The sequence below is a fragment of the Aotus nancymaae genome, unplaced genomic scaffold (assembly GCF_030222135.1).
Source record: "Aotus nancymaae isolate 86718 unplaced genomic scaffold, 86718_ANA_hifiasm-v0.15.2.pri h1tg000022l_1, whole genome shotgun sequence".
In the NCBI taxonomy this organism is placed as follows: Eukaryota; Metazoa; Chordata; class Mammalia; order Primates; family Aotidae; genus Aotus; species Aotus nancymaae.
This window is the reverse complement of record NW_026988435.1, coordinates 44036460-44179360: the sequence shown is the minus strand read 5'-3', so window position 1 is coordinate 44179360 and position 142901 is coordinate 44036460. Positions and strand designations below refer to the sequence as shown.

The 142901-nt window shown below is 47.8% G+C and overlaps 3 protein-coding genes across 4 annotated transcripts in view; all 3 read right to left on the bottom strand.

Annotated features, from left to right (window-relative positions):
* The window catches only part of MX1 (MX dynamin like GTPase 1), a 24589-nt gene extending 6707 nt beyond the window's left edge, over positions 1 to 17882 (bottom strand). Inside the window, exons 1-11 of the mRNA XM_012445105.3 lie at positions 17772 to 17882; positions 15898 to 15966; positions 14646 to 14771; positions 10544 to 10736; positions 9420 to 9557; positions 6685 to 6839; positions 5270 to 5408; positions 4155 to 4353; positions 1884 to 1962; positions 379 to 501; positions 1 to 8 (exon numbers count right to left, since the gene is read on the bottom strand). The exon at positions 1 to 8 is cut by the window's left edge and continues 134 nt beyond it. Coding sequence (XP_012300528.1) covers positions 1 to 8; positions 379 to 501; positions 1884 to 1962; positions 4155 to 4353; positions 5270 to 5408; positions 6685 to 6839; positions 9420 to 9557; positions 10544 to 10736; positions 14646 to 14750 — 1139 coding nt within the window. The 5' untranslated portion in view covers positions 14751 to 14771; positions 15898 to 15966; positions 17772 to 17882. The remainder of the gene's footprint in view (positions 9 to 378; positions 502 to 1883; positions 1963 to 4154; positions 4354 to 5269; positions 5409 to 6684; positions 6840 to 9419; positions 9558 to 10543; positions 10737 to 14645; positions 14772 to 15897; positions 15967 to 17771) is intronic.
* An 18287-nt stretch (positions 17883 to 36169) lies between these two features.
* On the bottom strand, positions 36170 to 85429 carry MX2 (MX dynamin like GTPase 2). 2 transcript variants are annotated; one of them, XM_064380167.1, is made up of 15 exons: positions 85295 to 85429; positions 73127 to 73191; positions 69075 to 69394; positions 68253 to 68445; positions 65562 to 65696; positions 63531 to 63685; positions 55250 to 55388; positions 50262 to 50460; positions 48441 to 48519; positions 45868 to 45990; positions 45550 to 45691; positions 42838 to 42996; positions 41611 to 41687; positions 38028 to 38282; positions 36170 to 37024 (listed from the first exon to the last, which is right to left on the bottom strand). In XM_064380167.1, the coding sequence occupies exons 3-15, from the start codon at positions 69321 to 69323 to the stop codon at positions 36782 to 36784; spliced, it is 2148 nt and encodes a 715-aa protein (XP_064236237.1). In that variant the 5' UTR covers positions 69324 to 69394; positions 73127 to 73191; positions 85295 to 85429; the 3' UTR covers positions 36170 to 36781. The 2 variants fall into 2 exon arrangements, with proteins under 2 accessions (XP_064236237.1, XP_021525087.1); XM_021669412.2 differs by lacking the exon at positions 73127 to 73191.
* A 3660-nt stretch (positions 85430 to 89089) lies between these two features.
* FAM3B (FAM3 metabolism regulating signaling molecule B) lies at positions 89090 to 140349 on the bottom strand. Its single transcript, XM_064380166.1, has 8 exons — positions 140256 to 140349; positions 134238 to 134381; positions 114757 to 114880; positions 109194 to 109252; positions 106973 to 107023; positions 105630 to 105717; positions 104281 to 104413; positions 89090 to 89218 (listed from the first exon to the last, which is right to left on the bottom strand). Exons 1-8 carry the CDS (start codon positions 140272 to 140274, stop codon positions 89129 to 89131), a joined length of 708 nt encoding a protein of 235 aa, XP_064236236.1. The 5' UTR covers positions 140275 to 140349; the 3' UTR covers positions 89090 to 89128.
* Positions 140350 to 142901: the final 2552 nt, after the last annotated feature.

Sequence of the window (142901 nt, the reverse complement as noted above, 5' to 3'; positions counted from 1 at the left end):
TTGATTTTCTGTCAAGAAGAAAAACGTGAGTATAAGTGGAGAGACTGCCAACACGAGTGTCGAGATCGTTTGGGGGCCGTGCCTATGTGGAGGGTGGGGAGTCATTCTTTGCTTCCTTATGGGCCACTGTAGATGAGGGGGAAGAAAAGGTTTTGGCACCAGAAAGTCCAATCCCACCCGTAGGTGCCTTAGGGATCTGGACCATGCTGCTGACTCCACCCCACACCCCACTCCCTGCCCTGCCTCCCTCAGCCCTGGCCTCCCCGAGTGTCTTTGGATCGGCCTTGGGGGAGTAAAGAAGGAAGTGCGGAAGGCCCAGGGCCCCTTTTTTGACCCCGACATCTGCTTCTCCGGCTTGATGCTGCTGGCAACACTCACGTCTATCAGGAAGAACATTTTTTCATTTTCATCTTCCGGTATGTCCACACCATACTTCTGTAGCTCCTCTGTTATTTTCTGGTGACTCTCCTTGATTTGATTTTCTAACAGGGGCAGAGATTTCTGAGGAAAATGGAGAGAAAATAATGGGAATGTGTAAAGATCAACAGGGAAGGAAAGGGAGGTCCTGGGCCTCCCTCTGCAGAGGAGCTGCGTGGGCCATTTGACTTCCCGGCTTCCTCTAAAAGGAAGCTTTTCCAGAGCCGGGTGTGGGGAGGGGGCACATGCTAGGGGCACTGTTTTCTGCCCAGGTCTCCCCCCTTCCCCACTCCTGTGACCGCAGCCTCATGAGCAGCACTGAGGCACCCACTGTGTGTGGGTCCCAGGCCCCGGAAGGGTGACCCCAGGGTAGTTCCTCCTGTGGTTGTATTAGGTTAACTCTCCGTAGGGACGCTGGAGAGATTCACTTGTTTAGTAAGTTCTGAAAAAGCGGCTTTTGGAGCAATTTGAGAATCAACAATTTTTACGTTGTTTGCAATCAATAAAAAGTGATCAGAGACATGTTTCTAACAATACTGTTGACGCCACATGCTGGCTCGCCCTTCCGCGGCAAACATCTAAAAATGCCGGCTGACATGTGAAAGCCACACGTTTAAATGTATCGGTGGGCTGACAAGTTAGTGAGGGGCACTCAGAGGCCAACCCCAGTAACGGTGGCCACGCAGGGGCTCAAGAAGAAGGCAGCAATGGAGCCTGGCTCAGCCGCAAGGTAAGAAAACGCGAACGTGAACCTATGAGGCTGACTTAGTGCAGAGGCAAAAAATCAGTCCCCATGGGCTTGCTGGAGATGGGGAATCTAATAAAGATGCATCCTCTTTCTGCATAAAGTGGGACCCCATAGAGCTCTGCGCTCATCATGGTCATCTGGAAACAACCCCGTTCTGCACCTGCATTCCTGGGGACTGCATGGAAGACCTTGCCCTCTGGTGCTGAGTTGAAAATTTGAAAAAGGCCAGCCTACCCAACTGTACTGCAGCCTGGGCAACAGAGAGAGACTCTGTCTCAAAAAAAAAAAAAAAATTGAAAAAGGAAGAGACTTCATTCAGGCAGATTTTAAAAAGAACCACTACAGAGAGATTTTACAAAGCTTTTAGAAGTTAAAAGATATGCTCATTACAATGACTAAGACGCTATGAATAGTGGTTGGCAATGAGAAAGGAAGAGTTAGTAGCATGTGCATAAGATTTTAATTTTTTATTTTGGCCAAGTAGATATAGTCTATCAGCAGCCCCTAGACTGTGGTCCCCTGAAAAGCAATATCCGTGTCACCTGGGGGCTCTCTGGAAATGCAGAATTTTAGGCCCCACTCCAGACCCACAGAATCTGATCTGCATCTTAAGATCCTCAGAAGATCTGTGTGTACAGTAATGTTTAAGAAGCCGCAAGGTTCAGCTCTGTGTTCGTAGTATTCTTTTGAGAGAACCCACAGCTCTGCCTGTGCTTACACAGATGTGTGTGATGAGCTCGCTGGTAAGCTTTTCTGCCAGGCAGGGAACCGTGGCCTTTCCTTCCTCCAGCAGATCCCTAGAAGAGAACACAAGATCGATTTCCACCTTGATGTAGCCAGAACACGCACGTCTGCCTTCTGCTGTTGGGGAAAGTCAAGGCAAATTTCAGTTGCTTACCACTGGATGGAACATCTTGTAATTGGTACCCAACAAATACTCAGAATTGGATTGAACAGGATTATGGCTGAACTTAGCAACCTAGGATATTTCATCAATTATATAGAATGAGCCCTTCCAGCTGATATAATAAATGTGTCTCATAATATCTGACTATAGAATGGGTCATCACAGAAATATACAAACATGTATAGATACGTTTTATAACACATACCCCCTTCCATGTGTAATACGTGTGAGTAATCATAATGGACACAGGCACAGTCTTCATACGAATACACTGAAGCATATTTATATACATGCGTGGAGTATCACTGAACAGAGGAGACACGACCTTGCCTGAGATAAGAACTTAAACCATGGGCTGCCTGGAGGATGGAAGCCAAACGTCTTGTCACTCGATCCAAATTTGTGCTCACAGCAAGTTATTACAAGGTTGCCCACACTTCACAGGACATTTTAGGATATAGGCAGCAGAGAAGCATGAGTTTCTGTGCCTTTTTGTGACAGTATACTCATACCTAAGCTTCAGTTTCTATGTCCATTTTTAAAAGTTGTGTGGTAAAATACATCCAGCATAAAACTGACCATTTTAACCATTTTTAAGTGTACACTTCAGCGGCCTTAACTACATTCGCACTATTCTGAAACCATCACCACCATCCATCTTTAGAGCTTTTCATATTCCCAAACTGAAACAATGGCCCGGTAAACACTACCTCCCCATTCTCTCTCCCCCAGGCCCTGGCACCCACCATTCTTTCTGTCTCTATGAATCTGACTACTCCAAGGACCTCAGATAAGTGGAATCAGACAGCATCCGTCCTCTTACGACTGGGTTCTTTCACTGAGTATGATGTTCCCAAGCTTCATCCGCGTCGTAGCCTGTGCTGGAATGTCCTTCCTTTCTAAGGCTGAATGGTATTCCATCTTATGTTGCCTTGCTCTCTGCATCCATCTGTCCATGGACACCGAGTCACCTCACCTTCTGGCTATTGTGAACGTGCAGAAGGGCATGGAAATTTCTGTTTGATGTTCCTAGAATTCTGAGTAATGCCTCTCTGTAGGCTTCTGGGAGAATTGAGTACAAGAATGTTTACAATTCTACATAATCTCATTATTTTAAATCTTACCAATTTATCAGTCTTTTCCTTTTAAAAAATTTCACTTTGGGCAGGAGGGATAGAAAGATCTTATAAACTATTCACCAACCTTTTCTTCTGGGATGCTTAGTGCTTTTTTTTCACATTTAACTTTAAATTTCAACTATTTTGGTATAATGGGGTAAAATTTAACTTTAAACTTCAACTATTTTGGTATAATGAGGTAAGTAAGAGCAGTATTTGAATTTTTTCCCAAATATTAAATAAGTATCCCTCCAGGGGTGGTGGCTGACGACTGTAATCCCAATACTTTGGGAGGCTAAGGTGGGCGGATCACCTGAGGTCGGGAGTTCAAGACCAGCCTTACCAACATGGAGAAACCCCATCTCTACTAAAAATACAAAAATTAGCTAGGCATGGTGGTGCATGCCTGTAATCCCAGCTACTCGGGAGGCTGAGGCAGGAGAATCAGTTAAACCCCAGGAGGTGGAGGTTGCGGTGAGCGAAGATCATGTCATTGCACTCCAGCCTGGGCAACAAGAGCAAAACTCTCAAAATAATAATAATAATAATAATAATAATCCCAACACTATTAATTGATAATCAAGCTGATACAGTTCATCATTTTGTTTGAAATGCCATGTTTATCATGTATCAAACATACATATCGGAGTCTATTTCTGCGCTTTCTACTTTTTTTCTATTCTTTTCTATTTATGTTTTTATAAAATATAGTTCCAGCACCATGCTATTTAAATTATTGTACATTGTTCGCTCCCTATTTTGATTGGTTTTTAGGGTTTGTTTTTTTTTTCCAATATTTTGTAATCCCCTTTCTGTTCTTCCAGCTGAATTCCATAGACCTTGCTGGGGAACAAGCATAGTCGCACGCACACTCCATGCATCTGTGGGGTGGCCGCCACTTTCCCCAGGGAGGACTGACTTCCTGGGCTTGCACTGATCCGTGATGAAACCCAGGCGAGCGCACCTGAAATATGGGTGGTCCTCAAAGAAGACCTTCTCTCTCTCCAGGGCTTCGGACAGGCTCAGCTGGTCCTGGATCTCCTGCTGGCCCCGGCACTTGACGATCATGTAGCCCTTCTTCAGGTGGAACACCAGGTTCCGCACCACGTCCACAACCTTGTCTTCAGTTCCTTTGTCCACCAGATCAGGCTTCGTCAAGATTCCTGCAAGCCAGATGTTTTTGGTGAGACAACGTGCCCAGTCACAAGGCAGAGGTGAATGAACAACTGCTCACGCCCCAGCCTCCCAGCATTTCCTCCCCCTTTGCTTGAGGGTAGCCCATGGCCTCCGCAGATTCATGGGGCCAGTGGAGTCCCACTGCAGGAAAGAAATCCAGGGCAAGCCGCATGAAGGCAGGGGTGCCCCTCAGAACAGCATGTGGCTCTCCTCAAGCTCCTCTGCCCTGTGAAAACACACTTGACCCCTAAATCTTGAATCTGTAAAGTCAGATTTACTGATACTCAAATATCTTCCTTCCTCCCTTCCTTTCCTTCCTTCCCTTCTTTCCTTCCTTCCCTTCCTTTCCCTCCTTCCCTTCCTTTCCCTCCTTCCCTTCCTTTCCCTCCTTCCCTTCCTTTCCCTCCTTCCCTTCTTTCCTTCCTTCCCTTCTTTCCTTCCTTCCCTTCCCTTTTTCCTTCCCTCTCTTCTTTTCCTTCCCTCCCTTCTTTCTTTCCTTCCCTTCCTTCCTTCCCTTCCCTTCTTTCCTTCCTTCCCTTCTTTGCTTCCTTCCTTCCCTTCCCACCTCCTTCACCACATTCTGTTTGTCCCTTTAGTTATGGACATTTGTGTTGCTCCGACCTCAAATGCATTCTTTCTGAATACCATTTGCTTCCTGAGTTTGCTCTGCTTCTGAGCCCAATGTGCCTTTCTGAGCACATAGATAAGGGTTACAAGGCAACCTAGTCAACGAGAGTCAAAAGTAGCTCATTTCACTTGGCCTTGGTGGGCGCCAAACCTGCCCCTTAGCAGGTCTTAGTGGGGGCAGGTCCCCACCAAGCAATGCAGCAATGCCCGTGGAGACTTGAGGGACGCTTCCCCACTGGCAGGCCACCCACCACATGCAGGCTCCCCCACTCTCACCGATGGTCCTGTCCCCATCGGGGTCCACCTCCTGGGCCATGCTCAGCGCCTCTGTGGTGGCAATGTCCACGTTACTGGGGACCACCACCAGGCTGATCGTCTCCTGTCTCTGGATGTACTTCTTGATGAGCGCCTTGATCTGTAAGGAAATGGGAGGTGACTCGTGAGTATGGCAAAGGCAAGTGACAAGTGAGACAGGTTCTGACCTTGTGCTTGCTTTAGGCCCTAAGAGTCCCAGGGGTATTTCCCCCAAAAGAAGTAACTTTGGAGAAGTGAACCAATAAACCCTACCCTGGAGGTACCTCCCAAGCTGGAATTATGAGAAAATAAGTATCTGCAGCAGAAACAGAGCTCTAGGCTCAGGGAAAACTATGAGGTTTTGGTTAATTATCCCCTAAGACCTCAGGTCTGATGGTCACAATGAAAAACAATGGCCAAAAAAACCTGCTTGACCCCTAAACCATTAATCTGTAAAGTGAGATTCACTGATACTCAAATATCATTCCTCTTTCTTTCTTTTCTTTTTTTCAGGTTCTTCCTCTGCTGTCCAGGCTGGAGTGCAGTGGCACAATCATGGCTCCTCACAGCCTCCCTGGCTCAAGCAATCCTCCCAGTAGCTGAGACTACAGGTGCACACCACCATACATGGTTAATTTTTTAACCTTTCTTTTATAGAGAAGGGTGTCTCACTATGTTGTTCAGGCTTGTGTCAAACTCTTGGGCTCAAGCAATCCTCCTGCCTCAGCCTCCCAAAGTGCTGGGATTATAGGAATGAGCCACTGTGTGTGGCCCATTATACTTATTTTTAAATTTTTTTTTATTTTTTGAGACTGAGTCTATTGCCAGGCTGGAGTGCAGTGGCGTGATCCCGGCTCACTGCAACTTCCGTTTTCCGGTTTCAAGCAATTGTCCTGCCTCAGCCTCCCGAGTAGCTGGGACTACAGGCGCACACCACCACACCCAGCTAATTTTTAAAATATTTTTAGTAGAGATGGGGTTTCACCATGTTGGCCAAGATGGTCTTGATCTCTTGATCTTGTGATCCACCTGCCTCGGCCTCTCAAAGTGCTGGGATTACAGGCGTGAGCCACTGTGCCTGGCTATACTTATTTTTAATGTTCTCTCTTCCCACATAAAACCCCTTCCTAATACATAGAATTTTAGATACGCTGCAGAATGTAACTATAACCAAAAATGAGTCATTGCATAAAACACAAAACAAATACATAGAACACGTTTCCAGCTGTGCCTGTTCGCTTCACTTTCTCCAAGGAAGCTTCCATCCAACTCGTCAGAGGAGACGGTGACCAATGGGCTCTCTAAATTCCTCACTCATACCTCCAAATACCAACTCTCCACAACTCAGCCCTGGACTCACCGTCACTCTAATACAGTATTAGAGTCTGAAATCTGACCTTACGCCCGATGTCGGCAGGCTGATTGCCCACAGCCACTCTGGTTATTCCAGGAAGGTCTATGAGAGTCAGATCTGGGACATCTCGGGAGCTGATCTCCAAGGTGATTAGCTCATGACTGATTCCCATTCCTTCCCCGGCGATGGTGTTCTGGGCTAGAGAAGGGGGAGAATCAAGCACAAACAGAGCTTAGATTAAAGGATCTCATGGCAGTGAATACTCTGAAAGCCTCTTCTACTCTCTGCAAGTCATGGATAAAAGCATATTTGGAGCGGATTCAATTTTCTGTGATTGGGACTGAAGGGATCTCAAAGGATAACTCAGTATTTTCACTGCTGGTGGCCAGGACTGTGTGTAGAGACACCTTGTGAGAACATCACCTTGAGTGACACCCACTTAGACCAGTCTAAAGCTGGGCAGAGGCAAGGAGTTCTTCCTGGTAGCATTCCTACATCCTTCTCATCACTGTCAGCAGGAAATTAGCAACCAAGCAAAATAAAAACAAATACAAATATATGGAAATTTCTAAAATATAAACTGGAAAACTATATGGGAAAATGTGCGTATTTTAGCTCAGCACTGGCTGTTAACATCCCATCAAGAGATTGTATTTGGCTTCTTTCTCCCTAAAAATGAAAATTTTAGGATATGAATTTGTTTCATCAAATTGTTGGCTAACACCACTTTACTCTTTTCTACATCTAGAATGTAGGACTTAGGAAATAACAGTGGAACTATTTCTAAATAACAATTTAGAACTTAGAAAATAACAGTGGAACATGTGACATGTCTACCAATTGTTCCCCCGATATCCATGTACCTGACATGCGGTCACGAGATCGGGTTCTGGCCAATGAGACATGTGAAAATGTCATGTGCAACTGACAGAAAGTGTGTTTAAAAGCAGAGACATGCCCTTGCCATGGTCGGGCTGGCTTGAAAGTGGATTTGCTGACTAAGTCACAGCGGGGCCTTGGAAACAGAGGCCACACCCAGTGAAGAAATGGGATAAGCATAAGTCTTGGTTCCTGACACTGGAACCCCCAGTCAGCTCTGGTCTGCCCTGCTCCAGACTTGTATGAGAGGGACAGACAGCTTCTACATTGTTTAGACCACTGCATTAGCAACTTGCTTGCACAAATGGCATCCACATTCCCTTCCATCCCTGTACACATGCTACTTTAAGAGTAGCTTTGTCACTTCCACTGACAGAGAATCTGTCTCTTGAAATTGGGCTTGGCCATGTGACTTTCTCTAAGGGGATGTTACAAAATGCAATGCCAGGAGAGACTGAAAGGTGTTAGACTGAAAGGTGTCTTGTCCTCTCTTGCTGCTGGGACTCCCTCCACCCACCACATTAAGAAGTCCAGCTTAGCCTTCTGGAGGGTGAGAGATCACAGAAGAGCTGGTCATTCCAGCCAAGGGCCACCCTGGACCATCAGCCCCACCCCAGCCAGCCCAGAGAAGAACTGCCCAGCCAGTCCATTGAATCATGAGAAATGAAAATGGTGAAGCTATTAGTTTTAAGATGGGTTTGTTACACAGCAAGGGCTGACTAACACACATAGTTATTTTGAGTTTTCTGCTGCAGGCAGCCAATGTCACCCTAACTAATATAAAATCATAGTTTGTCAATAACATTATTTATCTTTCTATAAACAGTCAACAAATGTGATTAATGCTCCATCTTTACAAAAGCTAAACCCGTCCCTTCCTACTGCTGGGCGTCAGTTCATGTCACTTCAGTACCCTGCCAGTGTGAATGAAATTTAACCATGTGACATGCTAGAAGAAAATGTAAGTCAACAGGAAGATGTTAACAACCATGGTTCTCACAGTGGCTGCTCTGTCAGCTACTCTGCCCTGTCTACACTGCTGTGTTGTTTCCCCTTGCAGACACTTCAAATTGACCTTTGTGGTTTGCATTTATGGAGGCCTGCCATGAGTTAGCCTAAGCTGGGATTATGCAATCACAGGCACTCCCCTTTCTTAGGAAAAGGGTGTTGGTTCTGAGTGGGGTTTAGTGATGATGTAGTCCACAATGTGAAATGCATTGTACAAAGGAACAGGGAGAGGAGCTCCCTCACCCCCACATCTGGCTCCTCTTCTGCCAGATCTAAGTAGGGAAGTCCTTGAATAAGGGACAGATCATCCATATTTGGAGACAAGTTTTACATTTTAAAAATCACATGATTCTAGATACTTACATAATAAGCAATACATGGTTGGTTGGTTGGTTGGTTGGTTTGACAGGGTATCACTCTGTTGCCAGGCTAGAGTGCAGTGGCAAGATCAAGGCTCACTGCAGCCTCAACCTCCCAGGATCAAGCAACTCTCCCACCTCAGTCTCAGTACCGAATAGCTAGGCCCACAGGTGTATGCCACCATGCCTGGCTATTTTTTAATTGTTTTTTAAGAGATGGGATCTCACGATGTTGCCCTGGCTGGTCTCGAACTCCTCGGCTCAAGCAGTCCTCCCATATCAGTCACCCAAAGACCTGGGAGTACAGGCAAGAGCCACTATGCCCGGCCAGAAATAAATTATTGCTATCAGATGCTGATATCCCAGCGTGTTGGTCATAATGAGATAAAGGAAGAAGTACAAGGAACTGGGGCCTGATGTGCAGGAGAAAAGGTCCTAAGGGAACAGCACAGGCCCAGGGAGGTGGGAGTAGGAACAAGCAGACCCCATGCATGTCAGAAGGATGGACCAGGCACCCAAACGGGGTACTCACCTTTATTAACTTCCTTTTCTACCTCTGAAGCATTGGAAATCTCAATCTCGAAGTCCTGGTAACTGACCTTGCCTTTCCACTCTTCTTCATTCACGAGTTTCTTCAGTTTCAGCACCAGCGGGCATCTGGTCACAATCCCTAGGAGGCCACGCCCACATCAGTGCTCCACTGTGCTCTTAAGAGACCTACATAGGGTCTTAGGCCTGTGTTTCTCAAACTTTTATACAATCATCTGGGGAGACATTTAAAACTGGAAACTTTCTGGTCTTACCCTCTGATATGCGGGACCTCACGCTGTGTCCGGGTGTCCTCAAGAACATCCATTCTGAATATGTAACCCAGGTGAGTTTTTGCTCACTAATGCTTGAAAGCCACCACTTTCTGCTTAAAGCCTCATCCCAGTTGTCTGCCATTAGCTCAGGTGGCAAGCTACGTTGGGAAACCCCCCAAACTTACATTATCCCCCTAACATACACACTCTAACCCCTATTAGGAAGGCATCCGGCTGCCACCAAGCCACTTACCACTGTCCTCCTAATATAAACTCCTTCCAAATCCTACGTACCATGCCTGACCTGTAGATCATGCAAGACCCATCCCAGGCCTGAACTCTTTCTTTGAGCCCTCAAAGATATAGTTCTGAACTGGGGAACCCAAATGCATTTATTCAGATCCTCCACAAACTGTAGATTACATACAACTTATGTAAATAAAAAAAAGAAAGTATAATGAGATAGTGTTGTAAAATGGTGTCCTCTCCAAATTCTTACATCGAATCCCTAACACCTAATGGGACTGTATTTGAAGATAAGGGCTTTAAAGAGGTAATTAAGGTCAAATGAAGTCACTAGGTTGGGCCCCAATCCACTATGACTGATGCCCTTATGAAGAGGAGGAAGAGACAGCAGAGATGCTTGCGTGCAGAAGGAAGGTCGTGTGGGGGAGCAGTGAGAAGGAGGCCACCTGCAAGCCATGGAGAAAGGCCTCAGGAGAAACCAAACCCTGATGTTGGACTTCCAGTCTCCAGAACTGTGAGAAAATAAACTTTTGTTGTGTAAGCCACCCCGTCAGTGGTATTTTGTTATGGCAGCCTGAGCAGACTAATATAGAATGTAAGTTCTTACCACTGCCTCTGGGAAGGGCGACTCCCGACAGCGCCTCCAGCACAGAGCTCTTGCCTGAGCTCTGGTCCCCGATGACGGCGATGGCTGGCAGGGCCAGGTCCTGCTCCACACCCAGAGCCCGCAGGGAGTCGATGAGGTCGATGCAGGGGCGCACCTTCTCTTCATACTGGCTGCACAGGTTGTTCTCAGCCACCTGGAGGAAGCAAGAATGGAGGATTGTTCACATCCTGCAGATCATGCTCATGGTACGGTTACGCTATGTGTCCCCACCCAAATCGCATCTTGGATTGTAATCCCCATGTTCACGCCCTGCAGATCATGCTCATGGTACGGTTACGCTGTGTGTCCCCACCCAAATCGCATCTTGGATTGTAATCCCCATGTTCACGCCCTGCAGATCATGCTCATGGTACGGTTATGCTGTGTGTCCCCACCCAAATCTCATCTTGGATTGTAATCCCCATAATCCCTACATGTCAAAGGAGAGACCAGGTGGAGGTGATTGGATGGTGGGGGAGGTTGCCCCATGCTGCTCTCATGATAATGAGTTTTCATGAGATCTGATGATTTCATAAATGTTTGGCAAGTTCCTCCTTCAGTCATTCTCTCTCCTGCTGCCCTGTGTAGAGATGCCTTCTACCATGATCATAAATTTCCTGAGGCCTCCCAGCCATGCTGACTGTCAATCAAATAAACCTCTGTTCTTTATAAATTACCCAGTTTCAGGCAGTTCTTTATAGCAATATGAGGAAGGACCAATACACTCCATTAAAGACAACCAACTTCAATAAGTCTAAAAAACCAAACCATAAACCCAAAGATCCCAGAAAATCAACAAGCATCAAGCACAGCAAACATAAACCTCATCAAGCCATAAGAGGGTCAAATTGCTCAAAACCATAATAAAGACAAAATGTTAGGAGTATTCAGAGAGTGATATAGTATGAGCAGAGGAACACAGATGAGAAATCTGCTGTCAATCTTATTACAGACCTGCACTACAGGAAATGCTAAAGAAGTTCTTCTTGTAGAAGGAAAATGATACTGAATGGAAATCTGGATCTACACACAAGGAGTCTATACTAGAAGGGGGAACTACTACACTTTTTCCTATTACTTTACTATCTTTATTTAAAAGATAATTGGATATTTGAGCATAAATAATAACAATGTATTGTGACGTATGTAAAAGTAAGATGCATGACAGAAATAGTATGAAGGTTGGGAGCAGAGAGATGAAAGTACACCGTTGTAGGGTTCTTACACTATACGTGAAGTGACAGACTATCACTTGAAGGTTGACTTATTAAGTTAAAGACATATACTATAAACACTAAGTCATATTTAATAAGACAACAAAAGAGACAAGATAGAATCATAAAAAAATACTTGATTAATCCTAAAGAAGGCAGAAAAAGAGGAAAGGGGAAATAAAGAACAGATGGGACAAACAGAAAACAAATAACAAGATGATATTCTCGACCTAATTACATTAAATATAAATGATCTAAATATCATTAGATAGTCAAAATGACTTTGAAAAGAAGAACAAAGTCAGAGGACTAGCATTATCTAATTTCCATAATTACTATAAAGCTAAAGTAATCAAAACAGTGAAGTCTCGCATAAAAGCAGAGAAAGCAGAAGAGGTCGCGCTCGTTCTACTCTGCTACCAGCAGCTGGGTGCAATTTTCCAAATGTGGGCTGATTCGGATCCAGTAAGAAAATATAAGAAAATCATTTTATCTTTTACCTCTTTCTTTTTAATGCCCATTTTTGTGCATGCTTCATCGTAGACATACATTTTTACTAGAATAGTTTCTTTACATCAGGACAAGAAGCTATTCATACCTGGGCCAGATGATTCTTTGTTGTTGGGGCTGCCCTATGCATTGTAGGAAGTTTAGCCAAATACCTGGCCTCTATTCACTATTCACCCTGAGCTGTGACAACCAAGATGTCTCTAGACCTGGCCACAAGTTCCAGGGAGCAAAATGCTCTCTGACTGAGAAAGAACCGCAGCCTTGCAGCATGCACGAATACAATCGGTAGCCTTGGTCTTAGTTTGCCTTAAAATTGTTTTCATTTCTTTATACTATCCATTTACAAGAGTGTATAAATCATAAATGAAGCAAATATGCACGTACCAACCACTTGGGTTAAGAATGCAAACACTTCTAGTACCTGGGACACGGCACACACCTCCCTAGTCCCCTCCCTCCTGTGACCGCCTCACCTCCAGAGGCTCCCTCTGTCCTGAGGCTTGCAGTCATCACGTCCTCACTTTTCTTTATAGTTTAACCACCTGTATGTTTTTCCCACACAGTATATTGCTTATTGCTGCCTGTTTAGGAATTTTATATAAGTGGAATTATTCTGTATATATTTTGTGTGACTTGATTCTTTGGTTCAACATTGTTCATTTGATGCAGACATTTTGATGCCTGGAACTCTAGTTCGTTTATTTTTACTACTGTATAGAATTCTGCTGCATGAACGTACCACACGCCAGTATCCATTCTACCATGACGGGCACGTGGACAGAGTCTGGGTTTTGCTGTTAAACAGTGCTGCTATGCACGTGGCTCCCAGCGGGGATGTGCAAGAGTTTACAAATGGTTCTCAAACTCTAGCATGCAGCAGAATCACCTGGAGAGCCTAGTAAAGAACAGGTGGTGGGCCCTGCCCTAGAGTGTCCAATTCACCAAGCCTGAGAGTGGGAGGAGGGGCTGATCATTTGCATTTCTTTTTTTTTTTTTTTTTTTTGAGATGGAGTTTTGCTCTCGTTACCCAGGCTGGAGTGCAATGGCACGATCTTGGCTCACTGCAACCTCCGTCTCCTGGGTTCAAGCAATTCTCCTGCCTCAGCCTCCCGAGTAGCTGGGACTACATCATCACTAAACCCCACTCAGTTTATAGTTAAGCCACCATGCCCAGCTAATTTTTGTATTTTTAGTAGAGACGGGGTTTCACCATGTTGACCAGGATGGTCTCAATCTCTTGACCTCGTGATCCACCCGCCTTGGCCTCCCAAAGTGCTGGGATTATAGGTGTGAGCCACCGCGCCAGGCCGATCATTTGCATTTCAATCAACTTCCCAGGTGATGCTGATGGGCTGGTCTGGGGGCCATACTTTGAGAACCGCAGTCTATCCCCAGAAGTGGAACTGCCAGATCACAAGACACACTCTGTTCTCCTTGACTGGAAAAGGCCAAGCTGCTTCCAAAGCAGGCGAGTATGAGTAGGTGAAGTTCCTCCTGCCCCACACCCTGACATAATTACATCTCTTCCAGCCAGGCAAGAGATGCACAAGGGAGGGAAATGCAGAAAAATGTAAATAGTGGTATCCAGGTGGTGGGAAGCTGGGGGTCCTCTCTATTTTTCTACATGCTTCAGCTTTTTAAAATATTGTTTGAAAAAATGTTTAACATTGCCTAGGAAAACGGAGCCAGCCTGAAACAGACCAATGATCCCTGGTAATAAAAAATCGAGCACTCTCTGGCTGCCTGGACACTCCCTGCACTTACTCCTCACAACAGCCATATAAAGCGAAGACTATGACTCCCATTTTAGACATGGACAACCAGGCTTATAACGGGAGGAGTAACTACCCACGATCACACAGCTGAGAGGGTCAGGGTCGGGACTGAACTCAGACTGGACTGATTTCCAGGGGCCACTGTTGGTTCCCACCAAAAATATGTTTTGATTCTGGGCAAAAACTGCACCACGTGGCTTCCCTGCAGAGATAATATCCTAATGATACCCCAGGGTTTATAGTTTAAGACTGAATCTTGATGTGGGCAGGAGAAACAAACCTAGTGCTCCCTGAACCCAGGGCCTCGGCCAATTCCTACATGAACCCATCAACAGCTCAGCCGGTGTCCCCGACCCCAGCAGCACCTGCACCCATGGTCAGCTAAGACAGCGAGTCTACACTTGGTTGTGAGTTGGCAAGTAGAGGGTCAGGATCTGTGTCCTGGCCCAGGAGAGGCGAGAGAGCAGGCATCTCTGGGCAGCAGCAGCACCACTGTAGAAAAAGGCAGCCTTGAACGGGCACAGCTCACATCACATGGATAACGACTTTCAGAGAGCAACTTACCGAGTCCAGATTTTTCTTGGCCACATTAGCATCTCCATTGAGTAATAGATGGTGGGATTCAGCAGCTGGATCAGCTTTTCCGACTCCCACTTCGGAAAGAACCATCTTCCTTCTTTGTAAGTTAAGCTTAAGATGAAGCAGATGCATATTGAACAGATAAGAAGCTGGTGCATTCAGCCACAGAACCAAACTCACCACCAGAAGGGAAGCCCATGGGGGCAGGGACTCTGACTAGTTGTTCATAGTGATGTCCCCAGAGTGTAGAAGAGTGCCTGGGACAGTGTGTGCTCACTGACTCTTTACTCACGGAAAGAGAAGCAGAGGGACCCACAAAAGTCAAGGTCAGATGAAGACAAATGCTGCCTCCCTGCTCAAGGGGCTTCAAGAATATGCCTCTGCTCCCCAAAAGATTTTCTAAAACTAGGTATCTCCTGTCATCATTTTAGGTTAAACTTCAAAAAATCTTTTCAGTATAAATTTGAATAGTTGCAAAGGATACAATTTCTGGTGCAATTGTGATACAAACTTTATATTTAAAGGCCGGGCAAGGTGGCTCACGCCTGTAATGCCAGCACTTTGGAGGCCAAGGTAGGAGTTTGAGGTCATCTGAGGTCAGGAGTTTGAAGTTTAGCCTGGCCAACATAGTGAAACCCTGCCTCTACTAAAAATACAAAAATTAGCTGGGCATGGTGGTGCATGCCTGTAGTCACAGCTACTTGGGAGGCTGAGGCAGGATAATCATTCGAACCCAGGAGGTGGAGGTTGCAGTGAGACAAGATCGTACCATTGCATTCTAGCCTGAGCAACAGGGTGAGACTCTGTCTCAAAAAGAACAACAAACAGAAATAAAAACTTTACAATTAAAAATAAAATTGTTATAGAACTGTTTCCAATATAGCCAAGGGAATCCAAATATTATGGAACTTTGATACCCAAACCTTTAGTTTAAAAAATGTGTGAGCTCTAAATCTTTTATGCTCTTTCTTTTGATCATCAATTTCATATTTTCATTCTTTTCCTCCAACAAGTGTGGGAAATAAAATGTCATTCATTTTACTCTTGAAAGCATTTAACTGTCCTATACTCGTCTGCATTACAAATACACATGTATATATTTGAAACTCATTTTTAAAATGTTCTAAGACCACAAGTGCCTAAACATGAAATTTTACGGTGTCTAATGATCTTGGATAAAAGTAACTGAAAATCTTTATGACTCAAATGTTACAGAAAATAACATGCACCAACTTACCTCCAATATAGGTTCCTTCAAACAAAAGTAAATCAACAAGTTAGCTGGAATCGCAGAGCTGTTCTGCACCTTGAAATCACGCAAAAGTGTACAAGTAAGACCCAAATCCACCGAACACCCGAGAGAACCCACCCGCCCAGAGTACGTCCCATGGCTGAGAATGGTGCAAGTGCAGGAGGGGTGTGCTTTCAAGCTGATTCCGATTTCCCAGGATCCTTTCCCCAAGTTTTGACTATTTTAACTCTAAGAAAGATGAACAAAGTACAGAGCTTTGCTGCCGATCTGCTGCCTGGATCAATAATTTGTGAGGATGCTCTTCCTGCTTCTCCTCGCAGGATTCGGCACCCCCGAGAGCCACGTGATCTTTGTCAATACCGCGGGGGTTGAAGGGACAGGTTGTTAAAACAAAACCCCTCATCACCCCTGCCTGTCACCCAGCTCTGTGACATATCTAGCTGCACACATCCCAACCTGAGCCAACGCCATTTCTCCTGTCACACTGGAGTTCACAGAAGCGCCTAAGTCAGGAAGGTCGGGAAGCCCTGCATCGGGTTCATGCTGCCTTGGCTAAAGAACACATCCCCAGGCCAGGCGTGGTGGCTCACGCCTGTAATCCCAGCACTTTGGGAGGCCGAGGCGGGTGGATCACGAGGTCAAGAGATCGAGACCATCCTGGTCAACATGGTGAAACTCCGTCTCTACTAAAAATACAAAAAATTAGCTGGGCATGGTGGCGCATGCCTGTAATCCCAGCTACTCAGGAGGCTGAGGCAGGAGAATTGCCTGAACCCAGGAGGCGGAGGTTGCGGTGAGCCGAGATCGCGCCATTGCACTCCAGCCTGGGTAACAAGAGCGAAACTCCGTCACAAAAAAAAAAAAAAAAAAAAAAAGAACACATCCCCGGGCTGGGCACAGTGGCTCACGCCTGTAATCCCAACACTCTAGGAGGTCGAGGTGGGCAGATCACGAGGTCTGAAGATTGAGACCATCCTGGTTAACATGGTGAAACCTCGTCTCTACTAAAACTACAAAATATTAGCCAAGCATGGTGGCACATGCCTGTAGTCCCAGCTACTTGGGAGGCTAAGGCAGGAGAATCGCTTGAATCTGGGAGGCAGAGGCTGCAGTCAGCTGAGATCTGAGATCACGCCACTGCACTCCAGCCTGGGCAACAGAGCGAGACTCTGTCTCAAAAAAAAAAAAAGAGCACATCCCTGACACCAATACTTAAAACCACCTTTTTGGTCTCCCTTCCCCAGGTTTATACCCTTCCAGGGCAGGCATCCTTGTTTGATTTGGAAAGACAGAGAGGAATGTATTCCTTTTGTAAGGCAGGAGTTGGATAGTTATAAAAGGCAATTTATTTTAAAAGGTACTTACACGGAGCCTGACAATCTGGGATTTATTCCCCAACACTCCCATGCCTTTGGAAAGACCTCATGTGCCCAGGGCATCCCAGGCTCAATATCAAAGACCATCACTGCATCTGCCTCTCAGAAGTGCCAGTCTTCTGGGCTATGGCTGCCTCAGTTGGCCTTTCTGCACCCAGACAAGTGGCATCATTGAGACCAGGACTTGTACCTCAGCTCAGACCCCATAGAGGAGCAGGGACGGGAGGGATGATTCAGCGCCCTTCCTATCCCAGAACCCCTAATAAGGACCCCCACTGCCCACTTCTAGGAAATGCCTAAGATGCAGCAGCGTCCAACATCCCCAGCAGGACCCAGCCTAGTTTTCAAACTAACTCTTGCAGGACTGACACTCACATTCTCTTCTGAAAGCGTTTTTTTCCCCCAAATCCCACTAGTATTTAAATGTTTTAGGAATAAAAGAGAGAAGATCTTGCACTTTAGCGCAAATGCACTGCTACCTACCAAAGCCCCTGAGTTAGGTGAGCAGGTGGGCGGCAGGGGGCGAGGAAGGCAGCGGGAGGCGTGTACGCGGCGACGCTGGGGCGATTCCTGGCCAGCAACTCCGGTCCAAGGCTGAAAGATGACGCAGCTATTTTAGGAGCCATTAGGGATTGACGCGGGGGCGGGGGTAGCGGGGTGGTCAGCATCACTCGACCCTGCCTCCAATAAAAAACGTGATTTAAAATTTGACCAAATAACTGGGGTCATCCCAATTGCCCAGGTGGGCAGTCATCGCTGGGAGTGTTGGTGGGGTGGGGGCGCAGGTCTCAGCTGTGCCCGGGCTCCTTCTGTCACCCCTGGGACTGTTCCGCCTCCCTTCGTCCCCCGCACCCACTCCACGGTCCCGGCCAACTACGCTGGACCCCGAGGGTGCTTCTGCCCCACGCGCCCAGCCGGGGAGGTCCCAGGCATCGCATCCCCTGGGAGGGCGAAGAGCGAGCAGCGGGCAGGGGTCTTTCCGCGCACATCCCGCCTCGGCCCAGCTCGGAATCCGCTTTACTCAGCAGGACCGGCGAGGACTCCTTGAACCTGCCCTCCCCAGCGACCTCCGCGCTCTGACTTGCGTTTGCTTTCGCGCGATCGCAGGAAACAGAAGTCCACTGAAAGCGGTGGTCGGCGTCCGGGTGGCTCCCGGCCCGCGCAGCCCTGGGTGTGAAACTCTCCCCGCACCCGAGTCCCCGCAGACCTCCCTCGGAGACCCGCACCGCCTGTTCTCAACCTCTCAGGCAGTGTGGCCGCGGGCGCGGGGGGTGTTTCGGATGAGTCATCAATCAGGAGCCTGGGCAGCCCAGTGGGAATGAGAATCAGGCGCTCTCCAAGCCCTCCCGTGAGCGCGCCTTGTTGTTATAATCGTTGTTAGTTACTAGCAGCCGAGGAGCTGCCCCGCCGCGCCCGAGCGCTCGTATCCGCCGCGAACGCCGCCTTCCCAGTGCCCTTCTCGCGCGCTCCAGCGCGGTTACGGGGCGCGGACCCCACACGCGACACTCACCGGTCCCTGCGCAGCGCTGGAGTGCGGGCTCCCCTTTCGCTCCGCCGCTTTTACCCCGCGCCCGGCCCCGCCCCGCAACGCGAAGAAACGAAACTCACAGACCCCGAGCTGGGGGCGGCTCCTGGTGTAGAAACGAAACCTAACTCCGCGGCCCCGCACCAGCAGCACCTGCCTCCCGCGAGCTCGCGGGAAACGCAGGCTCTCGGGCCCGAACCCAGGCCTGCTGAATCAGGACCTCGTTTCATCAAGCCCTTCTGAGGATCCAGGTGCTCCAGCGGCTCCCTAATGGCCCGGAGTCATCCAAGCCTGCACGTAGCCTTGGACCTACTGGACATGCTCTTCCCCACGGTGGGTTTTGAAAACAGATGCATTGGCAATTGGGGGTCTACCCAATTACCGCCCAGGGCTCCCTGGGCTGATCCCAGCGCCAGCAGGGACCCCCAGGCATGTGTGCCAATGGCAGCAGCGCCCCTCTTGTCCCGAACACTGTCCAGGGCATACACACACCATCTTCCTCCTTTCCCGTTTCTCTTTACCCACTTCTAGGCCCCCCTGGAGTTTGGCTCTTCTGGTCTCTCCAGGGTGGAAATGGGTGAAAGGGGTTGGGGGGTGCTGAGGTCAAGCAGTCCCATGGGTGGCCCTCCCTCTGGGGACTCCGTTTCCCGGCTAACAGGTTGTGAGTGGGAGATGGCATTTCTCTTTGGGAGCGGTTGGCATCCCACCTCCCTTTTCCTTAGCTCAGCTCAAAATCCCTTACAAGCCCCCGCCTAAAGATTTCCGTTATGAGGAAGTGTTGGGCAGGGTGATTCAGGCCTGTAATCACAGCATTTTGGGAGGCCAAGGTGGGCAGATCACCTGGGGTCGGGAGTTCGAGACCAGCCTGACCAGTTGGCGCATTACCACCGTAAGTTCTAACGCCCTGGGGACTTTCCCTGCCTGCCTCCGTCCCTTCCTGGCCTTAGATTTTGGTGCTTCGTTGCCTCTAATATGCATATGATATGGCAGGTCTCTGGGGAGTGTAGGTGGCCGTTTTGGGGGTGTCATTCAGCAGGCATACAACAGCAGCTCACATCTACTGAGCATGTAGTTTGTGTTAGGTGCCAGCTAGAGGGACCTGTGTGCAGTCACTCGCCGTAACAGCCACCGTCCGAGAGGAGGAGGATTATCACACCGTGTTTAGAAGACAAGACCGAGGCCTAGGCAGCTGGGCTCCATGCCGGTGGAGCTATGGTTCAATCCAGGTGATTATTCTCCACACCTGTGCTCTTCAGCGCCTCCTTGCTAGGCGGAAATCAAGTGGTAGCTCCTATACTTAGGAAGCTCACAACCTCTCACCCAAACTGCAGAGAATACACACTCTACCAAACAAACGGAAGTTACTCTTTTTTTTTTCTACCAGGTAAGTTTCACACTCTTAGAGTTTGGGAATGGCCCCCCTTTTCTTCCAGGCAACTTCTGATCCAGTCTCAGTCCCTCCTTGCCACCCCGATGCCGGTCCTTCTGCCAGGCTGCCCTCCCTCCACAGGCCCCTGGGGAAATTCATCTCCCCTGCCAGGCCCAACCCGGTGTCTCGTCTATGCAGCTACCCCTGGGCACTGCTTCCAAAGCCTGGGTCAGATTCCTCCTGCGCCCTCACTGGCCTTAGCTCAGCCTAAGGTGCTGCTGCCTCTCTGGTGCATAGCTGGGTGTACAACCACCTCCTTGATCGGACTGGCCCTCCATGAAGGCAGGGTGAGGTCTGATCAAGCATGCATCTTCCCAGTGCTTGCCACGGGGTCCAGCATGCCCACAGTTAGTCAGTATGTGTGGGCAGAATTTAACCGTGTTGAAATGCCCAGTTATCTCTGCCTCTGGAGCCCCCACCTGGCACAGCTTGGTCCTGCCTTTTCCTCCCTCTACTAAAATGTATCGGGTTATCAAACTTAAAATAATCAGAGGGGTCAGAATTTAAAGAGAGTATTCAAGTGCAACATTTAAGGACAGCTGCCTGGAAATGCAGACTCCAGAAAATGGGGTCAGTTCTCTGAGGTGTGGGGAGGTAGGGCTTGTTTATACAGGCAAAACCGGAGGGAACAGCGTTACAGCAGTCTCCATGCAAGGCTGGCATAGAGTTTACAGAGATTTGATTGGTTACCATTAGCTATTCTAAAGGATTGCTTGAGATTCCGTTGTAGAGATGACAGTCACAGGGTGTGATGGTTAATACCGAGTGTCAACTTGATTGGGTTGAAGGATGCGAAGTATGGTCCTGGGTGTGTCTGTGAGGGTGCCGCCAGGGGAGATGAACATTTGAGTCAGGGCTGGGGAAGGATGAAGATTAAGACCCACCCTTAATCTGGTGGGGACCATCTAATCAGCTGCCAGTGAATATAAACAGACAGAAAAACGTGAACAGGCGAGACTGGCCTAGCCTCTCAGCCCACATCTTTCTTCCCTGCCGATGCTTCCTGCTCTAAATCATCAGACTCCAAGTTCTTCAGTTTCGAGACTCGGACTGCCTCTACTTGTTCCTCAAGCTTGCAGACAGCCTATTGTGGAAGCTTGTGATCATGTAAGTGAATAGTTAATAAACTCCTCTTTATATATATCCCCTTTATATATGTTATATATAAATATATTTTTATATATGTTATATATATAAAGGGGAATTTATATATATATAAACCCAGCTAATTTTTGTATTTTTAGTAGAGATGGGGTTTCACCATGTTGGCCAGGCTGGTCTCGAACTCCTGACCTCAGGTGATCCACCTGCCTCGGCCTCCCAAAGTACTGAGATTACAGGCATGAGCCATCACTCCCAACAGAGAAGTCATTATTTAAAGGGAGAGGGTGTGCAGGCGAAGAAAGGAGGTAAGCAGTGAGGCACATGGGTAAATTCTTGTGAGGCACTAGGGAGTGCCTGTAAACTCAGCTTTTACATTAGGTAAGGTAAACATTTGAAGAAGTGGGGGTCAAGAGTCAACCCTGCAGACAGCCACTGTCTCAGGGCAGGTGGAAGAGTGACTGATCTCGGCCTGTCCTTGTTCTGCACCTGGAAGGTAATCTTGTAAAGCACTGTCAGCGAGAGGCTTAGCAGAACTCAGTTTTAGGAGTCACATGTAAGTTGCAACCCTAAGGTTACAATGGGCACGTGCTTGTTTTGTGGGGGGATATGGATCCTGAAAGGTTTGGGGCCAGCAAGGAACTTGTTTGTGAGCAGTTTGTGAGGGCAGCTGTCCCAGAGGCGGGAGGCCTTTTGTCATTATGGGAGCCTGGATCATGTAGAATGCTGGGGCATGGGGTTGTGATGTCACAGTGTCACAGGAAAGGGATCTGGATCTAGACCCCAAGAGAGGGTTTTGGGTCTTGCATAAGAAAGAATTCATGGCAAGTCCATAAGTAAAAGCAAATTTATCCGGAAAATAAAGGAATAAAAGAACGACTACTCCACAGAACAAAAAATGGGCTGGTGGTTGCCCATCTTTATGGTTATTTCTTGATGATGTGCTAAACAAGGGTGGATTATTCATGCCTCCATTTTTAGACCACGTAGGGTAACTTCCTGCCATTGCCGTGGCATTTGTAAGCTGTCATGGCGCTGGTGGTCATTCTCGTGGCCATCTTGGTTTTGGTGGGTTTTGGCCGGCTTCTTTCCTGCAACCTGTTTTATCAGCAAGGTCTTTAGGACCGTCGTGACCCTGTGCTGACCTCCTGTCTCACTCTGTGATTTAAAATGTTTTAACTGTCTGCGAATGCAGGCCAGTAGGTATCAGCCTGGTTTTAGCAGCGCCTATTTAAGATGGAGTTGCTTGGTATGGGCCTGGTATGGAGTTGCTCTGGATGGGCCTCTGACAACAGAGCTCTGGGAAAAAGAGTGGCAGGGTTGCATGACTCAGCTCCCAGGCTTGATGTTTCCCTGGACATAAAGAGTTTGGGGGTACTGAGATGTCATTTTCTTTTGCACACCTGTCCTCCAGGCTCAGTGGACTTACCTACCTGACACCGCAGGCCCCTGGGCGGCTGGGCATGGTGGAGCCTGGCCTTGTGGCACTGGCCTGGCCTCTGCTACCAGGCTGAGGACCGGGTGCACCGGCAGCCTCAGGCCCACACTGTGCGCTGCTGCACTTGGGATCCGGGCACAGCGAGCTTCGATGCTTCTGGAATGAATGAATGGGGAATCAGAAGGCCGGCCAAGTCCTGCAAACCCGGGCCTCAGGGTTCTCCACTGAGCTGACTTCTCCCTGCGCTCCCCGCCCCCATCGCAAATTTCCCAGACAACTCCGTTTAGGTTTCATTTCTGCTCCCTGGTTTTCAGAAAGGAAAAGTCAAATTGCATGACGTCAGGCTTCAGAATCCAAGGGGCGGGGAAGAAGGGGGTGGTGCCAAGAGGAGGGGGCGGTGTTGCTCACAAACACCACCTTCACCTCCCCCAGCCTGACCCGGTTCTGCTGGGCAGAGGAGGAGGGCGGTCGCAGAACGGGGGGGGGGGGGGGGGGGGCGGGGGGGAGGCATTCCGTTACCTCCCCTTCCTCCCGGCTGCAATGCCTGCAAGTTCATCCGCCTGCCCGCGTCCCCGTCCCTGCCCCTACGTCCCCGCCCCCTTCCCACCCCTCCCCGCTTTGTCCTGCCTGGGCGCGAGTCCAGGAACTGGTTTCCTCTGCCCCGTTTCGTTTTCCCTTCTCTGCCTGGGTTCTACAGCGTGTGTTCTAGACCCATGTTTCTCAAAGGATGGTTCCTGGAACAGCAGCGTTGGCTTCACCTGGGAGCTTGTGAGCAATTCAGGGTCCCAGGCCACCCCAAGACCCCTGCATTGCACCTGCATTTTAAGGGCTTTCCTCAGGTGATCACTTGGTAACTGGGCATGAGATCGCTGGCCTCTGGCGTGGTTGCTCTTGGTCCTCAAGGTCAAGGCCAGACTTTTCCTTCAGGTCTGTCTGGGGCCCACCAGAGAGCCTTGCCAGGAGGGGCAGAGGCTGAAATCCTTTTATACTGCTGAGCTTTGGAAAGCCGACCGCGGGACCGGCAGGACCTGGGTTCAGGCTTTGTGTACAGGTGACCCAACCACTGAAGAAAAGCAAAATATTTGACCCCAAAATCTATTTTCCTTTTTTTTAGCTGCAGTGTCAGTCTGTCACCCAGGTTGGAGTGCCGTGGCGCAATCTTGGCTCACTGTAACCTCCGCCTCAAAGGGTCAAGTGATTCTCCTGCCTCGGTCTCCTGAGTAACTGATATTACAGGCGTGCACCACCATGCCCAGCTAATTTTTGTATTTTTAGTAGAGACCGGGTTTCATCATGTTGGCCAGGCTGGTGTCGAACTCCTGACCTTAGGTGATCCACCTGCCTTAGCTCCCAAAGTGCTGGGATTACAGGCATGAGCCACTGTGCTCGTCCCAAAATCTATTTCTTTTGCGTATTTCGAGGTGGCTGCTCAGAGAGCCAGCACACAGAAGCACCCCTGCGGAACTGTCTTGCCTGGGGAAGATTTGCATCTTAGGGGGTCTGCACTGAGGTGGCCAGGCTTTCTGGAGACTCCCTTGTCTGGATGTAGGAAAGGAGAATTGAAAGCCTGACACATTTAAAGTTCTAATAGAGGCCAGGTGCAGTGGCTCACGCCTGTAATCCCAGCACTTTAGAAGGCTGAGGCAGGTGGATCATGAGGTCAGGAGTTCCAGACCAGTCTGGCCAACATAGTGAAACCCCAACTCTACTAAAAATGCAAAAAATTAGCTGGGTGTGTGTGCCTGTAATTCCAGCTACACTGGAGGCTGAGGCAGGAGAGTCCCGTGAACCTGGGAGGCGGAGGTTGCAGTGAGCTGAGATTGCACCATTGCACTTGAGCCCAGATGACAGTGTGCGACTCCATCTCAGAAAAAAAAAAAAAAGGTCTGATAGAAGCAGTCACCATCTATTCTCTCTGAGGGCTGCTTCCTGCTCCCTGGGAGGTTTCTCCTAGGTAACAAGAACACCTTTGTCAGCCAGGCCTCCTCTTCTTCCCGTCCCATTGCCTGTTTTGCCACAATCCAAGCCCACATTCTTTTTTATTTTTTTTTAAGAATTTTTTAAAAACTTAGGTTCAAGGGCACATATGAAGGTTTGTTACATTGGTAAACTTGTGTCACGGGGGTTTGTTGTACAGATTATTTCATCAAGCAGGTATAAATCTCAGTACCTAACAGATGTTTCCTGCTCCTCTCCCCGCTCCCACCCTCCACCCTCAGGTAGACTCCAGTGTCTGCTGTTCCCTTCTTTGTGTTCTCGAGTTCTCATTTAGCTCCCACTTCTAAGTGAGAACGTGAAGTGTTTGGTCTTCTGTTCCTACGTTACTTTCAAGCTACCATTCTTTGTGTCACTTCCAGATGGTGTGTAAGCTTCTGCACCTCATGGCTGGAGGGGAGGGGGAAATGGGGGGAGTGGCGAGGGAGGGTGGAGATAATCAATCCGTGGTTCTCCCTGTGAGCTCGTCAGTAAATGAGTATGCCTTTTCTCCAATTCATCTGCCTTCTCTGTGTTGATCTTTCACGACTCTTCAGAGGGTGAAGGGGGAGTTTTCCCTTGGCCTCTACCCCATCAACACTGGCATTTACAATACTGGGAGAGGTCTGGTGACCCTTCCCAAGTCATTTTTTCCCAGATAGGGCCAGCTGTCCACTGGCATTCACACACAGGAAAGACATGGTTCACTGTGGTAAATCCCATTACAAAGGGGTTCACTGAACAAAGCATCCCCCCTCTCACCCTCCATTCCTCCCTCTCCCTCCTCTCACCTCCATCTCTTCCCTTTCTTTCTCCACAAACATTTATTGGGCCCCATGCTGGCTTCTATGCTGGATACTTGGGATATGCGAATGAGTAAGACAGAGCCGCTGCCCATAGGAGACTGAGGAAGGAAGGATGGAACTGCTAGGAGCTGGAGCTAAGTGCCACTCTTGGGGCTTATTCTGGAAGCCGGTGGCCCTGGAGAGGGACCTTGAGGGGGTCGCGGGGGCAGTGGCTGAGAGGAAAGGGTTCAGGAAGGACTCATGGAGGAACAGCCACTTCGAAAGCTCGTTTTCCATTTCCGGATACACAGGAGTTACGGTGAGAAGCAGAGCACATTAATGCTTCCCTTGAGCTGGGCCCCCAGCCACCCTGGAGGCCAAGGTGGGGGATTCCCTGAGCCTGGAGTTGTAGGGTGCAGTCAGCTATGTTTGCACCACTGCACTCTAGCTTGGGCTACGGAGGAAGTCCCCAACTTATAAAATAAAATAAAAACGAGGAAAACTTTCCTGATCCGTTGGTATCACAGATGTAAAGAGAGCTAAGCCCTGAAAAGCTCTGCTCTGTGCTCTCGATTTCTGTACCCCACAGTCCCAGGAGCATGCAAGGCACTCAGCTCAGGTTTCGGGGTCGGGGGCTCTCAGGTGAGGTAGAGCCTGAGGGCTCACAGGATGAGATAATAGCTCAGCTAAGGGCTGGGGCCTTGAGCCCAGGGAGATCCAGAACTGATATTTCAGACTGTGGCCATCTCTTCTTTATTCCTGCTCCTTCTACCTGAAATATAAGTGCCTACAGGTGCCAGCCACCTCTCATAATAGAAGCCGGTGCAAGAAGTATTTGGGGCCGGGCCTCCGCTATTGCTCTCCAGACCCCTGGAGCAGCGACGGAACTGTATGGACAAGTTTGCTATCAGATCATTCCCCAGTACTAACATGCGTGAATGTCCATGAAGTTTATCCAATAGAGATTGTGTCTACCTAGGCAGCTTCCAGGCAGCCAGGATCAGAGGCGCTGCAGGTGCAGGTAGCCAGGTAGCCTGTCTCCATTGTTCAAAGAAAAGAGGCCGGGCACTGTGGCTCACGCCTGTAATCCTAGCACTTTGAGAGGACGAGGCGAGCGGATCATGAGGTCAAGAGATCAAGACTGTCCTGGCCAACATGGTGAAACCCCATCTCTACTAAAAATACAAAAATTAGCTGGGCGTGGTGGCATGTGCCTGTAGTCCCAGCTACTAGGGAGGCTGAGGCAGGAGAATCACTTGAACCAGGGAGGCGGAGGTTGCAGTGAGCCGAGATTGCACCACTGCACTCTAGCCTAGCGACAGAGCAAGACTCCGTCTCAAAAAAAAAAAAAGAGGGAAAAAAAAAGAAAACTCTTTCGGAAGAATGCAAGGCTTTTAAATTATCAGGCCCAGACAGACCTTAAAATAAGACAGCTACCACTCCCTAATCCCTGCTTTCAGCTGTATGTTCATCTCTTGAAACCTCTTGCTAACAGGTATTAATAGCTATCGAGTAAGCTAATGATGCCACACTCTGGACACTGCAACCCACACCCTGTAGCTTAACAATGTATAGCCAGTCGCTCTGATAGGGTCTGGCTCTGTGTCGCCACCCGAATCTTATCTTGTAGCTCCTATAATCCCCTTGTGTGGTGGCAGGGACCCGGTGGGAGATGACTGAATCATGGACTGGTCTTTGCTGTATTGTTCTCATGATCGTAAATGGGTCTCACAAGAACCATCTCTGTATAAGCTCTCTCTCTCTTTGCCTGCTGCCATCCGGGTAAGATGTGACGTCTTCCTTCTGACCTTCCGCTATGATTGTGAGGCCTCCCCAGCCATGTGGACTGTAAGTTCAGTAAACTTCTTTCTTTTGTAAATTGCCCAGTCTCAGGTATGTCTTTATTAGCAGCGTGAAAATGGACTAATAGGCACTCATCAATGTTATTTCTGTAAGCCAGTGAGAATTCTTGACAAATAGCTTTGTATCAGCCCTCTCCCTGTGTCCCTTTTTTGCTTTTAAAAATCCACTTATAAATGCCACTCATTATAGTGTAGATTCAGGGCAACTTAAATCTGTGCTCCAAGGTTGCAATCCTCAAGCTTGGCCCAAATGCACTCCCTACTTAGATTAATTTAACCTCGGCTCTTCCCTTTATTATTTTTTTATTTAAATAGTTTTTGGGGAACAGGTGGTGTTTGGTTATATTGAAAAGTTTTTTTTTTAAATTTTTTGTTTTTGAGACAGTCTCGCTCTGTCACCCAGGCTGGAGTGCAATGGTGCAATCTCAGCTCACTGCAGTCTCCACCTCCTGGGTTCAAGGGATTCTCCTGCCTCAGCCTCCCAAGTAGCTGGGATTACAGGTGTCTGCGACCACACCTGGCTAATTTTTGTATTTTTAGTAGAGACGGGGTTTCTCCATGTTGGTCAGGCTGGTCTCGAACTCCTCACCTCAGGTGATCCACCCACCTCGGCCTCCCAAAGTGTTGGGATTACAGGCACAAGTCACCATGCCTAGCCTGAAAAGTTCCTACCCAAGCACTTTATACTGTACTCAATGTCTAGTCTTTTATCCCTCACCCCACCCTCACCCTTCCCCCGAGTCCCCACGGTCCATTGTATCATTCTTATGCCTTTACATCCTCATAGCTTAGTTCCCACTTATGAGTGAGAACATACAATGTTTGTTTCTTTTATTCCTGAGTTACTCACTTAGACTAATGGTCTCCAGCTCCATCCAGGTTACTGTGAATGTCATTATTTCATTTTTTTTATGGCTGAGTAGTATTCCATGGTATATATATACCATATTTTCTTTATTCACTTGTTGATTGGTGAGCATTTGGGGGAATTGTGCTGCTATAGACATGTGTGTACAAGTGTCTTTTTCATATAATGACTTACTTTCCACTGGCTAAAACCCACTGTGGGATTGTTGGAGCAAATGGTAGATCTACTTTTAGTTATTTGAGGAATCGCTACTGTTTTCCATTGGTTGTACTAGTTTACATTCCTTCCAGCAGTGTAAAAGTGTTCCCTTTAACCACATTAATGCCAAAATCTATTAGTTTTTGATTTTTTTATTATGGCCATTCTTACAGGAGTAAGGTGGTATCCCTCTGCAGTTTTGATTTGCATTTTCCTAATAATTAGTGATGTTGAGTGTTTTTGAATGTTGGTTGGTCATTCGTGTATCTTTGGAGAATTGTCTGTTCGTGTCCCTAGCCCACTCTGTGATGGCAGTATTTGTTTTCTTCTTGCTGATTTGTTTGAGTTCCTTGTGGATTCTGGATATTAGTCCTTTGTTGGCTGCATAGTTTGCGAACATTGTCTCCCACTCTGTGGGTTGTCTGTTTACTCTGCTGATTATTTCTTTTGCTGTGCAGGAGCTTTTCAGCTTAATTACGTCTCACATATTTATCTTTGTTTTTGTTGCATTTGCTTTTGGATTCTTGGTCATGAAGTCTTTGCCTAAGCCAATGTCTGGAAGGAGTTTTCCAATGTTACCTTCTAGAATGTTTATGGTTTTAGGTCATAGATTTAAGTCTTTGATCCATTTTGAGTTGATGTTTGTATAAGGCAAGAGACGAGGATCCGGTTTCATTCTTCTACATGTAGCTTACAATTAATTATCCCAGCACCATGTGTTGAATAGGGTGTCCTTTCCTCACTTTATGTTTTTGTTTGCTTTGTCAAAGATCAGTTGGCTGTAAGTATTTGGCTTTATTTCTGGGTTCTCTATTCTGTTCCATTGGTCTATGTGCCTATTTTTATACCAGTGCCATGCTGTTTTGGGGACTATAGCCTTGTAGTATAGTTTGAAGTTGGGTAATATGATGTTTCCAGATTTATTGTTTTTTCGTAGTCTTGCTTTGGGCTCTTTTTTGGTTCCATATGAATGTTAGGATTGTTTTTTCCAGTTATGTGAAGAATGATGGTGGTATTTTCATGGGAATTGCATTAAATTTGTAGATTGCTTTGACAGTGTGGTCATGTTCACAATATTGATTCTGTCCATTCATGAGCATGGGATATGTTTCCGTTTGTTTGTGACATCTATGATTTCTTTCAGCAGGATTTTGTAGTTTTCCTTGTAGAAGTCTTTCACCTCCTTGGTTAGGTATATTCTTAAGTTTTTGTTTGTTTGTTTGTTTTTTGCAGCTATTGCGAAAGGGGTTGAGTTCTTGATTTGACTCTCAGCTCTCAGCTTGGTTGCTGTTGGTGTAAAGAAGTGCTACTGATTTATGTACATTGATTTTGTATCCTGAAACTTTACTGAATTCATTTATCAGATCTAAGAGTTTTTTGGATGAATATTTAAGGTTTTCTAGGTATACAGTCATATCACTGGTAAACAGTGACAATTTGACTTACTCTTTACTAATTTGGATGCCCTTTATTTCTTTTTCTTGTCTGATTTCTCTGGCTAGGACTGCCAGTGTGGTGTTGAATAGAAGCAGTGAAAGTGGGTATCCTTATCTTGCTCCATTTTTCTCCATTCAGTATAATGTTGGCTGTGGATTTGTCATGGGTAGCTTTTATTACCTTAAGGTATGTCCTTTCTATGTTGATTTTGCTGAGGGTTTTAATCATAAAGGAATATTGGATTTTGTCAAATGCTTTTTCTTCATCTATTGAGATGTTTATATGATTTTTGTTTTTAATTTTATGTGCTGTATCACATTTATTGACTTGCACATGTTAAAACATCTGTGCATCCATGGTATAACACCCACTTGACCATGGTGGATTATCTTTTTGATATGCTATTGGTTTTTGTTAGCTAATATTTTGTTGAGGATTTTTACATCTATGTTCATCAAAGATATTGTTCTATAGTTTTGTTGTTGTTATGTCCTTTCCTCGTTTTGGTATTAGGGTGATACTGCTTCATAGAATGATTTAGGGAGATTCCCTCTTTCTCTATCTTTTGGAATAGTTTCAATTTTTTAAATTGCCAACACTTCAATCTCACTGTTTGTTATTGGTCTGTTCAGAGTTTCTGTTGCTTCCTGGTTTAATCTAGGAGGGTTGTATATTTCCAGGAATTTATCCATATCCTCTAAATTTTCTAGTTTGTGTGCATAAGGTGTTCAGAGTATCCTTGAATGATCTTTTGTATTTCTGTGCTATAGGTTGTAATATCTCCTATTTCATTTCTGATTGAGCTTATTTGGATCCTCTCTCTTCTTTTTTTGGTTAATCTTGCTAATAGTGTATCAATATTTATCTTTTCAAAGAACCAGCGTTTTGTTTCATTCATCTTCTGTATATTTTTGTTTCAATTTTATTTTGTTCTGCTCTGATCTTTGTTATTTCTTTTCTTCTGCTGGGTTTGGGTTTGTTCTTATTTCTCTAGTTCCTTAAGGTGTGACTTAGGATTGCCTATTTGTGCTTGTCTATTTTTGATGTAGGCATTTAATGCTATGGACTTTAATCTTAGTACCACTTTTGCTGTATCCCAGAGGTTTTGATAAGTTGTGTCACTATTACTATCATTCAGTTCAAAGAATCTTTTAATTTCCATCTTGATTTCATACTTGACCCCACAATTATTCAGGAGCAGATTATTTAATTTACATGTGTTTACATTGTTTTAAGGGTTCCTTTTGGAGTTGATTTCCAATTTTATTCCACTGTGGTCTGAGAGAGTATGAAGTATATGACTTCAATTTTCTTAAATTTATTGAAACTTGTTTTGTGACTATCATTTGGTCTACCTTGGAGAACGTTTTATATGCTGATGAGTAGAATGTATATTCTGCAGTTATTGCTTAGAATATTCTGTAAATATCTGTTAAGTCCATTTGTTCTAGGGTATAGTTTAAGTCCATTGTTTCTTTGTTGACTTTCTGTCTTGATGACCTGGCTAGTGCTGTCAGTGGAGTACTGAAATCCCCCACTATTATCGTGTTGCTGTCTATCTCCTTTCTTAGGTCTAGTAGCAATTGTTTTATAAATTTGGGAGCTCCAGTGTTAGGTGCATACATATTTAGGATTATGATATTTTCCTGTTGGACTAGTCCTTTTATCAGTATATAATGTCCCTCTTTGTCTTTTTTAAAACTGTTGTTGCTTTACAGTCTGTTTTGTCTGATATAAAAATAGTTACTCCTGCTTGCTTTTGGTGTCTGTTTCCATCAATATCTTTTTTCCACTCCTTTATCTTAAGTTTATGTGAGTCCTTATGAGTGAGGTGTTTCTCTTGAAGTCAGCAGAAACTTGGTTGGTGAATTCTTATCCATTCTGCCATTCTGTATCTTTTAAGTGGAGCATTTAGGCCATTTACGTTCAACATTAGTGTTAAGATATAAGGTACTATTCTATTTATTGTGTTGATTGTGTTGTCTGAATACCTTTTTTTCTCATTGTGTTACTGTTTTATAGGCCATGTGAGATTTATGATTTAAGGAGGTTCTATTTTGGTGTATTTCCATGTTTCGTTTCAAGATTTAGAATTCCTTTTAGCAGTTCTTGTAGTGATGGCTTGGTAGTAGTGAATTCTCTCAGCATTTGTCTGTCTGAAAGAGACTATTTCTCCTTCATTTGTGAAGCTTAGTTTTGCTGGATGCAAAATTCTTGGCTGATAATTATTTTGTTTAAGGAGGCTAAAGATAGGATCCCATTCCCTTCTAGTTTATATTATTTCCACTGAGAAATCTGCTGTTAATCTGATAGGTTTTCCTTTATAGGTTACCTGATGCTTTTGCCCCATAGCTCTTAAGATCCTTTCCATTGTCCTAACTTTAGATAACCTGGGAACTCTGTGCCCAGGTGATGATCTTTTTGCATTAAATTTCCCAGGTGTTCTTTGAGCTTCTTGTTTTTGGGTATCTAGATCTCTAGCAATGTCAGGTAATTTTTTCTCAATTATTTTCAAAAATAAATTTTTTAAACTTGTGTATTTTTCTTCTTACTCAGGAACACCAATTATTCTTAAGTTTGGTTGTTTAACATAATCCCAAACTTCTTTGAGGCTTTGTTCATTACAATTTTTTTTTCCTTTGTCTTTGTCAGATTGGGTTAATTTGAAAGCCTTGCCTTTGAGGTCTGAAGTTCTTCTGCTTGTTTCATTCAGTTGTTGAAACTTTCCAGTGTATTTTCCATTTCTCTAAATGCGTCTTTAATTTTCAGAAGTTGTGATTGTCTTTTACTTATGCTATCTAATTATCTGGAGATTTTTTCATTCATATCCTGTATTATTTTACAAATTTCTTTTAATTGGTATTTACCTTTCTTGTGTCTCCTTGAGTAGCTTAATAACCTTCTAAATTTTTTTTTCTAGGAAGTCAGAGATTTATTCTTGGTTTGTATTCACTGCTAGTGAGCTTGTGTGATCTTTTAAGGGTGTTAAATAACCTTGTTTTGTCATATTACCAGATTTGTTTTTCTGGTTTCTTCTCATTTGGGCAGACTATGTCAGAGAAAAAATGTGGGACTCAAGGACTGCTGTTCAGATTCTTTTGTCCCATGGGGTGATCCTTTGATAGGGTGCTCTCCTCCTTCCCTGCAGAATGGGACTTCCTGAAACCTGGACAGCAGTGATTGTTACTCTTCTTCAGGGTCTAGCCGCCCACCCAGCGGAGCTACCAGATTGCTCTGGGCTGGTTCTGGGGAATGTCTGAAAAGAGTCCTGTGATGTGATTTTCTTCAAGTCTCTCAGCCAGGGGTACCAGCACCTGCCCTGGTGGAGGCAGCAGGGGAGTGAAGTGGACTCTCTGAGCGTCCTTGCTTCAGGTTTTGTTTAGTGTGCTGGTTTTCTCAAGTGCTGGGTGTGCTAGCAGTGAAGGTGTCACGTGGACAGACTCGGGACCTCTGGCTAGCCAGGATATTACAGGCAGTGGAATTAGCTGTTGTTTTCTTTTTTTCTCGGGGCAGGGTTGTTCTGTTATGTGTCGCTGTAATGGCTTGAGTTGGTTGGCCTCCAGCCTTGAGGTGGCACTACGAAGAGAGCAGTGGCTGCCATAGAATAGAGAGGATACCAGCTTGCCCTAAGGTTGCCTGGATAAGTATTCCTGTTTCTTAGGTGATAGGTGGGGCCGTAGAGCTCTCATGAGATTTTATCTTTTGACCTTGAATACCAGGGCAGGTAGAGGAAGACCATCAGGTGGAGGCAGGGTTAGGTGTGTCTGAGCTCAGAGCTTCTTATGGCTGCTGTGGGTGATGGGGGTGTGGTTCTCAGGCTTATGGAGCTACATTCCCAGAGGGATTATGGCTGCCTCTGCTGTGTCATACAGGACACCAGGAAGGTGGGGCAAAGCTGGCAGTGACAGGCCTCATCCAGCTTCCATGCAGCCAACAAGGCCAGTCTCACTCCCACTGTGCTCCCCCGACATCCAACAGAGCTAAATTTATATCCAGGCCTCTAGTGGGCAGGACTGAGATCCGGCCCCAGGCCACAAGCCTCCCTGCTGAGAAAGCAGACAGGGCTTTCAGACCTTGCCGGCTTCTGTGCTCCTATCTGCGCTTCCCATTTCCCCTGACCCCTGCCCTGGATTCTGCCCAGGAAAATTCACCATCAGTCATATTATTACAAAGTTCAGCTGGAAGTCTCCTTCTCCCTGTGGCTAGCCCTCCCCTGGTTCCACTGGCTGCCCTCCCCACAGGGACCCCTGTGAAATAAAGTCAGAAATGGCTCCCCTGGGTTTCCCTGGGGCCTGAGAGTGCCTGCGCGGCTCTTCCTGCTGCTTCTACTATGTTCATATTTCACTTGGCTCTCTAAATTTATTTCAGCTCTAGTTACGGTTAAATCCTTCCCTCATGATCAGGATTTTTGCGTTCCCCAGTGAGGATGTGCTTCCCCCTCTTATACTTTGGACGTTTTTTTCGGCTGTCTCACAGTGTTTGCAGTGACAAGCCACATCTTTCGAAGGGTCTGTGAATTCTTTTGGTTTTCCTGGTATGATTCTGCGGTGGCTCTGGGAGCAAAAGTTCATGATGGGAGTCTCCACATGCTGTTCTATCAGTCCACGTGGGAATGTTAGTCCTGCCTCCTACCTGCCATATTCCCTCTGGAAAAAAAAAAAAAGCCAGCTTCTTCTCTTTAGGTTGACATTCTTAATTCTGGAAATCAATACTGATGAAATCCAAGAGTTCCTTATGGAAATGTAGTTTGGAGAGTGAGGCTCCCTTGGTCCTCCCAGCCTTGTCTAGCTTCTGTGTGACTGTGACCCATGGGTGAGCCCAGGTGAGACAAGCAGAGGAATAATGCAGACTTCCCACAGAATCCAGAGAAAGAACACATCTGCTGTATTAAGCCACTGAGTTTTGGGGTGATTGTTACAGCAGTAGATAACTGAAACATATCCCCAAATTCCAGGTTTGAAGGATTGCAAGCAATCGATCAGTGTCAGCCTTTCCATGATCATTCGGTTTGCTTCAGGCCAGACCTGCTGCCTTTTGAATTGGAGATAAATTTTTCCAAGTTTTTGGTCATTGCTCGAGTTCTGTGTTCAGAGTGCACACGCCTATTTTGTTACTTGCCGTTATGGACCAGATTATGCCTCCCTCCTCTGCGCCCCCGTCAAATTCATATGTTGGGGCCTTAACTCCCAATGTGACTGCATTTAGAGATAGGGTCTTTAAAGAGGTGATCAAGGTTAAATGAGTCCTAAGGGTGGGGCCCTGATTCAAGAGGACTGGTGTCCTTTTAAGAGAAAAGAGAGAGGCCAAGCATAGGCCTGGTGAGAAGATGGCTGTCTGCAAGCCAAGGAGAGAAACTTCCAGAGAAACCAAACCTAGCAACACCACCTTGATCTCAGACTTCCAGCCTCTGGCGATGGGAGGACATGAAATTCTGTAGCTTAGGCCACCCAGCATGTGATATTTCTTTGGCAGCTATAGCAGACGAATACACTAGCATTTGAACACAAATCAAAGAGACCTCTGCAAGAGCCCTCTTGGGGATGCTGGTCAAGCTGTGGTTTTTGACTTGAACTTTCTTTTCCAACATCTTTTACAGCAAATGAAGAAAGAAATTCATGTAATCTTTCTTGACTGTACCCCTGAACAAAGCTGAATGTTTTTGAGTCACTCTTTCCATCTCAAACTTGGGTTTTAAAGAAGTAATGATATATTTATTCTATTGTCTTTTTATTAAGGAATCTATAGGTTCATAGTTTGGAAAAAATGGAAAACAAGAAGAAAGTAAAATTACCTATAATTATGATCACTGGTATGAAGTTCTCTGTGTGTGTGTGTGCGCGCACGCGTGCATGCTTGTATGTATTTGGAGACAGAGTCTTGCTCTCTGTCACCCAGGCTGTAGTGCAGTGGTACAGTCATGTCTCACTGCAGCCTCAATCTCCTGGGTTCAAGGGTTCCTCCTGCTTCAGCCACCTAAGTAGCTGAGACTACAGGTGTGCAACACCATGTCTGGCTACTTACAAACAAATTTTTTTAGAGACAGGGTCTCGCTATGTTACCTAGGCTGGTCTTGAACTCCTGGCCTCAACCATCCTTCTGCTTCAGTCTCCGGAGTCACTAGGATTACATGTATGAGTCACTGAACCTGGCTACATTTTGTTTTTTGTTTTTTTTTTTGAGACGGAGTCTCGCTCTGTCACCAGGCTGGACTGCAGTGGCGCAATCTCAGCTCACTGCAACCTCTACCTTTCGGATTCAAGTGATTCTCCTGCCTCAGCCTCCTGAGTAGCTGGAACTATAGGTATGTACCACGCGCAGCTAATTTTGTGTATTTTTAGTAGAGATGGGGTTTCATCATGTTGGCCAGGACAGTCTTGATCTCTTGACCTCAAGAGATTAATTAAGAGCAATAGCCTCAGCTATCTCCATCACTCCACAGCACTCATTCCTTTAGTGAGATGTCATTTATTAAGCGGTTACAATGCTGCACGTGCTGTGCAAGAGCCTGGACATACAAAAGAAGTATTCGACCCAGACCTTCCCCCTCTGGGGTCTCATAATCGTGTAGAGGGGAGGGAATACAAAATACAAATTAGCAAAGAATGGTAGCAGTATCTTAGGACACTGTGACTGTGTGCTACGAGCCCCAAGGACTGGAGAAACACCTTTTCATGAAGGTCAGGGAAGAGCTGCGTGTGGAGAGAGCTGAGCCTGTGTGGACCTCTGATACATGCTCTGGTGCTGGGGGAGTACAGTAAAGTTGGACACAGACAGCAGCAGAAGAGTCTGGCCCCAAAGCAGAAGCAGCATCCTGCACCGCCTCCCCTTACAATGAATGAGTACGCACAGGAAGACAACCACAGGCCTCGCCACACTTCAGTGGATCTCTTCACTGGAGAATTTACAGAGTGCATGCCGTGCCTGAGTGAGCCGGTAAATCCTCTCCTTAAGAATTCTTCTCCTGGTGGCGGTCTCACTCTGCTCTTGAAGCAACCAGGAATAGCGATCTTTTTCCTGCAGTATCTGCATCATGGCTTTCTGCAACCAGTCACCATTCTCTCGGAGCATAAAATACTGAATTATGAATGGGATCTGGTTGGCGAGACGTTTGCTGGTCTCCTGGAAGAGGGAGTAAGAAGGGTTTGCTGGAGTGGTCTCAGTCCAAGGTCTGTGGTTGTGGAGAGAAGGCAGGCATGGCGTTCTTGGGTGCATATATGGTTGCCTTGCTAATTCCTGGTGGTCCTGCCCACCTCCACTCCAGTGGTCAGCATCAAACCCCATGAAGGCTGTATCTGCACTGACCCCTCTTTACTTCCAGGTATCCCCTCTAGCACTGAGAACCCCCCTGGTAGGCTAGCAAGCCCATACCACCTCTGGGCATCCCCACAGCTCCTCCCTGCTGGAGAGACCCCCTGGCCCAGGACTCCCTTGGCTCCCTTCTGGGGTGCATCAGGGCCGTTTCAAATCCTCCCCTCATTCCATCTTCATTGGCACAGCCAGTTTGCCTGGCAGCCAGATGCCCATGGCTGGAAAACCACTCTCTATCCTGATGGAGAAAGGGCTTCGGGAGATAGGTGTCTTTGCAGTTTAAAAGCTATTTTTCCTTCCTGGGCACCCTGACACTTGCATATTGGATGGAGAGCCAGAAGCCAAAAAGTTCATTGGGTCACAAAATCTAGGGAAAGGAAATTTCATTCCTATCTATCTTGTGGGGCTGGCGAGTGTAACATGTTGGTGCCTTCTGAACACCAAGGAAGGCCGACTTATAGCCATTATCGTTGACGTTTGCTGTATTTGACTGTATTCTGATCATAGCAATTTTGTAATTCATGTACTGCATGTGAAATATAAAGAATTTTGGGGTCAGAATTAATTTTGAGTACATGCTCTGCCACATTAAAAATTGGTTGTGGGCAAATTAATTAAAAGTACCTTCACAGGGTTCACGTAAACTTATAAATGGAAGATGTATGAGTAGTTTATCATTGTACAAAAGGGCTTAATACACTGTAGTGGGCCCTCCCTCCATCCCTCAGCAAAGCCTCTCTAGGTTAGAATAGCCCCTGATCAGCTCTGCAAATGCCAGAGAGCACTGCTCCTGCCCCCTTTCCCAGGAACTCACCAAGAAGTAGGCGTTCAGGTGGACACCTATTTCGGTAATGGAGGAAACTGAAGACCCATCACTGGAAAAATGAGAGTCCCCCTTCATCTTCTGTAAAGGCTTCCCCATTGGGTTAAAAATCTCTTCTCGGACTTTCTTCAGAACAACACTGTAGATCTGATCTTGACAAAAAACCATCTGCTCCATTCTGAACTGAAGTTGGACCATGCTTTCTGCCTTTTCTGCGTGTTTCATTTTTATGTCTTCAATCTTGCTCTGGTTAGATAAGAAGGACAAACACATTACTCTTTTTCCTCTTTCCTGTTGGCTTACACAAACTCAGAAGTACTATTATGTTAAACTCAGAATTAAAACTCATCCAAGGTCAAAGAAGTGCTGAAACTCGAAATGGTAACTTTTAGAAAGTGCCGCTTCTCCCTTTCTGTCCTTATCAACCCAGTCTCCTCACTCCCCCTGCAACATGCCTTCTCTCCTGTCCTTTCTTTCTCTCTGCCCATCCCTAGTCCCTCCCACACCACCAGCTTTCTGCTCCCTCAGCAGGATCAGGCCCAGTCCATCTGTGGGGATGGTGTCAGTCATTCCTGGGGCTCTGCTTCTGCTGGAATGGTTCCAGTGCTGACGAACACTAGATAATAGTGTGATATATGTGTTTCCCAGGAATCACCCATACAGTCAAGGAAGAAAGAGGTTGGCCGGGTGCAGTGGCTCATGCCTGTAATCTCAGCACTTTGGGAGGCTGAGCATGTGGATTACCTGAGGTCAGGAGTTCGAGATTAGCCTGACCAACATGGTGAAACCCCATCTCTTCTAAAAAATACAAAAATTAGCCAGGCATGGTGGTGTACACCTGTAATCCCAGCTACTTGGGAGGCTGAGGCAGGAGAATGGCTTGAACCTGGGAGGTGGAGATTGCAGTGAGCCAAGATCACGCCATTGCACTCCAGCCTGGGCAACAAGAGTGAAACTCCATTTCAAAAAGGCTGGACATGGTGGCTCATGCCTGTAATCCCAACACTTTGGGAGCCTGAGGCAGTGGATCACCTGAAGTCAGGAGTTGGAGACCAGCCTGGCCAAAATGGTGAAACCACGTCTCTACTAAAAATATAAAAATTGGCCAGGTGTAGTGGCAGGCACTTGTAATCCCAGCTACTTGGGAGGCTGAGGCAGGAAAATTGCTTGAACCCAGGAGATGGAGGTTGCAGTGAGCCAAGATGGAACCACTGCACTCCAGCCTGGGTGACAGAGTGAGACTCCATTTCAAAAACAAAAGGAAAGAGGTGATGTAGCAGAGAAGAGTCACTGCCACGGACTGAACTGTCCCCCACCCCCCAATTTACATGTTGAAACCAAAGCAGAAGGTAACGGTATTGGGAGGTGGGAGGCAATTAGTCATGAAGGGAAGCCTCATGAACGGGACTGAGGCCCTTATAAAGGAATCCCAGAGAGCGCTCCTTCCACCGTGTGAGAATACACAGGAAGGTGGTGGCTGTCTGCAACCGGAAAGACAGCCCTCACCGCAACCTGACCAGGCCCAAACACTGATCTCCCAGCCTCCAGAACCATGAGAAACAAATTTTTATTGTTAATAAGGCACACCCTATCTGTGGGACTCTGTGATAGAAGCTTGAACTAAAACTGTCAAGTCTTGGCTTTGAGTTCTTTTTTTTTTTGCTTGAGACAGAGTCTCACTCTGTTGCCCAGGTTGGAGTGCAGCGGCACGATCTTGGCTCACTGCAACCTCCGCCTCCTGGGTTCAAGTGATTTCTGGCCAATTTTTATATCTTTAGTAGATACGGGGTTTCACCATGTTGGCCAGGCTTGTCTCAAACTCTGCCCGCCTTGGCCTCCCAAAGTGCTAGGATTATAGGTGTGAGCCCCCGTGCCCGGCCTAGGCTTTTGAGTTTCAAAGAGACTTTTTAAAACTGAAAGGGGAAGCGGTGAGTGAGAGTGAGAGGGTGAGTTTCAGAGGTGAAGTTTCACGCGTGCTGCTTTTTCTCTCTCTTTTTTTTTTTGAGTGTATGTGGCAACTGTGAAAAAAAAATAGAATCTTAGGACCCGAAACTTACTATGCCAAAGGGAAAGTGAAGCTTGGGGACTGGGTCACACAAGAACTGCATTCCTTTTGTTCCCAAACAGGCAGCTGTGATTTCACGTGAGCACTTTATCCCATGTAAAATGTGGATTTACTGAGCGTGAGATGAACGCATGATTGACTTTCCCTCCACACCTTTCTTTCTGCATATAAATGTAGATTCACTGAGTGCTGGTCAGAGCCTCAGGGGAGTGTGACCTCTGCCTCACTGCCTAATCTCCTTCCTTTTTATTTCCCCACCTGCTCGCTCTTTCCCCTTTAAATCCTGAAGTTCCCCGACACCCTCTTTAGGAAAGGCACAGGTCTCAGTTCGCACTGGGACTTGCATTTCTTTTTCCCAGGTATGTCCCTGGCCTGGGCGAAATAAACATCGGATGGAGGCAGATCTGCCTTAGTCACTTTTTGGTTTACACAACCATGGACAGTGGACACTGGGAGCAGAAGTGGCCTGTGCCTCCCTCCTCAAGATTTGTGACACAGGGGGCAACAAGACCCCCAGGCTCTGACGTGGCTGAGGGGACTGCGCAGGCCATGGCCTTGGGGAGCCCCGCAGGTGCTGGCCCGGAGCCAGGAGCTGCTGTAAGGCTGTGTGTATCCAAGGGCGGCACGAAAGACGCGAAGACCCTTGGTGGACGCCAGAGTTCCTGTGGCCTAGAACAGTCAGGCAGGCAGCAGAGTGCTTCCTGTGTCCCGGCGGGGCTGGGCAGGAGCTCAGGGACCAAGGGCTCCAAGGCCCGGGAAGGACAGTGAACATCTTGGTGGTTGGGGACCAGGCAGGTCACCTGCCCCATGAGCAGGCACCTGGGACCCAGGCACAGCCCCTGAGAAAGTGGGCGAGAGTCAGAACTGAGATTTAATTTTCACCAACAGGCAAAAAGCGTGACAGAAGAAATTAATTTACATTACGGAAAAATGATGGAAACTGTCTTTCTTGCTTGCCTGCACTATGGAATGAGATTTCAGTCCAACAGCCCAGGCCTGGGCAGAAGAGAAATTTTATCTAGAGCCCAAGTGGCACATCCCCTCTCTTGGCTTTGCTGAGGGGTAACTCAGGGTGAAGTAGAGAGTTGTTAAGTAGAAACCCACAAAGCTATGGCAACATCTTTGAGTCAAACATACACATTTGGGAGCAGGAGTAGTAGACGCTGCTGTGCTTTGTGCTTGAAAAAGACTCAGCCTGCCAGCCAGTCCTCAGTGCAGCGCCACGTCCTGCGTGAGGTCATGCAGAACAGATGGCAGGGCACGGGTCTCCTTTCATTTCTCCTGGGGAGTGAAGCCTACTCCTGAGCAGAAGCCAAGCAGGCAGGTGCTCCCAGAGTCGCCAGCCCCCCCAGACCCCCAAACCCCGCCAGTCCCCACAGCCCCCAGCCCTGCCAGCCAGCCATTGCATCCTTGGCCTCATGGTTTTAAACCACAGTGACTATTCAACGTCTCTCAAAGGTTGAACAGCCGGTGGTCCAGGTGACTAGCAAGTGAGCTCTGGGCGCTTACCTGAGCTGTTTGGTTAAGGTTGAAGAATTCGCTAAAATGCTTTTTGGCCACGTTAATGAAAGCTTGCTGGACAATTTCTGACCAAAAAAAAAGGAGAAGAAGAAGAAAACATCAGTAAAATGTAAGCAGAAATGAAACTGGTTACAGACACAGGGAGGATAACTGATGATACACTGACCCATTCGAGGAGACTGAGTTCCCTAGACCTGCAGACCAAGTCAGGAGAGGGTGGGACATCATTCCAGGGGCAAAGACAATCCAGCCCCCATGCAGCCTGGGCAGGTCCTGTCCAGTTCCCATGCCTGCGTGGAGCCTGTGTTCTCACCATGTTAGCATCTAACTATTCCTTACATCAGGGGCCCCCAACCCCTGGGCTGGACCAGTACCAGTCCGTGGCCTGCTAGGAATCAGGACGAGCAGCAGGAGGTGTGCAGTGAGCTAGGAAGCATTGCTGCCTGAGCTCCCCTCCTGTCAGATCTGCGGTGGCATCAGTCTCATAGGAGCACAAGCCCTACTGTGAACTGCACACGCGAGGGATCTGGGCTGCACGCTCATTATGAGAATCTCATGGCTGACCATCTGTCACTGTCTCCACCCTCAGGTGGGACCGCTGAGTTGCAGGAAAACAAGCTGAGGGCTCCCAGTGATTCTACAGGACGGTGAGTTGTATGATGTATTATTATATATTACAATGTCATAGAAATAAAGTGCACAATGCATGTCATGCAATGGATCATCCCCAAACCATCCCTCTTACCCTTCACCGGTCTGTGGAAAATTGTCTTTCCTGAAACCAGTCTCTGGTGCCAAAAGTGTTGGGGACCGCTGCCTTACACAGCTGTGTCAGGAGCTGTGTATGATACAGATGAAGCGCATGTGCACCCTCGACCTTCCCCCCAGAGACGAGAGAAACCATCCTTGCCACCTCCTCTATGTGTCTGAAGGACAGCGATGGAAAGCGCCTCTGGCACTCAGTGTGCTTTCCCATCTCCTGGAAACCTCAGTACAAGTTCTCACGCAGAAGGTCAGAATCTGCAGCTCTGACCAGCTCCCAGGCCTTGCCAGTGCTGCTGGCTCGCAGACCACTCTGAGTAGCAATCTAGCACACCACTGAGAGGGTCTGCAGGCTGTGTTTGGTAACTCCATTCCAGTCTCTCCCTGCAAGGCATTGGGGTCTATGGAAGGTACGAGACTGACGGTTTGGGAGTCCTGCAGGGAAGTCCTCACCCACGGCTTTCTGGAGCATGCTCAGGGCGGGCTCCACCAGCTGCTGGATGTACTGGTGCACGATGGTCTCAAACGTCCCGTAGTTGACAAATCCCAGAAGCTCCCTGCCTCGATACTGCTTTTCATATTTTTCAACTTCTTCATGAATAATATTTTTAACTGCAACATCAAACAGACCATCATGGTAAATTCTAATAATTCTGCAGATGTCGTAAAGCTGGCAACAGTCCTTTGAAGGCCTGCTCCCCACTGTACGCAGAGTCAGTGTTGCAAAGTGGAGTTTTGTTCACAGTGAGAAAAATATTCATGGTCTAATAACAGGAGTTTGAGAAATACTGACTTTTGGGAAACAAAAATCTTATTCTATGAAAATAAGATTTAAATAATAAATGTGTTTCAGTTGAAAGTCATGACCCCAAGAGAGAAGTTACTGTTTCTAACTGGTAGGAAAAATCTGCTCAGAGGCCAGGCGTGGTGGCTCATGCCTATAATATCATCTCTTTGGGATGTGGAGGTGGGAGAATCACTTGGGGCCAGGAGTTCGAGACCAGCCTGGGCAACATAGCAAGACCCTGTCTCTACAAAAGCAAGCAAGATTAGCCAGGCATGGTGGTGTGTGCCTCTAGTTCCAGCTATTTGGGAGGCTGAGGCAAGAGGATCCCTTGAGTCCAAGAGTTCGAGGCTGCAGTGAGCCATGATCACACCATTGCACTCCAGCCTGGGAGACAGTGAGAGCCTGTCTCTGAAAAATAAAAGCAAAAATAAAAACAAAAATCTAATCAGTTAAAGGAATATGGGAACAATCTTGTACTACTCACCTCTCAAGCATGCAGCCACAGATTAAAGTTAGAGGGATCTTACCAAGGAGGTAAACAGTGCTGTTTTCTTAAGTGCCAGAACAAAAACACAGCAGCACACTCACAATGTGTCCCCACCCAAATCTCATCGCGAATTGTAACCCCGTGTATCAAGGGAGGGACCTGGTGGGAGGTGACTGGATGAGGCTGGTTTTCCCATGCTGCTCTCATGATAGTGAGTGAGTTCTCACAGGATCTGATAGTGACTCACATCTGTAATCCCAGCACTTTGGGAGGCTGAGGCGGGCAGATCACCTGAGGTCAGGAGTTCAAGACCAGCCTGGCCAACGTGGTGAAACCCCATCTTTACTAAAAATACAAAAACTAGCTGGGCGTGGTGGTGCGCAACTGTAATCCCCGCTACTCAGGAGGCTAAGCCAGGAGAATTGCTTGAACCTGGGAGGCAGAGATTGCAGTGAGCTGAGATCATACCACTGCACTCCAGCCTGGGCAACAAGAGCGAAACTCTGTCTCTAAATAAATAAATAAAGTGCTTGGCAGCTCCCCACTTGCTCTCTCTCCTGCTGCCTTGTGAAGAACGTGCTTGCTTCTCCTTTGCTTTCTGCTAAGATCGTAAGTTTTCTGAGGCCTCCCCAGCCATGTGGAACTGTGAGTTCATTTAACCTCCTTTCTTTATAAATTACCCAGTCTCAGGTAGTTTTTTATAGCAGTACGAAAATGGACACACACACACACACACACACACACCCTACTGGCACCTGGGCTGGAGCACATGGGAATTAGAACTTTGCCAGATGAAGCCAGGAGGCTGTTATCAAACCAGGAATCTCTCTGGTCTTGAATTAGGGGCAAAGAGAAGGGCAATTGGGATGAGTGGAACTGTTTGGGTGACGGGCACATTTTAGCAGTTAAAAACTGCTACTTCATCTAGTCTTTACTTACTGCTAAAACTAGATCATCATACCCTAGACCTTCCAGAGAGGGAGATGGTAAATAATTTCATGTGAATTCCCCTCTCCCCTGGTCCCCTGGCACCCAAGCCAAGCTCTGATTCAATATTACCAAAATGAATAAGCATCCACGTCACTTTTTCTACCAGGCTGATGTTTAGCTGCTACTAATGAAGGCTGCAGGTCTACTGTGTCTGCAACAAGCACCATGGCCAGCTGGCAGGTATGCACTCAACTTAATGGTGGCTGGAGAGCCTTCATGTGGGGCTGGCCCCCAGGGTCATCTGGACACCTGTTTTGGGCACAGGCTTCCTCAAGGCACTCAGGATAGTGGCCCTGAGGTACCCTGAGCTGCTCTGAGCATTCCTTAGGTGGATACTGAGTGCCATTTAGCCTCAAAACTGAGAAGCAAGGCCAGGCACAGTGGTTCACAACTATAATCCCAGCCCTTTGGGAGGCTGAGGCAGGTGGATTGCTTGAGCCCAGGAGTTCAAGACCAACCTGAACAATGGTGGTAAAAACCTGTCTCTACAAAAGAGTACAAAAATTAGCTGGGTGTGGTGGTGCACGCCTGTGGTCCCAACTACTCAGGAGGCTGAGGTGGGAGGACCACTTGAGCCCAGAAGGTTGAGGCTGCACTGAGCCATGATTGCGCCACTACACTCCAGTCTTGACAATAGAGGGAGACCCTATCTCAACAAAGCAAAACAAAACCAAGAAGCAAGAGGACCTCAGAGGCAGTAGAACCGCCCTGTGTTGAGTTGGTGAGGTCGATGCGCCATATTTCCGGGTCTTGGTAGTTGACAGGCAGTTGCTAATTACTAAGGGTCGCATTGTCTTAGATGGGCGTGTTCACCTCTTGGCACACTGGTCATGTGCTGGAAGTAGCCTCTGGTCTGGATAAACGCCACCCTGTTTTGCGGGGAGCCCTGCCCAGAACTCACCTTTTTGGGTGTTGGCTGCAAGTATGCATACCCAGTTTTTAAACTCCTCTCTGATTTTGTTGTATAAACGGGTCTCGTTCTCCCTTACAACTTCTTCTCCTTCTATTAACTTTTCAATGTCCTGATTAAACATCTTGATTTTCTGAAAATGATATAAAGTCAATAGTCGGTGCTGAAACCATCTGAAAGAACTGGGACCGGCACTGCGAGGAATCATCCGCCCACCCGCCTCATCTCACGGGTGATGAAGGGGAAGGGCAGCTGCGGGGCCACCGGGGAAGCACCAAGTGCCACGTGGAGTCCTGCGGAAATCCTCACCTCAATCAGAAAAAACATCTTGTCGGCCTCCTGGCTGGGGATGTCGGCCCCGTAGCGCCGCAGTTCCTCCGTCGCCTTCTGGTGGCTTTCCCTTATTTGCTCTTCCAACAACGGGAGTGATTTCTGAACAAAACAATTGCAATCAATCAAACTGCGGCTTAATGAGATTGGCCAACAGATTTCTTCAGTATATGGATAGGAGCCTTTTAAAGCATTCAGGAGGATCTGGAATTGTTGATTTGCAAGTTTCAGTGAGATAGAAACTGACCGAGGAGCCCTACGAGAGTTTTGCATGCAACAGGCACGTCCCGCGGCCTGGACGGCCAGGCTTGGAATTTTGAATTCTGTTGTGCAATTGGAGTGGTGAGGAATCGGGTGGTGGACTTTTTACTTTTGTTTTTTGGTTGTTGTTCGATTTGGCGTGGTGCCTTGTATTTCGAGAACAAGAACACTTGAATATAATGTGCAATGGCTTTAGTAAAATGGGTTTTTGGTGACAATTTGAGTGTTATAAATTGGAAAACCCTGTGTCTTGTGGTTGATGTCACACTCCACACCTCATTTCATCCCCACACTGTGGTGCACTGTCTCTTTCTTGCCAGAGAGGAAACTAAGGCTCAGAGAATCTGATTACTTGCTATCTTTGCAGACCCAGTGAGCAGCAGTGTCGAACCACACCCTGCCCACCAACTCCCTAGTCCTGCTCGTAAACGCTGAGGTGAAGACATGTCGGGGAGCAGTGGCCCCAGCTCCTGCCCTGGTGGACGAGGATGCTGCAGCCCCTGGGCAGGGGGAGCTCCCTGGGACTTGGAGGTGGTTTGTGAGTCAGCATGTCAAGGTAAGACAGGTTCATGCCAGGAAATTGTTAAGGTCTCCTAGGTTCTTTTTTGGGAGACAGTTTGTACCTGTAGGTAAAATGTATTAACTTCTGGTATTTCAAATTATCATTGTGATAATTGAGTTGATTTTTTTTAAATTATAAATTTTAAATTAAAGCATTTGTGTTGAAAAAGTTATAAAAATGCAACGTTTTTATTTTTGCAAAAAGATGTTTTTTTTCAGTTAGACAGGGATATACATTTCAGAACCCTCTTCTTCAAACTTAGTGAATCCCACTGGAATCAGTGATCCTCAAAGCATGTTCCCAGGAACACCTGGGAACTTAGACATGCAAATCCATGGGTCTTACCTGAGACCTTCTAAGTCAGAAACTCTGGGGCTGGAGCCCAGGAATCTAAATTTTTTTTTTTTTTTTTTTTTTAGATGGAGTCTTGCTCTGTCACCCAGGCTGGAATGCAGTGGTACAATCTTAGCTCACTGCAACCTCCACTTTCCAGGTTCAAGCAATTCTCCTGCCTCAGCCTCCCGAGTAGGTGAGATTGCAGGTGCATACCACCACGCCTGGCTAATTTTTGTATTTTTAGTAGAGACAAAGTTTCACCATGTTGGCCAGGCTGGTCTCAAACTCCTGACCTCAGGTGATCTGCCTGCTTCAGCCTCCCAAAATGCTGGGATTACAAATGTGAACCACCGGGCCCAGTGGAATCTAAATTGTAACAAACTTTCCAGGTAATTCTTGTGTTCCTTAAAGTTGGAGAACCACTGGCTCCTTCCAACCAAATATTCTTTGAGTACGTGCTTCCTGGCTCAAGTAAGTCATTGCTTTTGTCTGATACATAATTTAGCATGAGCCAAGTCCTAGGATCTAGAGTCACCTTTGCTCTAAGGGTCAGTTGAAATCTTCCCACGTTGCTTAGCCTCATTAGTGAAGGTTTAGGCAAGCACTAAAAATATTCGATTTCTCAATAAACCAAAGTTTTTCTATAATTGATGATGTCATGAGGCCCTTGTCTGTAGTTGTCTGCTTTAGAGAATCTGTGAAAATGGATTTATTTCTTACAAACTGATTTTTCTTACAAGTTTGAGGCTAGAAGAAAACTTTTTTTTTTTTTGAGACAGAGTTTTATTCTTGTTGCCCAAGCTGGAATGCAATGGCATGATCTTGGCTCACTGCAACCTCCACCTCCCTGGGTTCAAGCAAGCCTCCTGCCTTAGCCTCCTGAGTAGCTGTGATTACAGGCATACACCACCAAGCCCGGCTTATTTTTAGTAGAGATGGGGGTTTCTCCATGTTGGTCAGGCTGGTTTCAAACTCTCGACCTCAGGTGATCTGCCCACCTTAGCCTCCCAAAGTGCTGGGATTACAGGCGTGAGCCACTGCGCCTGGCAAGAAAATTTTTTTATACCAGGAAGTGTTAACAACATATAGAAAAAAGCAAAGTTGCCCCCTCAGCGGTCCCTCCTTTTTGCTAAACTGGTATTGTAATTTATTTCCTTCTCTTTTTCTTTCCCCCCATTGACCAGTTCAACCCTTTGTTTTAACACTATGGACCTGTTGCTTCCCCAGTTTGGAAATTCTTCCTGTGAGTCTGTGACGGTGAGCGAGACAGTTTTCAGAGGGTGCTTGTTTGCTTGTTTGGACAGACCTGTGGGGCATCTTGGCCAACTCCAGACTAAGAGAGTGACTTGGGCATGCTGTATTTACCGCTTGTCGCCCCACCCATGTGGCTCACTTGGATGTGCATGATGAGTTCAGTGGTAAGTCTTTCTGCTAGTCGAGGAACCGTGGCCGACCCTTCCTCCAGGAGAACTCTGAAACGAGACAGACCATTCACGCATTCAGGATGCACCCGTGTGACCATCTTTCTGGTACCGGACTTCATACGTGATAGGTGAGTGCAGCTCCCTGGGGTAACACGTGCCATCAGAAAAGCCAGGTGGTTTGTGAGAAAGACACCTGCCACCAGCCTGTACCCAGGCAAGCATGAGCCAGGAAGCTTCCTTCCTTTCTCCCTTACTATTATCCCCACAAACTTATGAGTTAGGTCATGTTAGCTACAGGAAAACAAGCCCGGCCTCATGGAGGTTAAGTGACTTGCCTAGATTAGTGTTTTATTACACGGTGCTTACTAAGTGCCAGGCACCAATCGAAGGGCTTTATAAATATTAATATATTTAGTCATTTAACAAACCACTTAAGAGCAAGAAAGGCTGAGGTGCAGAGAGGTGAAGCAGCTGGCTGCATTTGCTTGGTGCAGCCACACAGCAGGCAGCGGGGCTGCAGCGTGCTTGCCAATAGCAGGAATTCAGGAAGAAGCACGCAGGATTACTCCCCAGCACTGCCAGCGCCTCTCACTGCAAGGGCTGGCTCCCAGCAAGTGGGCAGGCAAGGATTTCAGATTTCCAAAGACCTTGAGAAGTGATTTGCAAAGGGAGAGGACCCTGGACTGGCAACATCAGCCTCAACCAGAAGGAACCTGTTACAACAGGAAGTCTCGGGCCCCTCCCCAGACCTCAGGGCAGAGCAGAGCTAGCGCAATTTGAAGGAACTCTCCAGAGTCTGCTGCTCACTCAGCATGGAGAACCATGGGCTAATTGTTTTGAAATCTTCCTCCAGCTCAGGGAGGAGAGTTTTCTCCTCCTGACCTCCAGTGCTATTGAAACCAGTGTGTTTCATCCACTTAGAGCAGGAGCAGAGAGAAAGAAAGAAGGAACCGGGTGATGGTTACTGAGTCTGGCTGTTGGCGCTCAAGACCTTTGTGTAAATCGTGTTTTTTAATCCTAACCACAATCTTGCGAGGCAGTAGTAGGATGCCCTGGAGAAGATGGGAAAGCCAAAATGCAGAAAAGGGGCCCATGTTGCAGATCACATAGTTAGCAAGCAGCAGACCTGCTCTGCTCAAATTCAGTTTTCCCATGAGCTCTCCTTCCAGCAGGAGTGACCTCTGTGCGCCCAGATCCTTCAGGAATAGCAAGTTTTTGAATGAGGGGGAAAAGTGCTCCATTCAGTGGGAAAAAAATCCCAGTGTCCTACAAACTACAGAGTCTCCATAGGACAATTTCTATTTAATACAACCAGTTAGTGTGCAGGCTCTAAACATGTGGACAGTTCCACAGAGCAGGTTTTCCTGTGTGCTATTTACAAAGGTAAACACGGGTTTCTGGAAGTTAGGAGCTGTTTTCAGTCCTGTTCCCATTCATTATTTGTTTGACCCCATTATGCTTATCTATGAAAATGGGGAAAGCTTCACCTGCCTTATGTATCTCTTAATATAAGGGCTTAAATCAGAAAGCAAGTGGAAAGATTTTGGGACACCAAAGTGTTCCATGCTTTATGTCATGACACATTCCAGTCTCGAATCAACACCACCATCAGAATCTAAGACACGATAATTTGTCTAAATAAGTCAAGAAATTTAAGACAAAAATTAGGTGAGCATAGGTTCTGCTACCTGGTGTAATTTGTATACAGTTTGGTCATCATCTTGGCCAACTCTGGCAGGTGGGCTGGCTTCCATGGAGTCTAATTCTAGGGCTTTCCAGAAGAGTCTCACCTGAAATACGGATGTGTTTGAAAGAATATCATTTCCTTCTTGGTTGCCTCTGCCAAGCTCAGGTTATTGGTGATCTCCTGCTGGCCCCGGCACTTCACGATCATGTAGCCCTTCTTGAGGGGGTATGTGAGGTTCCGAACCACATTCATGACACCTTTTTCGGTGCCCCTGTCCATTAGATCTGGTTTGGTCAGGATCCCTGTGAGACGGTTGAAGAAGGGAAATGGAAAGGTCAGTGATCCCCTCAAATAGGTTTCACTCCTACCGCGCTCTGGGCTCCTTTTTTGGCCAACAAGGTCTCCTGCAGCCTTGATCCTCCGGTGCCTCATTCCACCCTCATTCCCTCATCGCCTTCTTCTTTGCATTTCTGTTGGCTCACCTCCTCACCCCCTCACCTAGTTCATTCAGTCTCCTGGACAGTTGACTTAACAAATGTTTCTTGGGTGCCTACTGGGTGCCCAGCACCAGGGCAGCAGGCATGGTTCGAATGAACCGCTCCACGTGCCATGCTTCCAACAGCGCCTCATTCCCTACTGAAGGGAGCCCCTCTCTAGTGTTTCCTACATAGACTCACTCTGCCCCCTCTGTGGCACCTCCTCTGATCTCCTCCTCCCCACTTTCCTCTCCTCCTCCTCTGCCCCCACTCCTTCCTGCTTGCATTGAATTGAAAACTTCGAATTGCGAGTGCTTTTTTTGGTTTATGTTGCTTGAGTGTCAAATTGCCGCTGCATTTCTTGTTTGTGTGTGTTGAAAAGGTGAATGTCACCTTCTGCCATTTTTTTTTTTTCTGAGATAGAGTCTTGCCTGTCACCCAGGCTGGAGTGCAGTGAGTCACTGCAACCTCCACCTCTCCGGTTCAAGTGATTCTCTTGCCTCAGCCTCCTGAGTAGCTGGGACTACAGGTGCACACCACCACACCCAGCTAATTTTTGTATTTTTAGCAGAGATAGTGTTTCACCATGTTGGCCAGGCTGATCTTAAACTCCTGACCTCATGAGCCACCGTGCCCAGTTTATCTTCTGCTATTTTGTCCTTCATTTTAATGTATGGGTAAGTCTGGCTCTCTGACCTACCATTCCTGAACCTCTCTCTCCAGATAAATGAATCTAGTAATATACAAGAAATAAAGAAGAATGGATAGTTACAAGAGCTATGCAGAGAGTTAACATACAGTGATGTGCTGGCAAATGACTGTGGGCAGAGGTGGGTGGTGCAGTCTCAGATTGGTTGGACAGGGAGGGCCTCTCTCAGAAGGCAACATTTGGGCTGAGATCTGAATGAAGGGAGGAGTCAGCTTAGTGGGAATGGAGAAGGAGCACTCCTGACCCTGGGTGAGAGGGAGCAGGGACAGCAGAACCATACTGGAGGGCTGTGAGCAAGGCAGAGAGCGATGGGAATGAGATCAGAGAGGCAGGTGGGGCCAGGTCACCCAGGACTCTGTTTTCTACATAAAGGAGTAGGGGGTTTATATGCATGTGAGCTGGCAGCAGGAGAGAATGTAAACAAGGGAGGGGCATGATCTGATTGACATGTTTGAAGGCCAGTGGAGAGGGCACTGCCATGGGCAAGGTGAGTGCTAGAACAGCAGGAGCATGTTTGAACTGTCCAGGCAGGAGACCATGTGGCTTGGCCTAGGTAGTGACAGTGGGGATGGAGAGGAGTGGATGGCTTTGGCACCCATCTTGGAGGCAGAGTCACCAGGACTTCAGATACATCAGACTTGGAGGCAGGGGAGGGAGGACTCCAGTGGGACTGTTGGGTTTGGCTTTAGAACTGGGTGGGCATATGGGTTCTGTGAATGAAGTGGGGAAGCCTTGGGGAGGAGGAGAATTGGAATGGAGTACAAAACCAAGAATTCTGTTTTGGTCATGTTTAACTGGAGACATTGGCCAGACAGCCAAATGGAGTTGTCCAGTGTAGCAAGGTGAGGGTTACAGGTACAGAGTTGGGAGTCACTGGCATGTAGATGGGATCCCAAACCATAGCCAGACAAGATCACTAAATGTGATGATGTGTTCATAGACGGAGAGCCCAGAACCATACTTAGAGGCCTGAGAATTGAAGAAGCAAGAAGACAAGGAGTCTAAGAATGTGACCTCCAGTTGGCCACTGACAGAGGCAACCCGAGGAGGGGGGGAGAGAAGGAACGGGGGAGGTTCAGGAAGGAGGGAGTGGGCAAGTGGGGTGACTGCTGCCGAGAAAGGAAAGGTGAGGATGGAGACGTGGCCATGTGCTCCTCAGTGCAGAGGGTGTGGGTGACCTTGACAGGAGCAGTCTCTGTCTCGAGTGGGGCCAGGAGCTCAGCTGAAGCCGAGTGAATAGGCGATGTGCATTTAGCGATGGCTGTTGGGAAACCAGCTTAGTGACGGCCAGAAAATAGTGACCCACTGTTCTTTATGACACTTGATATTCTCTAAACCACTGTTATATTATCATCAAATTTGCTCTATTCTCATCCTTTGAAAGTATTGTGTAGATAGTCATTCAATTTCCTTTTTTTTTTTTTTTTTTTAAGAGACTGAGTTTCGCTCTGTTGCTCAGGCTGCAGTGTAATGGTTCAACCTCGGCTTACGGCAACTTCTGTCTCCCGGGTTTGAGCAATTTTCGAGCCTCCGCTTCCTGAGTAGCTGGGACTACAGGCACCTGCCACCACACCCAGCTAATTTTTTGTATTTTTAGTAGAGACGAGGTTTCACCACGTTGGACAGGCTAATCTCAAACTCCTGACCTCAGGGGATACGCCCACCTTAGCCTCCCAAAGTGCTGGGATTACAGTGTGGTGGTGTAGGAGCCACCACACCCGGCCTCAATTTCCTTTTTAAAAGAATTGTAAAATACACATAACTCAAGTCTGCAAGGGAATAATTCAACTCATAAAAATAGGATGTTCCCCCACTATCTTCAGTTACCTTGTTTTTTTAAAAAAAATATTTCTTTTAAAAATGGTAATAAAGTATAGATAATGTATATTTTCCTATTTTAGCCAGCTTAGAGTTCAGTGGCATTAAGGACATATACATTGTTGTGTGACCATCACCACCATCCATCTCCAGAACTTTTTCATCTTCCCAAACTAAAGCTCTTCACTCATTAAACAACCACCCACTTCCCCTCCCTCCAGGCTTTGGCAGCCACCATTCTATTTTCCGTCAGCATGTGCCCGACTACTCTAGGGACCTCAAATAAGGTAGAATCATCCAGTGTTTGTCCTTTTCTTACTGAAATTTCATTTAGCATAATGCCCTTGAAGTTCCAAAGGATGCTGTGGTGCGTTTCAGAATTTCCCTCCTTTTTAAAGTTAAATAATATTCTGTTTTACGTATATGCCACATTTTCTCCATCCATCTATCCATCCATCCATCCATCCATCCATCCATCCATCTATCCCATCCAGCCAGCCATCCATCTATCCATCCATCCATCCATCCAGCCAGCCAGCCAGCCAGCCAGCCAGCCATCCATCCATCCATCCATCCATCCATCCACCCATCCAGCCATCCATCCATCTCTCCATCCATCCATCCATCCATCCATCCATCCATCCATCCATCCATCTATCCATCCATCCATCCATCTATCCAGCCAGCCATCCATCCATCCAGCCAGCCAGCCATCCATCCATCCATCCATCCAGCCAGCCAGCCATCCATCCAGCCATCCATCCATCCAGCCAGCCATCCATCTATCCATCCATCCATCCAGCCAGCCATCCATCCATCCATTTATCTGTGAACACTTGGGTTACTCCCCGCTTTGGGCTATTGTGAATAATGCTGCTATGAACATGGATCTGTTTCTCTTTTAAGCCCAGCACACTTTTCTCTATTTCTATACTTGACCTAGAATGCACATAAAATTTGCATTTCTGTGGGATGAAGCTAGAGGCCATTATCCTTAGCAAACTAACCCAGGAAAAGAAAACCAAATGCCACATGTTCTCACTTAAAGTAAGAGCTAAATGATGAGAACTCATGAACACACAGAGGGCAACAACAGACACTAGGGCCTATCAGAGGGTGGAAGGAGAGGATCAGGGAAAATAACTAATGGGTCCTAGGCTTCATACCTGGCCCATGAAATAGTCTACGCAACAAACCCCCATGACACATGTTTACCTATGTAATGAATCTGTACCTCCTGCACGTGTACCCCTGAACCTAAAACAAAAGTTAACAATAAAATAAAATATCCCAAGTTAAAAAAAAGAAGAAGAAAATGTGCATTTATTTTATATTGTTTTGGGCTATACTAAGAGCAGATCATGTATATCCTATGACTATAGTGATTGACTGAATTTATAATAATAATAGCTGGTCGGGTGCTGTGGCTCACACCTGTAATCCCAGCACTTTGGGAGACTGAGGCATGTGGATCACCTGAGGTCAGGAGTTTGAGACCAGTCTGGGCAACATGGTGAAATCCTGTCTCTACTAAAAATACAAAAATTATCCAGGTGTGCTAGCAGGTGCCTGTAGTCCCAGCTACTTGGGAGGCTGAGGCAGAAGAATTGCTTGAACCCGGGAGGCAGAGGTTACAGTGAGCCTAGATCATGCCACTGCACTCTAGCCTGGGGAACAGAGCAAAACTCTGTCTCAAAAAAAAAGAAATAATAGCAAATATTTCTTGATAACTGTTGATTATCTGAGTTTGTGACAACGAGAGGACCAGAAAACTGACTATTAATAAGTAGTACTCAATTTCCTTGGAGATGTTAATATTCAAACAAATCTTTTTTTTAAATTTACTTTTTTACTTTTCTTTATTTTCTTCAGTGTTAACTTTGTTGACATGCTCAGATCCATCTACTGGGCAGAGGATATTACCTACTTCAGCCCTCAGTAAGCCAATTCTAAGGAACAAACAGAATAGCACTTGTGGTCAGCACAGACGCAGGACATCTCTAATATGATATGTTCCAGGACCTTCCAAAGCCATGGGCATCCCTCCCTCCCTTCCTATCCCCTGGAAGCTTGGTTCTTTCTTCTTACCTATGGTCCTGTCCCCCTCGGGGTCCACCTTGTGGGCCATGCTCAGCGCCTCCGTGGTGGCAATGTCCACATTACAGGGAACCACCACCAAGTTGATCGTCTGCTGCCTCTGGATGTACTTCTTGATGAGAGCCTTGATCTGATGCCAAAGAATCACACAAAGAAAGAGCACGTCTCACTTCTGGTCAGCTAACAACATGGCCAGGCAGACAGGCATGATGGCGCAAAGGCAACCTTGTCCCAGAGCGGGACTCGGCTTTGCTGGGCCGAGTCCTGTCCTCGGAATGCCTGCCCCTGTGGCTCTGCCCTGCTTTCTGGTGATCTCTCACTTATCCTTCAAAGCCCATGGTTGCCATGTCTTCTTTCCTGAAGACCTCTGAGTCCTGCAACCAGGGGCAACCCCTGTCTCCTCTCTACATCTCACCCTAGACACCTTGGAGATCCTGCCTTCTATTAGAGTGACTTGTGTCTATGGTGTATCTGACTCAGAAGCCCAGAGATGCCTTTGTGGCCATCAGTGACATCTTATCTGTCCCGGTGTCCCCATGCAGAGTCCAGCATGGAGCCCCAGGCAGCAGGTGCTCAGCGAGCAATGGCTACTCCCCACAAGTTCCCCAGAGGCAGGGCACTCAGATGTTTCCTATGGAGAATATCTTGGCATGTTTATTTCTAATATTAGTGACTTTTTACCTGCAATTTGTTCTTGGAAGGGGTCTAGTTCAATCAGATTACAGTAATCTAATAACATTTCTTAGAATGGACAGGCACAAAGGAGATGTAGGCAACATATGCCTTAAAATGCTGACTTTTAATATGATTTTTCCCTCCAGCAATACAGTCAGACAGGGAAAAAGCTGACACCTTGGGACATAGTTCCCTATATCTTGGCAAAATTTACAAATTGTGCTCAGATAGTGCCCCATATAATTATTTTAAGTTGTGCACAGAAGACAAAAAACCGCACAGCCAAAAATGAGCCATTACGTGTCACATTAGCCTGAGCTAACAATACAGAAGAAATTGAGCAGTGGAGTCAAATAAAATCGTGAAATACAGACAGGCCCAATGAAACCTCGGCCATGAGAACATTTAACTGGCTAAAGTTATAAGCAATCTTAATATTTATTTATTTATTGAGACAGGGTCTTGCTCTGTTGCCCAGGCTGGAGTGCAGTGGTGCAATCACAGCTCACCCCAGTCTTAAACTCCTGGATTCAAGTGTTTTTCCTGCTTCAGCCTCCCGAGTAGCTGGGACTATAGGCATGCACCACCATGCCTGGTTAATTTTTTAATTTTTAATTTTTGTAGAGACAGGGTCTTGCTATGTTGCCCAGGTTAGTCTTGAACTCCTGGCCTCAAGTGATCTGCACACCTTGGCCTCCTGAAGTGCTGGCATTACAGGTGTGAGTCACAGCACCTGCCTTAAGGAACCTTTCTAAACAAGTTTTAATGCTAATCGTCCTTAAATTGAAAACTCTCTTGTTGCGTGAGGCTCTCCTGCTGATGTCTGCCGGTAAGCAGACAGGGTTCTCCAGCTCTACTTCCAGCACTGTTGACAATTCAGAAGGATGACTCTGCCATGGGAGCCATCCTAGGCATTATAAGCTGTCCAGCAGCCTCTGTGGCCTTTACCCACTGGATGCCTGTAGCATCCAAATCACTAGCAAACCCTACCCCTTACCTGAGTTGTGACAAGCAAAAAGATGTCCCGACATTGCCAGTGTCCCCTGAGGGTGCAACAGCTTTGGGCTGGGAATCACCATATTTAATGCACACTCACTCGTGTGCATTTGTGTAGGATCTCAGAGAGTGAAGACGCTCCCCAAAATAGCCTGCCTAGAGAGGGGCGTGCCATAAGGAGCATGTTAGGTGCATGCAGCAAACATTAGCGGTGTCCACCGGGTGCGGGGCCCATCCTGGGGTTCAGAGACTCAGCGCTGAGCATACACCCTCAGGGCCTGACAGCCCAGGAGGGGAGACAGGTAATAAACACTCACAGTGGCGACCTGTCCGGGAGGGCAAGTGGAATGGAAAGGGCCAGGCACGGGGCACAGCGTGTCAGGAAAGGCGGCCCTGTTGGGGTGGCCCTGCAGCAGAAGCCTGCAAGGAATGAGGGGTGCCCTCTGCGGAGAGCCAGGTGGGCAGAGCACTGGGCAGTGGGAAGCGTGTATACACACGGAAGAGTCCAGGCAAGAGTGGGCCGAAGGGACCAAGGGCTGTAGAACTCGGATGTGGTGGTTCTACGGCCCTTGTTAATCAGTGTAAAACTCCCTGGGCTGTGTGGTCTGTTCACCTGCAGACATCAGCAGAAGAGTCCCATGGGTGCTGCAAAGGGACTAAGCACACAAGCAAGAAGAGAGTTTTCAACTTAAGGACGATCAACATGAAAACTTGTTTAGAAAGGTTGCTTAAGGCCAAGTACTGTGGCCCACACCTGTAAGCCCAGCACTTTGGGAGGCCAAGGTGGGCAGATTGCTTGAGGCCAGGAATTCAAGACTCCCCTGTGGAGTGAGGGGCCACTGCACAGAGACAGGAAATGTGGTCCATGAAGTAGGGGGCTTAGATCGCATGGGATCTTGGAAGTTTTACACTGATTGACATGGGAGCCACTGGGGAACTTTAAGGAGTGACAGCATCTGACTTGTGCCTTAAAACACAGGAGCTGTGTTGGGAACACACTTGGGATGGGTGCTGCCGAGAAGAGCAGAGGCAGAGAAACCCAGCAGGAGGCCTGCAGAGGCGGTGACCCAGGTACCACGATGGCGGCGGCTTGGGTGAGGGTGTTGGTGGAGGTGGGGAGAGACATGGGCCTGGGCGTGTTATTTGAAGCAGAGCCAGTAGGCTTTGTAGGTGGACTGGACATGCCATGTGAGAGGAAAAGAGAAGGGAGGGCTGACCCCAGCAGTCATGGCCTGGGCCACTGTGAAGATGGAGGTACCACTGCCTGAGATGGGGATGTCTATGGGGTAGGCAGATGTGGGGGGAAGATCAGGTGTTGCTTGGACCCATTAAGTTTCTGTGCTGATTAGATGCTCAAGGGGAGATGGTGAATCAGCAGCTGGAGATAGGAGCCTTGATTTCAGGGGAGAGAGTTGGGCTTGAAATAACGACTTAGGAATTGCTGAAGTGGTATTTACAGTCATGAGACTGGACTATAGACCAGGGAGACACCAGGGAAAGTTTTCAATGGGAAGAGGGGATCTCTAGGGCACTGCACCATTTGAAGGTCAGGGAAGTGTGTAAGAATTCACGAAGGAGAGACCAGTGGGAGGGAGAGAAAGAACAGAGTCAATGTGCCCAGATGCCAGTGAAGAAGACTTTCAACAAGGAGAGAGTGATCAATTGCATTTGAAAACCAACACATCTGGTGGGTGAACTCTGCCAAGCGCCCATTGCCGGGAAAGTGAAGCCGTACAATAAGGCTGTGAATACAGAAAGGCCTTTCACAAGGACAGTCTGGGGAGACAAATCAGGCCCATAACAGAACCTGCCCCATTCCTTATGAGCATTAGTCAGCTTTCACATGGAGGAGAGGCATGAGCAGCAGCAATGAAATGAAAGACACGTGTTCTTGCTGGGGGAGCTAAGATTTCCATGAGGTCTCAGGAAAATGGTGGGGAAGGCAGGGCACACATGACCAGCAGCATGACCTTGGCAGTGCCTCTGGAAATCAAAGACAATGAAGAGTTTGAGGAGAGACAAAAAAAAAAAAAAAATGATGTGAAAGGGCAGCGGGACTCCAGAAAGGAACACGATTGTGTGCAGGAAGCTCTGACTCTACGACTAAGCTTGTCCAACTTGCCTCATTTTGTTCTTGTTCTGTTTTGTTTTAGGTTTTTAGCAGCCTGAAGCCGTGGTTTTTGGTTTCTGTCTCTAGTAATAAGTGGAAAAGAGGGATGAGGAAGGGGCTTTACTGGCCCAACCAAAAACAGAAACTAAGCACCCATGACTGTATTCTCTCCTTTGGACACCCCTGGACGTCCTGAGGAGGTCAGGCTCCTGAGCCACAGAGAGCTGAAGTTCCAGGGACACGGAAAGAATCAAGGAATTCCCAACAGTGGCTTCCTGGTGCTCAGAGAGGCCACCTGGAGGCCTCAGCCAGGTTGAGTAGGGCAGGGCCATGGGGCTCCAGGGAGTTTGTGGGACCTAGATGGCCCGATCTATGGGAGAGAGGTCTAGGACAGACTAGAGGGGCCTGAGGAGGGTGGGAAGGTGATGGAGAAGGAGATGTTTGGGGATGGATTTCCAGGCTGGTCTTGACCCGAATTCTCCCCCTGCCATAACAGTTCTTACCCCCTGCTCCTTCACCCTCCCAGCCTCTCACAGCCACAATGACAATTTTCATTGCTCCCTCTAAACTCCTGTGACCCTGTTCTCCCATGCAGTTTGCTCTAAGAAAATATAACTTTCTTTCTCTCTTGAAGGTGGCACTTACACCTGGGAAGGCTCAGATGGGGAGGGAGCATGCATGGGCAGACCTCCTTTTATTGTGCTTTGCAGATTTTTTTTTTAAACAAATCAAAGGTTTGTGGCAATTCTGAGTTGACCAAGCCTATTAGTGCCACTTTTCTCAACAGCAATATTCACTTTCTGCCTCTGTGTCTGGCAATTGTTGTGCTATTTCCAACTTTTTCATTATTGTATCTGTTATAGTGATATGCGATCATCAATTTTGGATGTTTTTATTATATTTGTTTTGGGATGTTTGGACCATGCCCATATAAGATGGAGAGCTTAATAAATGTTCTGACAGTTATCCAGTCTCTCTCCCTCTCTCTATTCCCTGAGACACAACAATATTGAAATTAGGCCAATTAATAGCTCTATAGTGGCCTCTTAGTAGAGTGGCTGTATTAGTCTGTTCTCACACTACTCATAAAGACATACCAGAGACAGTGAAATTTATAAAGAAAAAGAAGTCTAATGGACTCACAGTTCCACATGGCTGGGGAGGCCTCACAAGCATGGCAGAAGGCCAAGGAGGAGCAAAGGCACATCTCACATGGCGGCCGACAAGAGAGCATGTGCAGGGGAACTGCCCTTCATAAAACCATCAGAGCTTGTGAGACTTATTCACTATTCTGAGAACAGCACAGGAAAAACCTGCCCCCATGATTCAATTATCTCCCACCAGGTCCCTCCCACAACACGTGGGGATTATGGGAGCTACAATTCAAGATGAGATTTGGGTGGGGACACAGCCAAACCGTCTGTGGCCTTCCTTCAACTCAAAGGAAAAGTTGCATGTCTCTTACTTTAAATCAAAAGCTAGAAATGATTAAGTTTAGTGAGGAAGGCATGTTGAGGCCAAATGCTAAGCGTCTTGTGCCAACCAGTTAGCTAAGTGCTGAGTACAAAGGAAAAATTCTTGAAAGAAATTAGAAGTGCTACTCCAGTAAACATATGGATGACAAGACAGTGAGACAGGGAGGGACACACACACACACACACACTCACACTCACTCACAGAACACTACTTGCAGGTTTATATACTCCATGTTAACAGGGATGGGGCACAAAATACATTCTTCATGTTCTACTTTGACAATTTCAATAACAAAATCCCTTCCTTTGTAATGATTTAAGCAAGAATTAAATAAAAGAAACTTAAGGTAGGACATTTTATTCCTAATTAGTTTTTTTTTTAATTTTTTTTTTTTTTGAGACAGAGTCTCACTCTGTGGCCCAGGCTGGAGTCCAGTGGCATGATCTTGGCTCACTGCAACCTCTGCCTCCCAGGCTCAAGCAATTCTTGTGCCTCAGCCTCCCGAGTAGCTGGGACCTAATTAATTTTTATAAAATACTTCTCTTGTTCACTTGGCAGTGTTTTCATATACTGCCACCCTTTCAGATAGAATTCTTTTTGGTCACCAGGACAAGGCTTGGTAACCAAGCACACTGTACAACGTGCATCATAACTCACTGTTACGGACTGACCAGCCCCATAGGGTGCATGGCTGTAATTATGAGCTGAAAATTAGAAATAAAAGAATGTAGAGGAACAAAGTCCTTTAGAAATCTGAAACATAAATGAAAAGCTGAGAGAGACTGCACACATTTTCCCCCAATATTTAAAACAATGGAAAACTTTTGCCTTCTCAACCAACTTGCTTTTGATGAAATTGTTTGAGATCAAACTGTCTCAGACCAAATCACATAGATCCCCTGCAGAGGAGAGGATGAGATGGCAGGAGGAAGCTGTGTGTTCTGACCCCACCTCTATTAGTCTGCTCTCACACTGCTATAGAGAACACTACCTGAGACTGGGTAAGTATAAAGGAAAGAGGTTTAACTGACTTGCAGTTCCACAGGCTTAACAGGAAGCATGGCTCGCAGGCCTCAGGAAGCTTACAATCATGGGGAAGGGCAAAGCGGGAGCAGGCACCTTCTTCACAAGGTGGCAGGAGGAAATGTGTGTGAGAACAAGGAAGTGCCACACTCTTAAACCATCCACTAGGCCAGGCGTGGTGGCTCATGCCTGTAATCCCAGCACTCTGGGAGGCTGAGGCTAGTGGATCACCTGAGATCAGGAGTTTGAGACCAGCCTGGCAAAAGTGTTGAAACCCCGTCCCTACTAAAAATACAAAAATTAGCCGGGCCTGGTGGTGGGTGCCTGTAATTGCAGTTACTCAGGAGGCTGAGGCAAGAGAATTGCTTGAACCTGGGAGGCAGAGATTTCAGTGAGCTGAGATCATGCCATTACACTTCAGTTTGAGCAACAAGAACAAAACTCCATCTCAAAAACAAACAAACAAACAAACAAACAAACGAAAAGTCAGCTCTCACGAGAACTCCCTCACTATCACGAGAACGGCATGGGGGAAAACACTCCGATGATCCTATCTCCTCCCACCTGGTCCCTCCCCTGTCGTGTGGGGATTACAACTTGAGATGATATTTGGGTAGGGACACAGAGTCAACCGTATTGCCACCCAAGGATCTGTTGCAGTCTCTGAGAAATCCCACAATTTGATGGATGAATCAGCCACCCTCCCAGAGGGCTAAGAAATATGGAATTCGTCACTTAGCTCAGCAAGGGATATGAGCTAATTACCCTGTTCTCAGAGAGACAGAGAATGGTGATTTGGATGTTGAAAAAGAAAGGATAACCTCACTAACCAAGATTCTGCCCAAAACAGCAGAGCTAGTGGAGGTCCCACCCGGGGGGCTCTTGGACCCACCCCTTAATTCAGTTGCGGTCGGGTTATCAACACTGCCAGTGTCTCCCATAAAATGGAAGGAGCCAGGAAAGTGGCCTCAGATTTAGTATAGGAGGGCCTTATCTCCCCAGCCTTCCCCTGCCCTAGTGTCCACTCTGTCTCCTTGATTTCCACATGAGCTGGCTTGGCAGAGCATGACAGGCCTGGTGTGTGTGGGGACTGGCCCAGCCCAAACAGAGGGTGCGCATAGGTTTTTTTGGACAACATTTGATTCAGGCACCTGAGCGAGGACTATGCTTTCAGGCAACCTCAGGTTTATTTATTTATTTATTTATGAGACAGAGTCTCTCTCTGTCACTCAGGCTAGAGTGCAGTGGCACAACCATGGCTCACTCCAGCCTTGACCTCCTGGGCTCAGGTGATCCTCCCACCTTAGCCTCCCAAGTAGCTGGAACCATAGGCATGCACCATTGCACCCAGCTAATTTTGTTTATATTTTGCAGAGATAGGGTCTCACTATGTTGCCTAGGCTGGTATAAAACTCCTGGCCTCAAGTGATCCTCCTGCCTTGGCCTCCCAAAGTGTTGGGATTACAGGCCTGAGCCACTGTGCCTGGCCTCATGTTTGGATGGGTAGGTTGTTGGCTAGAAGCCACAGCCCTGCTGTTGGCTTACATGTGTCCCTGTTGCCTGGCCATCCTCCCTCTCCTCTGTGCCTCTCCTGCCCGAACCAGAGGACCACAGTCCATGTTCTGATTTACATAACATTCATTTTTTAAAATATTGCCAAAAAGAACAGATTTCATGTAGAATCCAATTGTCTGCCCTCTTTTGACTATCAGCACAGCTGTTCACGCCAGGCTCACAGTCCCGAATGACTGGGCAGGGTGTGCACTCCCATGTGCCTGCCAGTTCCCCGGAGTCCACTTCTTTTTTTACTGTGACTTGTCAAGTCCAAGTCAGAACCTGGGCATGAGGCCCCACCTGGGTGGGTCCTACCTGAGACTCCTTCCTTATCCCTCAGTGTAAAGCTTTGCTCCAGGAGGTGCACCAGTGCCCTGGGGACCTCTGACCCCTCCCCCACCTCAGCTGAGCCCAATCCCAAATTCCAGAAGGGCTCACCTGCAGTCCGATGTCTCGGGGCTGGTTGCCCACAGCCACCCTGGCGATGCCGGGAAGGTCAATGATGGTCAGATCTGGGACCTCAGGGGAGGTGATCTCCAGGGTGATGAGCTCATGGCTGATGCCCAGGCCATTCCCGGCCATGATGTTCTGGGCTATGGAGGTAGGGAGAGGAGAAACCCCGAGCCCTCTTTAATGATACCTGAGAGGAAGCAGTTACTAAAAGTAACGACTGCTTCTTTCCAGGGTTTGAGAGCTTTGGTGGGTCCCTGGTGTCTAGAAAACATTTCAGAGAAGCCTGCATAGGGATCTCAGAAGCCACTGAGATGGCTGTTTAATATGTAGGTGCACAGACCTACACTTCCCAAAAGACAAGAAGAAAACATACTGGTATGTTAGCAACGGGACTGTGGATGGGTTCTGTTCTCTTTCTTCCTGCTTTTCAGCATTTTCCAGTGAGTGCTGCGGTGGTTTTAAAATATGTCCACAAATCCTTCAACATTCCTCCCTTCAAAAGGGGGAGGCATGAGCATGGGCTAGACATAGGGGCTTGTTTCTAATGAAAACATGCAGTGGAGGTCACTGTGTGTGACCAGTTCCTAAATGGATCATGGCTTCCTGCTTGATTCCTTTGGATGGCCAGCCCTAGGGGAAGCTGGCTGCCATGTCACGGGGACACTGAGTAGCTACGGAGAAGCCCCAAGGTAAGGAAGTGTGGCCTCCTGCCAACTGCTTTAGTGGAGATTGCCAGATGGTTTTCCAAAGTGGTTGCACCAACTTACATTCCCACTAGCAGTGGAGGGGGTTCCAAGGTACTATTCTAAAGATGTCTTGGCCTGGGCTCGCTCACTACTCATTCTTACCCAGCACCTTTTCCAAGCCTGCACACATGGTGTGCTGTTGGTCTGCTAGAGACAGCTCTCCTGGCCCTGCCCCACAGAACTCATGGCCGGAGGGACTCCAGAAAGATGTCATTGCAACGAACATTGCAAGATGCACTGGGAGCCCTGGCGTGGCTGTCGTGGGCACAGCAGGGGTACAGAACCTTTGCAATTTGAAGTTAGGAAATTTGCTAATTGAGGGTATCCAGCAGCTCCTGTTTTAGAAGGGTGAACACTGACATTGGGGTCAGGACTCTCTATTTGGGAAGGGATCCTTCCAGAAAGCCATTTGATCCAGGCAGACAGGGGTTCTCTGGGAAAGGGCTAAGCCCATGAGGTCGTCTAAAGGCCTCCCACTCAGACACTGCGTTTGCTATTCAGAGTTCTTCCCTACAGGGAGTCTTGGTACATTCAAGGTTGTTCTTCCATCTATCCTGGCTGAGTCCAGGATGGGCCATGCAGGCGGAACAGGGGAGAAGCCTTTAGGGAGTGTGAGAGGCTCCAGTGCACTCCAAGGGACTTGGCCACCAGGGTCCCTTGGGGGACAATGCTGTGGACTCCAGGAGCAACTGAGCCTTTTCTGATCAGCTACGGCCAAGAAGAAGCATTGGGAAACCTGCTTCACAGCCGGGTGAGCAGGGTCTGTGTTTGGAGGGGTGCTCAGTGGAAAGGTAGCTGGCCAGGGTTAGAGCTGAGCCTCAGGAAGACAAGCCATGGTTGTGGCAGCTGCGGGGGGACCAGGGGTCCTGCAGCGGCACTTCTAAAGGGGGTGCAGGTGACCAGCGATCCAAAGATGGAGTGGGGATTGAGCAGGTGAAGAGGAGAAGCCTGGAAGGAAGAGAGGGTGAGTTCCCTGTGGAGTGGAGAAAGCCGGGGCCAGGGGAGGAGCGGGAGAGGACGGGCAAGACCAGCCACGTGGGCTGTAGGCTGCTAAGGAAAGCCACCAGCGGGTTCTCAGCATGAGACGGCTCGATGAGAGGGGACCTGGACAAGGACCTGGAGGGATGGTGGAGGTGGCAGCAATGGGGGCAGCCCCATGCTGTCTGGGAGGTAAGTGGTCACTGTGGGAGTGACTTGAGGAAGAGGAGAAGGAAGCGAGGAAGAGAGAGGAGCGACTGCCAGATCTGAACCTCGGAACAGTGTGGCCCACCTTTGTGTATCTCCTTCTCCACCTGGCTGGGGTCCTGCAGCTTTAGTTCAGTGTTCCGATAGCTGATCCTTCCGGCCCACGCCTCATGGGGCTGCTTTTTCAGTTTCAGCACCAGCGGACACCTCGTTACGATTCCTGAACAAGAGGGTCCCCGAACACCCTCAGTTTCCTTTCAAAGAAGTGGCGCTGGGCCCTTCCCTTCTAAGACCTGCCCCATGAGGACCTCGGCTGAGCTTTCTGGCTCTACCTAGGGCCTGGTAGTAAGTGAGGGGGTCGGATTGAGCAGGTGCAAGGAGGCACAGGGCCCCAGGGATGCTGCTGTCCTTGGGAAGTGTTCGCCGCCTGAGTGAGCACCCTGAGCTCCGGTGGACATGAGCAAGTGGCCGTAGCCGCAGTCCCTGTCACAGCTGCAGCCCTCAGCATGCTGCCCTGTAAGTGAGGAAGCGGATGCTGGAGCTCGGGCACATATCCAGGCTCCCCTGTCTTCCTGTGGCTGGAGTCAGCATGGCAGGTGTCTGCCCCAGGCCCTGCAATTGTCCTGGTGGGGAGCCCTGGTTCCGGTGGGGGATGGGGGCCGGCCAGAATGTGGAGCAGTGAGACCCACCCCAGGGCCATGGAACCCCTCTCAAGGAGTGGGAAGAAGGCAGCGAGAGCCTGGAGGAGAAGCTGGACATCTGGAAGGAGGGGCAAGGGGAATCCTGACGGTCCCTTTGAGGCAGGATCCTCCAATGTCACTGAACCCAGGGAAGGTAGGAGCAGTGCTAAGCTCATTGGGGTGGGGGCCCTCACGCTCCTGCTGTGAAGACCAGAGAACCCGCATCCTTTGTCCCATGGCCTATAGGGAGGTATTGCCCCGTCTTCCAACTAGGGGACTCGCCCGGGGCCCCATACCTGCCCTCCGGCGTTCAGACTCTCCACCCTGTAGTCTCCCTGCCCCAAATGCTGATCCCAGAGCACAGGGGAGGACTGGCTGTCACACACCCACACTGTTACTCTCTCCTGCCTCGTGCCCGGGGCTGACAGGCATCTTACGGGACACACTGGGTAAAGGACCAGGCTGCAGGCAGCAGCAGGGAGGGCAGGGGAAGGGCACTGTGGCTTTGAGGTTGCGGCACGTGGCTCTGTGGGGTCCGGGCAGCCCTCTAGCAGATGCCGCCCACCCGCCCTCGGGTTCTGGTTGGGTTGAGAAATGAATAGCAGAGGCAGGAGAGGGGAGCCAGGGAGGACGAGAAGGAGCCGGGTGCTCTCTGCTGCCACCACCCCCCACCCCCGGACCCCTGCACACCGCTCCTCCTCCAGGTTCTGGAAGCTGCTCCCCTTCCTGTCCCACCCCCTTCTTAGAGGCTTCCCCATGCCTTGCTTACCCATTGTAAAAACCCCTTTCTGAACGTTCTCCAGTACCCACTCTGAGGGTACCGCCTTTATAATTTTTCTTTATAAATATTTTGTTAAATTATAAACATACAATGGCTTCTATATTCTACATAGATACGTAAAAGTTTGTTTTTCCAAGGAAAAGGTATCTTATTATATCACGATCCTAGATAAGAAGTTTTCAAAACATTGAGAGAATTCTTTAAGAAGGCTTCACCTGTCACCTAAAACTTATCGATTTAACCTGATCAAAGAAATGTTTCTACATTCTTACAAAGACCCCTAGGAAGGGACGGCAAGGCCCCTGTACCCTGACGGGCACAGGGGCAGTGAGAGCTATTTAAATGTGTATGGGGAATCGGATCCTCTGCCACCAAGTCAGGAGCTGCCCTCCTAGGGCTCTCCCAGTGGCCTGTCTCTCCCAGAGGCCTGTCTCTCCCAGTGGCCTGTCTCTCCCAGAGGCCTGTCTCTCCCAGAGGCCTGTCTTTCCCAGTGGCCTGTCTTTTCCAGAGGCCTGTCTCTCCCAGTGGCCTGTTTCTCCCAGTGGCCTGTCTCCCATTGGCCTGTCTCTCCCAGAGGCCTGTCTCTCCCAGTGGCCTGTCTTTTCCAGAGGCCTGTCTCTCCCAGTGGCCTGTCTCCCATTGGCCTGTCTCTCCCAGTGGCCTATCTCTTCCAGTGGCCTGTCTCCCAGTGGTCTGTCTCTCCCAGTGGCTTGTCTCTCCCAGTGGCCTATCTCTGCCAGTGGCCTATCTCTCCCAGTGGCTTATCTCTCCCAGAGGCCTGTCTCTCCCAGTGGCCTGTCTCCCATTGGCCTGTCTCTCCCAGTGGCCTGTCTCTCCCAGTGGCCTGTCTCTCCCAGTGGCCTGTCTCCCATTGGCCTGTCTCTCCCAGTGGCCTATCTCTTCCAGTGGCCTGTCTCCCAGTGGTCTGTCTCTCCCAGTGGCTTGTCTCTCCCAGTGGCCTATCTCTGCCAGTGGCCTATCTCTCCCAGTGGCTTATCTCTCCCAGTGGCCTGTCTCTCCCAGTGGCCTGTCTCCCAGTGGCCTATCTCTTCCAGTGGCCTGTCTCTCCCAGTGGCCTATCTCTCCCAGTGGCCTATCTCTCCCAGTGGCTTATCTCTCCTAGTGGCCTATCTCCCAGTGGCCTGTTTCTCCCAGTGGCCTGTCTCCCAGTGGCCTGTCTCTCCCAGAGGGGTGTCTGTCCCAGAGGCATCTCTCCTAGAGACCTGTTTCTGAAACCCCTTGGTGCCCGGGGAAGCTTCGTGGCTTACAGGTGGCACTGCTTGCTCTAGAGGGAAGGTGGGCCATTGGAACTTACCGCTGCCTCTGGGAAGGGCGACTCCTGACAGCGCCTCCAGCACAGAGCTCTTGCCTGAGCTCTGGTCCCCGATGACGGCGATGGCCGGCAGGGCCAGGTCCTGCTCCACACCCAGAGCCCGCAGGGAGTCGATGAGGTCGATGCAGGGGCGCACCTTCTCCTCGTACTGGCTGTACAGGTTGTTCTCGGGCCCCTGGGGGGGCAGAACAGATGCCACTGCCTTGACCCTGATAGGGTTCCTGGTGTCATGGGGAAGTGTGGCAGCGTTTGTGCAGCTCTGATGTTGGGCTAGGGTGCAGACAGGAGGTGAGAAGGTGGCTGGAGGGCACTGCTGTTTGCAGAGGCCCTTCTGTTCTCCTCCTGTTGAGGCCTCCCTGGGGCAGCTGCTGGGAGGATTTGGCTGCGGGTGTGCAGGGTATGCCTCCCGAAGAGGGGCTGGGAGCCCTGAGCTGGGAAGAAGTTCCATGAGGCAGAGGCTCCCAGCCAGAGGGAGGAGAGGGGCTGGGCTGGGGGCTGCAGAGCTGGGGAGGGTGGCGAGTGGGTGGGCTGGTGGTATGATGGCTGTGGAGGAGGCTGGAAGAAAAGCCCCAGGAAGGGGACCCCTGCACGCACAACCCCCAAACCCACGTCACAGCAGCTCATTGCCGCAGGAGAGTCTGTGTGCTTTCCTGATACTTCTTGGACGTGATCAGGAGAGCTGGGGACACCAGCTGTGCCAGAGGAGCAGGCTCGCAGGTTCTATGACCGTGGTGGGCTTACGTGACAGCCCTCTGCACCGGCAGCCACAATGCCCCTTTCCGAATGTCCCTCCTCTGGGCTTACCTTTGCCCTCAGTTGGCTCATCTTTCCTGGTGGTGGCTGATTGTTCAAATTGAGAAAGTTGAAGTCCTTGGCGAGGAAAGCAGCGTCCTTCTCCACCCGCTGCCAGTTTGGGGTAGACGCTGTTTGTCGTGGCCCCATGTTGAATACCGGTGGTTGTTGCTGGAAGAAATTCATTTCTTTTTTCAGGTAGTGTTGGGGAGAAAATTGATTTCTCTTCCGGTAGGGCCAAGACCTGCGGGCCTTAGACATGTGCTGTCTCCCCGTCAGAGCTGGGGGATGCTTTCTCTGCTACTTGGCACGTCCAATCTTCCTGACAAGCTCTGCAAAGACACAAGAGGGAGAGTGGCCCACATGTCGCCAGGAAATCCTGCCTGAGGTGGCACTTCTGCCAACCCCTCCTCGCCCCACCTACAACCTACCCCCTACACACAGATGCAGAGTCCAGGGGTCCAGTGCAGGGCCCCCGACTGCAGGAGGGGCTCTTGGCAGCCACAGAGCACGAGCAGGATTTCTACCGGCCTGGCACTGGGGAACAGGGGCAGTGGACTCCACATTCCCAGTGGAGAGTCTCAGTGTTCCTCCTTTGTTACTTCTTTTTCTTCTTCTTCTTTTTTTCCTGAGACAGGGTCTCACTCTGTCACCCAGTGGGGAGTGCAGTGGTGCAATCAGGGCTCACTGCAGCCTCAACCTCCCTGGACTCAAGCAATCCTCCTGCCTCAGCTTACCGAGTATTTGGGACTAGAGGCATGTACCACCATGACCCAGCTAGTGTGTGTTTGTTTTCTGGTAGAGATGGGATTTTGCCATGTTGCTTAGGCTGGTCTCAAACTCCTGGGCTGAAGCAATCATCCGGCTCAGCATCTTAAGTGCTGGGGATACCGCCACAAGCCACCACACCCAGTCTCCTTTGTCACCTCGGATGGTCTGTGCCATATATGGCATCAGGCCTCTGGGGCTCAGGACAGGCAGGAGAACCATTAGGTATGCAGAGATGACAGGCGGCACCTCCGGGGCCTGCTGGAAGCCAGACTGGGCCCCACACTGGGCTTGGCCGGGCACCCAGGCTTGGCTGGGCACTGGGGAAGTGTGGGAAAAGCACGTGTTGGGTCCAGTTCTCAGGCTGTGGCCTGCACTCAGCTAAAGGCAGCACTGTGCTGAGACATACATTTAGCTTTCACAGCAAGCCTACACATTTGCGCCTTATCTGTATTTTCAGGGCCAAGAAACTGACATCCTGGAGGGCCAGTGACGCCTAAGCCAGGACTCAGAGCCCGGGCCTGTGCTCTGGGCAGGAGCCCCCCATACTCTGGCTTGCACGGTATCCCCCTTTCCTCTAGTGGTGAGGTGGATCTAGGAGGCTGAATGGTGTCCCCACAGCCCCCACAAAATTTATGTTCACCTGGAACCTGGGAACATGACTTGCTGTTGGAAAAAGGCCCTTTGCAGATATAATCAAGGTGAAGATTTGGAGATGAGAGCACCCTGGATTTACAGTGGGCTCTCAATCTCATCCCAGGTGTCCCTATCAGAGACAGGCAGAGGCACTTATTGAGCGCCTTCTGTGTGCTGGGCTCTGGACACCCAGCCGGGACAACTCTGCCGCTTCTTTTGCTGCTGAGAATCTGATGGGGGAGGCGAGAGTCCAAAGCTGCATTCCCACCATCTGCACAGTACGCTTCCTGATGTATTCTGTCTCCCCAGATGCAAGGTTTGGGACACAGACACACACAGGGAAAAGAGCCTGTGAAGACAGGGACAGAGATAGCGGTGCTGCAGCCCGGGCCAGGGAATGCCAAGGCCTGCCACAGCCACAGGAGCTGGGAGGAGAGCACAGTTTCCCCTGGGGCCTCCAGAAGAAACAAGCTCTGCAGACACCTTGATCTGGGACTTCCAGCCTCTAGGGGTGGGAGAACCAGTGTGTGTTGTCTAAGCCACCCAGCAGCCTGAGCAGACTCATACAAGGGTATGAATCTGCATGTGCCAGGCACTTTCCACCACACAGATGTCGTGGTGACCAAATCAGGCCAAGCCCTCACTCCTGGCACACCATCCTAGCAGGGAAATGCCAAAACAAATACACTAACCAACAAGGAACTCCAAGTGACGACGGAGTGTCTGGAGAAAGACAGGCAGTGGGTTTGAGATTCTGGGGTAAGGGTAACTTAGGTGCCCACTGGAGGGTGTGCCTGGGAACGGGCAGAGGAGCAAGGCTTGGAGGAACTGGGAGCAGCTTCCCCTGCAGAGAAAATGTTGTGCAAAGGTCCTGAGGTCGGAATGAGCCCAGGGAATGGGAAGATGGTGTGACGGGGGAAAAAGAGGGAGGACAAAGGCCTTGCATTCCACGTGGGTGTGTGGGAGGCCTTTGGAGGGTTCTGAGCTGGAGAGTGGTGTGCTGGGCATTCATGTGGGTAAGGAGACCAGGTACGATAAAGGACACAGCCATGGGCCAGGGAGGGCATGAAGAAGAGGGAAGGTTTACGCACAGCCAGAGTCCTGGGGCTTTGGGACAGACAGTTAGGCCAGGGCACAGGCTCAGGCTCTGTACGACTGGATCTCATGTCCAGAGTTTCTCCCTCAAGCAACCTGCCACATCTGCTATCTGTGGCACCTGCCGGCTTTCAGCATGGCAGTCTGGAGGAGTGGGGAGCCAGCCCCTGGGGCTACCTCCCACCCCAGGGGCCTGCGAACCACCTCCCCCTTCTCCCACCTCTCAGATGGACATGTTTCCATGTGGCTCGTTAGAAGGTCCGCGTAGGATGGAGCCCAGCCATCCTCGTGGGGTCTGCTGTAGGGGCCTTCCCCATCCCTGCTCACAAGCAGGACCCTCCTCCTGCTGCCTGGGATCACAAGCCTGCGTGGAGGCTCCACTCGGTGAGAAGCAGGGCTGGGCTACACCAAGGCAGTGCGTCCTCCACAGGGTGGCAGCTCCACCTCCCTCAGATAAGGCCCATGATCCGGGTTCAGGATAAAGAATTAGAAAGCAGGGTTGGGGCTGTCCAGGGCTGTCCATGGGACCCAGGGCATGTGCTGAAATCTCCTTTGTGTGTCAATTTCCACATCTAGAAAATGGGGCTGACCACTCCCCCTGCGGATGTGGGAGGGTTCAGTGCAATTACTTATAGAAAGGCTCAGCAGCAAGCCAGGCACGAGTGGTGCAAAGGGTGGAGGCTGGTGCCAATGCTGTCATGGGGCACTGGTCTCTGTAGAGGGGATGCCAGGCTTCTCACCACCCCCTTTCTTGGGAGGGCAGGGCTGCTGGGCCTGGCAGACACCCCTTTTTAGGAGGACCCCTTTAAAGTCCTCCTTTTTTTCTGGGGGGCTCTAAAAGACAAGTCCAGGGGCAATGCCCTTTTGGAAACAATGGCTGTTTGCATGGGGTGGTGAGAGCCAGCTGGATTCTGGATGCTTTGAAGCCACGGTCAACAAGCCTGCTAATCTCGGCTGTGGGGCTGAGGGCAGAGAGGAGTTGGGGAGAGCAGGAAGATTTGTGGCTAGAGCCACTGGAGGAGGAGCCGCACAGTTCCGGACGGCCTCGGGCTGGTGACTGCCTGGAGCCTGGAGGGCCATGGCGGGTGTGGGCTTCGGCCTCCAGGACGCCCTCATCCTAATGACCAATCCCACTACTGCTCTCCAGTACCTACTCCCAATAAGGCACAGAGAGCGTGTGGTTCACCCAAAGTCACACAGTGCCTTGCTGACAGCTGGGGCTCCTGGGCCTGGCAGACACCCCTCTTGTCACCCCCAATTTATCTGCCTGAGCTCCACAGCTCCCCTGATTGGGTTCCTCCCCCTCTCTGAGCCACAGTTCCTGAGTCAATGTGAGTCTTCATTCACTCCGTAGACATTTATTGAGCGCCTTCTGTGTGTTGGGCTCTGGACACCCAGCCGGGACACATTGCCACCTCTTTGGCTCTGACAATCTGATGGGGGAGGCAACAGTCAAAAGCTGCATTCCCACCATCTGCACGATACCTTTCCTGATGGATTCTGCCGGTTTCCTGTCTCCCCAGCTGCCATAAGGCCCCCAAGGGGGGCAGGACAGGGATTTTTACCTGTTTTTTTCACAGCTGTACCTGCAGCTCAGAGTACCTGGCATACAGTAGGAGTTTAATAAAGGCTGTGGAGGAAAAAATAATAAAAATGATGAAAGCATTTCCTGTATAGGAAACTGTCATGCACCCATCAAAGTGTCCTGTCTCCTAATGTGAGCTCTAGCCCAGTGGCTAAGCTGTAGTCCTCACTGCAAGCTGCACTCATTAAGAGATAAAAAAGTAAACATTTATGCAGAGAGTAGATAAGACGGGCATTTGCAGTTGCTCATGATCTGGGGATTCTACAGAAGCACAGAGGATTTATGACATCTGTGATTGTCCCCATCAAAAATTAGTGAGGGATTAATAACTTATTAGAAGCTACTCAACATCCAGAGGGGATATCAGATTCTAAAGTAGAAGCTTATAGTTCAGAGGCCGTCCCAGAAGTCGAGGGCAATGTCTTTATTGACTTCATGCTAAAAAAAAAAATGCTTTAAATACTATATTGTAGTTCTAAAATAGTAATTGATATCTATGCACCAAACTTTCAGAAAGAAAGTTGGATCCTTTATAATTGACTCATAATCATCAAAGCAAACTTCTGACAAGCAATATTGGCAATCTCAAAAATGCTTTCTCAATAAAGGTGGAATCTGGTCATCTCAGGACACCTGCTTGTGAGCACCACAATCCTTCCTAGCTAAGTTACTCCAGAATTGTTTGGATCGTGGAACAGGTAAATTAAGTCTTACACGCAATGCATATAGGTCAGGAACTTTTCTGGAATTGGCTCAGGAAGTGGTAGAGTCATATCTGCACCCAGTATAACCCAGGTAAGACTGTAAAGGTGAGACAGGATCCAGAGCCGTGGCTTCATGACTGCAAATCTACCTCTGTCCTGGGGGGTCCTTCTTCCAACACGGACACTTCACTGTCTGAATCACCGTCAGTATTTGTAAAATACAGAATCAATCCCATGCTGAAGCTGAGCTTGCCTGACTATAAAACGCCCTCAATCTCTCTGAGCTTTGAGCTTAGCCACAGCTTTACTGGCCATGCAGTCTTGGCCTCTATCTGTATGCAGAAGATTACTCCTTAATGCCTAGGTTGAGGATATAACAGGCTATTGGCGTGACCATCTCCGAGGGCTCACTTAGTCCAGTGTCCCACAAGATCATAACAGGATCCTGTACGCGACCAGGAGTAACTCCAGCAAGGCCTGACTCTGCTCCGTTGCACGCACACAGTGAAGCACTGTCAAGGATTCATCTCACGCACCAAGTCTTGTGCCCAGAGGAGATGCCAGCAAGAGGAAATGCCATCCAAACTCGTTCTGACCTCCAGCCTGGTCTGGGTCCACTGGAAGAGACCTCAAGGCAAAAACTCTTCAGTCCTTTCTGGAAGGAACCATTTCAGGTCCTCCTAACAAATGCCAGGGCAGTCAAGATCCAAAGTGTTGACCCAAGTGCTCACAAGTCAGTAGAAACAGGCAACAAACCCAGACCAATGGGTCAGCTCACACAAATGCCCTCAAACCAAGGCTAACCACAAAGCCTCCAGATGCAAAAACTAAGAGCTATGGACCAAGCAGATGGCTTTGGGAGTGGACGGCTCCCACTCGAGATGATGAGACCAGATAATGACTGAGCTTACTGTGACTCCCACCACAGTGAATTTCTTTGGATTTTTAAGCATTATACTCATGGCTGTTCTCTTTGTTTCGGGATTGGATCTCAATCCTGCGACCACGTTCTACGAATTTGCTTTTGTCTTCTTCCTCCCTCCTTCAGACCAAAACACATTTTCTCCCAACTCACCCTAACGACTCAGCCCATTTGGAAGTCTAGCCTCTTGCTGGATTTGCCACCCATTTCCAACCCCAGGAGCCACACAAATCATGAGCATTCCCTTACTGAATCCCAGGTCATATGTTTTCCAACACATAATTACCTTAAGATCCATAGAGTAAGTATTCTTATGCCCAGACACACACAGGCTGCCATAATCACTTTTACCATAAAACACAACCAGCAGGGCCGGGGGCCTGAGGGGAACAAACCTGCCTCCTATATGAGCACCCTGATGATCTTCACATCCCTTCAGACCTGCTCTCAATTTCACTAAAGGCAATATTAGCACATACTTAAATTTCTCATGAACAGTCATGATTATGGCTTCCAACTCTTCTCTACTCACATAATACCATTATACAAACGTGAACCATTTGCAAAAGAAACATACATGAAGAAAAGTCCATGTGCACGACGGCAAGAGTGTTAAGTTCCCACAAAAGTGGTCATTGCTGTTTGCTGCAACAGAGCTCATGGGAAACTTTACGAACACCCCCACACTGCCCCACCCCAACAGTCCCATGTGAGTGCCCTTTTCCTCACATGGTGCCAATGCACCTCCATGCTGGCCTGAGGACCAACATCGTACTTTGGGGGATCCTAGCGATACAATTGCAGGATTCAGATCCTCTCCTGTCCCATTTCCTCTGCTCTTCATAGCTTTCACAGAAGTAGCTTTGCTGGAAGTAAGAGCCACAGGTTCCAACAATGAACTTGAGAGTCTCTGACCTTGGGTGGTGGTTCCTGACTTAGGGCTATCACAGGCTTCTCCCTTGCTCTGGCTGGAATGACACAGCCCAGGAAAAGAACCTCTATCCACCCGCCATGGTGGGATGGACGACCGCCAGCTTTGGCCACGCAAGTTGGCGCCCGAGCTCTGGAGAACACTTCCTTTTGCTTTATTTCCTTCATTGAGTCTAGTGAGACAATCCCCAAATACAAACATTGGCTTTCCAAACTAGAGAGCAGAGCTTGGAATCTTTTCTGCTAAAGGCAAACTGAGGGGCCGCAGGCTCCCTGGAAGTTCCCAGACAGTGCTGATGGGACTTTCCTGCTTGCTGCACAGCCACGGGGCGGGGGGTGTGGGAGTGGGGGGTTTGGTGTGGTGGGAGGTACATGCTGTTGTGGAGAGAGGAGCGTGACTGATTGGAAGGCTCCATGCTGGGTGCGGCATCATCCCCCATGCAGGGTGGGCCTGCTTTCTACTGAATGCTGCTGGGAACCAGCACCTGCCGGAAAGGCCCTTGGGGCACCGCAGTCCCAGAGCGGCACCTCACCTCTCAGGAAGACCCGTTTCAGAAACTCTGAGGCCAGCACAACACTCCCACCTGCTGGTCTAGCGGCTCTCAGCAGCTTTCCTCCCTTGGGACAGAGACTGCTTACTCCGCCAGGCTCAAAAACCTGCCCCGCCCAGCGTCATCCCCAGATGTCACCCTGTGCTGACCTGGACTCACCTCTCTGCAGTGGAGTCTTCACTCGGACCCTCTGTCTCAACCTTTCCCAATGAGCTCCCGCCCAGCCTTATATCCTCCCCCTGCAGCCTCAGACAGGTGAATCTTCCAGCAGAGCCATCGGCTCCTGGGCTCACAGCCCCATCCGGGGCCGCCACTCACTCAGAGGAAAGACCAGGGCTGTGTCAACAGCCTTCAGCCCCTGTCCTCCAGCCTCGATCCCAGAGGTCCAGCTCCACAGGCTTCCTGCACCCTACTCCTCCCATCGGGGCTGAAAGCACTTCCTGTTTTCAGAACTAGTGCTGGGTTCATCAAAAGTTATCTGATGTGCAATCCATTAAAGCAGAAGGGCTAGGCAGCAATTTTATGGGATCGCTGAGAGATGAGTCCATCTAAAGTTGGCATGGACAGCTCCCTCCCCTGTGGAGACCTTCTCAGGGAGTACAGGGGGGCTTGGCCAGGACCCAGCACCCCAGTGGGCCTGGTGGCACCCACCCTAGCAGTTGAGATCTCAGGCGACCTCATTCCACTGGTCTGTCTGGGAGGGAGCCTGGGGCTCTGAACCCGCAACCACTACATCCTTCAGAGGCTGAGAGTTAGAGCCAGATGCCCTTGGTGACGAAGCCAGGGGTCCAGGAACAAAGGCGAGTGCTGATGGCAGGTGACAGCTCAGCCTCAACTTCCTCCCCTCCATGGCAGAGAGAACACAGGAAAGGAGGGTCCTTTTGTGAAGCCCAATATTCTTCCTTTCACGTTCTTTTTAAAACATATATAAAACAGTCACCACCTTCACCCTCATTTTCAGGAAGGGTGGGCCTTGCTAAGCACACCACGAGTTGATTGTGCAAGTTTGGGAGGACAGGAGCTGGACACAGATTGCTCTGCAAAGCAAAGGGGTGAGAAGCTGCAGGGGCGAAGCTGTGTGAAGGGCGGAGGCGGGAGTGAGCGGAGGGCTGACATGCAGGGGATGAGAGGCCCCTCAGGCCCCCTCGCCATTGCAGTTTAGGGAGGATTTCCGGACACGGGCCTGTTGAGTAAGGAGTGCAGGGATCGGGTTGTGTGGTGTGTGCCTGGAGAACCATCTGTCTCCCTACACAATCTTCACAAATGGCTACAGCACCTCTGCATGAGTCGACTGTCTCGGGAGCCTGTGGACTGACTGGGTGCCCCTGGAGGCTGACGGAGACAACATGGATGGGGGTTGGGCGGGGGGGACTCGCGCTGTGTACACAGGCAGGAGGGAATGGAAGTGGGGGGCTCAGGCCTCTGCTTTCAGCAGTCACTGCACCGCACTGTGGCTTCCTCTCCAGGGCTCTGACCCCACGTGGGAGCTTCTGGAGCCTGGTACAGATGCAGAGCACGGGAGCCATGGACCGTGACTTGAAGAGAAAGTGCAGGTCTTGAGAGAGAGGAGCTGAAAACCCAAGAAGACAGCTGGTGAGAGAAGAGGAGAAAGGAGAAGACGAGGCAGCTGTCAGGGTGCAGGGACACCGAGGTTAAGAGTTAAGACAAAGATGAGCAACAAAGTGAGGCCAGAACCCAGGACGGGGCGACCGCGGGCCAGGCTGGGGGTGATGGGTCAGGAAGGACAGCAAGGCCTTGACAAGATGCAGGGGACGCGGACGGGAGGCGAGGCCAGCTGAGCCGGATGGCCAGCTCTTCGTGTGACGAGCGACTCTGTACTGCTGAGCTGCACGATTTGGAGTTGCTGTCAACTTCAAGGCAGCTGTTAAACCAGGGGGCTGCCAAACATTTTCAAGGGGTGAACAGGCCAGGAGTCTGAGGATTAAGGAGCATGCATTCAGGATAAATCGAAAATCAGTAAGAAAATAGGAGGGGATCCTTTCTTCTCGAGGATGAAGCTTGTAAAGTTCCTCCTTCTGATCGGGAAACAAAAAGGGACTTGGTTTATTGCAGCTCCCACACTAGCAGGCTGCGCTGCACCTTCCAGGTTGAGCCGGTGATGGGTTCTGCATCAGACACACGCCTACGGCATTTCCATCTGATTCTGGTTCCCCGGGGGAATCAGTCTCTGCAAAGCAGCCACTTAACATGGTCCTGCCTGCCTCCCAGTACTGTCAACAGAAAGGATGATCCCCCGGGAAATGTCTCTGCTTTTTTTGTTTGTTTGTTTAATTGCACTCAAGAATATATCCATGAATTTATTTAATCTCCTTAACATAAAGAAATTGCATTAAGATTGTATTAAACTCCTCAATATGCAGTCACAACAAATTACCTCGCAGAAGCCCCGGCTAGTGGAATCTGCTCTCCTGGTGAACCCAGGAGCTCCCTCTTGTTCAAGAGTGAGAGAGACAACTGTCCTATCCTCCCTTAGCCTTGGCCGTGGGAGGCGGAGCGCCAAATGCTATGGTCAATCAGAGCGGCCCCTAGCTCTCACATGACGTCATGGTCCTTCTCACATGTGCCTGTGAGGCGAGCGGGGTGACTGATCCTGAAGCAGCGTGAGGGTGTGTGTGTGAGGCGAGCGGGGTGACTGGTCCTGAAGCTGTGTGAGGGTGTGTGTGTGAGAAGCCAGCGGGGTGACTGGTCCTGAAGCAGTGTGAGGGTGTGCCTGTGAGGCGAGCGGGGTGACTGGTCCTGAAGCTGTGTGAGGGTGTGTGTGTGAGGCGAGCGGGGTGACTGGTCCTGAAGCAGTGTGAGGGTGTGTGTGTGAGGCAAGCGGGGTGACTGGTCCTGAAGCAGTGTGAGGGTGTGTGTGTGAGAAGCCAGCGGGTGACTGATCCTGAAGCCGTGTGAGGGTGTGTGTGTGAGGCGAGCGGGGTGACTGGTCCTGAAGCAGTGTGAGGGTGTGTGTGTGAGAAGCCAGCGGGGTGACTGATCCTGAAGCCGTGTGAGGGTGTGTGTGTGAGAAGCCAGCGGGGTGACTGATCCTGAAGCCGTGTGAGGGTGTGTGTGTGAGGCGAGCGGGATGACTGATCCTGAAGCAGTGTGAGGGTGTGCCTGTGAGGCGAGCGGGGTGACTGGTCCTGAAGCTGTGTAAGGCTGTGTGTGTGAGAAGCCAGCGGGGTGACTGATCCTGAAACAGCGTGAAGGTGTGTGTGTGAGGCAAGTGGGGTGACTGATCCTGAAGCAGTGTGAGGGTGTGTGTGTGAGAAGCCAGCAGGGTGACTGATCCTGAAACAGTGTGAGGGTGTGTGTGTGTGAGAAGCCAGCGGGGTGACTGATCCTGAAGCTGTGTGAGGCTGTGTGTGTGAGAAGCCAGCGGGGTGACTGATCCTGAAGCCGTGTGAGGGTGTGTGTGTGAGAAGCCAGCGGGATGACTGATCCTGAAGCCGTGTGAGGGTGTGTGTGTGAGAAGCCAGCGGGATGACTGATCCTGAAGCAGTGTGAGGGTGTGCCTGTGAGGCGAGCGGGGTGACTGGTCCTGAAGCTGTGTAAGGCTGTGTGTGTGAGAAGCCAGCGGGGTGACTGATCCTGAAACAGCGTGAAGGTGTGTGTGTGAGGCAAGCGGGGTGACTGATCCTGAAGCAGTGTGAGGGTGTGTGTGTGAGAAGCCAGCAGGGTGACTGATCCTGAAGCAGTGTGAGGGTGTGTGTGTGAGGTGAGCGGGGTGACTGATCCTGAAACAGCGTGAGGGTGTGTGTGTGTGAGAAGCCAGCGGGGTGACTGATCCTGAAGCAGTGTGAGGGTGTGTGTGTGAGAAGCCAGCGGGGTGACTGATCCTGAAGCAGTGTGACAGTGTGTGTGTGAGAAGCCAGCGGGGTGACTGATCCTGAAGCAGTGTGAGGGTGTGTGTGTGAGAAGCCAGCGGGGTGACTGATCCTGAAGCCGTGAGGGTGTGTGTGTGAGAAGCCAGTGGGGTGACTGATCCTGAAGCTGTGTGAGGGTGTGTGTGTGAGGTGAATGGGGTGACTGATCCTGAAACAGTGTGAGGGTGTGTGTGTGTGAGAAGCCAGCGGGGTGACTGATCCTGAAACAGTGTGAGGGTGTGTGTGTGAGAAGCCAGCGGGGTGACTGATCCTGAAGCAGTGTGACAGTGTGTGTGTGAGAAGCCAGCGGGGTGACTGATCCTGAAGCAGTGTGAGGGTGTGTGTGTGAGAAGCCAGCGGGGTGACTGGTCCTGAAGCAGTGTGAGGGTGTGTGTGTGAGGTGAGCGGGGTGACTGATCCTGAAACAGCGTGAGGGTGTGTGTGTGTGAGAAGCCAGCGGGGTGACTGATCCTGAAGCAGTGTGAGGGTGTGTGTGTGAGAAGCCAGCGGGGTGACTGATCCTGAAGCAGTGTGACAGTGTGTGTGTGAGAAGCCAGCGGGGTGACTGATCCTGAAGCAGTGTGAGGGTGTGTGTGTGAGAAGCCAGCGGGGTGACTGATCCTGAAGCCGTGAGGGTGTGTGTGTGAGAAGCCAGTGGGGTGACTGATCCTGAAGCTGTGTGAGGGTGTGTGTGTGAGGTGAATGGGGTGACTGATCCTGAAACAGTGTGAGGGTGTGTGTGTGAGAAGCCAGCGGGGTGACTGATCCTGAAGCAGTGTGACAGTGTGTGTGTGAGAAGCCAGCGGGGTGACTGATCCTGAAGCAGTGTGAGGGTGTGTGTGTGAGAAGCCAGCGGGGTGACTGGTCCTGAAGCAGTGTGAGGGTGTGTGTGTGAGAAGCCAGCGGGGTGACTGATCCTGAAGCAGTGTGAGGGTGTGTGTGTGTGAGGTGAACAGGGGTGTCTGAGACAAGTCCAGGCTGAGTGAGGAGTGGGGAGTGGGCTTCTGCGTGTCTTCATCCAAATGTCTCCTTTTGGGGAACACTTTTGCACTGCTGGTGGGAGTGTAAATTAGTTCAGTCATGTGGAAAGCAGTGTGGTGATTCCTCAAAGAACTTAAACAGAATTGTCATTGACTCAGTGTTATATACCCAAAATAATAGAGATCATTCTACCATAAAGACACACGCACATGAATGTTCAAGGCAGCATCATTCACAAGAGCAAAGACATGGAATCCACGTAAATGGCCATCAGTGGTAGACTGGATTAAAAAAATGTGGTCCATATACACTATGGAATACTATGCAACCGTAAACAAGAATGAGATCATGTCCTTTGCAGGAACGTGGATGGAGCTGGAGGCCATGATCCTCAGCAAACTAACCTAGTAACAGAAAAGCAAACCCCACATGTTCGCCATCATTGTGGGAGCTAAACATTAAATACACATGGACACAAAGAAGAGAACAATAGACACCTGGGCTGCTTGAGGGTAGAGGCTGGGAGGAGGGAGAGGAGCAGAAAACCACCTACTGGGTACCACGCTTATTACCTGAGTGATGAAATAATGTGTACACCGAACTCCCGTGACACAATTTGTCCATGTAACAAACATGCACAGGTACCCCTGAACTTAAAATAGAAGTTAAACAAAGCAACCAACCAACAAACACACTGTCCTTTTTATGAGGACACCAGTCATGCTGGACTAGAGCTCAGTCTTCTGCAGAACGATCCCACTTTTAATCACACCCACAGAGACCCTGCTTCCAAATAAGGTCACACTTAGAGGTCCCGAGGTCAGGACGTGAACATGTACATTTGGGGAGTGTGATGGTTGATACGGAGTGTCAGCTTGACTGGACTGAAGGATGCAAAGCACTGATCCTGGGTGTGTCTGTGAGGGTGCTGCCAAGGGAGAAGAACATTTGAGTCAGTGGGCTTGGAAAAGCGGACCTGCTCTTAATCTGGGTAGCACCATCTAATCAGCTGCCAGCATGGCCAGGATATAAAGCAGGCAGGGAAATGTGAAAAGAGAGACTGGCCTAGCCTCCCAGCCTACATCTGTCTCCTATGCTGGATGCTTGCTGCCCTCGAACATCAGACTCCAAGGTTTTCCAGTTTGGGGACTCGGACTGGCTCTCTTTCCTCATCAGCCTGGAGATGGCTTCTTGTGGGACCTTGTGATTCTGTAAGTTAATACTTAACCAACTTCCCTTTACACACACATACACATATACACACACATGCACAGACAGACACACACATATACACACACACCTACACACACACACCTACACATACATACACACAGACATACATACACATACACACACATACACACACACCCCTAAACACACACAGACATACACACACACCCACACACACATACACACACCCCTATACACACATATACACACACACCTACACACACACCTACACACACACATACATACATACACATACATACCTACACACACACCTACACACACATACACACAGACATACATACACATACACACACACACCCCCCTAAACACACACAGACATACACACACACACCTACACACACATATACACACACACCTACACACACATATACACACACACCTACACACACACAGACCTACATACACACAAATACACACACACACCTACACACACACACACATATATTCCATAGTTCGAGCCCTCTAGAGAACCCTAATATGGGGTCTAGTGCAATCCATAACATGTGGGTAGTGACTGAAAGCAGCACAGCAAGAAAATCAGCCCAAGGCCCAGCCTCCCGCAGCGCTGCCCCGACCCCACACTGTCCCCGTCCACACTTGGGGAGCCAGTGCCTCCGCAATGCCTGGGATGTGCTTAGTCCATCTTCCACCAGGGTCCTCAGGGGCCCCAGGAGGATGGTGGAAAGGGCAGCCCGGTCACTGTATTGATCTCTATTGAGGGGTGGGAAAAACTCTAAAACTACAAAGGGGAGGCAATTTCCCTACAGAGCGCTTTGCAGAGAAACCTCTCTCTGGGCGCATCACTGGGGAGGAAGGCCCTGGGGGGTGAAGGCCCAGGAAGCCAGCGGTTACCGAGCCCAGGCAGCGCTGAGGTGAGGGGGTCCAGGCAGAGGTGGTCAGAAGTCATGGTGGATTCATGACTGACACTCCCTGACGCCGCCAACAAGGGCAGCAGCCTTTGGCTCCAGGATGCTTTTGGTCTATCATCTCCCCAAATTCTCAAGGGAGCCTGTCCTGCAGATGAGGAAACCCGGCCATAGGGAGATGCTGGGAGCCTCGTGGGGGCCCCAGCCTGGGGCTGGGAATTGGGTCTCCAGCGCTCTCTCTCAGCCCCACCTGACACCGCACCCCAGAGAGCTGAGATTTGAGGACAAGCGCACACATTCCCTGCTGAGTTTGGAAGCTGGATTGAGACTGCCAGGATCGTGTAAACACCATTACTGGGAAAGATGGAAATGGCTGTGCCAGATGTGGCGGAGCCTGCTGAAGTCTAAGGCAAGCTGTGTTCTCCACATGGGCACAGCCACTATTGCTGGCGTGCGACCAGTCCAAGAGCTCTGCAGGGTCCTGGGCACTGGGGGCCACTCTGCTGTGCCCCTCTGCTCCAGCCCCAGCTTCACTCACACAGCGCAGGGTCCTGGCTGCCCAAGCGCAGGCACTGAGCACGACCTTGCCTCCCAGGGCTCATCTCCTTTTCAAGACCACTTGTTTTTCACCCACTCAAAGATATTTATTGAGCACTAAGTCCTTGGGACACATACTGGGTCAAGTAGACAAAGATCCTTGGAGGGGCTTGCATTCTAGGGCAGGGGCCAAACCCGAATAAAGCTCACATACATCCTGGCCAGGGGTGGAGGCTCACACCTGTAATCCCAGCACTATGGGAGGCAGAGGCAGGAGGATCACTAGAGCCCAGAAGTTTAAGGCTGAAGTGAGCTATGATGGTACCATTGCACTCAGCCTGGGAAAAGAGCAGGAAGACCCTGTCTCAAATAAGAAAACAAGGACAACAGAAAAAAAGAAGATTGCACATGCGAAGGGAGTCAGAAGTGCTTCAGGGGGTGGGGTGGGGGTGGGGAGTAGGGCAGAGTGAAAGGGAAGAGGGTGTGAGGAGAGATGGCTCTTTTTGAACTGCTAGAGACAAAATTCTTAACACAAATCAAGAAAGAACAGTGTTTAAAAGGTGTCATCTGAGCCGAGTGGGTGGCTCACGCCTGTAATCCTGGGGCTTTGGGTGCTTTTTTTCTACAGAAAAAATTAAAATTAACTAGGTGTGGTGGTGCGCACCTGTAGTCCCAGCTACTCGGGAGGCTAAGGTGGGAGGATCCCTTGAGCCTGAGAGTTTGAGACTGCAGTGAGCCATGATCACGCCACTGCACTCCAGCCTGGGGAACAGACAGAAACCTTGCCTCAAAAAAAAAAAGGCGTCATCGATACCACCGTGTCTCCTTTCTGTTCTGTATCAATTAAAATGAACTTCAGGCCCCAGAGTACAGGTGACCAGGGTGCGGTGGGCTAGAGTGCTGGAGTTGGCCCTTACAGCTGGGAACTGGCCATGGTGGGAGCATTCACACCATGAGAACAGAGAATCTGCAAATGCTGGAAATCAGGCACCACCCCCTGCCCTGTCCCTCTCCCTGCCCTGTCCCTCCCCCTGCCCTGCCCCTCTCCCTGCCCTGTCCCTCCCCCTGCCCTGCCCCTCCCCTCCCCATGACAGCCAATTTCCCAGCATATCACCATCACCAAAGTCATGTCAGAGCATCACAAATACCACAAGCGAAGGAATACCTGAAGCCCTCCGAGACGGCTTTAGGGCACAAAGCTCCTTAACCCCCAGACTTTGTAGGACACCAAGCAAAGCTGTCCTAAAAACCACCACCTTTGGCCAGATCAGGATAGAGGCCACCCTGCCCCCAGGACCAGCCACTTCCCCTCCAGAGCCTCTCTCTGTGCACAGGACTGCTGTGGACTGAAACCAGCATGGGCCCTTTCTGCGTCTCACACCAGAGACAGCGTCAGAATCTTATCTTTACAGCTCCTGCCTCCCAGCACAAGCCACGTTCACCTGGCAGATGTCATGTCACTTAGGAAATGTTTTAAAGGTGCATCTGCCGTGCATCAGACACAAAGCAGCCCTCCCTGCACTGGCCCCGCTCTTACCGCTGCAGGCTCAGGACAGAGACCCGGCAAATCATCTCTTCCCTTTCTTCCGCCTCATTTTTATGTGGCATGTGAACCACTCCCTCCCCTGCTCCGTCACAAACAAACAGGGAGAGAAATGAAACTACTTGATCTGGCCACAGAAATGAAACTGAATTTTCAGCGTGCTCTCCAGATGACTCAGACCGTGGTCCTCACACTCAAGCTCCATCCAAATCCTGGGAGAGCTGTGAAGACGGGTGGCTGCCCCCTCTCCCCCGTCACCCTGAGAGTCTAATCCAGCAGGTCTGGGTGGGGCCTGAGAATCAGCATTGCTAACAGATTCTAGGGGAGGCTGGTATCGGGGCAGCTCAGAGTGGCTCGGTCACTGGAAGGCTCTGCTGTAATAGCGACCAGTGACCAGTACTACCTGTGTGCTCTGAAATGTGACTACTGCGATCAAGGAACTGGACTTGGAACTCCATGTGATTTGAACGAATAGCTGTGTGCGGCTCATGTGTAGGACCTCACTGATGCAGCGCTGTTACAGCCAGGGGACGTGGCCTCAGGGACATGATCTGAACAGGCTGAGCTGTCCTGCTTAGCTTCGTGCCCGAGCCACACCTAACGAATGTCACCTCTCTCGTTAGGTGTGGAAAACTCAAAGAATGGGGGTCCACAGCTTTCTGCAAGCTCCCGTGCTTGAGATCCCTGGCTCATAACCAAGATGGCTTTCTTGCCATTGGCGATAAGGAGGCCCCAGGACAAACCCAGGCTTCGGACCTCAGCCCCAGCCGGCTGCACATCATCTTTCTGGTCCTCAGCTACTTCACCTGCAAAAGTGAAGGTGCACAACCGCGTGGTCCCTAAGGCTTCCTGCTCTGTGACCAAAGTCAAGGATGGCCAGGCACTGCCATCACCAGAGCCAAGAGGTCTGAGAACCTCTAGGAGGGGCCCTCCAGACCCCAGGGAGGGGACCAAGCCCCTCCAGGATGCTGGGAGGGAGGAAGCAGGCTCTCAGCTCTCCTTTCTACCCATGATCCTCTCCCAAGCAAAAATCAACACTATACCTTTTAAAAAATAATCCTGAGCACCTCTTTGCTAATTCATTGTAGTGACTTCCCTTGAGGGCTTAGCTTTAAAGAACATGCGTAGAGACCTAAAAATGTTTTTCAAAACCTTGGCACTAGCAATATTAATACCAGGAGATAATCGTCAGGGTCACCTGTCCCTGAACCAGTTCTCTTGCTGAGAGTCCGGGGATAGAGGCTGAGAAGTGAGGGGAGGAATCTGAATATCAGACTTGGCAGGGCGATATGGCATTTGGTTTCTTTAGGAATGTCTTTCACAACAGGGCCTGGGCTGGTCTACTGCTTCAAGGAAGGCACAAAGAAAGGCCCCAGAGAAGCCGAACAGAGGGACACGAGCAGCTCAGGCCACCTGAGGGGACCCTCCACCCTCCGTCAAGGCAGCATCCTTCTCCTGCACGCCCCTCACCGGCAGCCCTGGGAAGAACCAGAGGTGCCTGCACACGCAAACTTCAGGGCCAGGGTTCCTTGTGTTCTAAGCACTGAGCGCTGAGGATGAAGGAATGTCCTACACAGTATCCAAGCGCAGGGGCCGAGGCGGGAAAAGATGCCGCTGCTCAGGCCTCTGTCACAGCCGCCAGGCAGGGCTCTTCCCTCAGCTCCACGTCAAGGAGCTTTACAGTGCGCAGCGTGATAAAGGGGTGAGGTCCAGAAGCCCCAGTGCCCGCCGCCTGCCCTGCCACACTGACTGTATGGGAAGCGCCAGCCCCTGTGTGTGCAGGGATGAAGTCCCTGCAGCACCGGGAGCCATCTAGAGCCGGCGGGCACCCACTCTCCCACGGCCTCTCCAATCACAGGAGAGGTCAAGCAAATGCTTCCCTGGATTAACAGGACGAAGGAAACGGTAAGGTGCTGACAGGCAGAGTTCTGACCTGTGGTGTGTCCCTCCCCGCAGAGCACAGGAGCAGGGGGTGCACCTTGGAGTGGAACTCCACCCTCTCATGGTCTGTGTGACTCGGTTCTTTGGCGTTTTTGTTTCGTTTTGGTTTGGTTTGGGTTTTTTGAGATGGAGTCCTGCTCTGCTGTGCAGGCTGGAGTGCTGTGGTGAGATCTTGGCTCACTGCAACTTCCGTCTCCCGGGTTCAAGGGATCCTCCCCACCCCCAGCCTTCCAAGTAGCTGGGATTACAGGCATGCAGTACCATGCCCAGCTTTTTTTTTTTTTTTTGTATTTTTAGTAGAGATGAGGTTTCACCATGTTGGCCAGGCTGGTCATGAACTCCTGACTTCAGGTGATCCGCCCACCTTGGCCTCCCGAGTGCTGGGAATGCGGGTGTGAGCCACTGCGCCTGGCCTGGCTCTTTGGTGTTTAGCCTCTCTGTGCCACACCAGCTCCAGTGGTTTAAATCATCATGACCCTGCCACAGGGCAGATATGAGGGGTGACCAGCAGGGTCCATATTGGGCAGGGAATGTGATTCTTATGTGGACAGCCCCCTTGCGTGGTGTCCGCCAGTGGGGGACTGGGCTGGGGGTTGGCAGTGCCCAGTGCCTTCAGAGATGGAATGACAGCCTCCACACTGAAGACCACACTGTGGGGAAACATCAGCGGGACGCAGATGTGAATGGCAATTCACAGTCCCGTGCCCTGGGTGGGGACACAGCGGTGAGCTGCAGGGCCAGCAGAGGGCTGAGGGGCCATCACTGGGGAGGAGGGCCGTTGTCACAAGAACTTCACTGCCCAAGCCCGGATCCCTGGGCGATGCCTGGCCAGGAGTGCCCCGAGGCCTATTCCACGACGGTGAATAAAGATCAACGACGCTACAAAAATATAGCAATTTCAGCCTGAATAAAAATGTGCTGTCCTCCTTTTTTAAAATATATACACAAAAATGTCTATGCATTCCTAGGAGCTTAGCTCTTATAAGGGCCTATATTCGTTTTGTGGGGTTGCCATCACAAAGAACCACACCTGAGAAGCCTAAACAGCAGAGGTCTCTGCTCTCGCAGCTCTGGAGGCTGGAAATCCCAAATCGAGGTGTCAGGAGGGCTGTGCTGCCTCAGAAGTCTCTAGGAGAGACCCTGTTCCAGGCCTCTCTCCAGCTTCCCGAGGTTTGCACCTGACCCACCGTTTGAGCACGTGTGGGACATCCTGGACTCGTGGATCTATTACTGCATCTTCTAGAGAGTGAGGTGTTCAGTTGCCCTCCTGAGAGCAGCGCCTCCCTCCCCACACTGCTCAACAGCCAGGCATGAAGGCAGAGACTGTGTCTGGTTCACTACTGTACCCCTGGTGTCAGAGGTGGGTGGCACCCAGAGTAGTGGGATGAATGAATACATTCACAGGCAGGAACAGTTCAAGAGCTCAGCTTGAACAAGCACATTACCTAAGCCCTCAGAACGGCTGCTAATTCTCCCAGCAGAAGGAGATGACTGTCGGAAACCAGGATGTCCTTGGTGATAATGGAATAAAGGTTTTCTCTTTGCAGAGCTGTCTGCACCACACAGGGGTCACACTTAGATCTGATCGTAACATGGCTTCACCTGAACAAGCTGTTTCTCCTGACCCTCTTTCCAGCTTCAATCACATCCTTCCCTTTAAGAATTTCCATTCATTTTAGTTTCCTGCTAATTGACATCTTCACTATATAAAATACTGGTATGAAAATACTGCGTACAAAGATTTGATACAACTAGCAAATGTCTATTGGTTTACAACAAACCCAAAATAGTCATCAAATCTGGACTGTTGGATGATAAAGTAAGATTCTTGAGTGATTCCAGCTGCACTTGTTTATACAGAATACATTTATTAAGGACCCTGGAGTGTCAGCTTGGTTCTTTGGGTATGCAGCCTTCTATCTGGATCTCTGCTGGCCAGCCAGAATATCTGTTGTTCTTAGTATCAGAGTGGTTGATCTGTGCAAGGGAAAGAAGAATTTTATTTATTCATTAATCTAATGATAAAGTATTTAATCAGTGTGAGCTGTGAGGAATCATGCAAACACAAACACTTCCAAGATTTGGATTTGCTCCAGCCTAAGCTGGGTGTTTGATTTCCAATACATTTCTTAATAATATATTTTAAAATTGATACATAATAGGCAGCGATTGCTAGCCCCAGTATATAAAAATGTATATATTTTGGGGATATATGTGATAATGTGATATATCCATATCATGTGTAAATATCAAATCAGCTTAACTGGGATATCCATCACCTTAAATTACCTTTTCTTTATGAGAGGAACATTCAAATGATTCTCCTCTATTTTGCAATGTACAATAGATGATATTTAACTATAGTTGCCCTAATGATCTGTTGAACACTAGGTCTTACTTCTTCTATCTAACTGTATATTTATACCCCTTTTCTTAACAATATTTGAAGTAGGTGTTAATGCAACTCTAGAACTTTCTGCAATGATGGAAATGTTCCATCGTCCACCTGTCAAGTGGAGTAGCCCCAGCCACACTTGGTTATGGAGTACACATGGTCCTGACTCACAGTGGTTTGACTTTACAGTGGTGCAAAGGAGACAATACACTCAGTAGAAATTATACTCCTGGGACCCACACAACCATTCTGTGTTTCACTTTCAGCACAGTGTTCAATAAATTCCATGAGACACTCAACACTTGGTTGTAAAACAGGCTTTGTGTTAGGTGCTTTTGCCCAAATGGAGGGTGCTGTAAGTGTTCTGAGCGTGTTTAAAGTAGCTAAGCATACCTAACTTTTTACAGGCTATTTCGAGTCAATTTGTACCTATAAATAAAAAGAAAACATAGAAGCCTTACAATCCTTGATATTATAGTTGTTCTGTGTACATACATTGAGCTCCCCCAGACAATGTTATATTTAATAATCATATATTTTAAAGAACTTAGGAGGAGAAAAATAGTGTCTCTTCTTTCCCTTGCACAGATCAACTGCTCTGATACTAAAAACAACAGATATTTTGGCTGGCCGGCAGAGATCCAGATAGAAGATGTGCTAAGTGCATTTTGAATTTACAATACTTTCAAATACAGTGCTTTTACTGTGATGTAAGCTAAGAGCATCTGTACTTGAAATGTGAATAGTGCAACTGATAAACCAAATTTTGCATTCTATTTAATTTTAATAAATTTAAGTATAAAATGTAAATTTAACTAATAGCCACCATATTGGACAGTGTAGCTCTAATGTTCAGTTTTCAACTCTGGGAATAAAACTATGTAATATTTTTTTCCCCAGAGTTCTTGTAGAATTCCTTGCTCAACAAATGTGTATTTATCCCAAAGTGGGTTTAGTCCTCTATATCGTCAACTCTTTCACAGATAACAGAGCACCTTAACATGATGCTTAAATAAAGTAAGGTGCATTTTATTAATAACCTTGGAATTCTAGTAATATACCCCTTTTTACATAACAGATTTACTGGGATATAATTCACACAGTATAAAATCCACCAACGTAAAGTGTACAATTACATGGTTTTAGTGTGGTCACAAAGCTGTGTAACCATCACCATGGTCAATTTTAAAACATTTTCATCACCCAAACAAGAAACCACGTACCCATTAGCAGCCACTCTCCTTTTCCCCAGCTCTAGGCAGCCACTAATCCACCTTCTGGCTCTGTGGATTTTCTCATTCTGGAAATTTCATACGAATGGAATCACACAATATGTGACCTTTTGTGTTTGTTTGTTTCACTTAGCCTGTTTTGAAGGTTCATCATATTGTAGCATGTATCAGAATTTTATTTCTTTACATATTTGAATATATTCCATTGTATAGCTATACCTAATTTTATATATACATTTCTTACCATTAATCAGACATTTGGGTTGATTCCATTTTTTGGCTATTATAAAGCATGTTGTTATGCACATTTACGCACAAGTTTTTGTGTGAACCTATGTTTTCATTCTCTTGAGTATATACCTACCAGTGGAATTGTTGAGTCATTGGGTCACTGAATGTTTAACTTTTTGAGGAACGCCCAGAATGTTTCCCAAAGTAGCTGTACCATTTTACATTTCCATTCCCTCCACTAGTGCATGAGGGTTCTAATTTCTCCATCTTCTCATCAGCACTTCTTATTATGTCTTTTTAAAAATTATAGCCAACCTAGTAAGTGTTAGGGGTATCTCATTATGGTTTCGACTTGTATTTTTCTGAAGACTAATGACGGTGAGTGTCTTTTCATGTGCTTATTGACCAACTGTATATTTTCTCTGAAGTAACATCTATTCAGATCTTTGTCCATTTTAAAATTGAGTTATTTGTCTTTTTATTACTGAGTTGTAAGAGTTCTTTATGTATTGTAGATTCAGGTCACTTATTTGCAAATATTTTCTCCCATTCTGTGGTTTATCTTTCACTTTCTGTAAGGTGTCCTTTGAAGCACAGAAGTTTTTACTTTTTAACTTTTAAGTTAAGGGATACATGTGCAGAATGTGCAGGTTTGTTACATAGGTAAACATGTGCCATGGGGGTTTGCTGTATTTATTATCTCATCACCCAGGTATTAAACCTAGTATCCATTAGTTACTTTTCCTGATTTTCTCCCTCCTCCCACCTTCCAGTCTCTAATAGGGCCCTTTATCATGTGTTGTTCCCCTCTAAGTGACCATGTGTTCTCATCGTTTAGCTCCTACTTATCAGTGGGAATGTGTGACACTCGGTTTTCTGTTCCTGCATTAGTTTGCTGAGGATAATGGCCTCCAGCTCCATACATGTTCCTGCAAAGAATATTAGCTCATTCTTTTGTATGGTTGTATATTATTCCATGGTGTATATGTATCACATTTTCTTTATTCAGTTTATCATTAAGGGGCATTTAAGTTGACTGAGGTTTTTTTCATATATTGGTTGGCCATATAAATGTCTTCTTTTGAAAAGTGTATGTATCCTTTGCCCACTTTTTGATGGGGTTGTTTGTTTTTTTTCTTGTAAATTTGTTTAAGTTCTTTGTAGATTCTGGATATTAGCCCTTTGTCAGATGGATAGATTGCAAAACATTTCTCCAATTCTGTAGGTTGCTTGTTAGCTCTGATGACAGTTTCTTTTGCTGTGCAGAAGCTCTTTAGTTTAATTCAATGCCATTCGTCAATTTTGGCTTTTGTTGCTATTGCTTTTGTGTTTTGGTTATGAAGTCTTCACCCATGCTTATGTCCTGAATGGTATTGCCTAGGTTTTCTTCTAGGATTTTTATGGTTTTAGGACTTACATTTAAGTCTTTAATCCATCTTAATTTTTGTATAAGATTAACAAAGGGATCCAATTTCAGTTTTCTGCATATGGCTAGCCAGTTTTCCCAAAACCATTTAATAAACAGGGAATTCTTTCCCCATTGCTTGTTTTTATCAAGTTTGTCAAAGATCAGATAGTTGTAGATGTGTAGCATTATTTCTGAGGTCTCTGTTCTATTCCATTGGTCTATATATCTGTTTTGGTACCAGTGCCATGCTGTTTTGGTTACTGTAGCCTTGTAGCATAGTTTGAAGTCAGGTAGTGTGATGCCTTCAGTTTTGTTCTTTTTGCTTAGGATTATCTTGGCTGTAAGGGTTCTTTTTTGGTTTCATAGGAAATTTAAAGTAGTTTTTTCTAGTTCTGTAAAGAAAGTCAGTGGTAGCTTGATGGGGATAGCATTGAATCTATAAATTACTTTGGGCAGTATGGCCATTTTCACAATATTGATTCTTCCTATCCATGGGCCTGGAATGGTTTTCCATTTGTTCGTGTCCTCTCTTATTTCCTTGAGCAGCGGTTTGTAGTTCCCCTTGAGAAGGTCCTTCACATCCCTTGTAAGTTGTATTCCTAGGTATTTAATTCTCTTTGTAGCAATTGTGAAGGGGAGTTCACTCATGATTTGGCTCTCTATTATTGAAATATAGGAATGCTTGTGATTTTTGCACATTGATTTTGTATCCTGAGACTTTGCTGAAGTTTCTTATCAGCTTAAGGAGATTTTGGTCTGAGACGATGGTGTTTTCTAAATACACAATCATGTCATCTGCAAACAGAGACAATTTGACTTCCTCTCTTCCTATTTGAATATGCTTTATTTATTTCTGTTGCCTGATTGCCTTGACCACAACTTCCAATACTAGGTTGAATAGGAATGGTGAGAGAGGGCATCCTTGTCTTGTGTCAGTTTTCAAAGGGAATGCTTCCAGTTTTGGCCCATTCAGTATGATATTGGGCTGTGGGTCTGTCATAAATAGTCCTTATTATTTTGAGATATATTCCATCAATATCTAGTTTATTGAGAGTTTTTAGCATAAAGCGGTGTTGAATTTTATCAAAGGCCTTTTCTGCATCTATTGAGGTAATTGTGGTTTTTGTCATTCGTTGTTTAAGTGATGGATTACATTTATTCATTTGTGTATGTTGAACCAGCCTTGCATCCCAGGGATGGAGCCGACTTGATCGTGGTGCATAAGCTTTTTGATGTGCTGTTGGATTCAGTTTGCCAGTATTTTATTGAGGATTTTCGCATCGAAGTTCATCAGGGATAATAGCCTGAAATTTTCTTTTCTTGTTGTGTCTTTGCCAGGTTTGGGTATTAGCATGATGCTGGCCTCATAAAACAAGTTAGAGAGCAGTACCGCTTTTTTTACTGTTTGGAATCATTTCAGAAGGAATGGTACCAGCTCCTCTTTGCACTTCTGGTAGAATTTGGCTGTGAGTCTGTCTGGTTCTGGGTTTTTTTTGGTTGATAGGCTATTAATTGCTGCCTCAACTTCAAAACTTGTTATTGGTCTACTCATGGATTCAACTTCTTCTTGGTTTAGTCTTGGGAGGGAGTATGTGTCCAGGAATTTATCCACTTCTTCTAGATTTTCTAGTTTATTTGGGTAGAAGTGTTTATAGTATTCTCAAGTGTTAGTTCATATTTCTGTGGGATCAGTGGTGATAATTCCCTTTATCATTTTTTATTGTGTCTATTAGATTCTTCTCCCTTTCCTTCTTTATTAGTCTGGCTAGCAGTCTATCTATTTTGTTAATCTTTTTAAAAAGCCAGCTCCTGGATTCATTGATTTTATTGAAGGGATTTTTGTGTCTCTATCTCTGTCAATTTTGCTCTGATCTTAGTTATTTCTTGTCTTCTGCTAGCTTTTGAATTTGTTTGCTCTTGCTTCTCTAGTTCTCTTAATTGTGATGTTAGGGTGTTGATTTTAGATCTTTCCTGCTTTCTCCTGTGGGCATTTAGTGCTATAATTTTCCCTCTAAAGAGTGCTTTAGATGTGTCCCAGAGATTCTGGTATGTCTTATCTTAGTTCTCATTGATTTCACAGAACTTACTTATTTCTACCTTAATTTCGTTATTTACCCAGTAGTCATTCAGGAGCACGTTGTTCAGTTTCCATGTAGTTTTGTGGTTCTGAGTTCTAATTTGATTGTACTGTGGTCTGAGACACTGTTTGTCATGAATTCCATTCTTTTGGATTTGCTGAGGAGTGTTTTACTTCCAACTATGTGGTCAATTTTATAATAAGTGCAATGAGGTGCTGAGAAGAATGTATATTCTGTTGATTTGGCGTGGAAAGTTCTGCAGATGGTTATTAGGTCCACTTGATCCAGAGCTGAGTTCTGTCCTCAATATCCTTGTTAATTTTCTTCTTGTTGATCTGTCTAATATTGACAGTGTGGTGTTAAAGTCTCGCACTATTAATGTGTAGGAGTCTAAGTCTCTTTGTAGGTCTCTAAGAACTCGCTTTATGAATCTGGGTGCTCCTGTATTGGGAGCATATATATTTAGGATAGTTAGCTCTTGTTGTATTAATCCCTTTACCATTATGTAACACCCTTTTTTTATTTTTGTTGGTTTATACTTTGTTTTATCAAAGACTAGGATTGCAACCCCACTTTTTTTTTCTTTCCATTTGCTTGGTAAATATTACTCCATCCCTTTATTTTGAGTCTATGTGTGTCTTTGCATGTGAGATGGGTCTCCTGAATACAGAACACCAATGGGTCTTGACTCCTTATCCAATTTACCAGTCTGTGTCTTTTAATTGGGGCACTTAGCCCGTTTACATTTAAGGTTAATATTGTTATATGTGAGTATGGTCCTGTAATTATGATGCTAGCTGGTTACTTTGCCCATAAGTTGATGTAGTTTCTTCATAGTTTCGATTGTCTTTACAATTTGGTATGTTTTTGCAGTGGCTGGTACTGGTTTTTCCTTTCCATATTTAGGCTTCCTTCAGGAGCTCTTATAAGGCAGGCCTGGTGGTGACAAAATATCTCAGCATTTGCTTGTCTGTAAAGGATTTTATTTCTCCTTCACTTATGAAGCTTAGTTTGGCTGAATATGAAACTCTGGGTTGAAAATTCTTTTCTTTAAGAATGTTGAATATTGGTCCCCAATCTCTTCTGGCTTGTATGATTTCCACAGAGAGATCTGCTGTTAGTCTGATAGACTTCCTTTTTGTGGGTAACCTGACCTTTTTCTCTGGCTGCCGTTGACATTTTTTCCTTCATTTCAATGTTGGTGAACCTGACGATGATGTGTCTTGGGGTTGTTCTTCTTGAGGAATATCTTTGTGGTGTTCTCTATATTTCCCGAATTTTAATGTTGGCCTGTCTTGCTAGGTTGGGGAAGTTCTCCTGGATAATATCCTGAAGAGTGTTTTCCAACTTGATTCCATTCTCCCCATCACTTTCAGGTACTCCAATCAAACGTAGGTTTGGTTTTTTCACATAGTTTCACATCTCCTGGAGGCTTTATTTCTTTTCATTCTTTTTTCTCTAATCTGGTCTTCACACTTTATTTCATTAAGTTGACCTTCAATCTCTGATATCCTTTCTTCCACTTGATTGACTTGGCTATTGATATTTGTGTATGCTTCATGAAGTTTTCTATGTTTTTCAGCTCCATCAGGTCATTTATGTTCTCTCTAAACTGGTTATTCTAGTCAGCAGTTCCTCTAATCTTTTTTCAAGGTTCATAGCTTCCTTGCATTGGATTAGAACATGTTCCTTTAGCTCGGAGGAGTTTGTTATTACCCATCTTCTGAAGCCTACTTCTGTCAATTTGTCAAACTCATTCTCCATCTAGTTTTGTTCCCTTGCTGGCGAGCAGTTGTGATCCTTTGTAGGAGAAGAGGTGTTCTGGCTTTTAAAATTTTCAGACTTTTGGCTGGTTTTTCCTCATCTTCATGGATTTATCTACTTTTAGTCTTTGATGTTGGTGACCTTCAGATGGCGTTTCTGTGTGGATGTCCTCCTTTTTGTTTATGTTGATGCGATTCCTTTCTGTTTATTAGTTTTCCTTCTAACAATCAGGCCCCTCTGCTGCAGGTCTGCTAGAGTTTGCTGGAGGTCCACTCCAGACCCTGTTTGCCTGGGTATCACCAGCAGAGGCTGCAGAACAGCAAAGATTGCTTCCCGTTCCTTCCTCTGGAAACTTCATCCCAGAGAGCACCCAGCAGAGGCCAGCCTGAGCTCTCCTGTTTGAGGTGTCTGTTGATTCCTGCTGGGAGGTGTCTCCCAGTCAGGAGACACGGGGGTCAGGGACCCACTTGAGGAAGCAGTCTGTCCCTTAGCAGAGCTCAAGCACTGTGCTGGGAGATCCGCTACTCTCTTCAGAGCTGGCAGGCAGGAACGTTTAAGTCTGCTTAATCTGCACCCACAGCTGCCCTTTCCCCCAGGTCCTCTGTCCCAGGGAGATGGAAGTTTTATCTATAAGCCCCTGACTGGGGCTGGTGCCTTTCTTTCAGAGATGCCCTGCCCAGAGACAAGAAATCTAGATAGTCTGGCTACAGCGGCTTTGCCAAGCTGCGGTGGGCTCCACCCAGTTCAAACGTCCCAGTGGCTTTGTTTACACTGTGAGGGGAAAACCGCCTACTCAAGCCTCAGTAATTGTGGATGCCCCTCCCCCTCACCAAGCTCAAGTGTCCTAGGTCAACTTCAGACTGCTGTACTGGCAGCAATAGTTTCAAGCCAGTGGATCTTAGCTTGCTAGGCTCCATGGGGGTAGGATTCACTGAGCTAGACCACTTGGTTTCCTGGCTTCAGCCCCCTTTCCAGGGGAGTGAACAGTTCTGTCTTGTTGGCATTCCAGGCACCACTGGGGTATGAAAAAAAAACTCCTGGAAAGGATCCAAGATGGCCAAATAGAAACAGCTCTGGAGCGCAGTTCCCAGTGAAAATGCAGAGGGAAAGTGATCACCTCATTTCCAAACGAATTTTTACTGCCCACAGACCAGGAGATTCCCAGGTAGAAAAGTGCCATGAGTCTCCAGCAAGGCTGTTTCAGCTGGTGCAGTGGGTCTCTGCACAAAAACTCACACAAATCTGAGCACCATTTCAACTGGTGACTGGAACGTCTGGGAGACAGAGTTGCCCATTAAACTGAAAAAAAGGGGGCTGAACAGGGAGCCAGGTGATCTGGCTTGGCTGGTCCCACCCCAACAAAGACCAGCAATCTGAAACACTCTGGATTGAGAGTTTCACAGCAAGCATGGCTGGAGCCGGGACGGTCCAGCTCTGTGGGGGCAAGGGTGTCTGCCGTTACTGAGGCAGTCCGCCATTACTGAGGTAGTCCACCACTACTGAGGCAGTCCACTGTTACTGAGGCAGTCCACCACTACTGAGGCAGTCCGCCATTACTGAGGCAGTTCTAACTATACCCCTATAAACAAAACTGCAAGGAAGTTCACACAGCAGCTGGGCAGAGCCCACAGCAGCTCAGCAACACCTCTGCTGTCAGACTGTAACTAGGCTACCTCCTCACTGGGCAGGGCATCTCTGAAAAAAGGCAGCAGAATGACAGGAACTTACAAATAAAGCCCCATCTTCCCGGGACAGAGCACCTGGGGAAAAAAGGTGGTTATGAGTTCTGCTGCAACAGACTTAAAAGTACCTGCCCAGCAGCTGAACAGAACAACAGAGCTCACAGCTCAGCCCTTGAGCTACTATAAGGGACAGACTGTCTCCTCAAGCAGCTCCCCGACCCCTCTATAACCAAAGAGACACCTCATAAAGGAGAGCTCAGGCTGACATCTGGCAGGTATACTTCTGGGACAAAGATAACAAAAGAAGAAACTGGCAGCAACCCTTACTGTTCTGCAGCCACTGCAGGTGATCTCCAGGCAAGCAGGGTCTGGAGTGGACTTCCAGCAGTCCTACAGCAGGGGGGCCTGATTGTTAGAAGGAAAACTAAGAAACAGAAAGAAATAACTTCATCAGCAACAAAAAGGACGTCCACTCAGAGACCCCATCTGAAAGTCATTAGCCACAAAGACCACAGGTAGATAAATCCACAAAGATGGGAAGAAACCAGCGCGAAAAGGATGAAAATACCCAAAACCGGAATGCCTCTCCTCCAAGGGATCACAACTCCTCATCAGCAAGGGAACAAGGCTGGATGGAGAATAAGTGTGATGAACTGACAGAAACAGGCTTCAGAAGGTGGGTAATAACAAACTTCTCTGAGCTGAAAGATCATGTTCTAACCTAATGCAAAGAAACTAAGAACCTTGAAAATAGGTTTGATGAAATGCTAATGAGAATAAACAGCTTAGAGAGGAATATAAATGAATTGATGGACCTGAAAAACACAACATGAGAATGTTGCAAAGCATACACAAGTTTCAATAGCTGAACTGATCAAGCAGAAGAAAGGATATCAGAAATTGAAGATCAGAGCAATGAAATAAAATGAGAAGGCAAGATGAGAGAAAAAAGAGTGAAAAGAAATGAACAAAGCCTCCAAGAAACATGGGATTATGTGAAAAGACCTAATCTACGTTTGATAGGTTTACCTGAATGTGATGGAGAGAATGAATCCAAGCTGGAAAACACACTGCAGGATATTATCCAGGAGAACTTCCCAATCTAGCAAGGCAGGCCAATATTCAAGTCCAGGAAATACAGAGAACACCACAAAGATATTCCTCAAGAAGAGCAACCCCAAGGTACATAATCATCAGATTCACCAGGGTAGAAATGAAGGAAAAAATGCTAAGGGCAGCCAGAGAGAAAGGTTGGGTTACCCACAAAGGGAAGCCCATCAGACTCACAGCAGATCTTTCAGCAGAAACCCTACAAGCCAGAAGAGAGTGGGGACCAATATTCAACATCCTTAAAGAAAAGAACGTTCAACCTAGAATTTCATATCCAGCCAAACTAAGCTTCATAAGTGAAGGAGAAATAAAATCCTTTATGAACAAGCAATTGCTCATAGATTTCATCACCATCAGGCCTGCTTTACAAGAGCTCCTAAAAGAAGCACTAAACATAGAAAGGAACAACCAGTACCAGCCACTCCAAAAATGTACGAAATGGTAAAGAGCATTGACGCAATGAAGAATTGCGTCAACTAATGGGCAAAATAACCAGCTAGCATCAAAATGGCAGGATCAAATTCACACGTAACAATATTTACCTTAAATGTAAATGGGCTAAATGCCCCAATCAAAAGACACAGACTGGCAAATTGGATAAAAAGTCAAAACCCATCGGTGTACTGTATCCAGGAAACCCATCTCACATGCAAGGCTACACATAGGCTCAAAATAAAGGGATGGAGGAAGATCTACCAAGCAAATGGAGAGCAAAAAAAAAAAAAACAGGCTTTGCAATCCTAGTCTCTGATAAAATAGACTTTAAACCAACAAAGATCAAAAGAGACAAAGAAGGGCATTACGTAATGGTAAAAGGATCGATGCAACAAGAAAAACTAACGATCCTAAATATATACGCACCCAATACAGGAGCACTCAGAAACATAAGCTAGTTCTTAATGACCTACAAAGAGACTTAGACTCCCACACAATAATAGTGGGAGACTTTAACAATCCACGGTCAATATTAGACAGATTAATGAGACAGAAAACTAACAAGGATACCCAGGACTTGAACTCAGACCTGGACCAAGTAAACCTAATAGACATTTACAGAACTCTCTACCCCAAATCCACAGAATATACATTATTCTCAGTACCACATCACACCTACTCTAAAACTGACCACGTAATTGGAAGTAAATCACTCCTCAGCAAACGCAAAAGAATGGAAATCATAACAAACAGTCTCTCAGACCACAGTACAATCAAATTAGAACTCAGAATTCAGAAACTAACTCAGAACTGCACAACTTCATGGAAACTGAACAACTGGCTCTTGAATGTTGACTAGATAAACAATGAAATGAAGGCAGAAATAAAGACATTCTTCAAAACCAATGAGAATGAAGACACAATGTACCAGAATATCTGGGACACATTTAAAGCAGTGTCTAGAGGGAAATTTATAGCAATAAATGCCCACATGAGAAGCAAGGAAAGATCTAAAATTGACATTCTATCATCAAAATTGAAAGAGCTAGAGGTGCAAGATCAAAAAAACTCAAAAGCTAGCAGAAGACAAGAAATAACTAAGATCAGAGCAGAACTAAAGGAGATAGAGACACAAAAAACCCTTCAAAAAATCAATAAATCCAGGAGCTGGTTTTTTGGAAAGATCAACAAAATAGACCACTAGCCAGACTAATAAAAAAGAAAAGAGAGAATAATCAAATAGATGCAATAAAAAATGATAAAGGGGATATCACCACAAATTCCACAGAAATACAAACCACCGTCGGAGATTACTACAAATAACTATGCACATAAACCAGTAAACCTGGAAGAAACTGATAAATTCCTGGACACTTACACCCTCTAGAGCCTAAACCAGGAAGAAGTCGAAACCCTGAATAGACGAATAACAAGGGCTGAAGTTGAGGCAATAATAGCTTACCACCCAAAAAAAGCCCAGGTCCTGATGGGTTCACAGCTGAATTCTACCAGACATACAAAGAGGAGCTGGTACCACTCCTTCTGAAACTATTGTAAACAATCCAAAAAGAGGGAATCCTCTCCAAATCATTTTATGAGCCAACATCATCCTGATACCAAAACCCGGCAGAGACTCAACAAGAAAAGAAAACTTCAGGCCAATATCCATAATAAACATAGATGCAAAAATCTTCAATAAAATACTGGCAAACCGATTGCAACAGCACATCGAAAACCTTATCCAACACGATCAAGTAGGATTCATCCCGGGGATGCAAGTCTGGTTCAACATACGCAAGTCTACAAATATAATTCACCACATAAACAGAACCAAAGACAAAAACCACAGGATTATCTCAATAGATGCAGGGAAGGCCTTAACAAAATTCAACAGCGCTTTATGCTAAAAACTCTCAATAAACTAGGTATTGATGGAATGCATCTCAAAATAATAAAAGCTATTTACGACAAACCCACAGCCAATATCATACTGAATGGGCAAAAACTGGAAGCATTCCCTTTGAAATCTGGCACTAGACAAGGATGCCCTCTTTCACCACTCCTATTCAATGTAGTATTGGAAGTTCTAGCTAGAGCAATCAAGCAAGAAAGAAATAAAGGGTATTCAATTAGGAAAGGAGGAAGTCAAATTGTCTCTATTTGCAGACGATATGATTGTATATTTAGAAGACCTATTGTCTCAGCCCAAAATCTCCTTAAACTGATAAGCAAATTCAGCAAAGTCTCAGGATACACAATCAATGTGCAAAAGTCACAAGCATTTCTATACACCAATAACAGACTTAAAGAGAGCCAAATCAAGAACGAACTGCCTTTCACAATTGCTACAAAGAGAATAAAATACCTAGAAATACAGCTAACAAAGGATGTAAAGGACTTCTTCAAGGAGAACTACAAACCACTGCTCAACAAAACAAGAGAGGACAGAAACAGATGGCGAAACATCCCATGTTCATGGTTAGGAAGAATCAGTATTGTGAAAATGGCCATACTGCCCAAAATAATTTATAGATTCAACACTATCCCCATCAAGCTACCAAAGCCCTTCTTCACAGAGCTGGAAAAAAACACTTAAAACTTAATACGGAATCACAAGAGAGCCCACATAGCCAAGTCAATTCTAAGCAAAAAGAACAAAGCTGGAGGCATCACACTACCGGACTTGAAACTATACGACAAGCCTACAGTAATCAAAACAGCATGGTACTGGTACCAAAACAGAGATATAGACCAATGGAAGAGAACAGAGGCTTTGGAGGCAACACCACACATCTACAACTATCTGATCTTTGACAAACCTAACAAAAACAAGCAATGGGGAAAGGATTCCCCGTTTAATAAATGGTGTTGGGAAAACTGGCTAGCCATGTGCAGAAAACAGAAACTGGACCCCTTCTTGACACCTTACACTAATTAACTCCAGCTGGATTAAAGACTTAAACATAAGACCTAACACCATAAAAACCTTAGAAGAAAACCTAGGCAAAACCATTCAGGACATAGGCCTAGGCAAGGACTTCATGACTAAAACACCAAAAGCATTGGCAACAAAAGCCAAAATAGACAAATGGGATCTAATTAAACTCCAGAGCTTCTGCACAGCAAAAGAAACAATCATTAGAGTGAATTGGCAACCAACAGAATGGGAAAACATTTTTGCAACCTACCCATCTGACAAAGGACTTATATCCAAAATCTACAAAGAACTAAAACAGATTTACAAAAAAAAAAAAAAACCATTCAAACGTGGGCAAAAGATATGAACAGACACTTTTCAAAAGAAGACGTATATGATGCCAAGAAACATGAAAAAATGCTCATCATCACTGATCATTAGAGAAATGCAAATCAAAACTACATTGAGATACCATCTCATGCCAGTTAGAATGTGATCATTAAAAAATCTGGAGACAACAGATGCTAGAGTGGATGTGGAGAAATAGGAACACTTTTACACTGTTGGTGGGAGTATAAATTAGTTCAATCATTGTGGAAGACAGTGTGGCAATTCCTCCAGGACCTAGAAATAGAAATTCCATTTGACCCAGCAATCCTATTACTGGGTATATATCCAAAGGATTATAAATTGTTCTATTATAAGGACACATGCACACGTATGTTCATTGCAGCACTGTTTACAACAGCAGACTTGGAACCAACCCACATGCCCATCGATGATAGACTGGACAGGGAAAATGTGGCACATATACACCATGGAATACTATGCAGCCATAAAAAATGATTAATTCATGTCCTTCGTAGGGACATGGATGAACCTGGAAACCATCATTCTCAGCAAACTGACACAAGAACAGAAAATCAAACACCACATGTTCTCACTCAAAGGTGGGTGTTGAGCAATGAGAACACATGGACACAGGGAGAGGAGCATCACATACTGAGGTCTGTCGGGGGGGGACTAAGGGAGGGGCAAGGAAGGGTGGGGAGTTGGGAGGGATAATATGGGGAGAAATCCCAGATACAGGTGATGGGGAATGAGGCAGCAAACCACATTGTCATGTATGTACCTATGCAACAATCCTGCATGTTCTTTACATGTACCCCAGAAGCTAAAATGCAATTATATATATGCGTGTGTGTGTGTGTGTGGAGATATATATATATATATAACAAAACAAAGCAAAACAAAAACTCCTGCAACTAACTCAGTGTCTGCCCAAATGGCCGCCCAGTTTTGTGCTTGAAACCCAGGGCCCTGGTGGCATAGACGCCTGAGGGAATCTCCTGGTCTGTGGGTTCCAAAGACTGTGGAAAAGCATAGGATTTGGGCCAGAGTGCACCATTACTCATGGCTCAGTCCCTCACATCTTCCCTTGGCTAGGGGAGGGAGTTCCCCGACCTTTTGCGCTTTCTGGGTGAGGCAATGCCACACCCTGCTTCGGCTCACCCTCCATGGACTGTACCCACTGTCTAACCAGTCCCAGTGAGATGAGTTGGGTACTTCAGTTGGAAATGCAGAAATCACTCGCCTTCTGCACTGATCTCACTGGGAGCTGCAGACCAGAGCTGTTCCTATTTGGCCATCTTGCCAGCCACCGACAAAACTCTTATGTTTAATAAGACAGGGATTTATAACCCATCAGGAACATTTTCAAGTCACGGCACTTACTTTCACTTACTATACACACCATTGGTGGGAAGGGACATTTAAAAACCACTCACCTTTTCTCTCTCAATTTCTGAAGGGAGTTCAAAGCCTTTTGCTGCGAGAAATACCCAGCTAGACCTGAATTTCATGTTCCTGATTTCTTTACTTCCAAGTGCTTCTATGGTATTCTTGGCATCATCCTTCAGTCTGTGGGACAAAGGGGAAAGCATGTGAATATCTCAGGGAGATGTTCGTGAACATTTCAGGGAGTCGTGGACAGGAGGGGAGCTCTGCTCTGTGTATGTTACGCTGTGCGTCCTTGGACAGAGGTTTCTAAACACATGTATCTCCTGCTGCAGTGCATGACACACACTGGCGGCCAAGAGGCACACAGGCTTGTTGAAGACGTCACATTTCTAGTTAACCACAGGACATCCAGAGCCACTTCAGACCTCAATTTTGGGCACGGAATTCTACTTTTCAATTCTGGAAAGCCCTTGTGCTTTGGGTTGAATCAGGCTCACACTCAGCCAACACAATTTTCGGCTATTGCTCTGCCCCTTGCTTACTGACCACAGAATGAGGTGGAGAGGAGTTGCTGAAAGACAAAAGCAAATGTCAAAACCGCCTCCTTTTCATAACCAGAAAAGTCAGCATCATAAAGGAGAAAGAAATGTCAAACGGCACTGCCACTGCAAACAGTAAGATTTAGAGGAAGTGACAGGAGGGTAGAGAGGAGAGAAAACAAGTAAGTTTGGATTGTTCTGAGTGAGTTACTTCAGTTTTTCAAAGTATGTTCCAAGGAACCTCGGTTTGGTAAGATGCTCCATAAAGAAAGGAACCTGAGGTCAGAGAAACTTGGGAAATGTTGTGGTCAGCAGCCCTATCTGGGAAATTCACACCACCAACGAGCACTTTGAAGGTTCTTAGAAACTCTGCAGCAAAGACATAAGTTTACTTAGTAGGACACACTCTGAGAAGCACCGAGCTACACCCACCTCTAGTACAGTACCGGATGTGCATGTGTGTACTTCTTTATTACTTTCCTCTTTCTATAGGGAAATTATTTCCATTTCCTTTCACATTGCTGTAAGTATTAATGCCACCCTGGGTTTAGGATCTCTGCCCAGAGGTTAGTTTCTCTGTCCTAATTATGGTCAGCAGTGGCTTTGTCTTGATTCCTGGAAATACTCCTTTGATTTAGATCCTAGTACTTCTGTGCTCCACTGGTTAGTGATTTGATTTTATTTTTTTTAAAAGAAATGCAATCTATTTTGTCATGATTTTTATTCTTTTTCCTTAGAGAAGTACTTTGCTCCTGGACTTTCTGGTTGTCCCCGAGGATGCCACTGAGGGACCCTGGCATTTCCTGCCCCAGCTGGCTTCTCTTGCCCACCGCTGTGACAAATCCACACCCACTCACCTTGTGCTTCCGTCGTCGTACGTCACCATGAAGAGCAGGGACTTTGGAGGAGCACTCTGAATAAACTTTGTCATCGGTCCGGAGTTATCTGTTGGGCGATGCAAGTCAGTTTTAGGGTCTGCTGTTCACTGCCTTGGGCTCTGCCTTCTGTGTCCACTCTGAATCCTTGGGCTTCTAGCACTTGCTGCTCAACCCTGCAGATGGCGTGCTAGGGTTGAGCACTGGATGTGTAAACATTCACAGGGGTACCATGGGGACCATCTGGGGTGAGTGGCACAGCGTAGAAGGAATGGAACTATGCGGAACACTTGCAATAGGTATTCAGGGTGGTCGTGAAGGGGGTCAAGATAAGGAGCTGTTATGACCAACAAACAAGAGAAGTGGAGCCCCTGGTGGGAAAAAAACCTCCTTAGAAATTAGATCATAAAGATTCTATTAACCGAACTCTCAACAAGCAGCAGCCTGTGTGGAACAGGTGGAGTGTTCTCTGTGTTAACCCACAAACAGCCACATCCACACCATGACTGTTGAGCAGAGTGACCTTGCAATCACACCGATGTGTGCAGGAGAGAGACTCCCATAGAACTTAAATACAAGGGTTGTGGACTAGGGGCAGGTCTGTGCCAAGAGACTCACCTATGCCTCATAAAATAAAGGTAAAGCTCAAACCCTGTCACTCGCCACGGTGGCTCATTATTTACAATTCTGCTTAGGTTGGCTGCGGAGTACAACTGCGTCATTCTCACTCGGTGGATACAGGCATTTTCTATTCCTCGTCTTCACTATCTTTCAAAAAACTTGTTTTTGAAACTCTCAGTACAAATAAAAATGAGAGGATAGTATATCCTGACCAATTACTGTCATCAAGATTCAGTGCCCAGAAAGGACAGACCATTGAGAAAGACTGGGGGCCCGTGGGTTCCAGAAATGCTTGCCCTGGGCCCAGCAGAACACCGAGTCACCAGAAGCAATTGTGACAGCTTTTAAAGGAGGATGATATTTAGGGCAGGATGCTGGTGGCCTTATTTTACATATAATGTATTTGGCATTTTTTTAAAAAGGCTTTTTCTCTTTCTTATTATATCATGAAGGCTAAAAAGAGAAAAGCTGAGGAAAACTGTAATAGAAGAAAAGACATTTCTGGATGATGCCTTCAAATGGTCTATGAATTCAATTAGAGCTTAGGAGGATCTATATAAGACCACTCTGGATTACTCAGGGGAGCTGCTGGCAGTTTTCTAGTAGACAAAATTAAAAAATGGTTGGCATTTTTTCTTTGCACTTTTTAATCTTAATTTTATGTTTCAAATTCATTTGAATTTTAACAGAAAAACTTTTCTTACCGCCTTCATACATATCAAAACATCTTGTTGCTGTCACATTCCCAGTTACATCTGAAAATAAAATAAGTAGAATTTTAAAGGAAAGTTCACAGAACTGGGGCACACTTGTGGCACCAGGGCCTGGGGAAGGACATATTTCTTCCCTGTCTGTCTCCAGGAAGCACAACTCATGTGATGACCCAGCCTGCAGAGACAGGGCTGGCCCCTTGAGGAGAGTCCCCAAAACCAGGTGAGAGGAAAGTGCGGGAAGCTGTGCTAGAACTTTCTTCCAGTTTGCTTTGGGTTATACCTGATGGAACACTAACACCTCCCCCACCCACCTAGTCCCACAGAAATACCACACTCTTCACCCAGGCCTTCTTCCCGCAGAAACACCAGAGCCCCCTCACCCAGGCATACCCACCTCATCCCACAGAAACACCAGACCCCCTCAGCCAGGTTCACCTCCCTCTTCCCACAGAAACATCAGACTCCCCCCAACCCAGGCCCACCCCCGTCTTCCACAGAAACACTGGAACCCCTCAGCCAGGCCCACCCGCCTCTTTCCACAGAAACACCAGAGGCCCCTCAGCCAGGCCCACCTACCACTTCCCACAAACACCAGAGCCCCCTCACTCAGGCTCTTCTCTTTCCACAGAAACACCACAGCCCCCGCAGTCAGGCCCACTTGCCACATCTCACAGAAACACCAGAGCCCCCTGAACCAGGCCCACTCACAACATCCCACAGAAACACCAGAGCCCCTCAGCCAGGCCCACCTGCCATATCTCACAGAAAGACCAGAGCCCCCTGAACCAGGCCCACTCGCAACATCCCACAGAAACACCAGAGCCCCTCAGCCAGGCCCACTTGCCACATCTCACAGAAACACCAGAGCCCCCTGAACCAGGCCCACTCGCAACATCCCACAGAAACACCAGAGCCCCTCAGCCAGGCCCACTTGCCACATCTCACAGAAACACCAGAGCCCCCTGAACCAGGCCTACTCGCAACATCCCACAGAAACACCAGAGCCCCTCAGCCAGGCCCACCTGCCATATCTCACAGAAACACCAGAGCCCCCTGAACCAGGCTCACTCGCAACATCCCACAGAAACACCAGAGCCCCTCAGCCAGGCCCACTTGCCACATCTCACAGAAACACCAGAGCCCCCTGAACCAGGCCCACTCGCAACATCCCACAGAAACACCAGAGCGCCTGAAGTCAGGCCCACTTGCCACATCTCACAGAAACACCAGAGCCCCCTGAACCAGGCCCACTCGCAACATCCCACAGAAACACCAGAGCCCCTCAGCCAAGCCCACTTGCCACATCTCACAGAAACACCAGAGCCCCTCAGCCAGGCCCACCTGCCATATATCACAGAAACACCAGAGCCCCCTGAACCAGGCCTACTCACAACATCCCACAGAAACACCAGAGCCCCCACAGTCAGGCCCACCTGCCACATCTCACAGAAACACCAGAGCCCCCTGAACCAGGCCCACTCACAACATCCCACAGAAACACCAGAGACCCCACAGTCAGGCCCACTTGCCACATCCCACAGAAACACCAGAGCCCCTCAGCCAAGCCCACTTGCCACATCTCACAGAAACACCAGAGCCCCCTCAGCCCATTCACTTCCTACTTCACAGTCTCCTTCAGGGCTGTCCGACTAGGAGCATTTGATCTCTGCTTCCACAGCCCTGGCGTCATGGGGATATGCTGTCCACTCACTCTGAGGGACGTTGTAGGAAACCCTTTCCTTCTCTTCTGGGCCCCTCAACGGCAACTGTGACAGAGTTTTATTCGGGGCCTAAGAAAAAGGCCAAGTTTTGTTCCCTATGAGGCTGCTGTGGCTTTTATCACACAGAAGTATGAGCTGGCCTGTGGCGTCAGCCCCTGAGCAGACTCTGGGACTCTGGGGGCAAATGAGGCTCAGTCCCGGACCACAGGCTGCACCCCTTTGGTGGCTCTTCTGGTTTTAACCCTGCCTGTGGCCTATCCCTCCGTATTTTAGTCTATATTTAGTTTTCAGTTGTTAATTTGTTGTTAGAACCACAAATAATCTGTGAAGTGAGGGAGACTTGTAAAAATAATTGAATATATAATCTTAAAATGCATTAAAATATAAACCTAGACTAAACCATGTGCAAAAATCTTGAAAACCCAAGCTGTCTTTGAAAATCTGACCAGAGAGCTTTTAGAGAAGTTCAAAGAAAACGTTAAGTAACTTACAGTCGACAACGGCAATGTTTATTCCTCTGGCGACATTCCCCAGCTTTCCTCCCATGAGCCTGAAATGTAACTAAGCGTTAGTCAAGTACAAAGAAGCCTGCAGCTCTCCCTGCTCCACGAAGTCTCCACCTGGCCAAATGTCAGGCTCATCTGCTGTCCCCACCATTTCCCTGAAGGTCCGCACTGGCCTTGGTGCGGCTCCCGAGAACGCCACCCTGATGCCCACTCACACACATCTATTCCCAGTGTCTACAGACTCAGTCCCTTGGGGGATCTGGAGTCTCAGGGGACCTGGAAACTGCATTCGATCTTAACATTTAGACAGATGGCTGGGGGAAGAGAAATTAACATTTATTTAGCTGAGGCTCTTCACTGATGTACTTTATTTTTAATTTATTATTTATTTATTCACTGAGACAGGGTCTCGCTCTGTCACCCAGGCTGGAGTGCAGTGGTGCAATCTTGGCTCACTGCAACCTCCGCCTCCCAGGCTCAAGCAATCCTCCCATCATAGCCTCCCAAGTAGCTGGAAGTACAAGTGTGCACCATGACACCTGGCTAATTTTTAAAAATTTTTTGGAGAGACAGAATTTTGGCATGCTGCTCAGGCTGGTCTTGAACTCTTGGGCTCAAGCAATCTGGCTGCCTCAGCCTCCGAAAGTGCTGGGATTACAGACATGAGCCACCATGCCCCGCTATGTCACTTAATTTTTAACCTTTAAATTAGAGAACATGAAATGTCAAATTCAGAGGACTGTGTCCTAAAACAAGAGAGAGGAAATGACTTTCCTGGAGGTGGTAATTATGACTGAAGATCACAGAAATGGTGTGTGTGCATGTTCCCTTGGTCAAGTTTTAGAGTCAATGACATGTTAGCTTTATGAAAAGAATCTGGAAGTCTTCTTCCTTTTTCCATGCTTTGGAATAGCAAATATGGAACTTTAATATTCTGCTTTTGACAACTTTACCTAGCTCCCCCCATGAGTTTTCTAAGCTTAGTGCTTTTTGACAGTTTTAGAGAATATTCCGTAAGAACTTGAAAAGAGGCAGAAAGAAATTTCTGGTCATCTGAACCTACTCCCTCATAGAGAAAAGCAGAAAACATGAGGCAAGTTTTGTAGCTGTTGTTGTTGTTAAAGATCCGCTTGTACAGAGTAGAGACAAAATAAGATAGTCAAGAATTTCCCAGGCCAAGATCTAGGAGAAGACTAAATTTCAGGGTGGTAAGTCCAGCATTTAAAGCTACTTTTATCCAAGGACAATTTTCTGATTCCAGAACAAGTGTGTAAGGAAGGGAACAGTGCTTCTGACAACCACGTGAGCCAGGGGAACAGAAGCTGGAAGCTAGGGTTAGGGCCATGTTGAATCTCCCACATCTTATTTGGGCTGGGGTCACAGAGGGTTGAATCCTGAAAGTGAGAGGAAACCAGAAATAAATCAGAGCTTGTATAAACTTCAGCCTCGTTTTTAGTCAACTAGGTGGCCCAGAAAATCTTAAACATTTATTCAGGTCATCCAGTTCTGCTAAAGGTTCCAGGTCCCTGGGAGAAGCAAAGAAAACTCCTCAGAAGAAGATATCATCCCAGGCCTCAATTTGCTTAAAAAAACAGGTGCAGGATCAAATGAAACCTAACACGTGAGGAGGGAAGCCGGTGCACACAAGAGCCAATGGAACCGGGAGAAAACATCAGATAACGTTGACAAACTCACAGGCCCTCCACATGCTAGAGGTATTCAACTCAGACTTTAACTGTAATGTATTGCAGAACATGGTTGATAAGATTAAAAATTTCACAACTGAAAAGTACCAAAGCTGACTTGCTGATTTAGAAAAGGACCAGAATAAAGTTCTAAAACTAAGATAATATAGTCACCTAAAATCACTGGTCATTGGATGGGTTTAACAGCAGATTAGGCACAGTGGTGAGAGAATTAGTGAATGGAAAACAGCTCTGTCCACAATAAAGAGCAGAGACAAACAGATGGAAAATACAAACTAGACTGTAGGCTACAGAGAATATAGTAGTGATAAGGTCTAACATATGTTTCATAGAGAATCTCAGAAGAAGAGGAGAAAGTGAATGGGGCAGAAGATACAAGAGCAGAGAATTTGTTATATTTCATGAGGGACTTCAACACCTACATATTTAAGAAATTCAAAAAACTCCAAAGAAGATAAAACAACAAAAGACACACCAGGGTACAAACGCTGAAGAATCAAAGACAAGGAATCGCAAAAGTGATGGGGGTGGGGGGAATAGGCAGTTACTTTCACAGTAGCAACAATTAGACGGTCAGCTGACTTCTCAAGAGAAAAAAGAATAGAACCCAGAAGACAGTGGAATAGTACCTTGAATGTGCTGAAAGAAAATAACAGCCAACACAGCCTGCAAAAGTATTTTTCAGGAATGAAGATGAAATAAAGATATTTCAGAGAGATAAAAACTGGAAGAATTCACGATGAGCAGACCACGTAGCAGCGTTTGCTCTGTATCTTGTGCTGCAATAAACCTCACCTCTAAGTATAACCTCTTATTGGATCTTAGGAGTTTTTCTAGAATATCACCGAGTTTGAGGCTGGTTGTGAGAACCCCTCTTTTAAAAAAAACACTCAAAAGAAATGTACGCACATGTGCACCAAGAGATATAAACAGCACTGGTCCTAATAACCCCAAACTGGGAATGACCCACATGTCATTCAGCAACAGAATGGATAAACTGTAGCATATTCATGCAATGCAGTGTGACACAGCAATAAACATCTAAGAACAATAGCTACGTCCAACATCAAGGATAAATCTCACACACATAACATTAAGCAAAAAAGCCAGACGCAAAAGAGTATTTGGTTCATGATTCTGTTTATACAAAGTCCAAAACAGACAAAATTAAACAAGTGTTTAATTAAATAACAGTATTTTGCAATGCATGCTTGGGCAGTAAAACTGCCAAGAAGAGCAGGGAAATGATCACCGTCAAAGCCAAAATCCAGGGCACTGGGCAGGAAGGAAAGAGGAAGATGCATTTGGGAAGGGGCGCACAGAGGGCTAATGGAGTGCTAGGGATAGTCTATTTCTTAGCAAGGATGTTGGCTATACAAGCGTTCGCTTTATCATAATTAATTACAAAATGATATATCCATAAGGTCGTTCACTGCAGCATTATTGGTAATACCAAAAGATATCAAACATCAGAAATGCCTGTCAGTGCAGAACTGGTTGAATAAAGTATGACACATCCATGCTATGGAATACCATGCATCAATAAAGGAAATGAGGAAAAGCCTTATGTATTGATATGGAGTAATCTCTATTAACCATTAAGTGAAGAAAGCCAAGGGCAAAACTGAGTTTAGAGTTTACCACCTTTTAAGTAAGAAGGCATATATATGTATGTGTATATAGGTGCGTATATGTGCATATATGTATACATACACGTACACACACATATTCATACACACATATACATATATTCACATGTATACATGCATATATATGTATATAAAAATATACTCCAAAGTATGTATGTATTAATTATAGATACAGCTTATTTTTGCCTTTAAAAAATACTAGAAGAATAAATAAAAAACTAATTAAAAAACCGAGATGGGAACAGGAGATGGGAGAAAAAGTGGAGAATATAGGGAAGATTCCTCTGAGCCTCCTTTTTGGGACATATAATGTTCAAACATAATGTTGATATAAATATACATTCAAAAATTAAATGAAACCCAAAGAAAAACAGACAAACCTAGAATTAAAAGCAAATGGAAATTAATCCAACTGTAACGTAACTATAGGGAAAATAATTATTTCATATGACTTTGGTCATTGCTATGAGTTGAATGTTTGTCACCTCTCAAACTCATGTGGATATTTAATTGCTATTGTAACAGTATTAAGAGGTGGGAACTTTAGGAGGTGATCAAGCAATGAGGGCTCTCCTCTCATGAATGGATTAATGCCACTATCACAGGAGTGGGTGAGTTCCTTATAAAAGGACAACTTCAGTCCCCTTTCGCCTCTCTCTCTTTCTGCTGGAGCTGGGATACCCTTCTACTTTTCCTACCTTGGACATGAGAACTCCAGGCTCTCCAGCCTTTGGACTCCACGACTGACACCAGTAGACCCCTCATCTCCTACTGATTCTCAAACTGAGAATTACACCACCTGCCTGTCTGGTTCTGAGGCTTTAATACTTGGACAGAGTCATGTTACCAGCATCCCAGGGTCTCCAGCTTGCATGGGACTTCTTGGCCTCCATAATTGGATGAGCCCATTTCCCTAATAGATAAATCCACTCTTTCCTTTCTCTTCCTACCTCCCACCACCATTGGCTCTGTCTCTCTGGAGAACTTTGATTAATATAGATATCTGACTCGTTATATCCTTAATAAAATATTTTTAAATCTAAAAGAAACAGCAAACAACATTTTAAAACTTCACTTAGTAATTGTATTGTTAGTAGTACTGGTATTGTAATTTGAAGGCAAAGGTTAACAGTACTAGGAACCAAGATTTTCAGTGTGAGAGAAGAGTTAAAATGTAAAATCAAAAAACTTAAGAGGGTGAGACTCCTGCACTGCTGAATTTGAATTGTAAATAATAATGTAAATTTGTGACTCAGAAACAAAGGCATTGCTTGGTTCTGTCCACTAAAAGTGCTTAGGAGGAACACTATCCAGGGGCCATGAGTGTCTAGATCTGTTTCCAAATACCACGTCCCATTAAAGAACTGTCTCTTTAGAGAAATGGCTGATTTCAGTCAGAACAAAGAAAGACTCTGCTGAGCTTAGCTGTGCTATAAATCAAGGAAGCACTAAAAAACAAAAGGGGGTCACTCAAGAAGAAACAGATAAGTAGTGCTACGCTTATTACATAAATTAAATTTGTAGTTAAAAACCTCAAAATGAACCCCTCCAAGCTAGAATGGCTTTGTTGGGAAATCACACCAAATATTTAAAGAAGAAATAATATCAATCTTATGGATTTTCCCAAAATATTGAAAAAGTATCAGGTGTGGACTGCAAAGAGGAACAACACCTGCTTTGATCCACGAAGGTGAGGATCATAAAACAAAACTAACAAACTATCAGCTGAATTTTCATGTTCCCATGACTTTGAAGGGCTTTGCCACATATTCAGAGTAAAGTAGTCTAACTTTGAACTGTTCAGAGCCCACCTGGCCCTGCACACCCCATGCCCCCACGTCCCCCACACACCTTTCCCTGCATCACTACTAATCCCTACTCAGATCACAGAGCAGTTGTCTATCATCACCAGAGAACCCACAGGGCTGTGCTCAGTTCAGATTTAAATCCTAAGTATAACTGCAGTCAAATGAACCGTTAAACCACTCAACACAGGACACACACAGCCATTAGAGACAATCAGCTCCTTCCCTGATGAATACAGCGGAGCTTTCTCATTTCCGTTTGGATGCTCTCAGTCTTTTGCCTCAGACCAAGGACATATCTATGGTTCTCTCCTGTAGGCAGAAGTGCTGCTCGGTCAGCCTCAGGGAAGGGAATAGCTTTGTTTTCCTTCTAAACGCTGGCACTTACAGGTTGTCCTCAAAGCAGATTTTGGCGTACTTGTTTTTGCCACCTCCACTGAGTAACCGGTAGGCATAGGTGTCAGATGGGCAGGGAGTCCAGTGGTCACATTTTTGTCTTTTGGGGGCTGGGGCTGTAATGAATAAGAAAGAATATAGCCGTTAACATCCCATAGTGATTTACGGATGCACCTGCTGCTTGGCGGAGAGCACCAGCACTTCATATCAGAAACTCCAAGCAGCGGTAGGAAAACCTGATAGGTAGGATTTCCAAACTTCACTGGGAATTCCCCTAAAGACACAAAGCTAACTTAATCTGATTCTATTTTAAAGTGACAAATAAGCAAAGAGGGAGAGGGATATTGAGTAGGCGTAACAATTTTAAAAGGGTTGGGTATCACTGCCTATGGCAGCCCATTATGACATTCTTGGTGGGCAATTTAATTTACATTACAATAAAAGAAAGATCACAGGGGTCTAAGAGTGCTGGTGAGCCAAGAGAGCCCTCTGTGGAGCATCTATAAAGCTTCTGCATCTACACAGCCTTCGACACCTTAAATACACATCACACAACATGCCACATACAACATAAACACACACACCATACATACCATACACACACCACATACTCAACACACTGACACCCACACCACACATGCAGACACATACACCACATGATGTACCTCACACACACACACCATACACAGCACACATTCACACACATCATACAACATGCTGCACACCTCACACACACATCATGTGCTCACCACACACACATGCACACCATACCATATAGACACACACATCACACATGTACACACACATACAACACCACTCCCACACACTCATACACACAACATACCACACACAAACACATACACTCTATATCATACACATGACCACCACAGTTGACCCACTCTCCTTTCACTTGCGTGTGAGAAACATCTTTTAACCCAGGATGCTATGATGTCAGACCCTGGAGATGTCTCTCCTAGCATCAGCATCCTTATTTCACAGGGGTCAGCAATTTGGGAGGATTGAGGCTGGAATGTGAGGAGCCACCTGGCCCTGCACACCCCTGAGGCTTCCATCTGCCCACATCCCCCCGACATCTTTCACTGCACCACTACTGATCCCTACACTCAGATCCCAGAGTAGTTGTCTATCATTACCCACGAACCCACAGGGCTGTGCTCAATTCAGATTTAAATCCTAAGTCTACAGAAAGGAATTCAGAAAGCACTCTCTCACCTTAGGTTTGAGTAGAAACTTGGCTCTCTATTTTATGAATTATAGTACTCTTAGCACCTTAAGCTAAGAAGTATAGTCAGCAAAATGGTAGATCATACATAAACATCACAAGTAAAGAATCAAAGCATACCACTATAGACAATCATATAATCACAAACAAAGACAGCAAGACAGGAAGAAAGGAACAAAGGATGTCTTGTAAAACAACCAGAAAACAATTAACAAAATGGAAGTAGTAAAGCCTTGTCTATCAATAATTACCATAAATGTAAATGAAATAAATTCCCTAATCAAAAGACATAGATTAGCTAGATGGATTTAAAAACAAACACAAAAAACAAGACTCAACTATATGTTGCCTATAAGAGACTCACTTTACCTTTTAAAAAAACCATATAGATTGAAAGTAAAAGGATGGAAAAAAACATTCCATGCAAATGGAAACCAAAAGAGAGCAGGGCCGGCTATATTTATATCAGTTTAAATAGACTTTAAGTCAAACTTTTACAAAGACAAAGATGATAATTACATGATAATAAAGGAATGAGTTTATCAAGAAGACATAACAATTATAAATATATATGCACCCAACATCAGAACACCTAAATATATAAAGCAAAAATTAAGAGATCTGAAGGCAGGAATAAACTGTAATACAATAATAGTAGTGAATGCCAATACCCCACTTTCAATGTTGAACAGATCAGTCAGGCAGAACATTCTTTAAAAATTAAATTTTGTCTTAGTCTATTCAGGCTGTTTTAAAAAAATACCTTAGGCTGGATAATTTGTAAATCACACAAATTTGTTTCTTAAACAACTTCAACAACTTCTTCTCCTCCTCCTCCTCCTCCTCTTTTTTCTTCGAAGTCTCACTCTGTCACCCAACTGTAGTGTAGTGGTGTGATCTCAGCTCACTGCAACCTCCACCTCCCAGGTTCAAGTGATTCTCCTGCCTCAATCTCCCAAGTAGCTGGGACTACAGGCATGCACCACCATGCTTTGTATTTTTAGTAGAGATGGGGTTTCACCATGTTGGCCAGGCTGGTCTTGAACTCCTAACCCCAGGTGATCTACCCACCTCAGCCTCCCAAAGTGCTGTAATTACAATTGTGAGCCACCATGCCCAACGTATTTCTTAAACTCCTAGAGGCTGGGAAATCTAAGGTCAGGTGCCAGTAGATGCAGTGTCTGATAAGGGCCCATTCTCATAGATTGCACCTTGATGCTGTGTCCTGACATGGTGGAAAGGAGCAAACATTCACCTTTCGATCTCTTTTATAAGGGTGCTAATACCATTCATAGGGGATCTAATCTCATTCATAAATCTTCATGTCTTAATTTCCACAAAGTCCTACTTCTTAATACTATCAGATTAGTAATGAGGTTTCAACATACAAATACTGTTAGGATACCAACACTCAGCATAGAAAGCATAGGAGACTTGAATTGCAGTTTACACCAAATGGACCTAATAGACATATACAGAGCATTCCATCCAGCAGCAACAGAATATCCATTCTTCTCAAGCACACATGGAATGTCTTCCAGGACAGGCTTAGCTCTCTATTCTAGGCCACAAAACAAAACTTAATAAAGGTAAGAAGACTGAAATTGCATCAAGTATCTTTTCCTATTACCATGGTATGAAACTAGAAATTAATAATAGGAGTATATTAGGCCATTATTCCATTGCTTTAAAGAAATACTTGAAACTGAGTAATTTATAAATAAAAGAGATTTAACTGGCTCATTGTTCTGCAAGCTGTACAGGAAGCACAGTGCTAGCATCTGCTTAGCTTCTGGGGAGGCATCAGGAAACGTACAATCATAGTGAAAGGCAAAGGGGGTTCATGGCCAAAGCAGGAGCAAAAGAGAGTGAGGGTGAGAGGAGGTGTCATACATTTTTAAACAACCAGACCTCATGAGAACTCACTATCATGAGCACTGCATCAACGGGATGGTGATAAACCATTCATGAGAAATCCACTCCCATGATCCAATCAACTCTCACCATGCTCCACCTCCAACAACGGGGATTAAAATTTGATGTGGGATTTTTTGGGGATACAAATCCAAATCATATCATTTTGTCCCTGGTCCCCCAAATATCTTGTCCTTCTCACATTGTAAAATACAATCATGCCTTCCCAATAGTCCCCCAGAGTCCAAAATCATTCCAGCATTCACTCAAAAGTCCAAAGTCCCAAGTCTCATCTGAGACAAGGCAAATATGTTCCACCTACAAGCCCATAAAATCACAAACAAGTTATTTACTTCCAGGATACAATGGGGATACAAGCATTGGGTAAATATTCTCATCCCAAAAGGGAAAAAATCAGCCAAAAGAAAGACTATAGGCCCTACACAAGTCCAAAACCCAGCAAATCTTAAAGCCCCAAAATAAATTTCCTTCGACTCCATGTCTCACATCGAGGGTACACTGGTGTGAGGGGTGGACTCTCAAAGACTTGGGCAGCTAGCCCCACCCCAGTGGCTTTGCAAGGCTCAGTCCCTAAGGCTGCTCTCACACACTGGCATTAAGTTTTTGTGGCTTTTCCATGCAGAGGGTACAAGCTGCCAGGATCTACCACTCTGGGGTCTGGAGGATGGTGGGCCATCCACTTCCCACAGCTCCACTAGGCAGTACTCCAGTGGGGACTCTGCACACGGACTCAAATCCCACATTTCCCCCTTGCACTGTCAGAGTAGAGTTTCTGTCTCTTCAGCAGGTTCTGCTTGAGCACTCTCAACACGTGCTACCACAGCTGAGGACCACGGGCCATGCCTTCTGAACACGTGCTACCACAGCTGAGGACCACGGGCCATGCCTTCTGAACACGTGCTACCGCAGCTGAGGACCACGGGCCATGCCTTCTGAACACGTGCTACCGCAGCTGAGGACCAGGGGCCATGCCTTCTGAACACGTGCTACCGCAGCTGAGGACCACGGGCCATGCCTTCTGAACACGTGCTACCGCAGCTGAGGACCACGGGCCATGCCTTCTGAACACGTGCTACCGCAGCTGAGGACCACGGGCCATGCCTTCTGAACACGTGCTACCGCAGCTGAGGACCACGGGCCATGCCTTCTCAACACGTGCTACCGCAGCTGAGGACCACGGGCCATGCCTTCTGAACACGTGCTACCGCAGCTGAGGACCATGGGCCATGCCTTCTCAACACGTGCTACCGCAGCTGAGGACCACGGGCCATGCCTTCTCAACACGTGCTACCGCAGCTGAGGACCACGGGCCATGCCTTCTGAACACGTGCTACCGCAGCTGAGGACCACGGGCCATGCCTTCTCAACACGTGCTACCGCAGCTGAGGACCAGGGGCCATGCCTTCTGAACACGTGCTACCGCAGCTGAGGACCACGGGCCATGCCTTCTGAACACGTGCTACCGCAGCTGAGGACCACGGGCCATGCCTTCTGAACACGTGCTACCGCAGCTGAGGACCACGGGCCATGCCTTCTCAACACGTGCTACCGCAGCTGAGGACCACGGGCCATGCCTTCTGAACACGTGCTACCGCAGCTGAGGACCACGGGCCATGCCTTCTGAACACGTGCTACCGCAGCTGAGGACCACGGGCCATGCCTTCTGAACACGTGCTACCGCAGCTGAGGACCACGGGCCATGCCTTCTCAACACGTGCTACCGCAGCTGAGGACCACGGGCCATGCCTTCTCAACACGTGCTACCGCAGCTGAGGACCACGGGCCATGCCTTCTCAACACGTGCTACTGCAGCTGAGGACCACGGGCCATGCCTTCTGAACACGTGCTACCGCAGCTGAGGACCAGGGGCCATGCCTTCTGAACACGTGCTACCGCAGCTGAGGACCACGGGCCATGCCTTCTGAACACGTGCTACCGCAGCTGAGGACCACGGGCCATGCCTTCTGAACACGTGCTACCGCAGCTGAGGACCACGGGCCATGCCTTCTGAACACGTGCTACCGCAGCTGAGGACCACGGGCCATGCCTTCTGAACACGTGCTACCGCAGCTGAGGACCACGGGCCATGCCTTCTCAACACGTGCTACCGCAGCTGAGGACCACGGGCCATGCCTTCTGAACACGTGCTACCGCAGCTGAGGACCACGGGCCATGCCTTCTCAACACGTGCTACCGCAGCTGAGGACCACGGGCCATGCCTTCTGAACACGTGCTACCGCAGCTGAGGACCACGGGCCATGCCTTCTGAACACGTGCTACCGCAGCTGAGGACCACGGGCCATGCCTTCTGAACACGTGCTACCGCAGCTGAGGACCACGGGCCATGCCTTCTGAACACGTGCTACCGCAGCTGAGGACCACGGGCCATGCCTTCTCAACACGTGCTACCGCAGCTGAGGACCATGGGCCATGCCTTCTGAACACGTGCTACTCCAGCTCTGGCCAACTTCTACCAGTTTCCTTCCTATTGATCCTAGTTTTTTAAACAAGAAAGGACCATGGGATTTTATCTTATTTAATTTCTGCAGAACAAATGTTCAAAGTAATAGATGAGTGAAAAGAAGGGGAAAAACCCTACATATTTTCACTCTCGGGAATCTTCACTGTTTTACTTTTTGGTATATTTCCTTCCAGATTTTTCTATGCATGCAGAAAGCATCTGCAAAGTTAGAAAGCACTAGATAAACATATTTAAACTATGTTATATTACTCAAATTTTCAAATAATTTACCTAATTTTTTTGTCAACCTCTAGATACCTAATTTTAAAGCAAGTGTCCAATTGCTCGTATGAAAATGTGCTATAAATACACTATTTTTCCAGTGTTTCTAGATTTTTGTACACTCTGTATTTAGTTCTTTTTTTTTTCAATTTAATAATTATGCCCATTACTTAGGTATTTGCCTGAAAACACACTGAATATAGCACTTGAAAATGTAACTAACAGTTTAAAAGTAGGTGTGTCCTGGCTCCCAACTTTGCAGACACCCTCTGTATGGATACTCAATTCAGAGAGAAGACACAAATGGGAATACACAGGAATCCTCCCTGGAGCCCACGCTCCCTCTTAGGGTAATGACCAGTTCCCTTCGCCAGCTCACAGACCTGCTTGCTTTCCCATGGGCAGTGCTGTTCTCAGCACGACTGCTCCACGGCTCGTTGAACCAGGCCCTGCTCTCAGAGATTTAGGGATTGTGCCTCAGAGACACTTCCAGGTCCCCTTGTCATCATCAGGACGCTGCAGGGAGCATACTGGATACAGAATCCTCTCAACTGGAGGACGAAGAGGACTCGCGCCTCTACACAGATGTGCTGTGCCTGCTGACCGGTATGCTACGCTTACTCACAGAGGTGGAAGGCATGCCACATCCATGGCCCTGATGGTTCTTAAAAGACAAGACCACCTCTGTATCTCTAAGGGTACAGTCATTAGGACGACAGCATGGCAGCAGCTTAGCCAAGAGGTGGCGAGGGAAGATTGAAAAGGTCGTTTTACTTTGTGTAAGGCCAGTCGAACCATTACAAAGTGGGCAAATAGGGTCTAAAGACACCACAGAGGAGGCAAAGAGAAGATTCCCGCCACGATGATATGAAACTAGAAATTAATAACAGGAGTAGTTCCAGGAAATCCACCAATATGTAGAAATGTAACATGATCCTGAACAACGAATGGGTCAGCGGAGAAATTAAAAGGGAAATTTAAAAATATCCTAAGACAAATGGAAATGGGAACACGAGGTGAATAAGGCGGTGTCTCTTTGCGACTAAACTGGTGTAAATATCTGGTTCTCATATTTCTCCAGCCTCTACCAACCTTGGGATGATTCTGGCTCCTGTGCAAGTCACATGCTCTGGTCAATAAGCCTCAAAAGCAATATAGAAAGCAGAGAAATGTTAAACCTAAATTCAAAGTTGAACCTTTAACCAACGAGGCGGGAGAGGATAATAAAGCCAAGGAGTATTGCTTTCCAGAAATGCTGCCAAGATTTATAAAATAAGCCGTGTTTTGTGATTTAGCTAAGGGCTCTGCCTGCAAACATATTGAATAACAGTTTTGACCTAAAAAAATGCATTTTTCATTCTAAAAATAGCAGTAAATGCTTTCCGGGTAAAGTTTATTTTAGATGCATTAAATGTTTCTTTTAAAAGCACCGTGAGGCTGAAGGGCCCCAGGGCACCTGGGCCTTCCTCCCACCTGACATCTTCATTCCTTGTTTCCCGGCTTTCCGTGGCTCTGGCACCAGCAGGCACTGGGAGCCCTCACAGTGATGAAAGGGCACCAGGCCTGGCCTCGATCCCATGACAGATTCCTCAGGCAAGGACAGCAGCTTCTAAACTTAGGTGGAGGGAAAGGAGGAGCTTGGGTGAGAAGTGCCCGGCTGGAGAACAGTGAGCTGGGTTCTAGTCTAACTTGTCCTGTTCTTCCTCCTGCCCCAGGGGCTGGGGCTCAGGGTGCACGGGCCTGCGCAGGCTTGCCTAGCACTCTCACCCTCAGACCCAGGACACTCACCCAAAGGGCCGATGCTGGAGTCTCTAGCAGGGTCATCATGGGGGTCCCATAGGGATGCTCTCCCCAGGGACTCCTCCTATGGGGTCAGCAGCAGAACGGGCAGGTCCCCACGCCGGGGCCTGGCAGTCCATCAGCCAGGAACATGGCCTCCTCCCCAGCTTCCGGACTTGTAGCCCCTGGCACTCTCCAAGTGAGAGTCCTGTTTCGTGTGGACATGTGCGGGCGGGTTTTGCAGAAGGGAGGCGTTTGATGTTCCTCATATCCTCCAGGGAGTATGTGGCTTTAGTGACTAAGGGTGACACACAGACGGGTGTTTGTGTTTCCTCAGAGGGCCTGGGAATGGGTGGGGAACCCATGTGTCATTAAAAAAACAACTCAGCCGGCTTTCAAGGCCCTCCATCCATTTCCTAGAGGTGTGAAATGTCACCACACGAATGAAGAGGACCATGTTCCTAACTCACGGGGTAGGGTTGCACGGTTGGAGAGTGGACACATCTCCTGGGAAAACACAGCTCTTTCCAAACCTGCCCAGGGAACCACGTCAGGTCTTCAGCGCCTTTCCTCAAACTCCTTCCCCAAACAATGAAAAGGTAAAGTTCCCGCGGTTTATGTAGAAGCCAATGTCCCAGCCAGGGAGGACGGTGGCCTTCTGTTTAGCTTCCTGTTTTTTATGCCTCCTGAAAAACTGGTTTGTTTAAGACTGAAAGCCCCCACCAGCGACACCATTCCCTAGGATGTGGTCGGCCTTCTGCTGTCAGTTTCAGTTTGAGCAATTCCTCTCCTGCCGAGGGAAATCCACCTTACTCCTCATCCTTACGTGCAACTTCTGATCTATAACACAGTGGCTGCTTTACTCAGCTCTGAAAGTAGCAACGCCAACGAGGTCCTAGTGATGGAGCTCGCACAGCCTCGAGTTTGGGCTCTCCTGGTGGCTTTGCCCAGATGTGATGTAACCACGGAATGTGTAGACTGGGACTTGGAAGGGTGGAGAGGAGGTTTTATGAAATTTAGACACAAATCACAAAGAACTTTAGATTTAAAAGAAACCAGAGAGACTGTTTAGTTCCAGGATTATCAAATTTGGCTCCCTATGAAGCCAACTTTAAAACAAGTTAAAATAAATACAGGTTCTTGGCTTCCACCCTGGACCTGTGGGGCTTTGAATTTCCCAGAGTGGGGTCCAGGAATCTGTCTTTTAAAAATACTTCCTGATTTGGGAACTATGATCTCATTTTATCTCCCATAAATGAGGAAGATTATTCTAGAGGGTACAAGATCCATGCAAAGTCATTAGAAATATTGAGCCATGAAATACGATCCTGTCAATATAGACCAGGCAAACAAAGAAGGTGGCTGTTTGCATATAGCATTTTGACCATTTCAATGACCACGTTGTTCTATAGGAGATTAAAAGTCCAGTCTGCAAAAACCAAAGAGCGGAAAGCATGAAAGAGGGTTTGTTTCTCTGCTAATCAGTGCTAATTATTTATTAGGTGCCTCTGAGTACAGTGAAGGTAGAATGACTGGGTGTGCATTTGGCTAAGGGAAGCCACTGTCAAAAATTGCTGAACTCCTCCCACCCTGGGTTGGTGGCCGTTTATTAAATGTGTCACCTTTATTAAACTTTAAGCCTTTGCCACCAAATGAGAATAGCATTGCTCCTATATGCCTTTAGCAGTGAATCATACACAACGTGTTTCCAGGGTAATCCTGGGTTTTACTAAGAAGAGTGATATTTCAGAGGACATGGCACTGCAGGAGGTAGAGAGAGTCTTAGGTATAGGTGGCATCTGCCGTGCACCCTCACTCACAGATAAGGAACAACTCCAAGATGTTAGCAGTTAGTTAACGGCAAGATTAGTATTAAATGTTAGTTTTCCTGACTTGAACTTCAGTGCTACCTCAACTGTACCATTTCAAAGTTGTCAGTTCATTTCATCTTGGTCGAGAGTCTAGGCAGCTGACTGAACACAGTTGATGTGTTTGCTTTAGCTCTGTTTTCCAAGACTTTCCGAGACAGTGATGACCCTCCCTGAGATCTAAGTATATGCAAGACAGAGTCAACAGGTGCTGCTTCTAGTGGCTCTCCTCAGAAGCTCGCCTGTACAGCCTGGGGCTGTGAGCTGTGCGTGGGGTATACATGGCTCTAAACTAGATTCACTCCTTTACTCATTCACAAACTTTATTAAACACCAGAAACTGGCCTAGTTTCTACAGGCAGAGCAGTGAATAGAATAGCTTCCACACAAAAAGAAGAGGCAGAAAGTAAAGTCAAAGAAGATCTTCTTTTCTGAGACAGAGTCTCACTCTCTCACCCAGGCTGGAGTGCAGTGGCGTGATCTCAGCTCCCTGCAACCTCCGCCTCCTGGGTTCAAGCGATTCTCCTGCCTCTACCGTCCAAGTATCTGGGACTACAGGTGCATGCCACCACGCTAGGCTAATTTCTGTATTTTTGGTAGAGACAGGGTTTCACCACATTGGCCAGGCTGGTCTTGAACAACTGACATCAAGTGATCCACCCGCCTCGGCCTCCCAAAGTGCTGGGATTACAGGCGTCAGCCATCATGCCTGGACAGTCAAAGAAGACCTTTCCAGACGATGATATGTGCTATGTACAAAGAAGGCATTAATTACTCAATATAGATAAGAAATGCCCTGCAAATCAAGTAGGGAAAGAGAACAACCCAATAAAAAAGCCATCGAGGTACAAATTTGCGATTTACAGAAGAGGGCCATGGGGACAGAGGCTTCGTAAAGGTGCCACGTGGTCACAGCTTGCCCAGAGCAGCCTTGCTCCCTGGCTGCCTTGGGAAGAGCTCAGCACCCTCATGCATGGACCCTCTGGCGTCAGCACTCTGCATCGGGTGTGCACCCACCGGGGTTCTAGCAAGCTTGGGTTTTTCTCCTAAGCTGTTCCTGATTCTTCCCCCTTCCTGTCAGAAAGAAATAGCAGCCTCAGGCTCAGCTTGGTGTTCCCAAACTCATTAGTAACCTGAGAGCTGCCTGTTGGCACAGTGAGGTGCCTGGAGCACCTCTGAGGATGGGTCAATCCAGGAAGCTGGGTCCTGAAGCATGCAGGCGAATGTGGGGATGAGGAAGCCCCGAGCACCATGTGTGGGAGGAAAGCCTCTGGCTTGGTTCAGTCAAATTAAGGGTTTCATGGGCATAATGTCTCCAGCTTCCCTATGGCCAGATAGTTCCACACCTGAGTAGATATATCCCAAAGGAAATGTCAGCCAGGTCTATCATGGCACCCTGCAGGGATGTTCCCTGCAGCAGAACAGCCAGGAGGTGAGGAGCTAGAGGCTGGCCCAGCCTGACCCCAAGTGCACAGAGAGGGAAATGGGCAGGCCCTGCCCAGGCAGGATGCTGTGTGCATGGCCCTGGAGGAGAGGCCTCCACGGCAAGACAGGCCCCCAAGCCTTGCTCCTGAAGGAGAAAGAGGAACTAGAATGGAGTCTACAACATGACACTGAAGGACATGCCCACAAAACACAGCGGCCCGTTCTGCAGTCAGATATTCAAACAGGAAGGCACCCCTAAACACCTCAGGGGTGTGGGCAACTGGAGTCGGAAGTGGGAGTAAAAGGGAATCAGTGTACAAAACCAAGAAGGCCCTGCCCGGTGTGATAAAAACTTTAACTGGATCCTTGGTCCAGAGGTTAAGAGGAAAATGCGGGAGGGGGAAGAAAGACAGAGAGGTCGGGAGGAAAGGAGGCAGGGGATCCAGGCGGCTGGACCCCACAGGATGAGAAGGAGCCAGACCTTGGCTTCTCTGGGGACAGGTAAGAACCAGGGCTCCGAGCCTTGCTGGGTGAGCACAGTCTTTCACACTGCAGATGAACCCAGTGTGAGCCTCAACCTCCCAGTAATAAGAGGACTAGAGAAACACTGACAGAGGCCTGAGCAGGGGCAGCTGGTGCTCAGACAGATTTCCAGCAACTGCAGGGATTGCATGAGAGGAGAAGCTGTGTCTAGAAAGGAAATCCGATTCAGCGAGACCCACTGATGAGATCAGCTTCAGCCCATGTAGAAATGACGGAAGGAGGGGCAACCTCCATGGCGTGAACACAAGGAGAGTGCGCACCTGTAAGGGTACGGGGGATGGGGTCTAAGACCAGAACCAAAGGCCCTCTGCAGCTGCGCTTAGGAAAGGACAGGTAAGCACGTGGACAAAGCAGGACGCACACGGATAAAGGAAAGCCTGAAGCCGCCAGGGGAGAGACGCTACAGTTGTGGCATGGCAGTAAGGCCCTGAGACTCAGGGGGTCTCACTCCCTATGACCTTGGCCAAGCTGGTGAAGTGCTTGGTGCCTCAGTTTCCCCAGGAGGCAAGCACTGATGTTCAGGGCTACTGTGATTGTTCAGTGACATGATAAAGGCGCCCAGAGCAGCAAGTGGATACCGGGAGCTCTCTCCTGGTACTTGCTGTTGAGAAGAAGGTTGGCAAGTTCTTATTTTTCAGGTGGGGGTACCTTGGCATTGACTGAGATCCCATGTGGGTCCAAGGACTCTTGAGCCTTCATCTCCAGGGAATGATGGAGGTCAAGGGCATCATAGGCATGGCAAGAAATGTCTCCAGCTTGCCAGAAAGCTGGATTCTAGAACCCAGAGGTCAATGAGCTCAACATTAATGCCAGTTCTAGAACAGATGGCTGGGAGCTCCAAGATGAATGAAAGCGAGCAGGGACCAGCAATGCCACTCCAAGAACAAATAACCAACTGCAGGGACTGAACCTCATTGTTCCTGTCCTTAAAACAGGGTCACCGCACTGCGAAGCCCCTTTGTTAACTAATCAAGCCACTCAGTCAACATACACTTATTGAGGGGCTCCTTTGTTTTTGGCAGGCACTTTGGTGATGGAGCTGTTTAAAATCTCTCGGCAGGCTGCAGTGAGCCGAGATCCCGTCACTGCACTTCAGCCTGGGCGACAGAGCGAGACCCTGTCTGTATCAGCCCATTCTCACGCTGCTATGAAGAAATACCCAAGACTGGGTCATTTATAAAGGAAAGAAGTTTAATTGGCTCGCATTTCCTCAGGGCTATGGAGGCCTCAGGAAACTTATAATCATGGCAGAAGACGAAGCAAACACGTCCTTCTTCAAACACGCAGCAGCAAGGTGAAGAATGAGAACCCAGCAAACCGGGGAGCCCCTTATGAAACCATCAGATCTCATGAGAACTCACTATCATGAGAACAGAGCAAGTGAGTAACTGCCCCCATGATTCAATTACCTCTCACTGAGCCCCTCCCACGAAACATGCAGACTACAGGAACTACACTTCAGATTTGGGTGGGGACTCACTGCCTCAACACAAAAATATAAATATATAAAAAATAAAATCTTGCCAGCCTCAGGCTACACAGATCAGGAAACTGAGGACAGGGCGGATCTTCTGGGTTCTCTACTGGGTCTTCTGGGCCTTGGGTATGAAGAAAAGATGGTGCAGAGGCTGGGGTTTGGCCAGCCTGAGTGGACAGGGTAGAAGAGGAGGAAGAGGAGGATGGAGAGGAGGGGAGGAGGGGATGGAGGATGAGCCAGAAGAGAAAGAAAAGGAGGAGGAAGGAGAGAAGGAAAGGAGGGGGGATGTGAGGGAGGAGGAGAAAAGTAAGAAGAGAAGAAGGGAGAGGGAGCCGGGAAGAGGGGGAAGAAGGGGAAGAAGGGGAGGAGGATGGGGAGGAGCGGAAGGGAAGGGAGGATGAGGAAGAGGACAAAGAAGAGGAGGAGGAGGAGGGAGATGAGAGAACTAAGAAGAGGAAGACGGAAGGGGAGGAGGGGGAGGAGTAGCGGCAGCAGCAGCCAGTGGGGGCTTCACAGGAACAGCACAAAGATGCACCCTGAGGACGCTGTGGGGGGAAGACGGTGGGGCAACTGGGGCTGCCAGCATCTCAGAGTCCCCAGATCCAGCAGCTCTGGGTTTGGCGATGTGGTAGTCAGGACAGCAGTTCCAGAACACCATGGCTGAGAGAGCGAATGGCCAAGGGTTAGGGTGAGAGAAAGGACAGAAAGTGGCATGTGGGTTGTCCTCTCAGAGTCTGAATCGTCATCCCACGAGCTGCCTCGCTGTGCACTAGTGCCATGCTGCAGCCCCTGGAGGGTCCTGATTCCAGCCATTTCTTCCTGGACACTGTGCCGACCTGATCTCCAGAGGTGAGATTTATAAAAAGTAGTTTGGGATGAAGATTCTATGCTTTCTTGCTTTTAGATTCATAAAGCACTATAAATCCACATATTTTATTATTCTTTGAGACACAAGAAGTTACAGTATAGAATTTCCTAACATAGAAAACTCCTTGGTCATGTCCTAATAGGACCCAAATTAGAAAACTTGGATTTGCCCACAAATGTGTATGGCATGCTTCATGCCGCGTATGTCTAAGGAACTCCCGTGTATCACTGTGTTGTGACGACCCCAGAGCATACCATAAGTAAAAGATCAATTTTGAGAAAAAAGAATCAAATGTGATGCTGAGAAGGACCTCAGTGGTCGCTTCCCTTGGAGCCCTGGGCAAAGAATGAGGGGTGGGGAAGGAGTTACTTCAAGCTCAGAAGTTTCCTGGGCAGCTGGATCTGCTCTTCAAACTCCTAATTACTAAAAGTTCTAGCCCCCAGTCTGTGCCCTGCAGCTTTACCCTCTAGCTAGCAGTGGAAGCTGGTGAGCGCAGCACTGTCTCCTTAGAACAAGGAGGAACACATGGTTCATTCACTTCTGCAGCAATGGTCATTCAGATACGGAAAGGCCATATTAAGCCTTCCTTCTGTGTTCTCACACTCTGCTAAGGGTGTCTCGTTTCTACCACGACCTCACTGGGCAGTCCCCTTGAATAGCGATGCTTGGATTAATGTGCTGACACTCGAGAGGTGTTAGGGCGTCGAAGCTCAGCAGCTGTTTCCCCATCGGCCTGAAAGATGGCCGTCCCCTGCTCTCTGCACCACGTACACAGCAAGCCTGGAGCAGGCTGGCCCATCTTCGTTTGTATCCGCTCACATTCACCTAAATGGGTGGCCGTTAACCTCTGTAAACGGATTCAGTGGTGCGAAACCCTGCAACGCCTGCTTAGTACTTCTGTACAAAATCACCATCCACATGCAGCTCTCTGCCTCTGTCCGCAGAGTACGTTTTTTTCAATTGAAGGTAGCATTGCATTGAGACATTTCTAGCCCTTTCTCCACATGCACTTGTGGTTACAACGTGTCTGACAAGAGGCAGGAGTAGCAGGGACTGGGGGAAGGCCAGTGAGGTTCTGGCTTCGGGTGTGAAGCTCAAGAGGCTATCTGAAAGCTCAGGAATCAAAGTATATAACAGTTCAATGCAATATTTAAAAAAAAAAAAACATGAATGCAAAATAACCCATGATGAACAAATACCAAAACTGTAAAGGAAGATAGGATTAAATGAATTTAAATTAAGTATCAGTGCTGAGCCAGACACTTGTGTGACCCGAGGATGCCTCTCTGGCTTGCCCCATCCTGGACAGGCTAGAAAGAGCTCCCGAACAGAACAGCAGGGCCTGTGCTTTGCAGATATGCAGGAGAGAGAGTTCCCTTGATGCTTCTGGTTTATAGACCAAGCCCCGGCCAAATCTAACCACAAGACTGAACACCCAACCTTTAAAGGCAAAGAAATGCATGCACCACGCTTCATTGCCCTACGACGTTCTTTCAAGGCCGTTAACGAGCTGATGGCCACACATGGAAGTCACTCAGATCCCAGGAGCCCTCCTCCCAGGGCCTCTCTCCTGCACAGATTCTCCTTCCCACTCAGCTCGCAGGTCCTGCAGCCTGGCCTAAAGCACCTCTCCGCCTTGGTAGCTAGCCCAGTGCAGAGCCACCAGGCCTTGCTCTAGTTAAGAACATCAGTGTCTTCCACCAGACCATAAGCTCAAGGAACACAGGGCCCTCACTCCATGAGTCCTTTCAGGGACGGATAATCATCCATGTGCTCCTGGATTCCTAGTTTCCATCTATTTCTAGCAACTGAGTTCTTCATTTTCTGGCTTTCTCAGTGGCTTCTCTCAGTACACGGCACCAATCTCAGGTCTGAATGTGTCCGTTCCTGTGCTTCAGATTCGGATGCAGTGTGTGAGTCACTAGGTAAATGCATGGGGGCACCTGTGGACATCTAAGATGAACATCCTGCAGGACGGTGGCAGAGCTGCCCTGCACGAGCAAAGCACACCTGAGAATTCCCAGAACCTGCACTGACACCAGGATCTGAGCCTCAGTCCTTGAAGTTGCTTGAAGCTGGGGAAAACACCATCTTTCCTGACAAGTCAGCATCATCAACCTACTAGGAGCTTGGGGAACAGCCCTAGGAGGTCATATATGCAGCACATGGACAGGAAAGCACCTGTATTTTGGGTGAGGCATCCTGCCAGCACCAAACAAGCCTTGCTGCAAACCAGCACTCCCCATCTGGACCTCTCAGCAGGGTTATCCCCCAAACGCTGAGCCCAGCAGGTCCCAAGCAGTCACACATCTCTCCAAACTGGAGCTTTCAAGCCAGAGGCGCCAGGACATAAACATCAAGGCCACCTGCCATCCCTCTTCTGCCCCTCTGGCAGCTCAGCCCTCCTTCAATCACAAGAAGAGGCTGAGGGGCGTCCCTGGCCCACCCTGTTAATGAGCCCTTCTAAAAAGCCTGGCTTCAGAGGCACCACTGCCAGGACAAACTTTAAATTGTGTGTAAAAATGCATGCATATGTTTATTGCAGCACAATTCACAATTGCAAAGATGGGGAACCAATCTAAGTGCCCATCAACTGAAGAGTGGATGTGGTACCTATATACCATGGAATACTATTCAGCCATAAAAAAGAACAAAACGATGTCTTTTGCAGTACCTTGGATGGAACTAGAGGCCATTATTCTAAGTGAAGTAATCCAGGAATGGAAAACCAGATACTGCATGTTCTTACTTGTAAGTGGGAGGCAAGCCATGGTATGGAAAGGCGTAAGAACGATACCGTGGACACTAGAGACTCAGAAGTGGGGGTCGGAGAGGGGTGAAGGGTAACAGAGTACATATTGGGTACGACGCATACTACTTAGTAATGGGTACAGGAAAATCCTAGCCTTCACCTGTGCAATTCATCCACGTAACCAAAACCACTGGTACTCCTAAAGCTATTGAAATAAAAATGAATGAATAGTGTGTAAAAAATTACTGAAAGAGAAAGTGATCCCTTTGAGGGTATCTCCCATGCCCTCGACACACATATGCCTCATCCACAGCCTAGATGCAATAAGGAAGTATAATTATAGGCAAGTTCAAGGCAAAAACCTTCGGAAAAATAAAAACACCCAGTCATAGTCAATACCTTTTGTTGTTGTTTTTTTTTGGCCATAAAAGGTAATTACTCTGAAAAGAAATGGTTTTTGCAGAAGTATGCTACCATTCCCCAGTTATTTATATTTGTGCAAACTGATTTTTTTTATCCTTTATTTTTGTATTAAAAATATACCAGCATATCTATTTCCAGTGAAATTTTGAAAAGGGCACAGTTTACTATCTGAGTGTTCCACAGTTTTCCAACATAATTTTTAAATAAATCCTTTGAAATTTCACCCCTTCCCAATTCAAGTTGTATTCCAAATGCATATATATATATATATATATATTCTTTTTTTTTTTTTTTTTTTTTGAGAAGGAATCTCACTGTGCCACCCAGGCTGGACTGCAGTGGCACGATCTTGGTTCACTGCAGCCTCCACCTCCTGGGTTCAAATGATTCTCTTGCCTCGGCCTCCCCAGTAGCTGGGATTACAAACGCTCACAACCACACCCAGCTAATTTTTGTATTTTTAGTAGAGACGGGGTTTCACCATGCCAGGGTGGTCTCAAAATCCTGACCTCATGATCAGCCTGCCTCGGCCTCCCAAAGTGCTGGGATTACAGGCCTGAGCCACTGTGCCCCACCCCAAATGCATGTTTTTATTCAGCACACACTGCACATTATATTTCTCTGTTCAGTTTCCTAACATTATGATTTGGCTTTTAAGTTCTTTTCTAGTAGACTCTGAGATTCTTAGAAGTAAAGGATGAAACTTAAAACACGTGCACTCAGACCATGGCCCAGAGAGAGAGGTTATTAATAAGTACCTGCTGAATTGATAAATAAATGGACTTTGACCATAGGCATATCTTTCTGCAATAATCCAGTCTTTCCCAGAATGCATATTGTAAAATAAGATTGAAGCCAGGAAGTAAAGGACACAGTGATCAGTGTGATTTGCAGATAATCTTTCTAGGTACAAAGCACATGGACCTCGGTTTTCTTTGTTCCTTCCCTGTTCCTGTGACTTTAGAGCTGGGCCACTGCCTTTGGTCCTGGCCAGACTCTGGCCTCTGTGTAACCACAGCCTGCCCAGCTGCAGCTGATGGCGCCCTTGCAGAAATGAGGGCCTGGGACACCAGCGTTTCTACTGTTTCAAAGATGCTATAAACAGGGAGTTTTATGTGAAATCTCTTGATTTTAAAATATTTGTCTGTATTTTATTTGTTTTGCTTTTAGACAAATCTTGTCCGTATGACAGATCTGTCTCTGGGCCTCCAATGTGCAATCCATGTACCACTGACTGAATGTGTCCCCCCGAAATTACCGTGTTGGAACCTAACTCCCAATGTGATGGTGTCAGGAGGTGGGGCCTTTGGGAGGTAAAGCCTTCAGGAATGGGAATAGTGCCAGAAGGAGCCATCTATGAGCCAGAATGCAGGTCCCCGCCAGACACAAAATCTGCAGGTACTTTGATCTGGAACTTTCCAGCCTCCAACACTGTGAGATATAAATGTGTTGTTTATAAGCCCCCCAGTCTATGGGATTCTCTTAGAGTAACCTGGGTGGACTAAGCCAAGATGCTCCCAACCAAAGTGGCACACAGTCCTCAGAACCCAGTGTGGCTCACTCCCCGCTTCACTGAGATCACTGTCACCCCCTTCTCACACAGCCCTCAGAACCCAGTGCGGCTCACTCCCCGCTTCACTGAGATCACTGTCACCCCCTTCTCACACAGCCCTCAGAACCCGGTGCGGCTCACTCCCTGCTTCACTGAGATCACTTCTCAATTGTCACTCCCTTCTCAGAGGCTTGCCCAGCCCATCCTCTCTCAAATCACATTTGTTCATGTGTTAAGCTGTCACCTCCCCTCACTAGAGGGTCAGTGCCAAAGGGGCAGGGACCTTGTGTGCTTGTCCTCCGTCTCTCCTCAGCTCCTGGATGTGCCCAGCACACAGCAGGCTATTGAAAAACTCACCTTGAGTGCAGGGAAGGACAGAAAGTGGCCGCTCTACAGAGAGCTGGGCCTTTCCTAGGCTGATGGTTGAGGGCACCTGTTCACCAACACACAGTGTCTGATGTTTCTCTCCCATCTACGCAGTTACTCACTTTTGCTTCCCAAGACTTCACAGAAGACTTTCCAAATGCTGTTCAGTCTGATAGAAACCTTAAAATGACTCTGGAGCTCAGAATCTGGACCCTCCTGTGCTTCCTACGGGAGGAGGCCAAGATCTGGGCCGAAAGAGCACAGTTCAAGGTCAGGCTGCAGGTTAGTGCTGGTAACCAGAAGCCACAATTTTCTCGCCTCCCGTGGGGGTCAGCAGTGGCAGGCGCCTTGGAACGGTGTGGGACCTAAGTGAGTAACAGCAAAATGCTTCTCTCTTCCTCCTTCCTGATATAAAGCCGTCAGGGCCCCCCAGCCCCACCCCTCCCCGCTCTGTACGCAAGCCATGAAGGCAGCCGTCTGCCCCACGCCTGGCACTCACCTCTGAGGACAGGCCTCTCCCCCATGTTGCGGATGCCATAGGCAGCACTGGACAGGGGCGCATCTGGGATGAGCTCTGCGAGTAGGTACCCAGAATACCAGGCACACAAGGAGGCGAAGACTAGAAACACAACCTTGAGGGGACCTGCAGAGGGGACAACAGGCAGCTGCTGTGAATGACTTGGTGGCGGCCCGAGCTCCTGGCTCTCCTGACCCCGCTGTGGCCTTTCATCCCAGCCCAGCGTCAGAGCACTGCACTATAGGCACAGTGCTCCTGGGGAGGAGGCTCCCAGGGTGGGAGGCGGTGTCAGGACCTTTGAATTAGACAGTATCAGCGAATATAAACAAGACAGGAATGCTTTCAAGGGCAGGCTGTATTTGCTGTTGGTTTGGGTCTTAAGAGCTTCCTCGAACATTAATGTCAAAACAGCTAGTCAAGCGCCTTGTGAACCAGCATGCCCAACGGGGACCTGAAGAAACAAAAGCGGCTCATTCCCTTTGTGAGACACAATCCTGCAATTACACTGAAACCTTCAGTGGGTGAGGCTTTGTTTGGTTCCACATCAGCAGCAGCGGGAATAGTAGCTGACGGCCAGCAAGCATGCAGCGGATTCCTGCTGGATCAAGGCCTGGCCAGGTAACCCCGGGAAAAGTCCCCAAACCTGTTCTGTCATCACGGATGTGCCTGCTGGGCCACCCAAGGTCCCCAATGACAGAAGTCCCTGGAGATATCTTTCTGGTGGACTGGCAACAATATCTTACTTAAATAGCAAGATTCCCAAGGAAAAGGTATTGACCGTCTCCTGGGTCACCAGAGGCCTGGGAGACAGCGTTCCGTCTTTCCACAGGGAACCCAAGGCCAAGGCTTTCAGATTTTGCTCCCTAAATATAGCATAGATCAGAACTCACGGAGCAGTTCGCTTACCCAAATAGCTACCATGCAGGGGTGACCATGGGTCCTGAACAGGATGGGTCCTTGGGGATGTGCCCAATGCACTTAAATATGTGCTAACAGGTATAGTCCTAAGAAGAGAAGAAGGAAGGAGGGAGAGAGAAAGGGATAAAAGAAGGAAGGGAGTGAAGGGGAAATGAGGAAGGAGAAAAAAGAAAAGAGAAGGGAATGGTCAAGCCTGAAGGGCCTGACAATGGGCCCCACCCCTCCACCCACCCGGTGTGCAGCTCTGGATCTCAGCTTTGCTTCTAGCACCTAGAGATCGTCCTTCCCTTCTCAGGAGCACAGCTGTCCAGGGCCCATGCACGGGCTATGCTGGGCCAAGGCAACGTGTGCCTGTGTTTGGAGGTCCAGTTCCTCAGCAGAGGGAGCCACAGGGACGGGATGAGATGCTCCTGGTTCGCCTTGGGGTTTTGTTTGGTTTTGCTTTTTCAAGGGCATATTTCAACACCATTTAAAAATTCTGAATTTGCAAACTGCTAAGATTGTTAGACTAGTAGGCACAGGCGGTTTCCTCTGGGGAGAGGCTGGCAGCAGTGTGATCAGTGCAGTTTCTAGGGCTGGAGGGGCATCTCAAAGCAGATAAACCAGCCATAGAAAACAAAATGAGACAGGTGCGGACTTGCAGGCCCCTCTCCTGCAGCTGCGCCACTGGCTGTGCCCAGCCACCCGCGGGTGCTTTTCTGCCCTCCCGGGCTCGCTCTTCTGCAGGAGTGGTCTCTGCCTAGAGGATTCTGTCCCCAACACAGCCTGACCACAGGGCCCATACAGACGCCTCCCTCCAGAGCCATGCAGCATGCCTGGGATGCCGGGTGGTGCTGATGTTCCAGAAAATTCTGTTGGATGATCACAGAGTGGTCTACGACAGCCGCAGAACATGTTCAAAGGCATCAGCAGTCCCCTGTGTCCTGTGCGTGTGGGTCGCAGCTGGACTATTTCATCCAAGTGTTGTGTTTGAAGAAGAAAACTAGCTAACCAGAGAATGCTCAGAGGCTCTTCCAGTCAACACGTCACACCTGAAGTCCTGAGCTACAAGGTGCTGTTTAGCTTGGAGAAGGCTGAAAAGGAACATTATCTTTTGAATGTGTAACAAGCAGCTACATGAAGGAAGAGGTAATTGTGTCCCCAGCTGAACAAAAACAAACAAGTGGACATGACAGAGAAGAAAATGGAGAATAAATAAGCCAAGTGTCTTTATAAGAAGAAGGGTAACCCATGCTGGGCCCTCCTGCTGAGGCAGTGAGCTCTCTTTGGGGACACTATTCAGGACTCCTAGAGAGTATCTGTGCTTTGGGTGAGGGGTGCAGCCAATGACCTCCAGGCTGGGGACAGTCTGGTTTCCAACAAGCAGCTGCCTGGGAGAAGCCATGACCTAGAGCCGGAACTAATTCCAGGGCGGGAGGCAGATCCAGCCGCTGGCACCGGGATTGGCGCATCTTCAGAAGATGGGTGGTGAGCTGAACTGGCAGCCTGTGCTCGGGTCTAGCACAAAGTCACGGAAGTATCCCAGCCACCAGGGGGAGGGCAGGGCATAGGAGCCAGGAGATGACAGACAAACTCCAGGCAGGCAGCATCATTTCCTCCGGCTGCCGTGACAAATTAACACCAACTGGGTGGCATCAGCAACAGAAACTTAGGCTGGGCTCAGTGGCTCACGCCTGTAATCCCAGCACTTTGGGGGGCCAAGGTGGAGGGATGGCTTGATCTCCGGAGTTTGAGACCAGCCTGGGCAACATAATGAGATCCCATGTCTACAAAAAATTTTAAAAAGAATAGTCAGGTGTGGTGGTACAGACCTGTAGTCCCAACTACTCAGGAGACTGAGGCAGGAGGATTGCCTGAGCCCAGAGCTTTGAGGCTTCAGTGAACTACGAGTGCAATATTGTACTCCAGCCTGGGAGACGGCGAGACCCCATCTCTTACCAAAAAAAAACCTGAAATCTATTCTCTCAAGATTCTGGAGGCTGAAAGTCCAAGATCAAGGGTCCTCTGAGCCTCTCTCCTTGGCTTGCAGATGGCGTCTTCTCCGTGTCCTCAGAGGGTCTCCATGTGTCCGTGTCCTCGGCTCCTCTTCTTATAAGGACACCAGTCAGATGGATCAGGGCTCACCCCCGATGACCTCATTATACCTGAAATCCCTCTTTAACGACCTGATCTCCAGATCCAGTTGCATTCTACGGTACTGGGCTGAGGTTAGGACTGCAACATATAAACGGGGTGTGGTGGGGAGGCACAGTTCAGCCCCAACACAGCACTGGGCGAGCTGTGGCACGGATTCTCTGTGGGCTGGCTGCCAGCAATCAGAGCTCCGTCCCTGGGGGTGAAAGCAGGATGGGCAGGAGCCAAAGCAGCCTGTCAAGACAGAGGCTCAGACACCGGGCAGCCGCAAAGAATCAGCACCTAAGCTGGGACACGCCTGGGAAGAAGAAAGCTTGGGCGCCCAGGGCCTCCACTAAGATGACTCCTGGAGCCCCAGGTGGGTCTGCCCCAGTGGGAGGAGGCCCAGCAGCTTCAGAGGCGGGGGAGGAAGTACACAGAGTCCAGGAACACTTCTGTGATTCTGTAACCAGGATCCTGCCTTTCCTCGTAAGGTAATAAAGTCATCGTCGGCTCATAGAAATGTCCTCCACCATGCTTGCCGCCCAGCAGACAGGATGAGTGTTAGAGCAAAGGCCGTTCTTATAGGAGGAGAGCCAGTGAACTTTCTCCTAAGAGACTCACCTCTAGCGTGTCTGCCTGTGCGTGCATGTGTCTCAGCCAGTCCCACTCTCAGATCCACAGGGGTCTCAGGACCCTGGCTGCTTCACTTAAGAGCCAGAGGCTGGGTGCAGTGGCTCACAGCTGTTATCTCAGCATTTTGGAAAGCTGAGGAGGCCAGAAGTTCAAGACCAGCCTAGGCCACATAGCAACACCCCATCTCTACAAATTTTTTTTTTTTTAAATTAGCTGGGCATGGTGGCGTGTGCCTGTACTCCCAGCTACTTAGGAGGCTAAGGCAGGAGGATTGCTTGAACCTAGGTATTCAAGGCTGAAGTGAGCTATGACCACATCGTGGCACTCCAGTCTGGGCTAGAGAGCAAGACCCTGTCTGTAAACAATACACATTTAAAAGGCGACAGAAAGGAAGTAATCCTGAAACCAAATGGATATGACACTAGGTTACAGGTAGGAGGATTTAAGGACTTTCTCCCTCCCTCCAATCCAAGGGGCACCTAAAAAGAGTAATCTCGGGTCCTAGAACACCCTTCCATTGATGCAATTTCCTTCAACCTGAACGAGGACAGGGAAGCTGCTGTCACTGCTGCCTTGCCAACATGTATTCAGATCACCTCACCATGAAGGCCACACCCACACCTCTTATATTTGAAAGGCCAGGAGAGCTGAGGGTGGATGGTCCGTGTTTTGGGACTCTGCCTTTGGGATCCCAGGCTCTGCTGGCCTCAGTGTCCCATCATCGCTATCCTGTTCACTGAGCCTTTTTGGAAGAAGGGATAGGAAGGGCCACTCTGAAATACCACAGCAGGTGTGTGGCTTACGGTCCACCTGTCAATGCCTATTTCGAGGCACTAGGACGCCCACTGCCAGGCCCTGCAGGTGAAGACATGTTGGCAACTCAACTTGCTCCTTCCATTCCATCTGAATGTCCCTCCTGAGAACATCTGTCTGGAACACACCCAGCACTGGACAGAAGCGCCCAGGACAAGGCCCACTCCAAGGATGTCTCCAGATCTTTAGCTATAAAATCAAAAGAGAGGCATCTCTGAGTTCTGTGGGCAGCTTCTCCACAATCACACATGCCTGGATAAATACAAACCTGGTGTCATCTCGAAGCTTCCTACGAAAGGACCCCACAGCTCATGAGTGAATCATGAGGTCTGGATGTGAAAAAGTCCTGGCTGAGGGAAAGCAATCTAATAATACTCAGTACTGTCCATAAGAGGCCAGGAAATAATAATTATACAATACAGAAATCGTGGAAAACATTCTTCCAGAACAGCTATAATGAAAGTCGCTGCCCTAAGGGAGGGGATACATATCTCTCCTACAATCCACACAAGTTATCAAAAACACTGGCATTCATAAATAGTTTTTAAGGAAAATATGAGTATTTTACACAAGGCAAAAATCTTAAAATACGGCTTTCCTACATTTGGGAATGGTGCAGAAAAGAGAGCGCTTAGAACTTGCTGGAGTGTGATCGCCGCCTGAATGCTGGTGCTGGCAGGAATGCGATGGTTTAGTCCAACACCTTCCCACAGAGGACCTGGGATCTCGGACCAGGAAGAGATTTACAGAAGAGGCCCACAGAACTTCCCAGTTTTGAACCTTCCATTTTACACAGCCAGACTTCGTCCCTCCAGGAGGAATCCATATTTTTCAGATTATAGGAGGAGACCCACAAAACCAGTTAGAAAGGGGATATGTGACAGAGGCCAGGGCAGTGGACAGCAGGACAGGAGACGGCCTGTGACAGGAAACTGACAGCGGACAGAGGTGCAGCTGAGACAGGCTGCAGAAACGCGGCAACTGGTCAAAATAATAGGTTCCTCTTTTCCTTTTTCCTATTGTTCCAAATCGTCTACAGTGTCAAGTCGTTTGAAAAATGGAAGAAATAAAACGGCCTTACCAACTGGCAGCGGCCAGCCCCTCCCTAGCGCATGAGGTCAGGGGCGCGGGGGCAGGGAAGAAGCCGCGTGGGGAGCCTGGGTGGGGTGCGGGGCTGTGCCTGCGCTCCCCCCAACATACTTTCCAGGTAAAATGTCACAGTGTCACATTCCCGGATCCTCCCCCATCCTGTGCACCCCGGCTGAGGCAGGAACAGGCCGGGCAAGCGCAGGGAAATGGGTCTGGGAACTCTGCTGGAAACGCTGGCTGTTCGCCCCCTCTAGAATCGATCTCGCATTCCTGATCCCAGATCTAAGGCCAGCCTCGGCGCCAGGCGCCAGCCCTCGCCCTTTTGCTCTTTTGCTCAGCGTGGCGGGTCCCAGGCAGGGCCAGAGGACGCCGCTTCCCCCGGGGTCCTCCTTCCCGGCCCCTACCCCAGCCCCGAGGCGGGGGTGCACTCACCGCCGGCCACCTGGCGCATCTTCCAGGTGCCGCTCCCCTCCCTGCCCTGGCGGCAGCTCCCGGGCGACTGCAGCGGAGCCCGTGGGTCAGGAAGGCAAGGGGCGGGCAGCGGTCGGGTCGGGCAGGGGCGGGCCAGCTGGGTGTGCGGCCAGTTGGATAAATGGCAGGTGCGGACCCGGCAGGTGCGCGGGGCGGGAGTGGGCGGGGCAGGTGAGCGGGGCTGAGCCCCGAGCTCCAGCTCCGAGGTGGCGGGCGGATTGGGGAGGCGTTCCCAGGGCTGATCTGACCCGAGATGCCCAGCAGGGTTGGCTCTGAAGGGAGGAAACGGCGCCACTTGATGCTTCGGCCCCCTAGGCTCCAATTTAATGTCTCACAAGAGGAAACAGCTGTACAGGGAAGCATGACTCAAGCCTTTCCAACGACACAGCAGACGCCCAGCCCGGTCCGAGTTCGCAGTCCATGTCCACTGTCTGAGGCCATCGGTCTTCTTGGCTTCCGCCAGAACAGCAGCTCCAGGCTCGCTGTTTGCCAGCCCAGCCCAGCAGGCGCCCCACCTCTTGCTTTCTCTTTTTACTTCCAGGATGATGAATTCATTCTGGGAAAGTGAAGTGAGGGCCATGCCCAGCCCCTCTGGCCACAGCACAGGGCCGCAGGTCCTCCTTTACACGATATGATGACCAGGGAACTTCAGGGGTGGGGGCCAGGCAGGTGTGTGAAGAAGACATCAGGATCCCCAAACAGGAATAGCTCCTTTCTCCCCATCCATGGCTACCTTCATTCCAAACAAACACCCAGCTGGTTTTTACAGCACTTTTGACCCAGGATAGTCACAGTGGCCTCAAGCTACCAAGGGCAAGTTAAAACTCCGAGGGCAGTTGTTCACTTTTACAGAAGAGAGCTCTAGGGAAGCAGGGTCTGCAAAAGACCCAGTCCTCACCCCAGGGTCCGGCTGGTTCTTGGTAGTTCCACTCTGCTCCTGCTTCTCCTCTCAAGAAGCCCAAGATGCCCTGCCTTCCCAGGGACATCCATCCACCCTGTGGGTTACCCTGGCAGGCTTGGCCATGATTCTCCTTCCACCACAGTCTTTGCTCCTGGGAAGTTCTAGGGACACATGTCCTGTGGACGGTGTGGCTTTATTCCTCCAGTTCACCCTCACCTGCAGTCTCCCCAAACCAGAGGGACCAGAATACAGGGGTCTCCACAGTAAGGAATCCTTCCTAATGACTCAAGAATCATGCCAGCACTGGGCCTGGGCACGGGCAGCCCATTTGAGCACTCAGAGTTGCTCTGCAAAAATACTAAGAAGCCACTCTGCAGCTAGTTCTAACAATTCCTTTAAATGAATGAACTGATGGCCAACTTACTGCCGTCTTTAGCTCACCTGATTTCAGAGGTGGGATTTTTACCTCTGGGTTTATTTTCATTTTTTAAAAATTGTGGCTAAAATATGCATAACATAAAATGACCATCTTCGCCATCTTGAAGCGTACAGTTCAACAGAGTTAAATACATTCACATTATTGATCTGCAGAACTTTTTCATTGCAAAACTGAAATTCTGTACCCATTGCACAACTCCCCATTTACCCCTGCCCCCAGCCCCTGGAAACACCATTCTACTTTTTCTACGAATCTGAGCACTCTAGATACTTCACATAAGCGGAATCATACGGTATTTGTCTTTTTGTGACTGGTTTATTTCACTTAGCATCATGTCCTCAAGGTTCATCCATGTGTCAAAATTTCTTGTCTTTTTAAGGCTGAATAAAATTCCATTGTACAGAGGTACCACATTCTGTTTATTCATTCATCCATCCATGGACACTTGGGTTTCTTCTACCTCTTACCTACTGTGAATAATACTGCTGTGAACACGGGGAAGCAAATCTCTCTTCTGGATCCTGCTTTCAATTCTTTTAGATACATACTCAGAAGTGGAGTTACTGGATCGTGTGGTAATGCTATTCTTAAGTTTCTGAGGAACAACTGCACTGTTTTCCATAGCTGCACAATTTTACAATCCCACTCACGGTGTGCAGGGGCTGCAGTTTCTACACATCCTTGCCAATGCATGTTGTTTTCTGTGTTTGGTTTTTTTCTTAACAGCAGCCTTCCTAATGGGTATGAAGTGATATCTCATTGTGGTTTTGGTTTGCACTGTCCTAATGGCTAGCAGTGTTGGGTATCTTTTCACATTCTTGTTTGCTATTTGTATGTCATCTTTGGAGAAATGTCCACTTTGTCAGTAAATTACTGACAATATGAATTTTTAAACAAAACAATAGCAAGAACTACTGTTTTTAAAAATATTTTCATTGCATACTTTTCTCTCTAGATTGCCATTTGATGTTGACATTGCCTCTTGAAATAGACATAGATTAAAAATTAGCAAATATTTACGGAGCACCTGTCATGGTGTCTTAGTCTGCTTGCTGTAACAAACACCAACGCTTGGGGACTTAAACGGCAGACATTTATTTCTCACAGTTCTGGAGCCTGGAAAGTCCAAGGCCAAGCTACTGGCTGATTCACTTCCTGGTGTGTGTCTTTCCCTGGCTTGCAAACTTCTCACTGTCTTCTCACTGCGTCTTCCCATGGTGGAGAAACAGAGAGAGGAAGCGATGGCTCTGGTGTTTCTTCTTAGAAG

What these genes read in the sequence shown, in the direction of transcription:
- MX2 (XM_064380167.1), bottom strand. Translation starts at nt 69,323, where the DNA reads ATGTCTAAGGCCCGCAGGTCTTGGCCCTACCGGAAGAGAAATCAATTT. An exon ending in GGAGAAGGAGATACACAAAG is followed by an intron (nt 63,686 to 65,561) that starts GTGGGCCACACT and finishes CTACCTCCATAG; the next exon opens with CCCAGAACATCATGGCCGGG. An exon ending in CCCGAGACATCGGACTGCAG is followed by an intron (nt 55,389 to 63,530) that starts GTGAGCCCTTCT and finishes CTTTGGCATCAG; the next exon opens with ATCAAGGCTCTCATCAAGAA.
- FAM3B (XM_064380166.1), bottom strand. An exon ending in GGAGAGGCCTGTCCTCAGAG is followed by an intron (nt 114,881 to 134,237) that starts GTGAGTGCCAGG and finishes TATTCATTACAG; the next exon opens with CCCCAGCCCCCAAAAGACAA. An exon ending in CAGAAATTGAGAGAGAAAAG is followed by an intron (nt 89,219 to 104,280) that starts GTGAGTGGTTTT and finishes TCCCTTGCACAG; the next exon opens with ATCAACCACTCTGATACTAA.